Source organism: Tachyglossus aculeatus, chromosome 2 (assembly GCF_015852505.1).
Source record: "Tachyglossus aculeatus isolate mTacAcu1 chromosome 2, mTacAcu1.pri, whole genome shotgun sequence".
Lineage (NCBI taxonomy): Eukaryota > Metazoa > Chordata > Mammalia > Monotremata > Tachyglossidae > Tachyglossus > Tachyglossus aculeatus.
The window spans coordinates 157,512,259-157,656,437 of NC_052067.1; positions in this window are offsets into that span (position 1 = coordinate 157,512,259).

A 144,179-nucleotide genomic window follows, 5' to 3' on the forward strand; every position below is an offset into this window, starting at 1 on the left:
ATGGGTAGACTAGTGCTGTTTCAAGGTAATTTTCTCTTTTTTGGATCTGCGGTCAAAGGACAATTGCATAGACTTGAAAGCAGAGCTCTGGGATCGGTGAATTTGCGATCTTTTACTTAGTTAGAGGTAAAAATGAATTTACTGAGGTGTTTTCTTTCTCTCTCCTAAATGATCTAATGCCCGTAGAGAGAATTCGCTAAATAAATGGATAAACCTCGGCTTTATTTTAACGTTTAGTCTTGGCAGGAATGCCAAATTGTGGTATAATTGGGGTGACCGTCACTGGCGTACATGTATACTAAAACAAGGAGGCATTCATGGTGTCTTACCTGTTGCCCTCGCCAGCTGTTCCAAACTACGTTTAACTCCCGCCTCAAACCTCCTGTTCCCAGCCCCCACCATAATAATGATCACTGTGGTATTTGTTAAGCACTTACTGTGTGTGTCAGGCACTGTACTAAGCGCTGGGGTGGATACAAGCAAATTGTGCTGGACACTGTCCCTGTCCCACATGGGGCTCACAGTCTCAATCCTTATTTTACAGATGAGGTAACTGAGGCACGAAGTGAAGTGACTTGCCCAAGGTCACACGACTGGCAAATCAATCAATCAATCGCATTTATTGAGCGCTTAATGTGTGCAGAGAACTGTACTAAGCGCAAATGGCAGAGCCGGGATTAGAACCGGCTCTGCCCCATCAACATCTCTTTCTCCCAATGGCCTGGCCACAGACGTCATCCAAGGCCCTGCTGAGAGCTCACCTCCTCCAGGAGGCCTTCCCAGACTGAGCCCCTTCCTTCCTCTCCTCCTCGTCCCCCTCTCCACCCCCCCATCTTACCTCCTTCCCTTCCCCACAGCACCTGTATATATGTATATATGTTTGTACATATTTATTACTCTATTTATTTATTTATTTATTTTACTTGTACATATCTATCCTATTTATTTTATTTTGTTAGTATGTTTGGTTTTGTTCTCTGTCTCCTCCTTTTAGACTGTGAGCCCACTGTTGGGTAGGGACCGTCTCTATATGTTGCCAATTTGTACTTCCCAAGTGCTTAGTACAGTGCTCTTCACATAGTAAGCGCTCAATAAATACGATTGATGATGATGATGATGATGATCAAGAAAATTGAAGCCATCCAGTTTGATCTCCATCAAATCTCCCCGGCTCCTCTTCAGCCTCCTATTCCTCCTCCTCGGCCCTCCTCGACTCTCCCAGTGTTCTCAGCAGAATCTCAAAAAGAAATTTCTCGCCTCCTCTCACAATCTAGCCTCTGTACCTGTGCTTCTGACTCCATCCCTTCATACCTTATTAAAACCACTCGACCCCACCCTCCTTCAACTGTCATCCATCTCTGTCTCCCCCTTTTTAGACTGTGAGCCCACTGCTGGGTAGGGACTGTCTATATATGTTGCCAACTTGTACTTCCCAAGTGCTTAGTACAGTGCTCTGCACACAGTAAGCGCTCAATGAATACGATTGATTGATTGACTGATCCTGAGAAGTAGCATGGCATAGCAGATAGAGCATGGGCCCGAGAGTCAGAAGGTCATTCACTCTACAGCGTGGCTCAGGGGAGAGAGCCCGGGCTTTGGAGTCACAGGTCATGGATTCAAATCCCGGCTCCACCAATTGTCAGCTGTGTGACTTTGGGCAAGTCACTTCACTTCTCTGTGCCTCAGTTACCTCATCTGGAAAATGGGGATGAAGATTGTGAGCCCCACGAGGGACAACGTGATCACCTTGTAGCCTCCCCAGCACTTAGAATGGTGCTTTGCACATAGTAAGCGCTTAATAAATGCCATCATTATTATTATTAATCCTGGCTCCGCCACTTCATTCATTCATTCAGTCGTATTTATTAAGCACCTACTATGTACAGAGCACTCTGCTGTGTGACCTTGGGCAAGTGATTTCAATTCCCTGGGCCTTAGTTACCTCATCTGTAAAATGGGGATCAAGACTGGGAGACAGGGATTGTTTCCAAACCAATTTGCTTATATTCATTCAATCGTATTTATTAAGCTCTTACTGTGTGCAGGGCACTGTATTGTATTGTATCCATCCCAGCACTTAGTACAGTGCCTGGCACATAGTAAGTGCTTAACAAATGCCATGATTTTTATTATTATCATCATCATCAATCATCAATCGTATTTATTGAGCGCTTACTGCGTGCAGAGCACTGTACTAAGCGCTTGGGAAGTACAAGTTGGCAACATATACAGACAGTCCCTACCCAATGGCTTCTTCCCCACTGCTTTCAAACATGCTTATGTGTCCCCTAGCCTAAAAAAAAACCCTTCCTTTGACCCCGCAGCTCCCTTTAGTTATCACTCCATCTCGCTCTCACCATTCCTTTCCAAACTTCTTGAGAGAGTTGTTTTATATCCGCTGTCTCCACTTCTCCTCCTCCAATTCTCTCCCTGAACTCCTCCAATTGAGTTTTCTCCCACTTCATCCTTTGGAACCAGCTCTCTCTAATGTAACCAGTGACTTTCTTTTCACCAAATCTGATGGCCTCTACTCCATCCTAAACCTCTGTGTCTCCTCAGCTGCCTTTGACACTGTGGACCACCCACTTCATCTCAAAACTTTATCCAACCTTGGCATCACGGATACTGTTGGCTTTTGGTTCTCCCCCGTCCCTCTGACCACTCCGCACTCTCTTTTGCAGGCTTCTTCTCTTCCTCCCACCCTTTGACAATTGGGGGATCCCTAAAGGGTCAATTCTGGATCCCCTTCTATTCTCCATCTACCACCCACTCCCTTGGAAAACTCATTTGTTTCCAAAACTTGGAATGCTATATGTTGATGCTACCCAAATCTACATCTCCAGCTCTGACACCTCTCTTTCTTCCCCTCCAGGCTGGAAGGTTTTTATGGCCAGATAACTCTGTTACACTTTCCCAATCACTTAGTAAAGTGCTCTGCACAGAGTAAGCGCTCAATATCTATCATCGATTGCTTGATTTTCTGCAATCTCACATTTTCTCCTTCCTTCAGGACATCTCTATCTGTATGACTGGTGCTTGTGAGTTTGTTGGCAGCAGGGAATGTTCCTGTTTATTGCTATTTTGTACTCTCCCAAGTGCTTAGTACAGTGCTCTGCACACAGTAAGTGCTCAATAAATGTGACTGAATGAAAGAATGAAAAACACTTAACCAACACCACAAAAAAGAAAGGATTCACCTGCCAGCAACAGCAAACTGTCCACTGTATAGTGTGCTATACATTCCAATTTGATTAATAAGGTACTTATGGTTCTTTTTATCACATTATAAGAGCATGCTGAGAGCCCCCCCCCCAAAAAACAAACACACACACACACACAAAGATCTCAGAGAGATGTTGCAGAGATACCACAGGTTGTAATAAAGGGACAGCACTTGGAAAGTCCTTGGGATCACTGCATTTCTTATCAAGTGAAAAATAGAAATCGTGAAACCCTCAGGAAAAAGCAATTCTCATTAGGTTTGAAGCTTTGCAGGTACAATTCCTGTGAAGACTTGTTAAAAATTCATCTCAAACTATTTGGGAACCTCTTGGGAAATGGGGAGGATTTGTGAGATTTTCAAATCAAAAGGGTCCACAGAAAATTGAATGGATAACCCCTCTGAGGCTCATCCGTTTCCACCTACCCATCAGTAACATCATCTTGAAATTTAGGGTAGATGCGAATCTATTGTTCCATAGCAATTAACGGCAACAATGAAAATGAAATGCTCCTTGACAACAAGTACAATCTCATCTCAAACCATCCTTCTGCCCTCTTTGCCCTATTAGCTTTAAAAGTTCATCAGAAACTATAAAAAACTTGTTTTTTTCAAGGTATTTGTTAAGTGCTTACTATGTACCAGGCACTGTACTAAGCTTTAAAGTAGATACAAGATAATGAGGTTGGCCATAGTCCATGTTCCACATGGGATCACAGCCCTAATCCCCATTTTGCAGATGAGGTAACTGAGGCCCAGAGAAGTTAAATGATTTGCCCAAGGTCACACAGAAGACATGTGGCAGAGCCGAATTAGAACCCAGGTCCTTCTCACTCCCAGGCCTGTGCTCTGCCCATGTTTTGGGTTTTTTTTGTCTGTCTCCCCCTTCTAGACCGTGAGCCCATTGTTGGGTAGTGACCGTCTCTATATGTTGCTTATTTGTGCTTTCCAAGCGCTTAGTACAGTGCTCTGCATGCAGTGAAAGCTCAATAAATATGATGGAATGAATGAATGAAGCCACACTGCTTCTCGGTAAATACCATTGATTGAATTCAAACCTGGGCAGTTTTCTTGCTGACATTTATTAGGGATAAAATGAAAACTAAAAAATCTTACAAAGCCCATCAAAAGTATTGAAAACTAAACAAAAACAATCAATACTTGAGGATCAGGAAATACTATGCTCTTGATCAAAACCAGGAGTTTATTTGAATACGGTGAGAAAAGGTAGGTTTAATGTTAATTTGCATTTAACTTTTCCATGAAGTTCAGTGTGAACAGCCCTGTGATATATGTGATAATTTGGTTTATCTATTTTCAGAAGATACCATCCAGGGTTATGACTGATGATGGACCACTTTGTAGTAGAAAAGTAGTGTGATCTAGAGGAAAGAACACCAGCCTGGGAGTCAGAGGATCTGGGTTCCATTCCTGGCTCTGCCACGCTCCTCCTGTGTGACCTTAGGCAAGTCACTTAATTTCCTTGTGGCTCAGTTTCCTCATCTGTAAAATGGGGATTCAATGCCAGTTCTGCCAGTTCTCCCTCCCTCTTAGATTGTGAACCCCATGAGGGTCAAGGACTGTGCTTGTATCTATTATCTTGTACCTACCCCAGCGTTTAGTACAGTGCTTGGCACATTATAAGCACTTAATAGATGCCATCATTATTAGTAGGAGTAGTAACGCTGGATCTAATACATTTTCATTGGATTATCTATTCATTCAATTGCATTCACTGAGTACTTATTGTGTGCAGAGCACTGTTCTAGGCGCTTGGAAAGTACAATTCAGCAATAAATAGAGAAAATCCCTACCCAACAACAGGCTCCCAATCTAGAAGGGGGGAAATGACTTCTTTCAGACCAGAAATCCTTCCATCACATAGGTTACCAGAACATGGGGTAAAAGAATTGAGACTATTTGCAAAACCAACAAAAGCCATGGAGGATTCCTTCTTGACAGTATTAAAATGACTAAGCCTCACATTTGACGATGGGATGGGTGTCCAGCAGAGGAGGCATTACTTAGGGAAATAAAGTTTAGACTGTACTACCAACAAATTTGGAAATGGAACCAGTAATTGGGATGGATCTTTGTGAGTAATAAACAGACAAATTAATACAAAATAAACCAGGCTTAACAGACTTCTCATAGGGTCCCTAAATTAGGGACAGTTGATACAGTTAGATCATTCAGTGAATGTCTGGCAAGACAAGTGAATTATGCAGAATTTGGTGATCAGATAGTATTCATTCATTCAATCATATTTACTGAGTGCTTACTGTGTGCAGAGCACTGTACTAAGCGCTTGGGAAGTACAAGTTGGCAACATATAGAGACGGTCCCTACCCAACAGTGGGCTCACAGTCTAGAAGCATGAAGGGAAGCAGTGTTGCCTTAGTGAACAGAGTGCAGGCTTGGCAGTGAGAGGACCTGAATTTTACTCCCAACTCCAACACTATTCCGCTATGTGACCTTGGACAAGTCCCTTTACTTCTCTGTGCCTCAGTTTCCTCATCTCTAAAATGGGAATTAAATCCTACTCCCTCCTATTTACACTGCAGAGCACTGTACTAAGTCCTTGGAAGAGTACAATATAACAGTATAATAATAATAATGATAATAATAAGGATGGTATTTGTTAAGTGCTTACTATATGCCAAGCACTGTTCTAAGCTCTGGGGGAGATACAAGGTGATCAGCTTGTCCCACATGGGTCTCACAGCCTTCATCCCCATTTTACAGATGAGGTAACTGAGGCCCAGAGAAGTGAAGCGACTTGCCCAAAGTCACACAGCAGATAAGTGATGGAGCTGGGATTAGAACCCATGACCTCTGACTCCCAAGCCCGGGCTCTTTCCACTGAGCCACGCTGCTTCTCTGGGAGACAGGGACTGTGATGATCTTGTAGCTACCCAAGAGCTTAGCACTTAGCAAGTATTATTATTATTTATTATAAAGTCAGAACAGAAAAATCCATAGAAGTAACTGAAAACATTTACAGCTACTACTACCCGAAGGAATAAAAAAAAAAAAAAAAAAAACAGGTAGGGACAACAAAGCTTTGGGAAAAAGAGTAAGTGGAAAAATGGAAGATGAACAAGAATATGTCTCATAATGCAGGAATATCAGAAAGATGCATGATTTAGAAAAGCAAAGAGTACTTGAGGAATTTTTATTTGACCACCAGTGTTGAATTTTTTTTTCATCCTGTTATAGCCCAGGACCATTATGTTATAAGCATAATTTTTCTGAAACAACAACAGTACCCTCAAAGGATTCAATATTTTCTCTATTAATGCCATATGACATTTCCATTTCCATGAGAAATTAGGATCCGTATTTGGATGTATATACAAATTAGTCATGAGCTGATGAGCCAATCTCAAAGGGACAAGAGGTTCAGACTTACTGGGAAAAACAATAAAATTTCAAATATACAGCCCAACCTTCACTGTACTTTAGAATATGCCTGTTTTTAGACTTATTTGAACTAAAAATCATTCCATTAATTAATGCTACTTATTGAGCTCCTCTCGGTGAGCAGGTCACTGACCACGGGGAAGTACAATGCCACAGAGTTGATAGACATGCTTCCTGCTCACAAGGAGCTTAAAAACTTCTGCTTCATCTATCTTTCCTATACTGACTCATTTTCTTAATGTTTCATGCCCAACTTGAAATCCAAATATTCTGACATGTCTTCTTTGTTCACTGCCACAGTCTTTCATTTCTAATTGACAGCAAGAAGGATGTTGGAACTAATCCCCAAAAGTTCAAGAAAGCAAAACACAATCATTTTTTGCATTCAAAATAACCTAGTACAAACGAAATACCTGCTTGTTTACTGTCATCATCATCACCATAACCAATAGCATTTATTGAACAAGTACTATGTTCAGAGAATTCTGAGAAGCAGCGTGGCTCAGTGGAAAGAGCCCGGGCTTTGGAGACAGAGGTCATCAGTTCAAATCCCGGCTCCACCAACTGTCAGCTGTGTGACTTTGGGCAAGTCACTTCACTTCTCTGTGCCTCAGTTACCTCGCCTGTGAAATAGGGAGCCTCCCTTGGGACAACCCGATCACCTTGTAACCTCCCCAGTGCTTAGAAGAGTGCTTTGCATGTAGTAAGTGCTTAATAAATGCCATTATTATTATTATTACTTGGGAGCACACAATAAAAGTAGAAAGTATGACTCCTACAATTGAGGGATTTATTATCTAACAATGACAATAATAATAATGATGATCATTTATGATAAGGGATTACAGAAACTATTTACTGTTGGTTATAAAGAGCTCATTCAGCTTGCCCCCTCTTACTCTACTTGGCTGATCATTTTCTACAGCCCAGACTACACATTTCACTCCTCTAGCACCAGCATACTCACTGTGCCCCGGTCATGTCTATATTGCCACCAGCACCTTTCCCACATCTTCCCTGTGGCCTGGAACTCCAGGCCATACACTAGACACAATAAAAATAATAGTTATTCTTGGTGTAGTGCATAGAGCTTGGGCCTGGGAATCAGGTGGTCATGGGTTCTAATTCCAGTCCTCCACATGTCTGCTGTTGCGCAAATGCCCAAAGGGCACAGATCCAGTTCCTTAGATGATGCAGAAGGGAGAGAGAGCCAGGGATGAGGAGGCCTAATTAGGGAAAGCTTCTTGGAGAAGGCGTGTGCCCTTTGGGCATTACTTCTCTGTACCTCAGTTCCCTCATCTGTAAAATGAGGATTGAGAGTTTGAGCCCCACATGGGACAGGTACTGTGTCCAAACTGATTTACTCGTATTAGCATTTAGTACAGCACTTGGCACATAGTAAGTGCTTAACAAATACTATTATTATTATTGTTCTGGTTAAGCACTTACTATGTACCAAGTACTGTTCTACGTGCTGGGGTAGATACAAGGTAGAAACAGTCCAAAGCTCTCCTGACTTTAACAGTTTTATTCAGGGCACACCTCCTTCAAGAAGCCTTCCCTAATTAAGCCTTCTCTTCCCTGGCTCCCTTTCCTTCTGCATCATCTAAGGAACTGGATCTGTGCCCTTTGGGCATTTGACATTTTCTTCCCCCTCAGCCCCACAGGACTTATGCACATATCTATTGTATATTATGAATGATAATATATTTATTTATACCAATGTATGTCTTCCAAGTTTGTAGCGGGAAAACTCTGTTGTACCTCAGTCTCCCAAGCTCTTTGTGCAGTAACCTGCTCCCAATAAGCACTCAATAAAGGCCATTGATGATGATGATGATGATCTGTATGTACCATTCATTCATTCAATCGTATTTATTGAGTGCTTACTGTGTGCAGAGCACTGTACTAAGTGCTTGGGAAGTACAAGTTGGCAACATATAGAGATGGTCCCTACCCAACAACGGGCTCACAGACTAGAAGGCGGAGACAGACAACAAAACAAAACATGTGGACAGGTGTCAAGTCATCAGAATAAGTAGAAGTAAAGCTAGATGCACATCATTAACAAAATAAATAGAATAGTAAATACATACAAGTAAAATAAATAGAGTAATAAGTCTGTACAAATATATATATACAGGTGCTGTGGGGAGGGGAAGGAGATAGGGCAGGGGGGACGGGGAGGAAGAGAGGATAAAGGGGGCTCAGTCTGGGAAGGCCTCCTGGAGGAGGTGAGTTCTCAGTAGGGCTTTGAAAGGAGGAAGAGAGCTAACGTGGCGGAAGGGCGGAGGGAGGGCATTCCAGTCCAGGGGGAGGACATGGGCCGGGGGTCAACGGTGGGACAGGCGAGAACGAGACACAATAAGGAAGTTAGCGCCTGAGGAGTGGAGGGTGTGGGCTGGGCTGTAGAAGGAGAGAAGGGAGGTGAGGTAAGAGGGGGTGAGGTGATGGACAGCCTTGAAGCCCAGGGTGAGAAGTTTTTGTTTGATGCATAGGTTGACTGGTAGCCACTGGAGATTTTTGAGGAGGGGAGTAACATGCCCAGAGCATTTCTGCACAGAGAAGATCCGGGTAGCAGCGTGAAGTATAGACTGAAGTGGGGAGAGACAGGAGGATGGGAGATCAGAGAGGAGGCTGATGCAGTAATCCAGTCGGGATAGGATGACAGATTGAACCAGCAGGGTAGCAGTTTGGATGGAGAGGAAAGGGCAGATCTTGGCGATGTTGTGGAGGTAAGACTGGCAGGTTTTTGTGACGGATTGGTTGTGAGGGGTGAACAAGAGAGCAGAGTTGAGGATGACAACAAGGTTGCAGGCTAAGTACCAAGCTCTGTATTAAGTGCTGGGGTAGATACAATATAATCTAACTGAACGTGGTCCCTGCCTCACAGTCTAACTAGGAGGTAGAACAAGTATCTTGTTTTTGCAAGAGAGGAAACTGAGGCAAGGAAAAATTAAGTGTCGTGTCCACTGTCACAGGAAGCAAGTGTGGAGTCAGGATTGGAATCCAAGCCTTACTCCCAGACCTGTACTCTTTCTATTAGGTTGAAGTGATTTTTTAATGCAGGAGACAGGTAGACATGATAGTATGCATAGAATATAATGCAACAAGTGGGCATAGAATTGTTTTATTGATGATAATAATAAGAATGGCATTTTTAAGCACTTACTATGTTCAAAGCACTGTTCTAAGCACTGGGAGGGATACAAGGTGATCAGGTTGTCCCTCGGTGGGCTCACAGTCTTAATCCCCATTTTACAGATGTGCTAACTGAGGCCCAGAGAAGTGAAGTGACTTGTCCAAAGTCACACAGCTGACAACTGGCGGAGTCGGGATTTGAACCCATGACCTCTGACTCCAAAGCCCATGTTCTTTCTACTGAGCCACGTTGCTTCCCCAAATCAGGTTGGACACAGTCCATGTCCCTCATGGGGCTCGCAGTCTCCATCTCCATCCTCATTTTACAGAAGAGGTAACTGAGGCCCAGAGAAGTGAAATAACTTGCCCAACTCCTGTCCTTCTTCCCCCCAGGCCCATGCTCCATCCATGAGGCAACTCTGCTTCTCCTACCTTTCAATGACACGATACAACGGGCTCTCCAGTCTTATGATTAAACAATATTTCATATAGCCTTTGGCCTAAAACCACATCAAAGTCCTTTTGTAAATCTAAGTAGTTCTACTGATTTTCCTCAATTCATTTAGATAACTTCAGAGGACTCCATTGATTAATGAGACCTCATTAATTAACCTCATTCGCTCCCACGGCTTCAACTATCATCTCTATGCTGATGACACCCAGATCTCCATCTCTGCCCCTGCTCTCTCCCCCTCCCTCCAGGCTTGCATCTCCTCCTGCCTTCAGGACATCTCCATCTGGATGTCTGCCCGCCACCTAAAACTCAACATGTCCAAGACTGAACTCCTTGTCTTCCCTCCCAAACCCTGCCCTCTCCCTGACTTTCCCATCACTGTTGACGGCACTACCATCCTTCCTGTCTCACAAGCCCGCATCCTTGGTGTCATGCTCAGCTCCGCTCTCTCGTTCACCCCTCACATCCAAGCCGTCACCAAAACCTGCCGGTCTCAACTCCGCACCATTGCCAAGATCCGCCCTTTCCTCTCCATCCAAACCGCTACCCTGCTCATTCAAGCTCTCATCCTATCCCATCTGGACTACTGCATCAGCCTCCTCTCTGATCTCCCATCCTCGTGTCTCTCCCCACTTCAATCCATACTTCACGCCACTGCCCGGATTGTCTTTGTCCAGAAATGCTCTGGGCATGTTACTTCCCTCCTCAAAAATCTCCAGTGGCTACCAATCAATCTGCGCATCAGGCAGAAACTCCTCACCCTGGGCTTCAAGGCTGTCCATCACCTCACCCCCTCCTACCTCACCTCCCCTCTCTCCTTCTCCAGCCCAGCCCACACCCTCCGCTCCTCTGCCACTAACCTCCTCCCCGTGCCTCGTTCTCGCCTGTCCCGCCGTCGACCCCCTGCCCACGTCATCCCCCAGGCCTGGAATGCCCTTCCTCCGCCCATCCGCCAAGCTAGCTCTCTTCCTCCCTTCAAGGCCCTACTGAGAGCTCACCTCCTCCAGGAGGCCTTCCCAGACTGAGCCCCCTCCTTCCTCTCACCTTCGTCCCCCTTTCCATCCCCACCGTCTTGCCTCCTTTCCTTCCCCACAGCACCTGTATAAATGTATATATGTTTGTACATATTTATTACTCTATTCATTTTACTTGCACATATCTATTCTATTTATTTTATTTTATTAATATGTTTGGTTTTGTTCTGTCTCCCCCTTCTAGACTGTGAGCCCACTGTCAGGTAGGGACTATCTCTATATGTTGCCAACTTGTACTTCCCAAGCACTTAGTACAGTGCTCTGCACACAGTAAGCGCTCAATAAATACGATTAATTGATTGATTGATTGAGACATAATTTCCCTCTTTAGAAATTAGATTGTCTTTCCCTGAAAAGGTTATGTTCCAGAATTTAATTGCAGATCCTCCAATTTTCCAGATTTGGAAGTTAGGCGGGCCAATTTTAATTTCCAGGATCACTTTGAAACCCTTCCGTGATTGGCATCCAACTGGTGATTTACCAGTCAAATCTGGTACGGTGGACAATTGTAATGATAGATTGATCACATTCTTTTCAAGAGTTTTTCAACAAACCCACTCAGTCCCTTCAGAACTCTCACCAAGGTTACATCTAATTTCTCAGTTTGGTCTAAATCAAACAATAATAATAATAATAATATCAATAATATTAACAATTTAGACATGGTCCCTGACCTTGGATGTTGCAGAAATTCAAAATATAAAGAGGGAGTGACAAACACAGAAGTAGAGAAGGGGGAGGGACAACAGGTATTGAATCCCCGTTTGACAGATAAGGACATTTTGGCACAAAGAAGTTAAGTGGCTTGCCCTAGGTCACAGAGCAGGCAAGTATCAGAGTCAGGATTAGAACCCAAGTCTCCTGCCTCCCTGCTCCAAGATGTGTTCATGAGTCCTTGCTGCTTCTCATACTTGCATAATCACCTCAATTTAATTCTGTTTTTCTTTGATTAAAAAAAAGCAGGGTGAGTGAAGGTGTCAGCATTTTCTTCAGTAAAGTCCAAATTAAAGAATTCATCCAGTTCTTAGTTCTCTCCACAGTGCATTTTCCAACCTAAAATGATCAAGTGATTCTGCTGATTCCCTAGTTAGCTTCCTCCTTTTGATATATTTAAAGAGTCCTTCATTATTAGCTCTGGCTAAGATGTCCTTTTCATCTGAAATGTGTACCATCAAGGAGAGGAGGTCAGAGTATAATAAAGTACTATAGAAGTAATGAGATAAATCCATAATCCCAGTAATTCTCACCAATGAATACTAATAAATGAACAAAGATGAAAAGAACTCGTCCAGGCAAAAGTTGTTAGAGAGTTACCTTCAGGACTGGAATCCAGAAACTTATCTCTTTGTAAATGATGTTTGCTGTTGATTATCTTCTTTGTTTGCTAATTTTATTCAGGATATTAATCAACCGATTAGCATAACAGTCACATCTTACTCACCTATGGACAACATCCAGAAGGTACACAAATGCAACAGATCTCATTGGTGTAATGGTATTAATGAATGCCAATTACTAAGAAATTTTAATAACCTTGAATTCCTTTCTCTGCATAACGTTCCCTCTCTAATTAAATTGACGTGGCTCTGTTCTGAAGGATACATCTCTGAAGAATCCTAGACTGGAAACAGAAGAGAAAAGGGATAGTTGCCTGTCCCTAGTACTTTCTCAATTTTACCAAATTTCAATTCATTAGGAATATTATCCAGATACAATGCCATAAGAATGAGCAGAATTTTGGAATAAACTTAAGGAAGCGTTCAATTCTTTTGGTGAGATGATAATAATAATAGTGGTATTTGTTAAGCGCTCACTATGTGCCATGCTCTGTAATAAGTGCCGAGGTGGATACAAGAAAATTGGGTTGTAGACAGTCCCTATCCCACATGGAGCTCCCAGTCCCAATCCCCATTTTACAGACAAGGTACCTGAGGCACAGAGAAGTGAAGTGACTAGCTCAAGGCCACACAGTGAGATGAGTTGAGTGTGTGTGAGATGAGTGTGGGACAACCTGATCACCTTGAGAAGCAGCGTGGCTCAGTGGAAAGAGCCCGGGCTTCGGAGTCAGAGGTCATGGGTTCAAATCCTGGCTCCACCACTTGTCGGCTGTGTGACTTTGGGCAAGTCACTTCACTTCTCTGTGTCTCAGTTACCTCATCTGTAAAATGGGGATTAAGACTGTGAGCCCCATGTGGGACAACCTGTTCACCTTGTGATCTCCCCAGCACTTAGAACAGTGCTTTGCACATAGTAGGCACTTAATAAATGCCATTATTATTGAGAAGCAGCGTGGCTCAGTGGAAAGAGCCCGGGCTTTGGAGTCGGAGGTCATGGGTTCAAATCCCGGCTCCACCACATGTCTGCTGTGTGACCTTGGGCAAGTCACTTCACTTCTCCGAGCCTCAGTTCCCTCATCTGGAAAATGGGGATGAAGACTGTGAGCCCCACGTGGGACAACTTGATCACCTTGTATCCCCCCCAGCGCTTAGAACAGTGCTCTGCACATAGTAAGCACTTAACAAATGCCATTATTATTATTATTATTATTATTATTATTATTATTATGAGTTGGGGCACGGCCAAGTCAGAGAGGGTAAAGGAGGAAGCCTTAACAGTGGCAGGGATTTGTGCCCTTATTTTCTCAGGCAGACCCTTCTTCCCCACTCCTTCCCCTCCCCGCTGGCCTCGGGAAAATTATCTCTTGCCTTCTGCACTTCTTCATTCATTCATTCGTTCAATTGATCGTATTTATGGAGTGCTTACTGTGTGCACAGCCCTGTACTAAGCGCTTGGAAAGTACAATTCAGCAACAGACAGGGACAATCCCTACCCCACAACGGGCTCACAGTCTAGAGATAGGGAGACAGACAACAAAACAAAGCAAGTAGAAAGGCATTTACCCCGGGGCTTAGTACAGTGTTTGGGACAGAGTAAGCGCTGAACAAATATCACAGAAAAAATACCACAAATACCACCTTCAATTCCCTTCTGCCATCCCACCTCCACCAAGCAGCCTTCCCTGATTCCTCTCCCCAGCATCTTCAGTCACCTCATCCCTTCATCATCATCATCAATCACATTTATTGAGCGCTTACTGTGTGCAGAGCACTGTACTAGGCACTTGGGAAGTACAAATTGGCAACATATAGAGACAGTCCTTACCCAACAGTGGGCTCACAGTCTAAAAGACTTCAGCTGTCATCGACTGATTAACACACTTTAGACTGGAAGCTCGTTGAGGGTAGGGAACGTGAACAGCAGTGTGGCCTAGTGGGTAGAGCCTGGTGCTTGGGAGTGAGAAGGTCATGAGTTCTAAACCCAGCCCCGCCACTTGTCTGCTGTGACACCTGGGGCAAGTCACTTCACTTCTCTGGGCCTCAGTTTCCTCATCTGGAAAATGGGGATCGAGTCTGTGAGCCCCAACCTGGACGGGGACTGTGTCCAACTCAATTTGCTGGTGTCCACCTCAGTGCTAAGTATAGTTTCTGGAACATAGTAAGCACTTAAATACCATCATTATTATTATTATTACCAATTCCGTTACACTCTACTCTTCCAAATACATACTACAGTGCTCTGTACACTGTATGCGCTCAGTAAATACCAGTGATTGATGAACTTCTTTATGTTTGTTACATGTGTGGGTGTATATTCTAGTTGTAAATATTTTTTATGTTTGCCTCCTCCTTTGGAGTGTAACCTCCCATCTGGGCAGGAAACATGTCGCTAAATGTTGCCAACTTGTACTTCCCAAGTGCTTAGTACAGTGCTCTGCACACAGTAAGCGCTCAATAAATACGATTGATTGATTGATTGATTGATTGGAAAGAGCCCAGGGCTGGGAGTCAGAGGACCTGGGTTCTTTTAGACTGTGAGCCCACTGTTGGGTAGGGACTGTATATGTTGCCAACTTGTACTTCCCAAGCGCTTAGTACAGTGCTCTGCACACAGTAAGCACTCAATAAATATGATTGATTGATTGATTGATTAATCCAGGCTCCACCACATGTCTGCTGTATGACCTTGAGCAAGTCATTTCACTTCTCTGTATCTCACCTCATCTATAAAATAATAATAATAATAATAATGGCATTTGTTCAGTGCTCACTACGTGCAGGCACTGTACCAAGCGCTGCGGTGGATACAAGCAAATTGGGGTGGACACAGTCCCTGTCCCACGTGGGGCTCACAGTCTCCATCCCCAATCTACAGATGAAGGAACTGAGTCCGAGAGGCGTGAAGCGACCTGCCCAAGCTCACCCAGCAGACAAATGGTGGAGCTGGGAACAGAATCCCTGACCTTCTGACTCCCGGGCCTGGGTTCTACCCATTATGCCCTGCCGCTCCCAAAATGGGAATGAAGAATGTGAGCCCCACGTGGGACAGGGACGGCGTCCAACCTGATTCCCTTGTTTATACCCCAGCGCTCAGAACAGTGCTTGGCACATAATAAGTGCTTAACGAATAGCTTAATAATAATGACAATAATAACAGAGTTAAAAGACACGATCCCTCCCCAAGGGGAGTTCACAGTCCATTTTGTGCTGTGCACTGTACTAAGAGCTTGGGAGAGTATGATAGAGTTAGTAATAATAATAATAATGATAGCATTTATTAAGCACTTACTATGTGCAAAGCGCTGTTCTAAGCGCTGGAGAGGTTACAAGGTGATCAGATTGTCCCACCTGGGGCTCACAGTCTTTATCTCCATTTTACAGATGAGGTAACTGAGGCACTGAGAAGTGAAGTGACTTGCCTAAAGTCACATAGCTGACAATTAGTAGACATGATCTCTTCCCTCAAGGAGCTTAAAGTCCAACCTGATGATCTTGTACCTACCCTAGTGCTTAGAACAAAGCTTGGTACACAAATCATCATCATCAATCGCATTTATTGAGCGCTTACTATGTGCAGAGCACTGTACTAAGCGCTTGGGAAGTACAAATTGGCAGCATATAGAGACAGTCCCTACCCAACAGTGGGCTCACAGTCTAAAAGGAGTCTAAAAGGCTGTGCACAAATGCTGTGCAGCTACCATACCTTGAGAAACTATTATCCTAGTATTCCCCAGCCATTAGAACAAAGGCACTGAAGACTCAATCTGACAAAATGTATGTTATTAGACTAGCTCAGAAGCAAAGGAAGTAAAAACACAGATTCACTATCATCAGGATTGTAGAACATCAAAAAAGGTGACCACTATCAATCAGAAGCAAAGACTTCCTTCTTCTTCTCTTCAAGCAAGAATAAGTAACTGAAAGATTCAATCAATCAATCAATCAATCGTATTTATTGAGCGCTTACTGTGTGCAGAGCACTGTACTAAGCGCTTGGGAAGTACAAGTTGGCAACATATAGAGACAGTCCCTACCAAACAGTGGGCTCACAGTCTAGAAGGGGGAGACAGAGAACAAAACCAAACATATTAACAAAATAAAATCAATAGAATAGATGTGTACAAGTAAAATAAATGAATAAATAAATGGAGTAATAAATACGTAGAAACATATATACATATATGCAGGTGCTGTGGGGAAGGGAAGGAGGTAAGATGGGGGGATGGAGAGGGGGATGAGGGGGAGGGGAAGGAGGGGGCTCAGTCTGGGAAGGCCTCCTGGAGGAGGTGAGCTCTCAGTAGGGCCTTGAAGGGAGGAAGAGAGCTAGCTTGGCGGATGGGCAGAGGGAGGGCATTCCAGGCCCGGGGGATGACGCAGGCGGGGGGTCGACGGCGGGACAGGCGAGAACGAGGTACGGTGAGGAGATTAGCGGCGGAGGAGTGGAGGGTGTGGGCTGGGCTGGAGAAGGAGAGAAGGGAGGTGAGGTAGGAGGGGGCGAGGTGATGGACAGCCTTGAAGCCCAGGGTGAGGAGTTTCTGCCTGATGCACAGGTTGATTGGTAGCCACTGGAGATTTTTGAGGAGGGGAATAACATGCCCAGAGCATTTCTGGACAAAGACAATCTGGGCAGCAGCATGAAGTATGGATTGAAGTGGGGGGAGACACGAGAATGGGAGATCAGACAGAAGGCTGATGCAGTAGTCCAGACGGGATAGGATGAGAGCTTGAACGAGCAGGGTAGCGGTTTGGATGGAGAGGAAAGGGCGGATCTTGGCAATGTTGTGGAGCTGAGACCGGCAGGTTTTGGTGACGGTTTGGATGTGAGGGGTGAATGAGAGAGCGGAGTCGAGGATGACACCAAGGGTGTGGGCTTGTGAGACGGGAAGGATGGTAGTGCCGTCAACAGTGATGGGAAAGTCAGGGAGAAGGCAGGGTTTGGGAGGGAAGACAAGGAGTTCAGTCTTGGACATGTTGAGTTTTAGGTGGCGGGCAGACATCCAGATGGAGATGTCCTGAAGGCAGGAGGAGATGCGAGCCTGGAGGGAGGGGGAGAGAGCAGGGGCAGAGATGTAGATCTGGGTGTCATCAGCATAGAGGTGATAGTTGAAGCCGTGGGAGCACATGAGGTCACCAAGGGAGTGAGTGTAGATCAAGAACAGAAGGGGACCAAGAACTGAACCTTGGGGAACCCCCACAGTAAGAGGATGGGAGGGGGAGGAGGAGCCTGCAAAAGAGACTGAGAATGAACGACCGGAGAGATAAGAGGAGAACCAGGAGAGGACGGAGTCTGTGAAGCCAAGGTCAGATAGCGTGTTGAGGAGAAGGGGGTGGTCCACAGTGTTGAAGGCAGCTGAGAGGTCAAGGAGGATTAGGAAAGAGTATGAGCCGTTGGATTTGGCAAGCATGAGGTCATTGGTGACCTCTGAGAGGGCAGTTTCTGTGGAATGTAGGGGACGGAAGCCAGACTGGAGGGGGTCGAGGAGAGAGTTGTTGTTGAGAAATTCGAGGCAGCGCATGTAGATGACTCGTTCAAGGAGTTTGGAAAGGAATGGTAGGAGGGAGATGGGGCAATAACTAGAAGGTGAGGTGGGGCCAAGAGAGGGTTTTTTTAGGATGGGAGAGACATGGGCATGTTAGAAGGCACAGGGGAAGGAACCAGTGGAGAATGAGCAGTTGAAGATGGAAGTTAAGGAGGGGAGAAGGGATGGAGCGAGAGATTTCATGAGATGAGAGGGAATGGGGTCAGAAGCACACGTGGCCGGAATAGCACTTGAGAAGAGGGAGGAGAGCTCCTCTGAGGATACTGCTAAAAAGGATGGGAGAGTAGCAGAGAGTGTAGAGAGCCCGGGGGTTGGAGAAGGTGGGCAGTGACTTTGGGGAGGTCGGACCTGATGGATTTAATTTTACTAATGAAGTAGGAGGCCAGATCGTTGGGAGTGAGGGAAGGAGGAAGGGGAGGAACCGAAGGCCTGAGAAGGGAGTTGAATGTATGGAAGAGCTGACGGGGATGATGGGCATGGATGTCAATAAGGAAGGAGAAATAGTTTTGTCTGGCAGAGGAGAGGGCTGAGTTAAGGCAGGAAAGGATAAACTTGAAGTGAACGAGGTTGGCATGGTGTTTAGACTTTCGCCAGCAGCATTCGGCAGCTCGAGCATAAGAGTGAAGGAGGCGGACAGTGGCAGTGATCCAGGGCTGTGGGTTCGTGGTACGAGAGCGGTGATTTGCTTGTTATTTACACAAGAATTTTACCTTTTCTTTTCCCAAGCACATGTTTATATACCCAGTGGAAAAAAACTTATTTCTAAAGTGCCTAGGACTGTGTCACTCTGTATCAAACAAAAACTCCTCACTAATAATTTAAAGCTCTCCATAACCTTGCCCCTTCTTACCTCACCTCTCTTCTCTCGTTCTACATCTGAGGCTGCACATTTTGCTCCTCTGGTGTTAATCTTTTCACTGTACCTTCATCTCACCTCTCTCTCTGCTGACCCCTGGCCCACATTCTACCTCTGGCCTGGAACACCCTCTCTCCCCAAATCTGCCAAACAATCACTTGCCCCCTCTTCAGAGCCCTACTGAGGGTGCACCTCCTCCAGGAGACCCTCCCAAACTGAGCCCCCTTTTCCTCAGCTCCCCCTCCCTTCAGAGTCACTTCGACTCACTCCCTTAGCTCTTCCCCCTCCTCCCCGCACTCATGGATATATGTATATACATATGCCTCTATCTGTCATATATATATATATATGAGATATATATATATATCTAGCATAGGTATATATATATATATATATGCCTCTATCTATCTATATCTATCTATCATATGTATATATATATGCCTCTATATATCTATATCTATCTATCTAGCATAGGTATATGTATATATGCCTCTATATATCTAGCATAGGTATATATATATATATATGCCTCTATCTATATCTATCTATCATATGTATATATATATATTTGCCTCTATATATCTATATCTATCTATCTAGCATATGTATATACATATGCCTCTATCTATCTATATCTATCTATCATATGTATATATATATATATATGCCTCTATATATCTATATCTATCTATCTAGCATATGTATATACATATGCCTCTATATATCTATATATGATTCTATTTATTTATATTGATGCCTTTTCACCTGTACTGATGTCTGTCTTCCCGCCCTAGACTGTGAGCCCATTGTGGGCAGGGATTGTTTCTCTTCATTGTTATATTGTACTTTCCAAGTGATGATGATGTTGATGATGGCATTTCTTAAGTGCTTACTATGTGCAAAGCACTGTTCTAAGCACTGGGGAGGTTACAAGGTGATCAGATTGTCCCACGTGGGGCTCACAGTCTTCATCCCCATTTTACAGATGAGGTAACTGAGGCACAGAGAAGTTAAGTGACTTGCCCAAAGTCCATTGGCAGAGCCGGGATTTGAACCCATGACCTCTGACTCTGAAGCCCATGCTCTTTCCATTGAGCCGTGCTGCTTCTCTGTGTGCTGAGGACAGTGTTCTGCACACAGTTAGCGCTCAGTAAGTACAACTGAATGAATGATGAATGAATGAAGACTTCCAAGAGGCATATGAATCAAGTGGAAGTAAGATGCATTTCTTTCTCATTTCACATATTAGATAATTTGTACATTATCGGCTATTGAAATAGATGGGGAAGAAGCAACACGACCATATTTTAGTGTAAATTTAAGGTATAAGGTTTTAAGGAAATTTAATTTTTTAAAATTTCTTTATTATCGAGAACCGAATAAATGTCTGACCATCTAAATTCATTCATTCATTCAATCATATTTATTGAGCGCTTACTGTGTGCAGAGCATTTTACTAAGCACTTGGGAAGTACAAGTTGGCAACATATAGAGATGGTTCCTACCCAACAATGAGCTCACAGTCCAGAAGTGGACTGGCTCAGTGGAAAGAACCCAGGCTTTGGAGTCAGAGTTCATGGGTTCAAATCCCAGCTCTGCCAACTGTCAGCTGTGTGACTTTGGGCAAGTCACTTAACTTCTCTGTGCCTCAGTTACCTCATCTGTAAAATGGGGGCCCCACGTGGGACAACCTGATCACCTTGTATCCTCCCCAGCACTTAGAACCGTGCTTTGCACATAGTAAGTGCTTAATAAATGCCATTATTATTATTAAGGGGGAAACAGATAACAAAACAAAACCTGTGGACAGGTGTTAAGAAGTTTCCGCTAAATATCCTCACTCAAATAACTTCTTCTTGAGACTACGCATGAAGAATTTGAACACTGAAATCTGGGTCTAAGGAGCAAGTGCTATTTCAGGTGGATCTGTAATAAAAATAAGTGATGAGTAAACAGTATCCTAGCAGGAATGAAGAAAAATGAAAGAAAATCTCACATGGACAGTAGACAGTACAGGAAAACATCTGGATCATTAAATAGCCGATGAAAGATTTCTCCTGTTTGTTAGGAATCCTTTCTAGTGAGAAATTGAACTGTAGACCTCAGGTGATATTAGCACTCATCATCATTCTACAAATGAGGAAACTGAGGTGCAGAGAAGTTAAGTGACTTCCCAAGGTCGTACAGCAGATAAGCGGTGGAGCTGGGGATTAGTGGCACAGACGGGTTCCCTAACTCCCAACCCCGGTGCTTCTTTCACTAGGTCGCTCTTCTGTGTGATTGGCAGTCTTATCTGAAGCTTCTAAGCTACAGGCCACTTTACAGAAGAAACATCTGCTCCACAGATTCTTATTTAACTCTCTACTCAAAATGGGCCACTGTATTTCTGATTGCCAGTGTTGTCTCTCTTCCCCTGTGACTTAATAATAATAACAGTGATAATTGTTGTATTTATTAAGTGCTACTGTGTGCCAGGTAGTGTACTAAGGGCTGGGGTGGATTCAAGCAAATCGGGTTGGACACAGTCCACATGGGACTCGCAGTCTCCATCCCCATTTTGCAGATGAGGTCACTGAGGCCCGGAGAAGTGAAGTGATTGCCCAAGGTCACACAGCAGACAAGTGGCAGAGATGAGATTAGAACCCAGGTCCTTCTCGCCCCCAGGCCCATGTTCTATCCACTAGGCCACGATGCTGCTCAGCAATTAATGACCATGTTACATTTCTCAAGTTATGTGAGTAATGTTAGTGAGCCTCTCCCTCCTCCTCTCCCTCCTCCCCTCCCTCGCTTTCTGCCGCACTGGACTCCAGACACCTTGCCTGGCTCGGGGTGGAGGGGGAAAGGGACCGTGGCGACCCCCGGACGACGGGACGGGGCCCTACTGAGAGCTCACCTCCTCCCGGAGGCCTTCCCAGACTGAGCCCCTTCCTTCCTCTCCCCCTCGTCCCCCTCTCCATCCCCCCCCATCTTACCTCCTTCCCTTCCCCTATTACTTTATTTATTTATTTATTTATTTTACTTGTACCTATCTATTCTATTTATCTTATTTTGTTAGTAGGTTTGGTTTTGTTCTCTGTCTCCCCCTTTTAGACTGTGAGCCCAATGTTGGGTAGGGACTGTCTCTATATGTTGCCAATTTGGACTTCCCAAGCGCTTAGTCCAGTGCTCTTCACATAGTAAGCGCTCAATAAATATGATTGATTGATTTGATTGATTCCCCACAGCACCTGTTTATATGTACATATGTTTGTACATATTTATTACTCTATTTTACTTGTACACATCTATTCTATTTATTTTATTTTGTAGTATGTTTGGTTTTGTCTCCCCCTTTTAGACTGTGAGCCCACTGTTGGGTAGGGACTGTCTCTAGATGTTGCCAATTTGTACTTCCCAAGCGCTTGGTACAGTGCTCTGCACACAGTAAGCGCTCAATAAATACAATTGATGATGATGATGATGTGACTTCATTGGTTTTCAACTATCCACCCCTCCATCCTGACTGAATTACCAATATAGTGCTCAGGTCATAACATTTAAACAAGAAATCTTTAAATTTAGCAATTTTCTTTTTCTCCCCAAACAGCCTACTTATTGAACTTAGTGGGGGAAAAACAACAACTATAAAATCCTTGAAATAAATTTGAAGTGATAAAAAGGGATTTAGGGATATCCAGGGAGAAATTATTTAAATATCAATGTGAAGAGTTTTCTATAGTGAAGAAAACAACTCCCTGCAAATAGCTAGATGGTAACATTATGGTCACCCAATAAAATAACTGTCCATTTGGTAAAACTGGAGTCTTGGGAAGTTGGATGTATTTCGGTCATTTGACCCCTCAGTTCAACAAAAATCTCATTTAATTTCAGAAAAAATGGCTATTAAGGAATTAAGAGATGTCCTTTGTCTTTTAAGGAGTTTGAAAACAGTGCTCATGAGAAAATATGGGAAGCATAATTTTGTGACCATGGAAGTCAATTAAGTGCACCAAAATATTTGGTCTATTCTACTGGCTAACGATATCTTAATCACACTGGGGACTAAGAGGGTTGTCATTTTAAAGATCCCCATCGCTGCCCCACGAAAGAGCATTATAGGTGAGGCAGTAGAGGCCGAGGCCATGGGGATAATGAGGTAATGGAATCTCCCATCATAAATAACAGATGAGAGAGATCCTGTTTAGGGGCACTGAGTGTAGCACTAATGTCCTGCTCAGACTAATCTGTGCTTCCTCATCCCTGTCAGTCAATTTTCCAGGGACCAAAGTGCAATGAGCAGGTGGGTGGACAGGGATCCAAAATGTTATAACATCATTCATTCATTCGATCGTATTTATTGAGCACTTACTGTGTGCAGAGCACTGCAATAAGCTCTTGGAAAGTACAATGTGACAATAAAGAGAGGCCACCCCTGCCCGCAATGGGCTTAGAATCAATCAATAATATTTATTGAGCTCTTACTGTGTGCAGAGCACTGTACTAAGTGCTTGGGAAGTACAAGTTGGCAACATATAGAGACGGTCCCTACCCAACAGTGGGCTCACAGTGTAGAAATAATAATGGTATTTGTTAAGCACTTTGTGCACAGCACTGTTCTAAGCGCTGGGGAGGTTACAAAGTAATCAGGTTGTCCCTCTTGGGGTTCACAGTCTTCATGTTACATTCCCCATTTTACAGATGAGGTCACTGAGGCCTAGAGAAGTGAAGTGACTTGCCCAAAGTCACACAGCTGACAATTGACAGAGCCGGGATTTGAACCCATGACCTCTGAGTCCAAAGCCCGGGCTCTTTCCCTGAGTCACGCTGCTTCTCAGTCTTGAGGATGTTCAAACTTTCCCTCCATTAGCCATAGCGTGCTGAAGCAGGGCCAGATCTCAGTTCTTCTCGTTCCCAGAGCAGTAAGTCAATCGTATTTATTGAGCACTTCCTTCCTTCCTTCCTTCATTCATTCATTCAGTCATATTTACTGAGCACTTACTGTGTGTAGAGCAATATAACAGACACATTCCCTGGACACAACAAGCTTAATAACGATAATAAAAATAACAATAATAATGGTATTGGTTAAGTACTTACTATGTGCCAAGCACTGTTCTAAGCAGTAGGTAGATAAATGTCAATCAGTTTGGTCACAGACCCTGTCCTATATGGGGCTCACAGTCTTAATCTAATCTAATCTCGGATTCTAATCCCTGTTCCACCACTTGTCTGCTGAGTGACCTTGGGCAAACCACTTAACTTCTCAGTGCTTCAGTTCCCTCATCTGTAAAATGGGGATTAAGACTGTGAGCCCCAAGTGGGATAACCCGATTACCTTGTAATAATAATAATAATAATAATAATAATGATAGCATTTATTAAGCGCTTACTATGTGCAAAGCACTGTTCTAAGCACTGGGGAGGTTACAAGGTGATCAGGTTGTCCCACAGAGGGCTCACAGTCTTAATCCCCATTTTACAGATGAGGTAATTGAGGCACAGAGAAGTTAAGTGACTTGCCCAAAGTCACACAGCTGACAATTGGCAGAGCCGGGATTTGAACCCACGACCTCTGACTCCAAAGCCCGGGCTCTTTCCACTGAGCCACGCTGCTTCTCTAAAGCAGCGTATCTACCCCAGAATTTAGAACAGTGCTTGGCATGTAGTAAGCGCTTAACAAATACCATCATCACCAATATCATCATTTAATCCCCATTTCGCAGATGAGATAATTGAGGCCCAGAGAACTGAAGTGATTTGTCCAAAGTCACACAGCAGACAAGCAGCCGAGCCGGGATTAGAACCCACGTCCTTCTGTCTCCCAGGTTTGGCCTCTATCCACTGAGCCACAGTGCTTGCAGCCTAGTGCTCTGTTCACTGGATGAACAGCCAGGGGAAGGTCAGGAGGATAGATTATACACCATAGACAGTGCTCACAGTATTAAAAAAAAACCATTCTAACTGGAAATCCTACCCTCTCCTTGCATCAGGTGGGAAGCAGACTTTTAATAATAATGGCATTTCTTAAGCACTTACTATGTGCCAAACACTGTTGTAAGCGCTGGAAGTGGGACAGTGAGCCCGCTGTTGAGTAGGGACCGTCTCTATATGTTGCCAACTAGTACTTCCCAAGCGCTTAGTGCAGTGCTCTGCGCACAGTAAGCGCTCAATAAATATGATTGAATGAATGAATGACAGTGATGGCGACGATAGCCGCAGTCGTGAGCAAGAACTGTTCCAAAGGGCACGCTTGTTCCAAGGGCCCAACTCCATGTGAGCAAGCCTCCCTCTCCTCACCCCCTTTCTCTTCCCCTCCCTGGGACTACTCTTCTGGGCATTATACCAACACAGAGTTCTGACCAATTTCACCTTACTTCCAGCCTTGACGTTAGGTTGTATTTAAAATTTAGAATGGTCATCTCAACCTATTTGTTCTCATTATGCTACTAATGGTAGCTTTCATTTGGAAATAAAGTTATTAAACTGAATCACCTAACTCGTAACAGAAATCTGCAGTGACTAATTGGATAACTCGGGATGAATTCTGCCCCTTGGATGTTCAAACTGACATTTAAAGGACTGTATCATAAATAACCCTATCCAATAGATGGCAGTCCGCAATTACGCTTTAAGCGTCTCTTCTGCTCTCTCAGTAAAGCACAAGATGAGGATAAGTTTTACATAAAGCTGTGCCTCAGTTTTTAAATAAGTGGCCCCGCTACAGTGTAAATCACGATCACTCTCATGATACGCAGAGGTAACACAATGGAAATCAGAGTTTAGAAATCCACTTTATCTTGCTGTGAATAGACTGGCAACCAATGCAGAAGGCAATTAGTTTTGTTCCATAATCCCGCTTTCGAAATGTGAGTGGAAAACTATTTGCCGACTACACTCACACAATATGAATCCCCGTCATTAAGAAAAAAATGCAAATTCCAGTTATGTGAAAAGAAGGAATGGATTTTTACAGAGTACAACTCCTCTCAGGTCTAAACATGACTAAATGTTCCTCAGCCTTTTGGTTTCTTGAACTTTATCTTTTAGGGTACTAAGTGCTGGGGTAGATACAAAGCAAATCCCCCTCAAGATGGTGAGCTCGTTGTGGGCAGGAATGTGTCTGTTTGTTATTATAGTGTACTCCCTATAGTGTACACTCTATAAGTCACTTAGCTTCTCTATGCCTCAGTTACCTCTTTTGTAAAATGGGGTTAAGACTGTGAGCCCCATGTGGGACAGGGACTGTGTCCAACCTGATTACTTTGTTATTACTCTATTTATTTTCCTTGTACATATTTACTATTCTATTTATTTTGTTAATGATATGCATCTAGCTTTACTTGTATTTATTCTAATGACTTGACACCTGTCCACATGTTTTGTTTTGTTGTCTGTCTCCCCCTTCTAGACTGTGAGCCCGTTGTTGGGTAGGGACCGTCTCTATATGTTGCCAACTTGTACTTCCCAAGCGCTTAGTCCAGTGCTCTGCACACCATAAGCACTCAATAAATACGATTGAATGAATGAATGAATGAATGTGAGCCCATTGTTGGGTAGGGACCGTCTCTATATGTTGCCAACTTGTACTTCCCAAGCGCTTGGTACAGTGCTCTGCACACAGTAAGCGCTCAATAAATACGACTGAATGAATGAATGAAATAATCCACCCTAGAATTTTAGAACAGAGCCTGTCCCAAAGAAAGTGCTTAACACATATCACAATTATTATTATTATTATCCTATACCTCACTAGCTGTCCTTTAAATTTGAAAAAAAGACATGATGAATGGTGACATTCACTTATGAGTTTTTGAATTATGAGTTATGAATTTCAGCGTGTGAAATTGAAAAGGCTATTGCAGGACTCACAGTTCTGGCCACCAGTGCCCCTACTAAAAGGTGGTCCTCTATTGGTTTGCAATGCCACAATACGAGGGCCGAGGTGGGCGGCTGAGGGAGGGCGGGGGGAGAGACGTATGACTTCCTTATTCTGTACTTCCTAAGAGCCTAGTACAGTGCACTCCATGGAATCCCCAAATTAGAGAGGTGTTTCTGTCAAGGATGGAAAACTGGTGAACAAGTGGGCTAAATAGGTGCTTTTTACACTGGAGAGAGGTGTCTGAGTGAGGCCTCTCCGTGATTGGCAGTAGGATAAGCCGATAGGGATGGAAAATCCAGGAAAAGAATCCTACTATTAAAATTAAATCCGAGAACAACCTCACGAGGGAAATACTGGGGGATTTAGGAACATTTCAAAGTAGATTTGAAAAAAAAATCTGGTATTTTGAAGGGAGTCCATCTTTTCTCTCCTGATGAGTTAGACTTTTTCTGCCTTCAGTTTCCACCCTTTTATTGCCTGTGTTGAGAAGAAGAATCCCATTTTTAATTATTTTGGGGCCAGAACCTGAGAAGGAGTACGGAGCATTTTCTGTCCTAGATAGCAGCCAACTGACAATTTTGCCAACAAGTCTTTCCCGCGGTGATGGGCTCTGTGGGAGGTGAAAGTAGCAATGAGCTGTGCCTGCTGCCCACTCAGGATGATGGTTTAAAAACGATGGGCAGAAAAATGACAAAAAACATTTGAAAAACAATGAACTTGCAGGTATGGGTGTTAAAAGATTTATGCTTCTGCTTCCTGAAATGCAGAGTGGATCCCGTTCACACCTCTTTAGCATTTAAAACATCCGTTCCACTGATCCATCCTGAACCAGTATGGCCTAATGGGAAAAGCATGAGGCTGAAAGTCAGAGGATCTGGATTTTCTAATCCCAACTCTGCCACTTGTTTGTTGTATAACCCTGAGAAGTCACTTAATTTCTCTGCCTCAGTTACCTTATCTGTAAAATGGGTACTAAATCCTCCTTCTCGCCGACTTAGATTATGATCCCCCTGTGGGACTGAATCCAATTTGATTATCTCACATCTACAGAGAAGCAGCGTGGTTCAGGGGAAAGAGCCCGGGCTTTAGAGTCAGAGGTCATGGGTTCAAATCCCGGCTCCGCCGCTTGTCAGCTGTGTGACTTTGGGCAAGTCACTTCACTTCTCTGAGCCTCAGTTACCTCGTCTGTAAAAATGGGGATTAAGACTGTGAGCCCCCCCATGGGACAACCTGATCACCTTGTATCCCCCTCAGCGCTTAGAACAGTGCTTTGCACATAGTAAGCGCTTAACAAATACCATCATTATTATTACTACTCCAGTGGTTAGGCTCAGAATAAGGGCTTACAAAATATAATAATGATTATGATGATGATAATAAAAATAAAAATTCATTCAGAGCGAAGTATTTCTGCTGCAAGTTTTGTCTCCTTGTCAGCGACCAAAATACTCTTTCAGATACTTCTTGCTAAAATCAATCAATCAATCAACCAATCGCATTTATTGAGCACTTACTGTGTGCAGAGCACTGTACTAAGCGCTTGGGAAGTACAAGTTGGCAACATATGGAGACGGTCCCTACCCAACAGTGGGCTCACAGTCTAGAAAATGAATTCCAGAGTAGATCCAGATAGCCAGTTTGATCTACTGGATCAAATATTTGGATGACATTTGTTTGGTGTCAGTTTGATCATTATTTTGCTCTTTCTGGGCACCTGAGTCCTAGTGTGGGCAAGTAGGAGAGAAGCAGTGTGCCCTAGTGGATAGAGCACAGGCCGGGAGACAGAAGGACCTGGGTTCTAACCTTGTCTCTGCCACTTGTCTGCTCTGTGACCTTGGGCAAGTCATTTCACTTCTCTGAGCCCCAGTTACCTCATCTGTAAAATGGGGATTAAGACTGCGAACCCCACGTGGGACAGGAATTGCATCCAACCTGAGAACCGTGAATCGTCTCCAATATTTAGGACGGCGCTTGGCGCATAACTTGGCACATAACTGCTTAGAGAAGGAGCATGGCTCAGTGGAAAGAGCCCGGGCTTTGGAGCCAGAGGTCATGGGTTCAAATCCCGGCTCCGTCAACTGTCAGCTGGGTGACTTTGGGCAAGTCACTTCACTTCTCCGGGCCTCAGTTACCTCAGCTGTAAAATGGGGGATTAAGACTGTGAGCCCCTCGAGGGACAACCTGATCACCTTGTAACATCCCCGGTGCTTAGAACAGTGCTTTGCACATAGTAAGCGCTTAATAAATGCCATTATTATATTATTATTATTATTATAATGAGAAGGAGCGTGGCTCAGTGGAAAAAACCCGGGCTTGGGAGCCAGAGGTCACGGATTCTAATCCCACTCCGCCACTTGTCAGATGTGTGACTTTGGGCAAGTCACTTCACTTCTCTGGGCCTCAGTTACCTCACCTGGAAAATGGGGATTAAGACTGTGAGCCCCCCGTGGGACAACCTGATCACCTTGTAACCTCCCAGGGCTGAGAACAGTGCTTTGCACATAATAAGCACTAAACAAATGCCACCATCATTATTATTATTATTGTTATTATTATTATTATTAATTGGTAGACACTAGACTGTAAAGTTCTTTTGGACAGGGAATGTGTCCCCCAAACACTTAGTACAGTGTGTTGCACACAGTAGGTGCTCAGTAAATACCACTGATTGATCGAAAGATACAACATAATCAAATTAGAAATGGTCCATATCCCCGTGGGACAACCTTGTATCCTCCCAGCACTTAGAACAGTACTCTGTACATAATAAGCACTTAAGAAATGCCATTATTATTATTATTAAGCACTTAAACATTATTATTATTATTATTATTATTACATTTCTGAGTGTGGTGTTCCTCCGAGTCAAAGCCATGCTGAGGGGATCTGGTGATAAATTGGTTTGGAGCTCTCTGAATAGGGAGTCCTGAGCAGAATGGCCCTTTAGAATGATCACCTGATTGGGTGCCAGGAGAACTGGTTTCGAATCCCAGTTCTTCCAGTGGCCCCCTCCTTGATTTTTTTTTTAATTGATATTTGTTAAGTGTTTACTATGTACCCAAATACTTTACTCAGTGCTCTGTTACATATAAGATAATCAGATTGGGTGCAGTCCCTGTCCCATATGGAAGAAGCAGCGTGGCTCAGCAGATAGAGCAAGGGCCTGGGATTCAGAAGGACCTAGGTTCTAATCTCAGCTCGGCCATTTGTTTGCTGTGTGACCTTGGGCAAGTCATTTCACTTCTCTGTGCCTCGGCTACCTCATCTGTAAAATGGGGCCGCATCTCCTCCTGCCTTCAGGACATCTCCATCTGGATGTCTGCCCGTCACCTAAAACTCAACATGTCCAAGACTGAACTCCTTGTCTTCCCTCCCAAACCCTGCCCTCTCCCTGACTTTCCCATCTCTGTTGACGGCACTACCATCCTTCCTGTCTCACAAACCCGCAACCTTGGTGTCATCCTCGACTCCGCTCTCTCATTCACCCCTCATATCCAAGCCGTCACCAAAACCTGCCGGTCTCAGCTCCACAACATTGCCAAGATCCGCCCTTTCCTCTCCATCCATACCGCTACCCTGCTCATTCAAGCTCTCATCCTATCCCATCTGGACTACTGCACCAGCCTTCTCTCTGATCTCCCATCCTCGTGTCTCTCTCCACTTCAATCCATACTTCACGCTGCTGCCCGGATTATCTTTGTCCAGAAACGCTCTGGGCATATCACTCCCCTCCTCAAAAATCTCCAGTGGCTACCAATCAATCTGCGCATCAGGCAGAAACTCCTCACCCTGAGCTTCAAGGCTGTCCATCACCTCGCCCCCTCCTACCTCACCTCCCTTCACTCCTTCTCCAGCCCAGCCCGCACCCTCCGCTCCTCCGCCGCTGATCTCCTCACCGTACCTCGTTCTCGCCTGTCTCGCCATCGACCCCCGGCCCACGTCCTCCCCCGGGCCTGGAATGCCCTCCCTCTGCCCCTCTGCCAAGCTAGCTCTCTTCCTCCCTTCAAGGCCCTGCTGAGAGCTCACCTCCTCCAGGAGGCCTTCCCAGACTGAGCCCCTTCCTTCCTCTCCCCCTCGTCCCCCTCTCCATCCCCCCATCTTACCTCCTTCCCTTCCCCACAGCACCTGTATATATGTATATATGGTTGTACATATTTATTACTCTATTTATTTATTTTACTTGTACATTTCTATCCTATTTATTTTATTTTGTTGGTATGTTTGGTTCTGTTCTCTGTCTCCCCCTTTTAGACTGTGAGCCCACTGTTGGGTAGGGACTGTCTCTATGTGTTGCCAATTTGTACTTCCCAAGCGCTTAGTACAGTGCTCTGCACATAGTATGTGCTCAATAAATACGATTGATTGATTGATTGATTGACCAAAGTCTAAAGGGGGACACAGATATTAAATCAATTATGGATGTGTACATAAGTGCTTTGGGGCCTGATGAAGGAGAGGAATGAATAAAGGGAGCCCACCGTTGGGTAGGGACTGTCTCTATATGTTGCCAATTTGTACTTCCCAAGCGCTTAGTACAGTGCTCTGCACATAGTAAGCGCTCAATTAATACGATTGATGATGATGATGAAGGGAGCAAGTCAGGGTGTCGAAGAAGGGAACGGGAGAAAAAGAAATGTGAGCTTGGTCAGGGAAAGTGTTTTAGAGGAGGTGTGTCTTTAATAAGGCTATGAAGGTGGGGAGAGTAATTATTTTTGGTTATGGAAAGGGATAGTGTGGGCTACATTGTGGTAGGAGAGTAGTGAGGTGAGGTAGGAGGGGCCAAGCTGATTGAGTACTTTCATCATCAATCATGAATCGTATTTATTGAGCGCTTACTGTGTGCAGAGCACTGTACTAAGCGCTTAAACATACTTTATAGTCAATGGTAAGGCGTTCCTGTTTGATGCAGAGGTGGATGGGCAACCACTGGAGGTTCTTGAGGAGTAGGGAAAAATGGACTGAATGTTTGTGTAGAAAAATGATCCAGGCAGCAGAGGAAAGTATGTACTGCAGGTGGGAAGAGATAGGAAGCAGAGAGATCAGTAAGGAGTCTGATATAGTAATTAAGGAGGGGAAGGATCAATGCTTGGATTAACATGGTAACTGTTTGGATGGAGAGGAAAGAGCAGATTTTAGCAACGTTGCAAAGACTGAATCGACAGGATTTAGTGATGGATTGAATCTGTGGCTGAATGAGCTAGAGGAGACGAGGATTATGTCCAGGTTACGGGCTTGTGAGACAGGAAGGATGGATGTACATAGTAAGTGCTTAACAAATATTTGTTTTGTTTTGTTGTCTGTCTCCCCCTTCTAGACTGTGAGCCCGTTGTTGGGTAGGGACCGTCTCTATACGTTGCCAACTTGTGCTTCCCAAGCGCTTAGTACAGTGCTCTGCACACAGTAAGCGCTCAATAAATGCGATTGAATTGAATGAATGAGTAGTTCTGTTTACCGTGATGGGCAAGTCAAGCGGAGGACAGGGTTTGGGTGGGAAGATAAGGAGTTCTGTTTTGGATATGTTAAGTTTTAGGTAATGATAGGACATCCAAGTGGAGGTGTCTTGAAAGCAGGAGGAAATGCGAGACCCACGGCAAATCATCCTCCCTCCTACTTAGCCTGCGAGTCCCATGTGGGCTTCACTATTAAATTTTAGAGGTAACATGTAATGTCAAATCCACGACGGAGACACCTAACCCATAAAGGTAGTGAAGAACATCTCCAAGATGCCTTCCCTGACTAAGCCTTCCTCTACTCTTCTCCCACTCCCTTCTGTGCTGCTCTTACTTGCTTCTTCATGGAGAAGCAGCATGGCATAGTGGACAGAGCCCAGGCGTGGGAGTCAAAAGACGTGGGTTCTAATCCCGGCTCTGCCACTTGTCTGCTGTGCGACCTTGGGTGAATCACTTTATTTCTCTATGCCTTAGTTACCTCATCTGTAAAATGGGGATTTAGACTGTGAGCCCCATGTGGGACAGGGACTGTGTCTAACCTAAGTTGTATTTGCCCCAGTGTTTAGAACAAGTACTATTATTACTATGATTATAATGTGGGAAAGATAAAGCAGCTGGTAACCAAGGACTGATTACCTGGTGTAATGAGGTAATCATACACCACTTCTCCTAAATACTTGTAAAAATGATATGTTTTCACAGCTGATATTTTTATCGCTTCTAATGTGCAATCCTGTGGTTTGCATTACATTTTTCTGCTCTATATGTCTTCCTGACCCCATGAAGCCTGGGCCCCCTCATGGGCCAAGAATTACTTCCCAAGTGTTTTCCTTGGAATTACCTCAGCATAGCGCTCTGCGTCTTGAAAGCTTACAAAAATATTAGTGGTAGTGACGATGATAAGTGATGACAGGCAGAGCGCTGGTGTTTTGGGGTTAGGAGGAAGTCTAGCCTAGTGGAAAGAACAAGGGATTGGGAGTTCAAATTCTACCGCTGGTCTGCCGTATAGTCTTGGGCAAGTGACTTAACCTCTTTGGGCCTCAGTTTCCCCAAATGTAAAGTAACAAATAGATTGGATCGCTAGAGAAGCAGCATGGCCTAGTGGAGAGAGCTCACCTCCTCCAGGAGGTCTTCCCAGACTGAGCCCCCTTTTTCCTCTCCTCCTCCCCTCCCCATCACCCGCCCTACTCCCTTCCCCTCCCCACTGCACTAGTATATATTTGTCATATTTATTACTCTATATATTTTACTTGTACATATTTACTACTCTATTTGATTAATAATGTACATGTAGCTACAATTCTATTTATTCTGATGGTTTTGACACCTGTCTCCTTGTTTTGTTTTGTTGTCTGTCTCCCCCTCCTAGACTGTGAGCCCTTTGTCGGGTAGGGACCATCTCTATATGTTGCCTACTTGTACTTCCCCAGTGCTTAGTACAGTGCTCTGCACACAGTAAGCGCTCAATAAATACAATTGAATGAATGAATGAATGGAGCACTGGCCTGGGAATCAGAAGGACGTGGGTTATGCCACTCTGCCACTGGCTGGCTGTGTGACCTAGGGAAAGTCACTTAACTTCTCTGTGCCTCAGTTACCTCATCTGGAAAATGGGGAAAGTGGTATCTACCCTAGCGCTTTAATACCTGGCACATAATAAGCACTTAACAAATTCCATTAAAAATACCATTACAAAAAAGTTTGTAAGGCCTGCATGGGAGAGGGGCTATGTCAGATCTGATGAGCTTGTATTTATCCCTGTGCTTTTAGAACAGTTCTTGGAACCGAATAAGGTCTAAATAAATACCAGAATTATTACTGCTATTATGGTGTTTCCGACAACCTTACTGGTGGGAAATTGAAATGGGAATTACTGAGGTAGAGCTAAGGCACTGAGGTTTATCAGTAGCTCAAAAATATCTGCTCCGCTCCTCATGAGCTGAAGAGGTGGCAAATCCTTGGGTTGAGCACTGAACTTCCAAATAGCCAATTTTGCAATGCACAGTTCATCCTGATTAGGCAACAATTTCAAAAGACCCTAGAAGTGCACACTGTTGGGAAGATTGGGAGCTTCTCAAGAGCAAGGATGCAAGTGTTTGGTACCAAGCCATGAGTTCAGTAGGTGCTCCATAAATAAGAAAAGCAGTATGGCCAAGTGCACATAAAACAGGTCTGACCCCCTCTCCACCTCTTGACTGCTTGGTGACACTGGGCAAGCCATTTAACTTCCCTGTGCGTCAGTTTCCTCATCTGTAAAATAAATAAAGAATGCCTATTGTTTCTCACCCTGAGAGTGGGAGTCGTTTGTGAGACAGTGACCGTGTCTGATCTGATTATCTTGTATCAACCCCAGTGCTTGATGCCTAGTAACTGCTTAAAAATACCACAATTATAATTGTTATTATTATTTGTACTGCTATCTTGATGATACTCACACACAGTGATAAAATTCTACTGTCAGTGGTGCCATTTTTGAAAATAGAGTTCAGGTACATACGTGGCTATATATTTGTTCGCATATATTATAAGATATTTTTGACAATGATAATGATAATGCATGGCTTAGTGGATAGAGCACGGCCCTGAGAGTCAGGAGGACGTGGGTTCTAACCCTGGCTCGCCACTCGTCTGTTGTATGACCTTGGGTAAGTCACTTCACTTCTCTGGGCCTCAGTTACCTCCTCTGTAAAATAGGGATTAAGAGTATGAACCCCATGTAGGTCAATGACTGTGTCCAACCCGATTAACTTGTATCTACTCCAGCTCTTAGAACAGTGTTTGGCACATAGTAAGTGCTTAACAAGTACTATAATGATTATTATTACCTGAGAACCTTTCAATTTGTTTTTGACAAACAAGGGACTCTTTTCTTGAAAAGTGAAAATAAGAACATCCCTTTTGAAATCTGCTAGTCAACAGCCTGCGGTTTCTTCTTTGTTGCATTGTTTTATTTGTGAAAGGGAGACATGAATGCATAGAGCAACAAGAAAGTCGTATGCAGCGAAACTTACCAACAACATACCTTCGTGTCTGAAAGATGCTGTCATGACGGTGGAGTGTCTCGGGACATTTCTCAGCACTCATCTTCTTATTGCTACTGACAAAAAGACAAAAATGCCCTTTTTATAGTCTTTGTTCAGTATTTATTGTGTGTCAAACAACTGCTCTAAGCACTGGGGTGGAAACAAGATAATCAGGTCAGACACAATTCCTGTCCCACGTGGGGCTCACAGTCTAAATAGGAAGGAGAACAAATGAGGAAACTGATGCACAGAGAAGTTAAGTGACTTTCCCAAGGTCATGCAGCAGGCAAGTGGTGGAGGCAGAATTAGAACCCATGTCCTCCGGTTTCCAGGCCTATGCTCCATCCATTAGGCCACATTGGTTCCCACCGCTTCTTAGTCACATATGGCCACCTGCTTCTTTGGTGTAAAGCAGACCTATGGCGGCATCAGGATTGAAGAGCTTTGGAACAGACGTGCAGATAGGGTGACATATTACATATTGAGAAGCAGTGTGGCTCAGTGGAAAGAGTCCAGGCTTTGGAGTCAGAGGTCATGCGTTCAAATCCTGGCTCTGCCAATTGTCAGCCGTGTGATTTTGGGCAAATCACTTAACTTCTCTGGGCCTCAGTTCCCTCATCTGTAAAATGGGGATGAAGACTGTGAGCCCCCCCATGGGACAACCTGATCACCTTGTAACCTCCCCAGTGCTTCAAACAGTGCTTTGCACATAGTAAGCACTTAATAAATGCCATTATTATTATTATTATTATTATTATTACTATTATATTTCCAGTCATGACCATCTTTGTAGTCAAGTGGTGATGGATGATGCTGAGATTCTACATTGCCAAGAAGCTCTGATTTTCATCTTTGGGGTCCACTGACTTGAGTTTGCCAGAAAAAGCAGATGTCAACACATCAAATTTAACATGTGCAAAACAGAACTCCTTGTCTTCCCACCCAAACCATGTCCTTACCGTGACCTTTCTGTTACTGTAGAAAGCACCTCCATCTACCCTGTTTCACAAGTCCATAACCTTCTTATCAACCTCCATTCATCTCTTTCATCATTCAACACAAATATTCAATCTGACACCAGATTCTGCTGGTTCAACTTCCACAACACTGCTGAAATCTGCCCTTTCCTCTCCATCCAAACTGCTATCACATTAAACGAAAGGCTTATCCTAGCCCACTTGACTTCTGCATCAGCCTCCTCGCTGACCTCCTATCTCTCCCCACTCCAGTCCGTGCTTCACTCCGCTGCCCGGATCATTTTTCTACAAAAACGTTCAGTCCATGTTTTGCTTTCAGTCAATTGCTTTCAGTCATTTGCTCTCAGTCAATGCTTTCCCAACCATCTCTGCATTAAACAGGAATCCTTTATCATTGGCTGCTTGGCACATAGGAAGCACTTAACAAATACCATCATTATTATTTAAAGCCCTCATTACCTTGTCCCCTCTTACCTCCTCTCATTACTCTCCTACTGCAACCTATTACACACATTTCCCTCCAATAACGCCAACACACTCATTATACCGCAAGCCCTCTGTCCACATTTGTCTTGGAATGCCCACCATCTTCATATTCAACAGACAATCACTCTCCCCAACTTCAAAGCCTTACTGAAGCTACATCTCTCTCAAGAGGCTTTCCAGGACCAGACCCTCATTTCTTGTAGCTGGATTTGCACACTTTATTTACCTCTCCCTCAACCCCACAGCACTTACATATATATCCATAGATTATTTATTTATATTAATGTCTGTCTCCCTCTCTAGACAGTATGCTAATAGTGGACAGTCAATGGGCCGACCAACTCTCTAATATTTTACTCTCCCAAGTGTTCAGGGCAGTGCTCTGCATAAAGTAAGCGCTCAATAAATATAAATGATTGAATGATTCAATGTCAAATGGATCTCAAAACCATAAGATAGTAATAATAATGGCATTTGTAAAGCACTGACTATGTGCAAAGCACTGTTCTAAGCATTGGGGAGGTTACAAGGTGATCAGGTTGTCCCACAGGAGGCTCACTGTCTTAATCCAGATTTTGCAGATGAGGTAACTGAGGCACAGAGAAGTTAAGTGACTTGTCCAAAGTCACCCAGCTGACAATTGGCAGAGCCGGAATTTGAACCCATGACCTCTGACTTCAAAGCCCGTGTTCCTTCCACTGAGCCACGATGCTTCTCAGTAGTAGGCTCTGGTATCCCCAGACCATCTTTTAACTTCTCAGAAGGACAAAACAAATGGGGAGAGTTGTGTGGTTTCTAAATGGTTCATTTAGATCTGAAGTCAAATCCAGTGAGCTAGGAGGCTTCAGCAGAAACTGAAACAATACAGAAGGTTTCTAAATGGTTCATTTAGAGCTGAAGTCAAATCCAGTGAGCTAGGAGGCTTCAGCAGAAACTGAAACAATGCAGAACATTAAACAGTAAAGAACTAGGTTAATTACAGATCTCTAGAACAGACTCCTAATAATGCACCCTAAGAGACAGAAGATTCACTTTGGTTTGTAAAATAAAATAGGCATCAGGTAGACATCAAAATATTTCTGGTCGTGTGTGGAAGGTGGCAGTGGTAAAGCATTTCCATATTTTCCCCAAGAAAAGTCTACGGATACACTACCAGAATGATTGTAGTTGGAGAGTGGGGCGATCTGGGAGAGATGTGTTCATTGTTTTGCTATGAGTAGGAAACGACTCCTTGGCAAAGGCAAAACAAGATAATTTACAATCTTAGTAAGAAATATGACTCAAAACTCATTAAGGGTTTTAGACACCATTGCACCCCATTACAACCGTGACGAGGCATGTAGAATGTAGCACCTCATTCACGAAGACTTTTTTTAACCTCAGATTCCATCCATGTGTTACATAGAATATTAGAAACATATCATCAAATCATATTTTATTCTGCCTTAAATTAATTTGATCCTCCTCAGGGTGCCGGTTTATTTTATTCTTCTAAAACTGAAAATGTTTCATTGGCTAGAGCTCTTGAGGTCTGGGAAAATAAAAGGCTCATTGCATGTATCACACTGCCCCACTTGGGAAATTCATCAATTCTATCAGCACTTCATTCTTAATTCTATATTTTTATTTATTTTGATGGTATTGACACTTGTCTACTTGTTTTGTTCTGCTGTCTGTCTCCCCCTTCTAGATCATGAGCCCACTGTTGGGTAGGGACTGTCTCCATATGTTGCCAACTTGTACTTCCCAAACGCTTATACAGAAGAAGCATGGCTCAGTAGAAAGAGTCCGGGCTTTGGTGTCAGAGGTCATGGGTTCAAATCCTGACTCTGCCGATTGTCAGCTGTGTGACTTTGGGCAAGTCACTTAACTTATCTGTGCCTCAGTTCCCTCATCTGTAAAATGGGGATTAAAACTGTGAGCCCCCTGTGGGACAACCTGATCACTTTGTAACCTCCCCAGTGCTTAGAACAGTACTTTGCACGTAGTAAGTGCTTAACAAATACCATCATTATTAGTAGTAGTACAGCGCTCTACACACCGTAAGCCTCAATAAATATGATTGAAAGAATGAATGAATAAATGAATTCTTCTGGAAGACAACAGTTGCAGAGTAGGCACTGGTGACCTGAGATCAGTTGATTAATTGTAGTTATTAAGCACTAATTGTGTGCAGAGTACTGTTCTTGGGGGAATAGAATATGATAGAGTAGGTGGGCATGATCCCTGCCCACGAGGAGTTTATGGACATAAAAGAGTTCATAAGAACGTAAGCACTTAAAAACAATAGTCTAGGCCAGGTCAATGGTCCATGTGGAACATTATTCTGATCTTGTCAGTGGAACCAGGAGGCTTGAAGAAGCAGTTTATTTGCTGAAATCCTTAACGTCCATTCCAGAAAAGCAGTGTGGCCTAATGGAAAAAGTAGAGGCCTGTGAACCAGAGGGCATTGTTCAAATCCCGCCTTCACCACATATCTGCTGTGAGACCTCGAGCAAGTCTTCTGTTAACTTTTCTGTTCCTCAATTACCTCATCTGTAAAATGGGGATTAAGAACGTGAGCCCCATGTGGACATAGACTGTGTCCAACCTCATATCCACCCCAGTCTGGCACGTAGTAAGACCTTAATGAATCCCAACGAAAGCATTCCATCAGGAATGTCTTAATCGAGCAATAGGACTTATTGAGCCCCCACTGTGTCCATTTCACTATAATAAGATTTTGTGAGAGAGACGATACAGGTAAAACATGCGATCCTTCCTCTCGAGGAACGCACAATTTAATAGGGGAGACAAGAGAATAAAATGCTATTATGAGGAAGAAGAGAATGGAGAGATGGATAGATGAATAATTAAGCACTTAGCTACAGGACAGAAATTAACATGTATAAATGTGCAGTGGGGATTGTGAGTGTGTATACTGCTGAGGTGTTAATAATATGATAATAATAGTGGTGTTGTTAAGGGCTTACTACTTACCAAGCAGTGGACTAAGCACTGACTCAGAGAATCAGGTCAGACACCATACCTGTTCCACTTGGGGCTCACAGCCCAAGTAGGTGGGAGAACAGGTATTGAATCCCCATTTTACAATGAGAAAATTGAAGCACAGAGAAGTTAAGTACATTGCCCAAGGTCACATGGGAGGCAAGTGATGGAGCCAGGAGTAGAACCCAGGTCCTCTGACATCCACGCCCCTGCTTTTCTCATCAGGTCACACTGCTTCTCAAGCTGGTTCTTCCTAATGGTGAGGGGGGGGAATATGCACTGACGACTGGAAAATGTAGTAGAGTAAGCCGTCTGGAGGAGGTGGGATTTCAGGAGGTATTGCAGAAAGGGAGGGCTGTTTGGAATGTTTGAAGGGAGGAGTTCAACACAGGAGTGGGAATGTGGATAAGACGTTGAAGGTGGGCAAGAAGAATGAGATAGAGTGAGAAGTTTTGCTTCTGAAGAATGAAGAAGGGAGCTGGGTGTAGTGGGAGAATAGAGCAGATGACTCGGGGAGATAACTGATTGAGAGCCTTAAATCTAATGGTCAGGAGTTTCTGCTTGGTACAATACAGCTGTTCGACACAGTTCAACCTGATTATCTTATATCTATCCCCAGAACTTAGTACAGACCCTGGAACAAAGAAAGCATGTAACAAACACCATAAAAAATCCCTGCCCTTAAAGATTGTACAGCCTAGTGAGAGAGGACGACATTAAAATGAATTCTAGGGAGGAGGAGGGGGGGAGGAGGAGGAGGAGCAATTGTGTTAAAGGATGCATTATGCAAATACGATTGGGTGAATGGATTATGTAATTCATTCGTAATTCATAGTTTTCCTCTATATCTCTAACTCCTCCTCTAGTGGCCCATTATGTAGATTGCTTACATATGTGGAAAGGCACTCCTCTTAAACCTACTGAATAGACTCAATGGGATGCAGAGCACCTAGAAGAGGTACTGGTCTTTCATTCATTCATTGGTATTTACTGAGTGCTTACTGTGTACAAAGCACTGTATTAAGCCCTTGGGAGAGTACAATATAACAATAAACAGACACATTCCCTGCCCACAATGATCTGACAGTCTAGAGGGGGAGACAAACAATATAAATTTTATTTAAATATTTATTTAAATATTTAAATAAATATTTATTTATTTATTTATTTTACTTGTACATTTCTATCCTACTTATTTTATTTTGTTGGTATGTTTGGTTCTGTTCTCTGTCTCCCCCTTTTAGACTGTGAGCCCACTGTTGGGTAGGGACTGTCTCTATGTGATGCCAATTTGTACTTCCCAAGCGCTTAGTACAGTGCTCTGCACATAGTAAGCGCTCAATAAATATGATTGATTGATTGATTGATTGATTGATAAATAAATAAATTACAGATATGTCCTGAACCGTCAACTTCAATTGGAGCTCAAGAGGAAGAGTAGCTGAAAGTGTTACCAGTAATTTATTTTAGTATTTGTCTACCCAGCCAGGCTGTAAGCTTCATGAAGGCAGGGACTGTGTGTACTAACTCTAATGCTCTCTTCTCAGTGCTCAGTATAGTAGTGCTCTGCTCACAGTAAGTTCTCACCTGGTGGATTGCTCAGATCATTTTCTCTCTTCTCTCTCTGGCTTTCCCTCTTTCTCTTTCATCGATCGTATTCACTGAGCACTTACTGTGTGCAGAGTACTGCACCAAACCCTTAGCTTGGCATAGTGGATAGCGCACAGGCTTGGGAGTCAGAAGTTCATAATAATAATAATGATGGTATTTGTTAAGCACTCACTATATGCAAAGCACTGTTCTAAGCACTGGGGAGGATACAGGATGATAAAGTTGTCCCACGTAGGGCTCGCAGTCTTAATCCCCATTTTACAGATGAGGGAACTGAGACACAGAGAAGTTAAGTGACTTACCCAAAGTCACACAGCTAACAAGTGCTGGAGCCGGAATTAGAACCCACAACCTCTGAGTCCCAAGCCTGTGCTCTTTCCACTGAGCCACGCTGCTTCTCTGGACTCACCACTTGTCTGCTGTGTGACCTTGGGCAAGTGACTTCACTTCTCTGGACCCCATTTACCTCACCTGTAAAATGGGGATGGAGACTGTGAGTCCCACATGGGACAGGGACTATGTCCAACTCAATTTTCTTGTATCCATCCCTGGTGCTTAATACCGTGCCTGGCACATAGTAAGTGCTTAACAAATACCATTATTATTATTATCATCATTATTATTATTACATCAGAGTTGGTCTCTCCCCCATTTTTTTTCTCTCTCTTTGGGTCTCTCTGTCTTTCTCACTCTCTTATTCTGTCTCCCCTGGCTATGTCTCTTTTTCTGTGTATCTCTCTCCCTTTTTTTGTTATTTGTTCTTTCTCTCCTCTCGTGATGTGCTTCTGGTTGCGATTTCACTGGTTCCACGGTGCTGCTTCTGACCCTGGTTATGGGGCTCTGACTCTGGCAGTGTCGCTGAGTGCTACTTTGGCTGTTTTTGTGTATCCTTGGATGCAGTGATCAATCAAGCTATCCATGTTATTTATTGAGTGCTTATTGTGTGCAGAGCACTGCACTAAACACTTGAGAAAATAGAATAAAATAGAGTCTGTGTTTGGTGATTTCTGTGACTCTTCAGCCTTCCAGGATGTTAGGAGGAGGGAGAGGAGTCCAGGAGTGAAGAAGAAGCCCTTCTAATTCAGCATCACAACCCTATCCCTCTCTAAACCGTGAGCCTTGAGTTGAGCAGGGACTGTATCTGACCTGATTTTCTTGCCTCTTTCCCAGCACTTCGTACCATGCTTGGCACAGAGTAAGCACTTAAATACCAGTTTGAAAGATCAAAATAGAAAAGTGGCCTGGGAAAAGTGCAGCTGATGATTCCTTTATTACGTTAAAGAAAACTGATCCTAAGTAAAACACTTGGTACCCAGAGAACTCTGTAAAATTGTGACTGATTATGTAAAAAAGATGCTTGGGTCGGTTGTTGCTCCGAATGGCAGATCTCTATCTAGGGTGAAATGTAGTTCAAAATTAAAATTTAATTTTAGTAAATACCGATGTTAACATGACATTTGCTAAGTGCTGACTATGTATCGAGCAGTGTTTTATGCACTGGGGTAGATTCAAGATAATCAGGCTGGACATAGTCTCTGTTGCACAACGGGAGCAGTGTGGCTTAGTGGATAGAGCACGGGCCTCGGAATCAGAAGGACCTGGGTTCTAATCCCAGCTCCGCCATCTGTCTGCTGTGTGACCTCAGGCAAGTCACCTAACTTCTCTGGGCCTGTGTTCCCTCATCTGTAAAATGAGGATCAAGGCTGTGAGTCCCATGTGGGACAGGGACAGTGTCCAACCTCATTATCTTTTAAATACCTCAGGGCTTAGCGTGGCTCAGTGGACAGAGCACAGGCTTTGGAGTCAGAGGTCATGGGTTCGAATCCCGGCTTCTCCGCATATTTGCTGTGTGACCTTGGGCAAGTCACTTAACTTCTCAGAATCTCAGTTACCTTATCTGTAAAAAGGGGGATGATGACTGTGAGCCCCATGCGGGGCAACCTGATCACCTTGTATTCCCCCAGCGCTTAGAACAGTGCTTTGCATGTAGTAAGTGCTTAACAAATGCCATTATTATTATTATTATTACCTGGCACAAAGTGCTTAACAAATACCACAGTCATCATTATTATTATATTATATTATTAATAGTCTAAATAGGCGGGAGATCAGGTATTAAATCTCTATTTCACAGATCAGGAAACTGAGGCACAGGGAAGTTAAGTTAAATTAGGTTAAACCTGAGGTTTTGTTTTGTCTGTCTCCCCCTTCTAGACTGTGAGCTCGTTGTTGGGTAGGGATTGTCTCTGTTGCCGAATTGTACTTTCCAAGCACTTAGTACAGTGCTCTGCACACAGTAAGCACTCAATAAATAGGAATGAATGAATGAATGGATGAAGTCACACAGCAGAAAATTGGCAGAGCTGGAATTAGAACCCAGGTCATCTGACTCCCAATCCTGTGCTACCTCTGTGCTGCTCTTCAATACTATCAACAGCTCTTACTTTTAGCTGTCAAGAACTTCCTGAAAATAATTTCTCAGGGGTGAAAATGTTCTTGCTCAGTTTCATCCCCTTTGTAGGAAATAATTGCAAATCCCCACAATACATTCTGTGGATGGGATTCAGATTTGCACTCCGGAACAGAAAATTAATGTTGGAGGCATTCAGGAAAAGTCCGTATAAAATAATGATGAAAGGAGACAAGTGAAAACCAAAGTAGAAAAAAGCACCCAAAAACCAAATTCCCCAAAACCTTAAATCCCTTAACAAACCAGGATTAAGTCACTGATTATGTTCTTCTTAGCTTACGAGTCGTCATCCATAGTAAATTCCATTGATTTTGGCTTTTTCTTGCATCAAGAGATGTGGAATGATCTCTGAGCAGCTTGATAAATATGATGCCTTTTGTTTGTTCAGGGATTGGGAGGGACCCAATCCTAGTGACAATTTGCATTTTAAAGAGCGGAAAAAAACTGTGAAAGAAATGCTGAAAGCCCAGGAATTATTCCCTTTAATGAATTTGTATGTTCTGTGCTTTGTGCTATATTTACATAGTATATTTTTATGTCGCCGTTCACCGGAGTCTTTCATTTCTCACTTGGTGTTACTGTGATTAATTGTCAGTTTACGAATTTCTGTATGCTCTCTGTTTCAGCTTCCATTTTTTTCCCCTTAAACCACATTCTGCTTGAGTACTAGCCACCTTGGAATTGACTCCTTGTGCTTCTAGGCTGAGGTGTTGGGTGAGGGCATTGGCATTGTCTGACTCTTCTAAAGCCAGGAACATCCCAGGTTGAGGAGAAGTGGCAATGATAATAATAATAATAATAATAATAATAATAATAATAATAATAATAATGGCATTTGTTAAGCGCTTACTATTCATTCAATCATATTTACTGAGTGCTTACTGTGTGCAGAGCACTGTACTTGGGAAGTACAAGTTGGCAACATAGAGAGACGGTCCCTACCCAACAGTGGGTTCACAGTCTAGAAGGGGGAGACAGACAACAAAACAAAACATATTAACCAAATAAAATAAATAGAATAAATATGTACAAGTAAAATAGAGTAATAAATATGTACAAACATATATATAGGTGCTATGGAGAGGGGAAGGAGGTAAGGCGGGAGGGATGGAAAGGCTGTGGGGAATACAAGTTGATCAGGTTGTCCCATGTGGGGCTCACAATCTTCATCCCCATTGTACAGATGAGGTAACTGAGGCTCCAAGAAGTTACGTGACTTGCCCAAGGTCACACAGCAGACATTAAGCAGAGCCAGAATTCGAACCCATGACCTCTGACTCCAAAGCCCATGCTCTTTCCACTGAGCCACGCTGCTTCTGTAGTAGCAGTAATAGTAGTAGCAGTAGTTATAGTGGTAGTAGGAGCAAGAGTAATAGTAGTAGTAAAAATAGGAATAATAGTAGTAGTAGTAATGGCAGTATTAATGGTAATATGTGAGAGAAGCAGCGTGGCTCAGTGGAAAGAGCATGGGCTTTGGAGTCAGAGGTCATGGGTTTGAATCCCGACTCTACCACATGTCTGTTGTGTGACCTTGGGCAAGTCACTTAACTTCTCTGAGCCTCAGTTCCCTCATCTGTAAAATGGGGATTAAGACTGTGAGCCCCACGTGGGACAACTTAATCAGCTTGTATCCCCCCAGCGCTTAGAACAGTGCTTTGCACATAGTAAGTGCTTAACAAATGCCGTCATTATTATTATTAATATTAATAATAGTAGTAGCAATAATGGTAGTAAAAATAACCCAGCCAACCTCCCCAACCCCCCCGCCTCCCTCCCCATCCCCCCGCCTTACCTCCTTCCCCTCCCCACACCACCTGTATATATGTTTGTACGTATTTATTACTCTATTCATTTATTCTATTTGTACACATTTAGTCTATTGATTTCATTTGGTTAATATGTTTTGTTTTGTTTATTTTGTTTTGTTGTCTGTCTCCCCCTTCTAGACTGTGAGCCCGCTGTTGGGTAGGGACCATCTCTATATGGCAACTTGGACTTCCCAAGCGCTTAGTACAGTGCTCTGCATGCAGTAAGTGCTCAATAAATACAATTGAATGAATGAATGAATGAATGAATGAATGACCTCTCACCCAAGTCCTGCCTCTGGCCTGGAGTACCCTCCCTCCTCAAATCGGAAAGAGAGTTACTCTCCGCCCCCTTCAAAGCCTTACTGCAGGGACATCTCCTCCAAGAAGCCTTCCCTAAGCCCCCCTTTCCTCTTCTCCCACTCCCTCCTGTGTTGCCCTGACTTGCTCCCTCTATTCATCCCCCTGCCCAGCCCCACAGCACTTATGTATAAAACTGTCATTTATCTATTTATATTAATTCATCCCCCCATCTTATCTCCTTCCCTTCCCCACAGCACCTGTATATATGTATATATATATGTTTGTACATATTTATTACTCTATTTATTTATTTATTTATTTTACTTGTACATATCTATTCTATTTATTTTATTTTGTTAGTATGTTCGGTTTTGTTCTCTGTCTCCCCCTTTTAGACTGTGAGCCCACTGTTGGGTAGGGACTGTCTCTATATGTTGCCAATTGGTACTTCCCAAGCGCTTAGTACAGTGCTCTGCACATAGTAAGCGCTCAATAAATACGATTGATGATGATGATGATGATTAATCTCCCCCCTCTAAACTATAAGTGCATTTGGGCAGGGAATGTGTCTCTCTATTGTTATATTTTACTTCTAAACAGTGAGTCCACTGTTGGGTAGGGACTGTCTCTATGTGTTGCCAACTTGTACTTCCCAAGCGCTTAGTACAGTGCTCTGCACACAGTAAGCACTCAATAAATACGATTGATGATGATGATATGTTGCCAACTTGTACTTCCCAAGCGCTTAGTACAGTGCTCTGCACACAGTAAGCGCTCAATAAATGCGATTGATTGATTGATCTGTCATTTATCTATTTATATTAATGTCCATCTCCCCCCTCTAAACTGTAAGCGCATTTTGGGCAAAGAAAGTATCTCTCTATTGTTATGTTTTACTTCTAGTCTGTGAGCCCACTGTTGGGTAGGGACCGTCTCTATATGTTGCCAACTTGTACTTCCCAAGCGCTTAGTACAGTGCTCTGCACACAGTAAGCACTCAATTAATACGATTGAGTGAATATTGTACTCTCCCAAATGCTTAATACAGTGCTCTGTACATAGGAAACCCTCAATAAATGCAATTGAAGGAATGAATAAAAATAGTAGTAATAATAGTAGTAGTAATAAGTGTAGTAAAAGTATTAGTAATGGTTGTAATAATAGTAGGAAAAATAGTTGTAATGGTAGTAGTAGAACACTTATCACTTGGCACTTAGCAGTTTTTTATGGTTGGATCTCAGAACACCTTTGGATCTCAAAGCTCCCTTCTTTTTTAATAATAATAATAATAATAATAAATAAATAATAACGGCATTTATTAAGCATTTACTATGTGCAGAGCACTGTTCTAAGCGCTGGGGAGGTTACAAGGTGATCAGATTGTCCCACGGGGGGGGGGGGGGGGCTCACAGTCTTCATCCCCATTTTACAGATGAGGTAACTGAGGCACAGAGAAGTTAAGTGACTTGCCCAAAGTCACACAGCTGACAACTGTGGGGCTCTTGTAGGACAGGGGTTGCAGCTGATCTGAATGTACTGAATCTATCAGTGCTTAATGCAGTGCCTGACACCTAGTAAGCACTTAACAAATATTATTATGCTATTATGATTATCATAATCATTAATAATTATCTTGTGATCAGTCTAAGCTTTACAACATCCCATTTTTCCTGGAGCCATTTAGCACACTTCTCTGATTATCATCTTGAATAAAAATATTCTTTTTCTCTATGGAAAGTTGAGCTAAAAATAATAGACAACATTGCAACAAGCAATTCATAGTCGGAAAAATTAGCGTGGCTCACTGGAAAGAACCCGGGCTTTGGAGTCAGAGGTCACGGATTTGAATCCGAGCTCCGCCACATGTCTGCTGTGTGACCTTGGGCAAGTCACTTAACTTCTCTGAGCCTCAGTTGCCTCATCTGTAAAATGGGGATTAAGACTGGGAGCCCCACGTGGGACAACCTGATCACCTTGTATCCCCCCAGCACTTAGAACAGTGCTTTGCACATAGTAAGCACTTAACAAATGCCGCCATTATTATTATTATTATTATTATTATTTGACAGTCAAGTACAAACGGACGTTTAACAGAGTTAGACTTTTTTCTTCATTTTTTTCTTTACTTTTTTTTTTAATCTCTCTATAGATAGATAGTACTTTGAAAGGAGTTTTGGTTTTGAACCATCATTGAATCCTCCAGGTGCTACCAATGAAAAATTCAACAGAACATCTAAGCGGGCATCTTACAGAGTACAGGTTGAAAAAGGGATTGTCAGTGACACATTGATTTTAACAGTCACACCTAAAATGATAAAATCTTATAGTCTTCAAACCCTAAGGACAGTCAGGTGTGTGTGTACACACCCAGACGCGGCTGGAAGGAGTTAGAAAAAGAAAGGTCAAATTGTTTCTTAGTTGAAATCACTATTGCTATAGGTCTATAGGTCCAATTCCCTTGATGACTTAAGGATGACCCTAACCTATTGATATACTTTATTCTTTCTGAAACTAAACACCAGCACTGAATAGAACCCTGTTGCCCGTAATCTTCTGATTATCTACAGTTTTCTAAGACTTAACACTAAGACTAGATGCAGATGTATTTTCTGCAGTAATAATAATAATAATGATGGCATTTATTAAGCACTTACTGTGTGTAAAACACTGTTCTAAGTGCTGGGGGAGGTTACGAGGTGATCAGGTTGTCCCACGGGGGGCTCACAGTCTTAATCCCCATTTTACAGATGAGGTAACTGAGGTGCAGAGAATAATAATAACAACGATGGCATTTATTAAGCGCTTACTATGTGCAAAGCACTGTTCTAAGCACTGGAGAAGTTAAGTGACTTGCACAAAGTCACACAGCTGACAAGTGGCGGAGCCGGGTGAAGCAACGTGGCTCACTGGAAAGTGCCTGGGCTTTGGAGTAAGAGGTCATGGGTTCAAATCCCAGCTCTGCCAACTGTCAGCTGTGTGACTTTGGGCAAGTCACTTAACTTCTCTGAGCCTCAGTTCCCTCATCTGTAAAATGGGGATGAAGACTGTGAGCCCCATGTGGGACAACCTGATCACCTTGTAAACTCCCCAGTGCTTAGAACAGTGCTTTGCACATAGTAAGCGCTTAATAAATGCCATTATTATTATTATTATTATTATCATTTGAACCCACGACCCCCGACTCCAAAGCCCGGGCTCTTTCCACTGAGCCATGCTGCTTCAACTGGTCCAGTAGCAACTGGACCTCCAATTCCAGCCTCGTCCCCTTCCCAGAGAAAAATCCATTTAGTGATTTGAATTTGTACTTTATCTACAGCGATTCCCAAAAGTGACTCTACCTGACTGTGTTCACAGGAGGAGAAATACACCCCATTCTCAACTGAATGGCTTTTCCATTTTGGTCTGTTTAGTCAATTCATTTCATCGCAATTAAATCGAGACCGAAAAAGCATTCATTTAAGCGACTGCTTTTCCACCCTGCAGCTTCTACATTCTCCACCATGGCAACGGTAAGATGAGAGATTTGATTTCTCCGTGCCCGAGGCGGCTGAGGCTCATTGTTTTAATTGATTTGAATGTGTACCAACTAAACCCTTCTATTTGCTAATTTCCTCCACGGGGACCAAAAAGGTATGTGCCCGCGTTAGGAAAAGGCTTAATAGAAGTAGTTAAATTATTGATTAAATTGACTGATTAACTTATACCAGCGCCCTCTGAGATGGCTCTCAGAGGTCAGAAAATCCAACTTGGGTATAACAGTGTTACTGCCTTATTTCACTTTTTAAATCACCATTTGCTGACACTGTGTGCCTTAATAATAATAACTGTGGTGTTTGTTAACCGCTTACTATGTGCCAGGCACTGTACTAAGCGCTGGGTGGATACAAACAAATCAGGTTGAACACAGTCCCTGGCCCACATTGGGCTCACAGTCTCAATCCCCATTTTTCCAGTGAGGTAACTGAGGCTCAGAGAAGTGAAGTGACTTGCCTGAGGTCACACAGCAGATAAGTGGTAGAGGTGGGATTAGAATCAATCAATCAATCAATTGTATTTATTGAGCGCTTACTGTGTGCAGAGTATTGTACTAAGCGCTTGGGAAGGAAAAGTTGGCAACATATAGAGACGGTCCCTACCCAACAGCAGGCTCACAGTCTAAAAGGGGGAGACAGAGAACAAAACCAAACATACTAGCAAAATAAAATAAATAGAATAGATATGTACAAGTAAAATCAATAAATATATAGAGTAATAAATATGTACAAACATATATACATATATACAGGACATGTATGCAGATATTAGAACCCATATATTAGAACCCATAACCTTCTGACTCAGTTGAATATTTATTTTCTTAATCAGTCATATTTTTGAACCCTTCTGAGCCCTTACCTTGTGTAGAGTTTTGTACTATTCATTCATTCAGTCAGTCAGTCAGTTAATTGTATTTAGTGAGTGCTTACTGTGCACAATGCAGGATCTACAGTCCTGGCCACATAATAATAATAATAATAATAGCATTTATTAAGCGCTTACTATGTGCAAAGCACTGTTCTAAGCGCTGGGGAGGTTACAAGGTGATCAGGTTGTCCCACAGAGGGCTCACAATGCAAACAAAAGGCTATCTCCTGTTTTACTTCATGTTTGCAGCCACTGTTGTCTCTTTGGCCTTCTTGCCTCTTGGTCCTTATGCTTAGAGAAGCAGCGTGGCTCAGTGGAAAGAGCCTGGGCTTGGGAGTCAGAGGTCATGGGTTCTAATCCCGGCCCTGCCACTTGTGTGCTCTGTGACCTTGGGCAAGTCACTTAACTTCTCTGGGCCTCAGTTACCTCATCTGTAAAATGGGGATTAAGACTGTGAGCCCCATGTGACACAACCTGATTACCTTGTACCTATCCCAGTGCTTAGAACAGTGCTTGGCACATAGTAAGTGCTTAACAAATAACATCATCATTCATTCATTCAATCATATTTATTGAGTGCTTACCATGTGCAGAGCACTGTCCTAAGTGCTTGGAAAGTACTATTCAGCAACATATAGAGACAGTCCCTACCCAACAACGGGCTCACAGTCTAGAAGGGGGGGGGGACAGACAACAAACCAAGTACACAGGTGTCAATACCATCAGAATAGAATTATAGCTTTATACACGTCATTAATATCTGTGCCTCAGTTCCCTCACCTGTAAAATGGGGATGAAAACTGTGAGCCCCACGTGGCTCAACCTGATGACCTTGTATCACCCCAGCACTTAGATCAGTGCTTGGTTTATAGTAAGTGCTTAACAAAAGACTGAGCCCCCTTTTTCCTCTCCTCCTCCCCATCCCCCCCCGCCCTACCTCCGTCCCCTCCCCTCAGCACCTGTATATATATATATATATATTTGTACGGATTTACTACTCTATTTATTTTACTTGTACATATTTATTTTGTTAATGATGTGCATATAGCTTTAATTCTATTTGTTCTGACGATTTTGACAGCTGTGTACATGTTTTGTTTTGTTGTCTGCCTCCCCCTTCTAGACTGTGAGCCTGTTGTTGGGTAGGGTCCGTCTCCATATGTTGCCGACTTGTACTTCCCAAGCGCTTAATATAGTGCTCTGCACACAGTAAGCGCTCAATAAATCCGATTGAATGAATGAATAAATATGATTGAATGAATGAATTCATTCAGTCATATTTATTGAGTGCTTACTGTGTGCAAAGCACTATACTAAGTACTTGGGAAAGTACAGGATAACAATAAACAGACACATTCCCTGCTTGCCAACCTTGGGAAAGTACAAAACAATAGAGCTGGTAGACATGCTCCCTGCCCACACAGTCCTCACAGCCTAGAAGGAGAGACAGAAATTAAAATCAATTAAAAATAGGGGAAATGGCAGTGTATAATGATATGTTGTGGGGGCTGAGGGTGGGGTGAATAATGAGTGCTTAACAGAACTTGGATGAACAGATCCAAGTTCATATGTGAAACAGTTGGGAGGGTGAGTAGAGGAAATGAGAACTCTGTTGGGAAAGCCTATGGAGGAAATGCGATTTTAGGAGGACTTAGAGGGTTTAGCTGGGAAAGGCCTCCAGGAGGAGATGGAATTTTAATGGATTTTGAAAGTGGGCACAGTGGTGGACTGACAGATATGAAATGGGCATGAATTCCAGGACAGAGGGAGGACTGGCGGTGACATAGAAGAGGCTGAGGTAAGGTAAATCGGTTGGTGTTAGAGGAGCAAATTGTGCAGGCTGGCTTGTCATAGGAAATCAGGGAGGTAAGGTAGGAGGGAATGAGATGATTGAATAGTGCCTTAAAGCTGTTGATGATAAGGAATTTTTCTTTGATGTGGAGGTGGATGGGTAGCCCTTGGATGGTTTTGAAGAGTGGGGAGTTATGGACTGAACGGCTTTTTAGAAGTGATGGAGCCCTATGCTTTACACTTCAATTAGATAATATCCAGTTATGGGGTGGATATGATGTCTTGCAGGAAGCCCAGTTACCTACAAACTTGTTAAATGTTCATTCTGATGTGTTTTGAATCTTAAACTCTTCCATCACCAAAAATAATAATAATAATAATAATAATAATAATAATGGCATTTGTTAAGTGCTTATGATATGCAAAGCACTGTTCTAAGCGCTCGGGGGATACAAGGTGATCAGGTTGTCCCACGTGGGGCTCACAGTCTTAATCCCTATTTTACAGATGAGGAAACTGAGGCACAGAGAAGTCATTTGCCCAAGGTCACACAGCAGACATGTGGTGGAGCTGGGATTTGAACCCATGACCTGTGATTCCCAAGCCCGGGCTTTTTCCACTGAGCCACGCTGGAACAGGTGACCTGGAGCTCCTTGGACGAAAGGGTCAATGTACCTCTCACCAATGGTTTAATTTTAGAAGTAATTCTGAATGTTATTGCACTCTGCAACTCTCTTGCAATCTCCTCCCAAATGCATAGCTAGCCACTCGTTTGTTGGCTTCCTGTCCTTGACCATCTATTACGATGGAGATCAAATGTCAGAAGGAGTCAGAGGAACTGGGTTCTATTCCCAGCTCGGCCAACCTGTCTGCTGTGTGACCTTGGGTATGTCACTTTACTTTTCTGTGCCTCAGTTCCCTCATCAGTAAAATAGGGATTAAGACAGTGAGTCCCATGTGGGACATGAACTGTGTCCAACCTGAATAGCTTATATCTACCTCAGCATGTAGTACAGTGCCTGGCACATAGTAAGCACTCGACAAATAGCATAAAAAAAGTGGGTAGACATGTTACCTGCCCTCAAGGAGTTTACAGTCAATCAATGAATGGCATTTATTGAGTGCTTATTGTGTTTACTAGGTACTTGAGACCTAGTGAATACATTGAGACCTAGTGAGTAGAGCATGGACTTGAGAGTCAGAAGGACCTGGGTTCTAATCCCTATCTGCCGTTTGTCTGCTGTGTGACCTTGGGTAAGTCACTGCACTTCTCTTTGAAAAATGGGGATTAAGACTGTGAGTCCTATGTGGTACAGAGACTGTCCAACATGATTATCTATTATCTATTATTATTATTATTATTATTATTATTATTATTATATGATTGTCTCCCCCTTTTAGACGGTGAGCCCACTGTTGGGTAAGGACTGTCTCTATATGTTGCCAACTTGTACTTCCCAAATGCTTAGTACAGTGCTCTGCACACAGTAAGCGCTCAATAAATACAATTGATTGATTGATTGATTATCTTGTATCTACCCCAGTGCTTAGAACAGTGCCTGGCACTTAGTAAGTGCTTAACAAATACCACAGCCATTACAATTATTATCACATATTCTCTGCCCATAAGAAGCTCGCAGTCTAGAGGGGGAGACAGACATTAAAATAAATTACTGATAGGGGACTGGGAGAGTAGAAGCATGAATATGTAAATCTTATAGTGTAATGGGGGAGAAAAGTAGCTGCCAAACCACTGACTCCAAGACTTTTGAAGAGATCCTAAGGTTATATCCCAAGAGAAGCAGTGCAGCTCAGTGGAAAGAGCACCGGCTTTGGAGTCAGAGGGCCTGGGTTCAAATTCCAGCTCCATCATTTGTCAGCTGTGTGACTTTGGGTAAGTAACTTCACTTCTCTGGACCTGAGTTACCTCATCTGTAAAATGGGGATTAAGACTGTGAGTCCCCCGTGGGACAACCTGATCACCTTGTAACCTCCCCAGTGCTTAGAACAATCAATCAATCAATCAATTGTATTTATTGAGCACTTACTGTGTGCAGAGCACTGTACTAAGCACTTGGGAAGTACAAGTCGGCAACATATAGAGACAGTCCCTACCAACAGCAGGCTCACAGTCTAGAAGAACAGTGCTTTGCACGTAGTAAACACTTAATAAATGGCATTATTATTATTATTATTATTATTATATGTTCTAGACTGTAAGGTCACTATGAACAGGGAACGTGTCTACCAACTCTTTTTTTTACCGCATTTATTAGGTGCTTACTATGAGCCAGACACTGTACCAAGTGCTGGGGTAGATACGAGCCAATCAGGTTTGGTCACAGTTCATGTCCTCAAAGGACATGGGGCCTCAAAGCATCAATTCCCATTTTACAGATGAGGTAACCGAGGCACAGAAAACTTAAGTGACTTGACCAAGGTCTCCCAGCTGACAAGTGGCGGAGCCCGCAATAGAATCCAGGTCCTTCTGATTCCCAGGGCCCTGTGCTGGCCAATGAGGAATGCTGCTTTTCAACTCTGTTGTATTGTTCTCTTCCAAGCTCCTAGTTCAGTGCTCAGCACACAGTAAGCACTCAATATTATGATTGATTGATTGTTGAGATGGATGAATTTTCCAGGGAATCAGAAATTTATCTTGATGCTTGTTCCCGATCCACATTGCATTACCAAGCACCTGCACATTAAATCACATTTACTGAGCGCTTACCGTATGCAGAGCACTGTACTAAGCATGTATCTTCAAGCATGTAGAAGCTGAACATTACCGGAACTACCTTTCATTCATTCAATCGTATTTATTGAGCGCTTACTGTGTGCAGAGCACTGTAATAATAATAATAATAATAATAATAATAATAATAATAATAGCATTTATTAAGCACTGACCATGTGCAAAGCACTGTTCTAAGGGCTGGGGAGGTTACAAGATGATCAGGTTGTCCCACATGGGGCTCACAGTCTTAATCCCCATTTTACAGATGAGGTAACTGAGGCACAGAGAAGTTAAGTAGCGTGGCTCAGCGGAAAGAGCCCAGGCTTGGGAGCCAGAGGTCATGGGTTCTAATCCCGGCTCCACCACTTGTTTGCTATGTGACTTTGGGCATCACTAACTTCTCCGGGCCTCAGTTACCTCATCTGTAAAATGGGGATTAAGACTGTGAGCCCCACGTGGGACAACACGATCACCTTGTATCCCCCCAGTGCTTAGAAAAGTGCTTTGCACATAGTAAGCACTTAACAAATGCCATCACTATCGTTATTATTAAGTGACTTGCCCAAAGTCACACAGCTGACCATTGGCGGAGCCGGGATTTGAACCCATGAGCTCTGACTCCAAAGTCCGTGCTCTTTCCACTGAGCCACGCTGCTTCTGTACTAAGTACTTGGGAAGTACAAGTACCTCCCACCCCTGGCTTTCTCAGACTGATCATAGGACAGGGTCAGAGAGGGTACCTTCAATTCTGGCTCTTCTTCCCATGCTTCCTTCTTGTAGAGTCAAGGTCAGATGATCAGCTGTCCCTATTGCAAATCCAATTGCAATAAATCTACAACATGGCTCTGGGAAATGTTCAGCTTTAACAGATCTCCTATTAGAAGTGTGAGCTCCCTTTTCGGCAGAGAATGCGATATTTTCTGTCAATCAATCCTATTTATTGAACACACTGTATGCAGAACATTGTACTAAGCACTCAGGAGAGTACAATCAATATCCCCCTTCTATGATGATGATGATGATGGCATTTATTAAGTGCTTACTATGTGCAAAGCACTGTTCTAAGCACCGGGGAGGTTACAAGGTGATCAGGTTGTCCCACGGGGGCCTCACAGTCTTAATCCCCATTTCACAGATGAGGGAACTAAGGCACAGAGAAGTTAAGTGACTTGCCCAAAGTCACACAGCTGACAGTTGGCAGAGCCGGGATTTGAACCTCTGACCTCTGACTCCAAAGCCCGGGCTTTTTCCACTGAGCCACGCGCTTCTTACTGTGTTTCTAGACTGTGAGTCCCTTGTTGGGTAGGACCGTCTCTATATTTTGCTGACTTGTACTTCCCAAGCGCTTAGTACAGTGCTCTGCACACAGTAAGCGCTCAATAAATATGATTGAATGAATGAATAAATGAATTTACAACAGGGTGGTAGACACTTTCCCTGCCTGTATCATGCTTATAGTCTAGAGGGGGAGACAGACATTTATTTTGTATTTCCTAAGCAACAAGTACAGCATGCTTCGCTCAAAAAATAATACTACAACTACAAAGCCACATCTTCAAAATTACGATAATCTTTGAATCAGCTTCCTAGAATAGTGCAACAGACAAGGTCCGGACATTATATCCTGAATCTGAGTATCACCCCTAGATAAATTTTCCTGGCCTTTTTCTAGAATGAAAACCTGAAGATTTGGTCATTTGTTTGAAGGAATAATCTAGAAGAGAGGTTGGAATTTTGTTTCCTAAAGGGAAACAGGAAAAGACATTTCTGACTATCACTATCCCAGGAAGTTCAGAGCCCAGTGGATTTCAAAAACATCTCACAGTATTTTGTTGCAAAGAACAGCTCAAACCTTTCAACTCAGGGATCAGGGATCAGAGCTGTCACCGAAGCAAAACGTCCCTGGGTTCCGCATGAGAGTGCACCAGAGGCACTCTTGGGTAATTCCATCCTCTCCTGACATTGATTTTAGGCAGATCGACACAATATTGCCGTGAAAGAAGGGTGATAGGAAGGCTGTTCCACTCCCTGACCTTTAGCCAGTCACTTAAAATCAATGTCCAGCCCTTTACATCTGAAGATGTCAAAGATATAGTCCGATGTTCAACAACAAACTTCAGACAAGCCGCGTTGAGTGAAAACCTCTGGTAAGGGCTGATTGTAGGCTCAGAAGTTAGTTACAACTTCACCCTTGAATTTCCGTTATGCAGCCCAGGCAGGAATGGTTGTGTTGGATGTCAAAATTTTCAGGATAAAAATACAATGGTGGACTTCTTTTCATCCATCTTTAAGCACCAGGTACTAAGTTGCTTGTCATAACAATTGCTTTCCTATTCGAAGTGACCATTTTAAATTCATCTCTCAACCCTTCTAGACTGTGAGCCCGCTGTTGGGTAGGGACCGTCTCTATATGTTGCCAACTTGTACTTCCCAAGCGCTTAGTATAGTGCTCTGCACACAGTAAGCGCTCAATAAATACGACTGAATGAATGAATGAATGAACCATGACTGTTCTTCCAACTCATGCCACTCAGAATTTCGGGGATGATTGTTTAAAATCATTCAACTTCGGATTTCCTTTGTTTGAGCAATGAAGGACAAATACGATTGAATGAATGAATGAATGAACCACGACTGTAAACTCTCCATAGGAACTCATTTGTTCAATAGCATTTATTGAATCAATTCCAAAATCTCTAATCTTCAAAGGGTCTGTTATGAAGAGAAATCCTTTGGAGAGCTGGGTATGGGTGGCAAAAATTGTTTAAATACAATTGTACAGGAACTACGCTCCCACTGTGGTGATTACTGAGTTTTGAAATTTAGCAAAGTCTCTGTTTATTCAATGAGTTAAGAACTACCATATGAGAATGAAATCTGTAGTAAGTCATCCTGTATGCAGAAAGGAAATTTGTTTGGCTTAGATGCCTCTTTTCCTGTTCAGAAATTATGATTTGGGCCTTAGGCTATCAGACATGAATGCCCAAAATTATTCACAAAGGGTTTATGGTTCAAGTGGTAAATCCAGTCATTTGCAAAATGTTGACCCAAGAGAGTCAGCTCAGAAAGCTTGATCTTTCAGTCTGATGAAAATGTAATTTTATGGATGTCAAGTCGAAGTTCAAAAGTGACATATAGTGTCATACAGATAAATCGTTTGGCCGCCAGCAATGCCATACCTCATAAGCACTTGTCTAGCCAATAGTAACTATCAGGATGATTAGGAAGAAGACTTGCTAATAAATGCATTCTTTATCTCATTTTATAAATCACTTATCAGAAGAATGAATACCATAGATGTATTTAACAGTGTGAGTGATAGAGTTACTTCAAGCCCAAATCCTGGATAAAAGTAAACAACATAAACTACACAACATCTCAGAGGATTCTAGGTCATATCGTTTTTTTCTATATTATACCAGCAAGGATTTTGTGTAGATATCAAAAACTAGAGGTAAAGGTTTGCTAGGCTCCTTGAGAGTAGGGCTTGTTTCTACTAACTCTATTTTATCAAGTAATGGTATTTTTTAAACAATTTCTATCTGCAGAGAACTTTACTAAGCATTCTGGAGCATACAAGAGAGTTGGTAAATGTGATCTTTGATCCCTGCCCACTAAGATTTACAGTCCACGGTACAGTATGCTCCCAAATGCTTAGCAGCAGCATGAAGCAGAAGCAGCTTGAGAAGCGCTGTGGCTTAGTGGGAAGAGCCCGGGCTTGAGAGTCAGAGTTCATGGGTTCTAATCCCAGCTCCACCACTTATCAGCTGTGTGACCTTGGGCGAGTCACTTAACTTCTCTGGGCCTCAGTTACCTCATCTGTAAAATGGGGATTAAAACTGTGAGCCCCACGTGGGACAACGTGATTATCTTGTATCTACCCCAGCACTTAGAATAGTGCTCGGCACATATTAAGCATTTCACAAATACTGTTATTATTATTATTGGTAGTAGTAGTAGTAGTAAAGTGCTCTGTACTCAGTGTTTATTGTGCACAGATTGCTGTATAAAGTTCCTCTGACTTTGTTTCTGACTGATTCCCTTCATCCTCTTTGACTTCTTTCACTCCCCCTGAACCCCTCTTTTCCTAATTCTCTTACCCCACTTCTTACTAAAACCTCACACATCCTGCTACCTGCCTCTGCCTCATCTTACCCTATGCAATCACGGCCTATCAATCAATCACTCAATCAACAGTATTTTTTGAGCATTCATTCTGCGCAGAGCTCTTTACTAAGACCTTGGGAGAGTACAGAGTTGGTAGTTGTGTTCCGTCCCCACAGAGAGCTTACAGTCTAGATGGGGAGACAGACATTGATATAACAAATAATTTATAGATATGTACACAAGTTCTGTGAGGCCGAGAGAGGGGATGAGTAAAGGGGGCAAGTCAGGATCATACAGAAGGGAGTGGGAGAAGAGGAAAGGAGGGCTTAGTGCAGGAAAATCTCTTGCAGGAGATGTGGCTTTAATAAGGCTTTGAAGGCGGGGAGAGTCATTGTCTGTTGGATATGAAAAGGGAGGGCTATCCGGGCCAGAGGCAGGACCAGGCCATGAGCTAGGAGAAGAAGTAAATGAGGTACAGTGAGTAAATTGGCATTAGAGGAGTGAAGTGTGAGGACTGGGTTGTAGCAGGAGAGCAGCAAGACGAGGTAGGTGGGGGCAAAGTGATTAAGTGCTTTAAAGTCGATGGTAAGGAGTTTCTGTTTCATACGGCGATGGATGAACAAGCACCGGAGGAGTGGGGAAACAGAGACTGAACTTTTTCGTAGAAATTAATCTGGGCAGCAGAGTGAAGTATGGACTGGAGTGGAGAGACACAGGAAGCAGAGAGGTCAGCACGGAGGCTGATACAGTAATAAGGTGATGTGTTGCTTTTTAGTTTACTATGTGCCAACCACTCTTCTGAGTGTTGAGGCAGATACAAAATAATCAGCAAGACACAGTCCCTGTCTGACATGGGACTCACAGTCTAAGTAAGATGGAAAGCAGCAATTTAATCTCCATTTTACAAATGAGGAAACTTAGGCACAGAGAAGTTAAGTGACTTGCGGGGAACCTATCGACTCTGTTAGTAATAATAATAATGATAATTATTATGATATTTGTTAAGCACTTACTATGTGCCAGGCACTGTACTAAGCACTGGGGTGGATACAAGCAAATTGGGTTGGACATCGTCCCTGTCCCACGTGGGGCTCACAGTCTCAATCCTCATTTTCCAGATGAGGAAGCTGAGGCGCAGAGAAGTGAAGTGACTTGCCCAAGGTCACAGAGCAGACAAGCGGCAGAGTCGGGATTAGAACCCATGACCTTCTGACTCTCAGGCCCGTGATCTATCCACTAGGCCATGCTGACTGTTATATTGTACTCTCCCAAGTGACACGTGGCGAGCCAAAGTTAGAACCCAGGCCCGCATGTTTCCCACTAGGCCACGGTCCCAAACCAATATGGGGAAAGAGTAGGAAAAGTTAGCTGAGGGTGGGGAGGGGAGCAAGTCCGTGGCATTTAGTAGGCATTTAGTAGGAGAAGGATCAATCAGAAGAGAGTGAGGGATTTAGTAGGCATTTAGTAGGGCATTTAGTAGGAGAAGGATCAATCAGAAGAGAGCGAGGGAGGCATCACTGAGTGCTTAATACAGAGCTTTGCACACAATAAGCACTCAAAAAATAGGAATGAATGAAGAGGAGGTGAAACTTAGAAGGCATCAGGGAATGAGGGGAGGTCAGCGTCATTTGTAGGTGGATTATCGCAAAACAGCCAGTTTGCCTAGGGGTCAGATTTCAGGCTTGTATATCAATCAATCAATCGTATTTATTGAGCACTTACTGTGTGCAGAGCACTGTACTAACCGCTTGGGAAGTACAAGTTGGCAACATATGGAGACAGCCCCTACCCAACACTGTATATGGGATACGGGCAGGGAATGTGTCATATTGTTCTACTGTCCTCTCCCAATCCCTTAGTACAGTGCTCTGAACACAGTAAGCTCTCAATAAATACGACTGACATTAATTGTTGAAAACTCACCACATGATCTTCCAACTCACGCCACTCAGAATTTCGGGGATGATTGTTTAAAATCATTCAACTTCGGATTTCCTTTGAGGACAAATCAAATTTGTTGTGATTTGTTTGTCCTTTATTTGATAGCAGAACTTACCTTAGATGTGAATCTTTAACTGATATGGTGCCCTAAATTTCAAGGAGATTTTAATCGATCTGTGGTACTGCTGTTGGGGTTACCCGGACCCACCAATTGACTTTGATTCAATTCCTCCCTCCCTTTCATCTTCCACAACCAGTCTGTGCTAAAGCCTCCTATTGTTTTCCATCCTTTCCACTTCATCCAAATAGCCACCACACAGGTTCAGGTAGTTGCCTGGGTGAGTTTGACTTCTGCATCAGCCTCTTTACTGGGAAGCAGCATGGCCTAGTGCTAAGAGCATAGGCTTGGGAATAAGAGATCGTGGGTTCTAATCCCGGCTCTGCCACTTGTCTGCTGTGTGATCTTGGCCAAGTCACTTTACTTCTCTGTGCCTCAGTTCCCTCCTCTGTAAAGTGGGGATAAGAAACTGTGAGCCCCACATGGGACGGGGACTGTGTCCAACCTGATTACCTTGTATCTACCCCAGGGATGAAAACAGTGCCTGGCACATAGTAAACACTTAACAAATATCATACTTATTATTATTTACTGGTCTCCCTGGCTCCAGAATCTGCTCTCCCCTGTCCATAGCCCTCTCTGATGCCTGGATTATTTTTGTAAAAAGTCTTCCTGCCCAGATGATCCCAATCCACAAAAAAACTCTTCCAAAAACTGCCATTCCTCCCTGCATCAAGGAGAAACTGCCGAGGTGTGAGTTTAAGGTGTGAGTTCAGCGCTTAGAACAGTGCTTTGCACATAGTAAGCGCTTAATAAATGCTATCATTATTATTAAGGCACTCAGTCAGCTCACTCCAACTACAGAGAAGAAGCATGGTCTAGTGGAAAGAGTGTGGGTTTTATTCCTGGCTCCACCACTTGTTAGGTGGATGACCTTAACGTCTACACCTCAGTTTCCTCATCTGCAAAATGGGGATTCAATACCTGCTCTTTCTTCCTTCACAGACTGCCAGCCCCGTGGGGGGACTGATTATCTTGTATCTACCCCAGTGCTTAGTACAGTGCTTTCCTCTCCTCCTCTGCCTCCCACCCTCTAACTGTGGGAATCCCTCAAGGCTCAGTTTTAGATTCCCCCTCTATTCTTCATAATAATAATAATGGCATTTATTAAGCTCTTACTATGTACTAAGTGCTTAGTACAGTGCTCTGCACACAGTAAGTGCTTAATAAATACGATTGATTAATGTGCAAAGCACTATTCTAAGCGCTAGGGAGGTTACAAGGTGATCTGGTTGTCCCACGGGGGGCTCACAGTCTTTATCTCCATTTTACAGATGAGGTCACTGAGGCCCAGAGAAGTTAAGTGACTTGCTCAAAGTCACACAGCTAACAACTAGCAGAGCCAGGATTTAGAACCCATGACCTCTGACTCCAAAGCCCGTGCTCTTTCCACTGAGCCACGCTGCTTCTCTATACCAACTCCTTTGGGTAGAGAAGCAGCGTGGCTTAATGGAAAGAGCATGGGCTTGGGAGTCCGTGGTCATGGGTTCTAATCCTGACTCCGCCACTTATCAGTTGTGTGGCTTTAGGCAAGTCACTTCACTTCTCTGTGCCTCAGTTACCTCATCTGTAAAACATGGATTAAGACTGTGAGCCCCATGTGGGACAACCCGACTATCTTGTATCTATCCCAGCATTTAGAGCAGTGCTTGGCACACAGTAAGTGCTTAACAAATACCATTATTATTATTATTATTATTATTATTATTATTATTATTATTCAATCCCATAGCTTTAACTGCATTCTCTATGTAATAATAATAATAATAATAATAATAATAATAATAATAATAACAATAATGGTATTTGTAAAGCACTTGCTATGTTTCAGGCACTGTACTAAGCTGGATTCAAATAAATCGGGTTGGACATGGTCCCTGTTCCATGTGGGGCTCACAGTTTCAATTCCCATTTTACAGATGAGATAACTGAGGCCCAGAAAAGTGAAGTGACTTGCCCAAGCTCACACAGCAGACAAGTGGCAGAAGAACTCATGACCTTCAGACTCCCAGGCCCAAGCTCTCTTAATCAATCAATCAATCACTCATATTTATTGAGCGCTTACTGTGTGCAGAGCACTGTATTAAGCGCTTCCACTCCCACCATGCTGCTTCTCTACGTGAATGATTCCCAGTTCTCCATCTCCAGCCCTGATCTCTCTCCTCTGCCATCTTGTATTTTGTCCTGCCTTCTCAGCATCTCCACTTGAATGTCCTGCTGACACCTCAAACTTAACATGCCTGAAGCAGAACTCCTCATATTCCCACCCAAAGTCTGTGCTCCCCCTGACTTTCCCACCGTTGTATACAATACTACCATCCTCCCTATCTCCTAAGTCCATAACCTTGGTATTATCCTCGGCTCATCGCTCTTATGCACTCAGCCCACATATACTTAACTTAATTTGGGGATGAAGACTGTGAGCCCCACGTGGGACAACCTGATTACCTTGTATCTACCCCAGCGCTTAGAACAGTGCTTTGCACATAGTAAGTGCTTAACAAATACCAACATTATTATTATTATTATTCAATCTGTCACCAAATCCTGTCAGTTTAACCTCCACAACATCTCTAAAATCACCCTTTCCTCTACATCCAAATCACTACCACATTAATCCAAGCATTTATCCTATCCCACCTTGACTACTGCATCAGCCTCCTTGCTGACCTCCCTGCCTCCTGTTCTCTCCCCACTTAAGTCCATACTTCACTCTGTTGCCCGGATCATTTTTCTACAGAAAAGTTGAGTCCGTGTTTCCCCACTCCTCAAGAACCTCCAGTGGTTGTCCATTCAGCTCTTCATCAAACGGAAACTCCTTACCATCAGCTTTAAAGCACTTAATCAGCTTGCCTCCTCCTACCTCACCTCCCTGATTTCCTACTACAACCCAGGCTTCACACCATGAGAAGCAGCGTGGCTCAGTGGAAAGAGCCCGGGCTTCAGAGTCAGGGGTCATGGGTTCAAATCCCAGCTCCGCCACTTGTCAGCTGTGTGACTTTGGGCAAGTCACTTCACTTCTCTGGGCCTCAGTTCCCTCATCTGTAAAACGGGGATGAACACTTTGAGCCCCATGTGGGACAACCTGATCATCTTGTAACTTCCCCAGCGCTTAGAACAGTGCTTTGCACATAGTAAGTGCGTCATAAATGCCATTATTATTATTATTATTATTATAATTATTATTATCATTATTATTATTATTATTATTAGTATTACTGCCAACCTACTCACATACCTGAATCTTTTCTACCTCTTTGCCGATGCTTCATCCGTGTCCTCTCTCTGGCCTGCAATGTCCTCCCTCTTCATATCCAACAGATGACAGGGGTTCAACAGATGTCATGGATTCAAATTCCCTGCTCCACCAGTAGTCAGCTGTGTGACTTTGGGCAAGTCACTTCACTTCTCTGGGCCTCAGTGACCTCATCTGTAAAATGGGGATTAAGACTGTGAGCTCCCTGTGGGACAACCCAATCACTCTGTAACCTCCCCAGCGCTTAGAACAGTGCTTTGCACATTGTAAGAGCTTAATAAATGCCATCATTATTAAGAAGCAGTGTGGCTCACTGGAAAGAGCCCGGGCTTTGGAGTCAGAGTTCATGGGTTCAAATCCCAGCTCCGCCACTTGTCAGCTGTGTGACTTTGGGCAAGTCACTTCACTTCTCTGGGCCTCAGTTCCCTCATCTGTAAAACGGGGATGAACACTTTGAGCCCCATGTGGGACAACCTGATCATCTTGTAACTTCCCCAGCGCTTAGAACAGTGCTTTGCACATAGTAAGTGCGTCATAAATGCCATTATTATTATTATTATTATTATAATTATTATTATCATTATTATTATTATTATTATTAGTATTACTGCCAACCTACTCACATACCTGAATCTTTTCTACCTCTTTGCCGACGCTTCATCCGTGTCCTCTCTCTGGCCTGCAATGTCCTCCCTCTTCATATCCAACAGATGACAGGGGTTCAACAGATGTCATGGATTCAAATTCCCTGCTCCACCAGTAGTCAGCTGTGTGACTTTGGGCAAGTCACTTCACTTCTCTGGGCCTCAGTGACCTCATCTGTAAAATGGGGATTAAGACTGTGAGCTCCCTGTGGGACAACCCAATCACTCTGTAACCTCCCCAGCGCTTAGAACAGTGCTTTGCACATTGTAAGAGCTTAATAAATGCCATCATTATTAAGAAGCAGTGTGGCTCACTGGAAAGAGCCCGGGCTTTGGAGTCAGAGGTCATGGGTTCAAATCCCGGCTCTGCCAATTGTCAGCTGTGTGACTTTGGGCAAGTCACTTAACTTCTCTGTGCCTCAGTTATCTCATCTGTAAAATGGGGATGAAGACTATGAGCCCCCCGTGGGACAACCTGATCACCTTGTAACCTCCCCAGCACTTAGAACAGTGCTTTGCACATAGTGAGCACTTAATAAATGCCATTATTATTATTATTATTATTATTATTATTATTATCACCGCAATTCCTCTGCGACCCTCTTTAAGATTTATAAGCAGTATTGCCTAGTGGATAGAGCACAAGCCTGGGAATCAGAAGCACCTGGGTTCTAATCCCAGCTCTGCCACTTGTCTGTTGTGTGACCTTGGGCAAATTACTTCATTCATTCATTCAATCGTATTTATTGAGAGCTTACTGTGTACAGGTTGGCAACATATAGAGACTGTCCCCACGCAACAGCAGGCTCACAGTCTAGAAGGGGGAGACAGACAACAAAACAAAACATGTGGACAGGTGTCAAGTCATCAGAATAAATAGAAGTAAAGCTAGATGCACATCATTAACAAAATAAATACAATAGCAAATATGGACAAATATGTACTTGATTTCTCTGCCTCAGTTACCTCATCTGTAAAATGAGGACTGAGACTGTGAGCCCCATGTGGGACAGGGACTGTGTCCAAGTGGATTACACTGTATCTACCCCAGCGCTTAGTACAATGTGTGGCACGTAGTAAGTGCTTAACAAATTCCATTAAAAGAAATGTATAGTAGGTACCACCCAGAGGCCTAATTTATACTCTGGATTTCCCTGGCTCAAACCAGTTACCCTGAAGCAACATTTTTTACTCTAAACTCCTTTCCTAGATTATAAACTCTGCACCTACACTGTAAAGCTGCCAATCAATTTGTCAATCAATCAGTCATATTTACTGAGCACTTACTGTGCATATAGCACTGTACTAAGTGCTTGGGAGAGTACAATATAACACAACTGGTAGACACATTCACTGCCCACCAGACTTACAGTCTAGAGGAGGAGGCAGACGTAAATATAAATAAATATGGCTTTGAAAGACTCGTCTGATTGTTCTGATGAAACTGATCCTTCATTCATTCATTCAATCGTATTTATAGAGCGCTTACTGTGTGCAGAGCACTGTACTAAGCGCTTGGGAAGTACAAGTTGGCAACATATAGAGACAGTCCCTACCCAACAGCGGGCTCACAGTCTGGAACACAAAGGAAGGATTTCACAAATACCATGGCAGTAGTAATAATCATCTGAGGAACTGGAATTTAATCTCAGCATGGTTTAGTAGAAATGGGCATAGAGCCAGATGACCTGGGTTCCAATTCCGCCTCCGCACTTGCCGGCTATGGGCAAGTGATTTAACTTCTCTGTTACTCAGTTTTCTCATCTTTAAGATGGGAATTCAATACATGTTCTCCTACTTAAAACTATGAGCCTTTTGTGATCTGGTTACCATGTATTTACCTCAGTGCTTAGTAGAGTGCTTGGTACGTAGTAAGCGGTTACTGTTATGATGATGATTACTGTAAGCTCACTGTGGGCAGGGAATGTGACAGTTTACTGTTGTACTCTTCCAAGCACTTAGTACAGTCCTCTGCACACAGTAAGCGCTCAATAAATACAATCGAATTATCACTATCATCCGCTCTGTTTTCCAACCAGAAGTAGGTGTTCTTTCCCCAGTTGTATTTGCTGCCCATCAAAGATCTGGACACAACTCATTTGCAATTTTAGTGTGCAAAATCCATAGCTCTCTAGTTAGACTTTTCCAGTAAAATATAGCAAACCACTCAACGCTGATTTCACGCAAGCTTGAAAATGTATTAAAGATTTTTTTTAAAATATAGTTGAAACCTGTTGAAGAAATCTGGCGGTGAGCGGTGGATGGGGCGGGAATCAGTCCAGCTATTTTTCCTGCCTTATTTCCTGAAAGTGATTTCCGGCTTTTAACCCAATTAGACAATCCTTCTCCCTAAGGGGTTCATTAGTTTGGTGTTCCACAGGCAATCCCTTCTGCCCTATTTGTTGGCAGCGTATAGCCACAATGGCAGATGGAGGTGGTTTAACCTTACCCTTGTTGTGAAAAGCAGCAATTTTATTAAAGGCTAAAGAAAGATACGATCCACTTATTCGGAGAAGGAGCAAAATGGAGGTATCAGCATCACATCAAATATTTACTTTGCCCAGAGCTACAAGTAATTATATGCTGATACTGTTGGAGCCCACGCAAACACGGAGTAATGAATTTCTGCTAATTATTAGGCACTGATGAAAAATGTGATTTGCCCACCCTCAGAGATAAACTGGATGTCTCATCGCTCGACACCCGGGAAAACTTCCATTGGTAGGAATATATTCAGGTGCTGCAAGGAAGCACTTCAGTGGTGTCAACTAGAAGTAATTACCAACATGTCCAGGAAAATGACTAAAATAGTTTGAAGTGGAGATTTCGGCTTGCCTTTGTCATTTTCTTGCAAATACCTTATGTTTTCCAATTGATGAGCAGGGTTTAATTAAAAACAGGATGAAGTTATCCCCCCATCTTACCTCTTTCCCTTCCCCTCAGCACCTGTATATATGTATATATGTTTGTACATATTTATTACTCTATTTATTTATTTTACTTGTACATATCTATTCTATTTATTTTATTTTGTTAGTATGTTTGGCTCTGTTCTCTGTCTCCCCTTTTTAGACTGTGAGCCCACTGTTGGGTAGGGACTGTCTCTATATGTCGCAAACTTGTACTTCCCAAGTGCTTAGTACAGTGCTCTGCACACAGTAAGTGCTCAATAAATACGATTGATTGAATAAGAGGATGTTTAAAACAATAACTCTAGAAAATAATGAGTCCAGTCTAAGCTGGAAATGTAAGTCATCATTCTCTTCATCGAAGCCATTACTGGCCCGATTTTGCTTGCTTATAGAGTTCTGAGGGATTGAAATCATACATTTCTTGACTGAATGCTCTTAGATTTCAGCGAGCAATCTTTGACACCGGAAGACAAATGAAGCATCATCATCAATCGTATTTCTTGAGTGCTTACTATGTGCAGAGCACTGTACTAAGCACTTGGGAAGTACGAATTGGCAACATATAGAGACAGTCCCTACCCAACAGTGGGCTCACAGTCTAAAAGGGGGAGACAGAGAACAAAACCAAACATACTAACAAAATAAAATAAATAGGATAGATATGTACAAGTAAAATAAATAAATAAATAGAGTAATAAATATGTACAACCATATATACATATATACAGGTGCTGTGGGGAAGGGAAGGAGGTAAGATGGGGGGGATGGAGAGGGGGACGAGGGGGAGAGGAAGGAAGGGGCTCAGTCTGGGAAGGCCTCCTGGAGGAGGTGAGCTCTCAGTAGGGCCTTGAAAGGAGGAAGAGAGCTAGCTTGGCGGATGGGCAGAGGGAGGGCATTCCAGGCCCGGGGGATGACGTGGGCCAGGGGACGATGGCTGGACAGGCGAGAACGAGGTACGGTGAGGAGATTAGCGAGTTACAAGGTCAGAAGCAGATAGGTAGTCTCCTTTTTCACAGGTATCTGTCATGTAATACTTCTTCCGTTTAGCCAGAGCATATATCGTCTCCTTCCCTCTGCTTAACCTTGCTAATTTTTTATCTTTTCTGTGGCAATTGTTAAGTATTTATTATACATCAGACAGTGTATTAAGTGCTGGGGTAGATATAAGATAATCAGGTTGGATACAGTCCCTGTCCCATATGGGACTCACCATCTTAATCCCCATTTTGCAGATGAGATAGCTGAGGCACAGAGAAGTGAAGTGACTTCCTTAAGGTCGCCCATAGAATCCAGGTACTTTTGATTCCCAGGTTATAGCTCTACCCACGAGCCCATGTATCCACTAGGCCACATTGCTTCTCATTAGAGAAATGAAGTGTGAGATTGGGTTGAAGTCAGAAATGTGAGGTAAGATAGGAGGGGAAAAGCTGATTGACTAATTTAAAGATGATTGCAAGTTGTTCCTGTTTTATGTGGAGGAAGAAGGGCAACCACTGGAGGTTTTTAAGGAGTGGGGAGATGTGAGCTGAACATTTTTTTTAGAAGGACTTGGGTTCCGATCCTAGATCCTCCCCTTGTCTGCTGTGTGATTTTGGACAAGGCACTTAACCTTTCTGTGGCTCAGTTGCCTGGTCTGTAAAAATGAAGATTATTAATAATAAGCAGATTGGACACAGTCCCTGCCCCACATGAGGCCCACAGTCTTGAGCAGCATGGCTCAGTGGAAAGAGCATGGGCTTTGGAGTCAGAGGTCATGGGTTCAAATCCCAGCTCTGCCAATTGTCAGCTGCATGACTTTGGGCAAGTCAGTTAACTTCTCTGTGCCTCAGTTACCTCATCTGCAAAATGGGGATTAAGACTGTGAGCACCTGTGGGACAACCTGATCACCTTGTAACCTCCCCAGCGTGTCGAACAGTGCTTTGCACATAGTAAGCGCTTAATAAATGCCATTTAAAAAAATCCCCATTTTACAGATGGGGTAAGTGAGACCCAGAAAAGTGAAGTAACTTGCCCAAGGTCACGCAACAGACATGTGTGATCATCTCCCCTCTAGACTGTGAGCTCATCTGGGATAGGAGTAAGTCTGTTCGCTGTTGCATTGTACTCTCCCAAGCACTTAGTACAGTGCTTCGCTCATAGTAAGTGCTCAATAAATATGATTGAATGAACAAATGAATGGGGTGGAGCAAGTATTAGAACACAGGTCTTTTTTACTCTCAGACCTGTGCTGCTCTAGCCACTAAGCCATGATAATGATAATAATGATAATAAAGGCATTTATTAAGTGCTTACTATGTGCAAATCACTGTTCTAAGTGCTGGGGAGGTTACAAAGCAATCAGGTTGTCCCACAGGGGGCTCACAGTCTTAATCCCCATTTTACAGATGAGGTAACTGAGGCACAGAGAAGTTAAGTGACTTGCCCAAAGTCACACAGCTGACAATTGGCAGAGCCTGGATTTGAACCCATGACCTCTGACTCCAAAGCCCGGGCTCTTTCCACTGAGCCACACTGCTTTTCTAAGCACTGTAAGTCCCATGTGGGACAGGGACTGTATCCAGCCTGATTATCTTGCACCTACTACAATGTTTAGTATTGTGCTTGGCACGTAGTAAGGGCTGAACAAAGGATCATCATCATCAATTGTATTTATTGAGCACGTACTGTGTGCAGAGCACTGTACTAAACGCTTGGGAAGGACAAGTTGGCAACATACAGAGACAGTCCCTACCCAACAGTAGGCTCACAGTCTAAAAGAGTGGGCTCACAGTCTAAAAGAGTGGGCTCACAGTCTAAAAGATGTCATTTGTTAAGCACTTACCCTGTGCAAAGCCCTGTACTAAATGCTGGGATAGACACATAATAACAATAATAATAGTAATAATTATGGTACTTGTTAAGGGCTTACTATGTGCCAAGCGCTATTCTAGGCACCGGGGTAGTTACAAGTTCAATCCATTCATTCAATCATATTTGTTGAGCACTTACTGTGTGTAGAGCACTGTACTAAGTGCTTGGAAAGTACAATTCAGCAACAGAGAGACAATCCCTGCCCATTGTTGGGAAGGGGGGAGACAGACATCAAAACAAGTAAACAGGCATCAATAGCACCAATATAAATAAATAGAATTATAGATATATGCACATCATTAATAAAATAAATAGAATGATCAATATGTACATATATACACAAGTGCTGTGGGGCGGGGAGTGGGGTAGAGCAGAGGAAGCTAGTCAGGGCGAGGGGGAGAGGAGGAGGAGTGGAGGAAAAGGGGGGCTTATTCTGGGAAGGCCTCTTGGAGGAGGTTAGCTTTCAGTAGGGCTTTGAAGGGGTGAAGTGCTCTAGTTTGGCAGATTAATGTAAGTTAAATTAATAATGGATTAAGTTAATTAGGTTAGATACAGTCCCTGTCCCACATGGGGCTCACACTCTTAATCCCTATTTTACAGATGAGGTAAATCATCAATCGTATTTATTGAGCACTTACTGTGTGCAGAGCACTGTACTAAGCCCTTATAATAATGGCATTTATTAAGCACTTACTATGTGCAAAGCACTGTTCTTAAGCGCTGGGGAAGGATACAAGGTGATCAGGTTGGCCCGCAGGGGGCTCACAGTCTTCAACCCCATTTTCCAGATCGTTGGAACTGAGGCCCAGAGAAGTGAAGCGGCATGCCCAAAGTCACACAGCAGACAAGTGGCGGAGCCGGGATTTGAACCCGTGACCTCTGACTCCAAAGTCCAGGCTCTTTCCACTGAGCCACGCTGCTTCCCCAGGTAAATGAGGCACAGAGAAGTTACGGGACTCACCCAAGCCACACAACAGAAATGTGGTGGAGCGGGAATTAGAACATGGGGCTCACAATTTAATGCCTCACGTATTATTATTATTGGGGCTATCCAGACTTGCTTCCCACTTTGCCTATTTAAGGTTGGAGGAGTTCTCCTGACTACATGTGTCCAAGGTAATCGGTAACTTGAGATGAAGTCCATCCCATGGTCTCTCTGCTCCAGAAACTGGGGAAACCTCATTACATTTGTCCAGAGAACTGTGGCTCGAAGGTGGTGCCAGCAGGTGAGAAGATAGAACAAAGGGCTTCATATTTGACGCTAGTCACCTCTCTGGATGCTTACCTGGTGCTTAAAGATTGTTGTTTATTCTTTCCGTTTGACTGTGATCCACTCGTCTTTATGGAAAGCTTAAGAGAAGGACTCAAAGCCGGCCACGTTCACCCATGTGCACTCCATCGTGATTGATAGCAAGACTGCAGTATGTGCCGAAACCATATTCTACACGAAGACCCAGCGGGATTCCCAGTCTTTTGTGTTGACCGTCTGAGATGATCAATGCTACAGTGATGCCTAAAATAAAATGCAAGTCTAGATTTTATGCAGTTGAGAACAGGGGACTTTGAAAAGTTATTAGAAACCATATTTCTTTAACAGACATTTTGATCTTTCATATCATACTGACTGATAAAAGAGTTTGCTAAATCTTGTCTCCATGGAATCTTGTGGTGTAAAACGATAATAAAATATATTTATGCTCAGTGTCTTGCTTACTTTAAAATCAAGTAGAACTTTACTTTTTACCGATCTGCCTAAAAATTGAATGACCATTTTATAAATACTTGTCTTTTATTCCCGCTAAAAGCAAACAGTGCTTTGGCGTTTAAGTGATTAATTTTAAGCCTAATGAAATACATTTTGATGTTTGTAATATTATGAACATCGCGCCAAAGATAAAAGATTAGAAGACTTAAAAGGTATTACAAGTTAATTTTATTAATGATCATAATGATCATGGTGGAAAACCCTACAGATCCCAACTGAACTCCTGCATTTTTAAGCAGGTTTTCTTTATGAGAAGGGTTTTTAGAATAGGACTGTACATATTATTTTGCATCATATATAAGGCAATATTACTAATGCTGTGTCTGATAGCGAGACCAAAGACCAGCTTGTGACCTGGACCGAGAATTTGCGTGAAGACACTAATTATAGTGCTAATGGTTTGGCACCCATTACTACAGTGCCAAGAAGGGGCTATTTTCTGTTTTTACTTAAACTGTGAGTTCCAGGTGGGACGCAGACTGGATTCATTCATTCAATCATATTTATTGAGCGCTTACCATGTGCAGAGCACTGTACTAAGCGCTTAACTAAGTAATAAGCGCTTACTAAGTCCAGTTTGGACTGAATCCAAACTGATTATCCTGTATCTCTCCCAGCGCTTAGTAGAGTGGTTGGTACATAGTATGCACTTAAGAAATACCACAATTTTCATTATGATTATTGTGATTATTATTTTCAATGGAAAAGCAGCTATTTATTCCATCCTGAGGATGCCAAGATCAGTTGAAAATAGGGGAAAATAAGGGAGAAGCAGTGTGGCCTAGCGGAAAGACCATGGGCCTGGGACTCAGAGGCCCTGGGTTCTAATCCCATCTTCATCATTTGTCTGCTTTGTGACACTGGATAAGTGGCTTGACTTCTCTGTTCTTCAGTTACCTCATCTGTAAAACCTGTGAGCCCCATGTTGGTCACAGGCTGTGTCCAACCTGATTATTTTGTGTATACTCTAGTGCCTTTTACAGAGCCTGGCACTTAATAAGCATTTCACAAATATCATTAAAAAAATCAAAGATCCATACTGTTTTGTTAGGAATAATTTCTTTTTGGATTAAACAAAAATCATTTAGTCTTTTAATAAGAAATAAAGAGAAATGGTGAGGGTAAGGATCATGCCTACTAATTCCTTCCAGCCCATAGTACAACCCTCAACAACCATTATTATTTTTAATGGCATTTATTAAGTGCTTACTATGTACAAAGCACTGTTCAAAGCGCTGGGGAGGTTACAAGGTGATCAGGTTGCCCCACGGGGAGCTCACAGTCAATCCCCATTTTACAGATGAGGTAACTGAGGCACAGAAATGTTAAATGACTTGCCCAAAGTCACCCAGCTGACAATTGGCGGAGCCGGAATTTGAACCCATGACCACTGACTCCAAAGCCCGTGCTCTTTCTGCTGAGCCACGCTGCTTCTCTGTATTGACTGATCATACCAAATTTGTTGATGATGATGATGATGGCATTTATTAAGCGCTTACTATATGCAAAGCACTGTTCTATTTGTTCTAATTGTCACTGTAAACAACAAAGAGCATGGGAAGAATGACATCTATTTTTTCCATCTTTTTTCTCTGGGGAGAAAATAAAACTTGACTGTGGCTGAAGTCATATCATCATCACCTTCAATACCTATCTAGCATCTTCATCTGGTGACACTGTTGTATTAATGAGCACTGACAAGTTGGTAATTCCAAAGTTCATGCAGGGAGCAAATATTAAATGCTTTCTCCCTAATTAGGCCAGATAAGAGCAAAGAAAACAGTGGCAGCTTCATTTTTATACCATTAACGTGATTGGATCTGGCAACTCACTCCACGGGTTATGAAACATATCAAGGTTACTTAGCCGCAATCAACAAATACTCTACTTGAAATGGATTTAGGACGTGAACTAGAAATAATGCTATAAGGCACTGGGGGTAAAAGGATCAGTCACTGATTGCAAATTTGGATTCCATATTTTCCAATTTCATCAATGTTGTTGGAATTGGGAAATGGTGGTGGTGGCCTAGTAGATGAGAGTGCAGGCCTGGGAGTGAGAAGGACCTGAGTTCAAATTTGAGGTCCACTACTTGTCTGCTTTGTGATCTTGGGCAAGTCACTTTGCTTCTCTGTGCCTCAGTTACCTCATCTGTAAAATGGGGATTAAGACTGTGAGCCCCACATGGGACAACCTGAGTACCTTGTCTATACCTCAGTGCTGAGAACAGTGTCTGGCGCATAGTAAGCGCTTAACAAATACCATATAAAAGATGGTGCTGGAGGAATACAGCCACTTTTTGAGTCAATCCTTCCCTCTCCCTCTCGCTCCCTCTTATAATAATAATAATTATTATTATTATTATTATCATAATATAATATATAAAATATAATATAATATAATATAATGATATAATATAATATATATAATAATTATTATTATCATTATGGTATTTGTTCAACACTTACTACTGTAAGTGCTGTACTAAGTGCTGAGGTAGATACAAGAAAATCAGGTCAGGAACAGTCCCTGTCCCACATGAGGCTCACGGACTAAGTAGGAGGAAGAACAGGGATCGAATCCCCATTTTACATGTGAGAAAACTGAGGCACGGAGAAGTGAAGTGACTTGTCCAAGGTCACACAGCAGGTAAGTGGCAGAGTTGTGATTAGAACCTAGGTTTCTGACTTTCAAGCCTGTACTCTTTCCACTAGGGTACACTGCTTTTCTCCTCATTCCTTCTATTCCTTTACCAAGTCTTTTCCTCTATTTTGCTATCTGGTCACTGCTAGGGTTTACCTAGTATGCATTTACAAAGACTTCTGTCTTTTTGTAGGATGCATTGACCTCACAGTGGTTTGCCTTACTTGGAGTTATTATAGGGGTATAGGGAATTCCCAGGAATTTGAACACAGATCACATAGCAGCGTGAGAAGCAGTGTGGCTCAGTGGAAACAGCACCAGCTTTGGAGTCAGAGGTCATGGGTTCAAATCCCGGCTCCACCGCTTGTCAGCTGTGTGACTTTGGGTGAGTCACTTCAGTGACCTCATCTGTAAAATGGGGATTAAGACTATGAGCCCCCGTGGGACAACCTGATCACCTTGTAACCTCCCCTGCACTTAGAACAGTGCTTTGCACATAGTAAGCACTTAATAAAATACCATTATTATTATTATTACACAGGCAGGGAGCCCTAGAGGGAATAAGAATTTTTTTATGATATTTGTTAAGCACTGTACTGAGCGCTGGGGTAGATACATGATCATCAAGTTGGATACAATCCCTGTCCCCCAAGGAGCTCACAGTCTCAATCCCCCTTTTTCAGATGAGGAAACTGAGGCCCAGAGAAGTGAAGTGACTCACCCAGATCACACAGCGGACAAGTGGGCGAGCCAGGATTAGCCCGGCCTTTGCCCATCCACTAGGCCACACTGCTCGAATGAAACAAATCTTTGAGCAGCTCTTGTTCCCCCTCCAATCATATGCAAAGGGCTTCCTTTGAGTTTCTGGGGAATTATTTAAAGGTGTATAGTAATAATAATAATAATAATAATAATAATAATAATGATGATGATGGCATTTGTTAAGCACTTACTATGTGCAACTAGAAACACATTCTCCAGACTCCACATTAAGCATGGATTTCATTGTGCCGCTTACGAGGTTACCCAGAGCTCCAGGGCTATTTATGGGGAGCAGGAAAACTCCTTCCGAGGATGAGAATTCAGCAGGAGGGGATGAGAGGGCATCAGCTGCTTTGGGGAATTGCTGAGCATCAAACGAGTCAAGTTACTGAATGTCCAGAACTCAGTCCATCTGAGACTAGCTTATTGATTTGGGTGAAGGATGAATTTCTGTTGACAAAACATCAGATGATGTTTATTTCAATCATTTGAGTTTGCAGTCTACGGAGACTTGTATATTCATCATATAAATATTATTACAGAATTCAGATGTCAGGTCCTCTTTTTATATAATGCCTTTGCATCATGACAAACCATTTAATTAGTTAATTATGGTATTTGGTAATCCCTGACTATGTGTCAGGCACTATACTAAACTCTGGGGTGGATACAAGCAAATCGGGTTGGACATAGTCCCTGTCCCACATGGGGCTCATAGTCTCAATCCCCATTTTACAAATGAAGTAACTGAAGCACAGAGAAGTGAAATGACTTGCCCAGGGCCTCAAAGCAGACAAATGGCAGAGCAGGGATTAGAACCCGGATTTGATGATCTGTATTTAGATTCTTTAAGTGAGATGTTCTGCTTTGCAGACGAGTTAAAGAACCTTCCTATAGTTCATTCGTTCATTCAATCGTATTTATTGAGCACTTACTGTGTGCAGGGCACTGTACTAAGCACTTGGGAGAGTACAAATCGGCAACATATAGAGACAATCCCTATACAACAATGGGCTCACAGTCTAGAAGGGGGAGACAGACAACAAAACAAAACAAGTAGACAGGTGTCAATACCAAAACTATAGTCACTGCATAATCTTATAACAGAACTCAGACTTGATGTTCTCTTTTAGTATATTGCATTTGCATCATTTAGGTCATACTCTCCGTGGAAAGGCAAATGACATCCATGGATACAAAGACTTGTGATTATAATAACTGGGGTATTTGTTAAGGGTGTACTTTGGGCCAAAAGCTGTACTAAGTAGATACAAGAAAATTAGATCAGACATAGTCCCTGTCCCACATATTAATAATAATAATTATGGCATTTGTTAAGCACTTACTATGTGCCAAGCACTGATCTGAGCGCTGGGGTAGATACAAGTAATCGGGTTGTCCCACGTGGGGGTTACAATCTTAATCCCCACTTTACAGATGAGGTAACTGAGGAAAAGAGAAGATAAGTGGCTTGCCTAAGGTGATCCCCTTCCCTCCCCCCACATCCCTCCCGTCTTACCTCCTTCCCCTCCCCACAGCACCTGTATATATGTATATATGTTAGTACGTATTTGTTACTCTATTTATTTATTTTATTTGTAAATATTTATTCTATTTATTTTATTTTGTTAATATGTTTTGTTTTGTTGTCTGTCTCCCCCTTCTAGACTGTGAGCCCGCTGTTAGGTAGGGACCATCTCTATATGTTGCCAACTTGTACTTCCCAAGCGCTTAGTACAGTGCTCTGCACACAGTAAGCGCTCAATAAGTACGATTGAATGAATGAATGAATGAATACGGTCACACAGCAAACAAGTGGCGGAGCCAGGATTAGAACCCATGTCCTCTGACTCCCAAGCCCTTGTTCTTGGGAGAAGCAGCGTAGCTCAGTGGAAAGAGCTGGGGCTTTGAAGTCAGAGGTCGTGGGTTCAAATCCCGACTCTGCCGACTGTCAGCTGTGTGACTTTGGGCAAGTCACTTCACTTCTCTGGACCTCAGTTACCTCATCTGTAAAATGGGGATTAAAACTGTGAGCCCCCCGTGGGACAACCTGATCACCTTGTAACCTCCCCAGCGCTTAGAACAGTACTTTGCACATAGTAAGTGCTTAACAAATACCATCATTATTGCTATGTTATTATTTCCACTAAGCCATGCTGGGGCTCACAGTCCAAGGCGGGACAGAGAATAGAAAATGAGCATTTAATCTCCAATTTTAAGATGAGAGAACCAAGGCACAGAAATCTACTTTCACTTGCCCTATTTGCCCTCCCTTCCGTGTCACCTATGAACTCCTTAAGCATGTTGATATTCACCCTCCGCCTTAGCCCCTCAGTTCTTATTTACGTAACCATCCATAATTCATTTTAATGCACATCTCCCCCTTTAATCTGCAAAATATCCTTGTGGGCAGGAAGAGTGCTCAATAAATACAATTGAATGAATGAGTGTATATATGTTTGTACATATTTATTACTCTATTTTATTTGTACATATTTATTACATTTATTTTCGTTGCCTGTCTCCCCCTTCTAGCCTGCGAGCCCGCTGTTGGATAGGGACTGTCTCTATATGTTGCCAAATTGGACTTCCCAAGTGCTCTGCACACAGTAAGCGCTCAATAAATACGATTGAATGAATGAATGAATACTTAATTGTATTGTACTTTTCCAAGTGCTAAAGGAAGCGATATAGCACAGTGGATAGAGCATGGGCTGGGAGTCAGAAGGTCATGGGTTCCAATCCCGGCTCCGCCATTTGTCTGCTATGTGACTTTGAGCAAATCACTTTCCTGTGCCTCAGTTACCTCATCTGTAAAATAGGGTTTGGGACTGTAAGCCCCAAGTGGGACAGGGACTATGTCCACCCTGTTAACTTGTATCTACCCCAGTGCTTAGAAAAGTGCTTGGCGCACAGTAAGTACTTAACAAGTACCAGAATTATTATTATCAGTGTTACTATCATTGCTCTATTATTATTACTATAATTACTCCAGAATTATTATTGTCATTATTACTATTATTACTCTGGACACAGTGAACATGCTGTAGATACCATTGATGGATTGATAAAGTTAAGATTCACCTAGTGGGTAAGTGGGAGCTAGCGTTGGAAACCAAGTTTTTGGAAACCATGACTCCCAGTAACACTCCTCTTCCCATTAGTTGCCAACTTGTACTTCCCAAGCGCTTAATACAGTGCTCTGCACACACTAAGTGCTCAATAAATAGGATTGAATGAATGAATTAGGCCACCCTCTCTTTTGTAACAGATTCCCTGAAGTATACTTCAGGGAACTAATGGAAACTAATGGAAAAATGGAACTAATATGACTTTTAGACTGTGAGCCCACTGTTGGGTAGGGACTGTCTCTATATGTTGCCAATTTGTAGTTCCCAAGTGCTTAGTACAGTGCTCTGCACACAGTAAGCGCTCAATAAATACGATTGATGATGACGATGATGATGATACTTGTTCAGATTTTCTGCCACTTAATGCATTCACTTTAAAAGTGGATGATGATTTTATAATTTTGAAATGTCAAGATTTTGATTTTCAATAACTTCTGTAGGTGATTATTCCAGAAACTTTGGCAAGACCCCATTGAATCTAAAACTAAAATAGGTGGAAGTAGGATGTCTAAAGGAAAAAAAAAAGGTAACTGCTAGCAGTGTTAATTTAACATTAAATATCTTTTATTTTTTCTCACTTTAATCTGCCAGTGAATAGGGACAGGTTACCCTCTGACTCTTGAGTGCATCAAGCAGTTAATGAATTCGGGTCCGCAAAGAGCAAAATGGCAGTTTCCAAATATCCAGCCTTGCCCTTTTTATGGCTATATGCTTGTTACCCGCTGACTGCTGTGCTCCGTGGGGGAGGAAATGGAAAACTTTCAAATCTCAGGCAGCTCTGCTGAAACCACCTCACAGGACATTACAAAGGAGATTTTGTTTGTGAGCCACAAAATTGGATCCATAACAAAGCAGGTCACCGAGGGAGAAACAAAAGCCAGCGATTTCCGGGACAAACCTAAGTTCCTGAAAATAACATAAAATAAATAAATAAAGTATGCAGTTGAGAAAAATCACGTAGAAGATAGGCCAAGCAAAATTTCAGGGAAAAATGGAACTAATATGCCTTTTGTACATATTTACTATTCTACTTTTTTATTTTGTTAATATTCATTCATTCAATCGCATTTATTGAGCGCTTACTGTGTGCAGAGCACTGTACTAAGCACTTGGGAAGTACAAGTTGGCAACATATATTTTGATATGTTTTGTTTTGTTGTCTGTCTCCCCCTCCTAGACTGTGAGCCCACTGTTGGGTAGGGACCGTCTCTATATGTTGCCAACTTGTACTTCCCAAGCGCTTAGTCCAGTGCTCTGCATACAGTAAGCGCTCAGTAAATACAGTTGAATGAATGAATGAAAGTATGGTGGTTCTGGCTTCATGACATCTCATTCATGCATTTATTCAATCATATTCATTGAGTGCTTACTGTGTGCAGAGCACTGTTCTAAGCCCTTGGGAGAGTACAATGCAATCTCAACGATCTGCCCTTTCCTTTCCAGGTCACCTGGCACCGTACCAGCCCAGGCACTTACTATAGCCTTTCTCTTCAATCAATCAGTAATATTTATTGAACCCTTACCCTGTGCAGAACACTGTACTCTGCGCCAAACAGAAACTCCTTACCAGAAGCAGCGTGGCACAGTGGAAAGAGCCCGGGCTTTGGAGCCAGAGGTCATGGGTTCAAATCCCGGCTCCGCCACATGTCTGCTGTGTGATCTTGGACAAGTCACTTAACTTCTCTGAGCCTCAGTTCCCTCATCTATAAAACAGGGATTAAGACTGTGAGCCCCACGTGGGACAACCTGATCACCTTGTATCCCCCCAGCACTTAGAACAGTGCTTTGCACATAGTAAGCACTTAACAAATGCTATTATTATTATTATTATTATTATTATCAGCTTGAAAGAATCCAACCACCTTGCCCCCTTCTACCTCACCTTGCTACTATCAATCAATCAATCGTATTTATTGAGCGCTTACTGTGTGCAGAGCACTGTACTAAGTGTTTGGGAAGTACAAGTTGGCAACATATAGAGACGGTCCCTACCCAATAATGGGCTCACAGTCTAGAAGGGGGAGACAGAGAACAAAACAAAACATATTAACAAAATAAAATCAATAGAATAGATATGTACAAGATATGTACTACAACCCAGCCCACATACTTCAGTCCTCTAATGCTAACCTTAGCACTGTACCTTGATCTTGTCTGTCTCTCTGCTGACCTCTCGCACAGATCCTACCTCTGGAACACCTTCTCTCCTCAATTCAGACAGAAAATTACTCTCCCCAACTTCAAAGCCTTTCTGAAGGCACATCTTCTCCAAGAGACCTTCCCTTACTAAGCCATCATTTCCTTTTCTTCCACCCTCTTCTGCATTGCCCTGACTTGCTCCCTTTTTTCACACCTGCCCCCAGCCCCACAATCGATCAATCCTATTTATTGAGCACTTACTGTGTGCAGAGCACTGTACTAAGCGCTTGGGAAGTACAAGTTGGCAACATATAGAGACAGTCCCTACCCAACAGTGTGCTCACAGTCTAGAAGGGGAAGATAGAGAACAAAACCAAACATATTAAGTACATATCCGTAATTTATTTATTTAAATTAAGGTTTTTCAATAGGACAAATAATTAGCCAGTTTTTCAGGAGGAGCCTGATGAAGCAGGGTTCCAAATGATTTGTCCCAGTAGTAGACTATAATCAATTAATCAGTGCTGTTTATAGGGCCCTTATTATATGCAGAGTACTGTACTAAGTGCTCGGGAGACTATAATACAACAGAATTAATGGCAGGATCCCTGCCCACAAGGAGCTTACTGTCTAGAGGTAAAAAAAAATCAATCATATTTATTGAGCACTTACTGTGTGCAGAGCACTGTACTAAGCGCTTGGGAAGTACAAGTTGGCAACATATAGAGACGGTCCCTACCCAACAGTGGGCTCAGTCTTCGGCCTTCAGTGAACAGGAGAAACACTGCTCTTTTATGCAAACATCTTGAGAAGATGAGGAGGTGGCCCTCTAAACTGTAAGCTCACTGTGGGGAGGGGTGTGTGTTACACTGTTGTAAGGTACTCTCCCAAACCTTTAGTACAGTGCTCTGCACACAGTAAGTGCTCAATAAATATGATTGAGTGATTGGTTGATTGATGAAGTGTTTCAGAGAGTACAGTCCAACAGAATTGGCAGACATGTTCCCTATCTCATCTACTGCATTGGCCATCCCGCTACCTCCCTGCCTTCAATCAATCAATCGTATTTATTGAGCACTTACTGTGTGCAGAGCACTGTACTAAGCGCTTGGGAAGTACAAGTTGGCAACATATAGAGACAGTCCCTACTCAACAGTGGGCTCACAGTCTAAAAGGGGGAGACAGAGAACAAAACAAAACATACTAGCAAAATAAATAGAATGGATAGGTACAAGTAAAATAAATAAATAAATAAATAGAGTAATAAATATGTACAAACATATATACATATATACAGGTGCTGTGGGGAAGGGAAGGAGGTAAGATGAGGGGGATGGAGAGGGGGGCGAGGGGAAGAGGAAGGAAGGGGCTCAGTCTGGGAAGGCCTCCTGGTGGAGGTGAGCTCTCAGTAGGGCCTTGAAGGGAGGAAGAGAGCTAACTTGACAGATGGGCAGAGGGAGGGCATTCCAGGCCGGGGGGATGAGTGGGCCAGGGGTCGATGGCGGGACAGGCGAGAACGAGGCACGGTGAGGAGGTTAGCGGCAGAGGAGCGGAGGATGCGCGCTGGGCTGTAGAAGGAGAGAAGGGAGGTGAGGTAGAAGGGGGCAAGGGGATGGACAGCCTTGAAGCCCAGGGTGAGGAGTTTCTGCCTGATGCACAGATTGATTGGTAGCCACTGGAGATTTTTGAGGAGTGGAGTAACATGCCCAGAGCGTTTCTGGACAAAGACAATCGGGGCAGCCACATGAAGTATGGATTGAAGTGGGGAGAGACACGAGGATGGGAGATCAGAGAGAAGGCTGGTGCAGTAGTCCAGACGGGATAGGATGAGAGCTTGAACGAGCAGGGTAGCCTCGCCCCTCTCCGTTCCATACGTCCCTCTGCTGTCTGATCATTTCTATAAAAAAGAAATGTTCCATGCACGTCTCCCCACTCCTCAAAAACCTCCAGTGATTGCTCGTACATCTTGGCATCAAATAGAAACTCCCTATCATTGGAGACAAAAACCTTAGTCTGCTCTCTGGCTTCTACATATCTTTGCTCCTCTCTCACTGCAAACCCAGCCCACACATATTATATCAGAGAAGCAGCATGGCTCAGTGGAAAGAGCCCGGGCTTTGGAGTCAGAGGTCATGGGTTCAAATCCCGGCTCTTCCAATTGCCAGCTGTGTGACTTTGGGCAAGTCACTTCACTTCTCTGGGCCTCAGTTACCTCATCTGTAACATGGGGATGAAGGTTGTGAGCCCCCCGTGGGACAACCTGATCACCTTGTAACCTCCCCAGCGCTTAGAACAGTGCTTTGCACATAGTAAGTGCTTAATAATGCTATTATTATTATTATTATCAACCTACTCACTGGGTCTCACCTTTTGTGTCTAACAATCAGCCCCTTGATCGCAACCTGCTTTCCTCCCACCTCACATCTGCTAGACCATTACTCTTCCTATCTTCAAAGCCCCAGTAAAATTCCATTTCCTACAGGAAGCCTTTCAGGAAGGTCATGTCCACTTCCCATTTTCTCTCCCTTCTCATTCATTCACTTGAGGTGAATGTGTTAGGCACCATCTCGTACCCTTCAGAATTTACGTTCATATCCCACCCCTTGTCCCACCCAGGGTTCACAGTACATTATAGCCCCATATTGTAGATGCAAAAACTATGAGAGGTTAAGTGACTTGAGGATTTGCCTCCTGAGTCTGAGCCTCCTGACTGTCAATTCTATGCTCTTTCCACTAAAGCACACCACCTCCTCATCTTCTCAAGGTGTTTGCATAAAAGAGCAATGTTTCTCCTGTTCACTGAAGGCTGAGATTGTCTTTTTTACCTCTAGACAGTAAGCTCCTTGTGGGCAGGGATCATGTCCATTAATTCTGTTGCATTATAGTCTCCCAAGCACTTAGTACAGTACTCTGCACGTAGCAAGGGCCCTATAAATAGCACTGATTAATTGATTATAGTCTACTACCGGGACAAATCATTTGGAACCCTGCTTTGTCAGACTCATCTTGAAAAACCGGCTAATTATTTGTCCTATTGAAAAACGTCAAGCATTTTTTTTTTTTCCAGAAACTGTCTAGGAGTTCTACAGTTGGGCCTTTAGGCAACTGGGAAATTTCAGTGTAGATCTGGCCACCATATTTGCAAGGCGATTATTTGGTTGTATTTCCAGATTAGCAACGGACAACTCTCAAGTATAGAATATCTCAGGAGCATGACACTAAAGAGCTTGGGAGAGGTTTAAGGAGATTATGAAAATGTTCTCGTCTGGATATAAAAGGGATTTGTACATCCTGAAAATTTCTGTTCAAAAATAATAGGCAATGTTCCTTGCATAAAAAATACACCTAAAACAACTGCTATTATAAATTGCTATCAGCTGCTGCTTTGCGATGATTATGGTATTTATTAAGCACTTACTATGTGTCAACCACTGTTCCAAGTTCAGGAGCAGATCCAAGTTAATCAGTTTGGATACAGTCCTTATCCCTCACTGGGTTTTATCTCCTGAAACGAAAAAGCTGAAGCAATTGCATTGTGCATCCAAAGATTATAGCTTAACACCAAAAGGTCTTAAGCACTTAGTACAGTGCTTTGCCCACAGTAAGTGCTCAATAAATACAGTTGAATAATAATAATGATGGTATTTGTAAAGCACTTATTATGTGCAATTATGTTATATGTTGCCAACTTGTACTTCCCAAGCACTTAGTACAGTGCTCTGCACACAGTAAGGGCTCAATAAATATGATTGAGTGAATGAATGAATGAATGTGCAAAGCACTGTTCTAAGCGCTGGGGAGATTACAAGGTGATCAGGTTGTCCCACGGGGGGGCTCACAGTCTTAATCCCCATTTTACAGATGAGGTAACTGAGGCACAGAGAAGTTAAGTGAGTTGCTCAAAGTCACACAGCCGACAATTGGCGGAGCCGACATTTGAACCCATGACCTCTAACTCCAAAGCCCGTGCTCTTTCCCCTGAGCCATGCTGATATTCTCTATTGCCTTATAAGAGAAACTTTACTTAAAATATATAATATCCCCAGACCCAGCAAATATCTGTCATGTCTGACAACCCACCATTCTGGCCATCTTTAAACCCTTATTAAAATATCCTTTCCTCCAGGAAGTCTTCCCTGACTAATCCCTCATCTATTTTTCTTCCCTGCTGCATCACCTGTGCATTTAGTACCACTGCCTAAACACAAACCACACCCCACCCCTACTCCCACACCACCTATGAGAAGTAGCATGGCTCAGTGGAGTGTGGGTTTTGGAGTCAGAGGTCATGGGTTCAAGTCCCGGCTCCACCACTTATCAGCCGTGTGACTTTGGGCAAGTCACTTAACTTCTCTGGGCCTCAGTTACCTCATCCGTAAAATGGGGATGAAGACAGTGAGCCCCACCTGTGGGACAACCTCATCACCTTGTAACCACCCCAGCACTTAGAACAGTGCTTTGCACATAGTAAGCACTTAATAAATGTCAACATTATTATTATTATTGTTATTGTGTACAGATCTTTATTATGTTAGTGTCTGTTAACTTCGGAGGACCGGGATTATGTCTACTTACTCTATTGTACTCTCCCAAGCACTTCGAATAGTGCTCTGCACATAGTAAATACTCAATAAATACCACTGATTGATGGCTGATCAGGGATGTGTTTCTTTAAGACAACCAAGGATAAGAAAAAGTGTTACTTTTCATTTGAAATAATTTTTGAGAATAATTTTGAGAAAATAATTTTGAGAAGCAGTGTGGCTTGGTGGATAGAGCATGGGCTTTGGAGTCAGAGGTCATGGGTTCATATCATGGCTCTGCTAATTGTCAGCTGTGTGACTTGGGGCAAGTCACTTAACTTCTCTGTGCCTCAGTTACCTCATCTGTAAAATGAGGATTAAAATTGTGAGCCCCCCATGGGACAACCTGATCTCCCTGTAATCTCCCCAGCACTTAGAACAGTGCTTTGCATATAGTAAGTGCTTAATAAATGCCATTATTATTATTATTAATTTTGTCTCAACAGTCATCCTAAGAACAAATAGGTCACAGCAAGTAATAAAATTGGAAACATGAACCACGGTATTAATCAATATGCATGTGAGTCTATCATAGAGAGCGCACTCTCTTTTCCTTCAGAGTAGCAAACATTTGGCACTGCATACTGATAATGAAAATAGTGTGATTGACTATGCTATTAGATTTTTCACTACAAATATTCTCAGTGAAGGAGGCAACATATTGATATTCCTCTTCAAATTGAAATATTATACAGCAGAAAAAAGATTGGATGGTTGTGTCAAATAATTTAATGGTAAGAAAAATGAAGTAGATTAACAATAGTGAACATCAGGAGTAATGATGTACTATAATAATGATGAAATTATTACCTTTCAAAGTAGAGAAAACATATTTGAGCTACAAATACTTTTCAGAGAAAATAATTAGATAATTTAGAACAATTCAGTGCTTGCTTAAAGTCATTTTTCTAACCTGAGAAACTCAAAAATTGACAAAAATAGAAAACATTCATTGATTTAATGAAAAGATTTTTAGTTTAGAAAATCATGTATGTCTTCAGAATAGTAGTGCAATTGTTTATTCCTATTGGCGTTGGTGGAGCTAGCTCATTAACTTGAGAAAAGAGGAAATGCATGGTTTTAGAAAGAATAGTTTGTACCAGAGTTAGGAAAGCACTATTCATTCATTCATTCACTCGTATTTATTGAGTGCTTACTGTGTGCAGAGCACTGGACTAAGCGCTTGGGAAGTCCAAGTTGGCAACATATAGAGACGGTCCCTACCCAACAGTGGGCTCACAATCTAGAAGGGGGAGACAGAGAACAAAACAAAACATATTAACAAAATAAAATGAATATGTACAAATAAAATAAATAAATAAATTGAGTAATAAATACGTACAAACAAATATGCATACGGAATAAATGTTCAGTATTTAGTATTAGTATTTAGTATTCAATATTCAGTTCCTTCTAGACTATGAGCACATTGTTAGGTAGGGACCGTCTCTATATGTTGCCGATTTGAACTTCCCAAGTGCTTGGTACAGTGCTCTGCATTCAGTAAGCGCTCAATAAATAGGATTGAATGAATGAATGAAATATAATTACGACTATTACTTACTACTACTACTGTTTACTACTACTACTACTATTGTTTACAACAACTATCACCACCCAAACGTTGTCCTCTCCTGGACATTCCCATCACTGTAGATGGCACTACCACCCTTCCCATTTCACAAGTCCGTAACCTTGGCATTATCCTTGACTCCTCTCTCTCATTCAACCCATATATTCAATCCATCATCAAATTCTGTCGGTCCCACCTTCACAACATTGCTAGAATCTGCCCTTTGATCTCCATCCAGCTACCACCTTAATAATAATAATGATAATAATAACAATGGCATTTATTAAGCACTTACTAAGTGCAAAGCACGTATCTAAGTGTTGGGGAGATTACAAGGTGATCAGGTTGTCCCGCGGGGGGCTCACAGTCTTCATCCCCATTTGACAGATGAGGTCACTGAGGTGCAGACAAGTGAAGTGACTTGCTCAAAGTCACACAGCTGACAGTGCCGGGGTTTGAACCCATGACCTCTGACTCCAAAGCCCGTTCTCTTTCCACTGAGCCATATGCTTCTCTAAATATAATCACTCATCCTATTCTGCCTGGATTATTGTGTCAGCCTCCTTTCTGACCTCCCAACCTCCTGTCTCTCCCCATTCCAGTCCATACTTCACTGCTCTGCCCGGTTAATCTTTCTACAGAAATAGCCAGGACATATCATGCCAGTCTTCAAAAATCTACAGTGGTTGCCCATCCACCTCCATATCAAACAAAAACTCCTCACCACTGGCTTTAAAGCAGTCCATCATCTTGCCCCTCCTACCTCACCTTGCTTCTCTCCTTCTACAACCCGGCCCTCAAATTTCGCTCCCCTCGCTGTGCCTTGATCTCGCCTGTTTCACCACTGACCCCTGGCCCGCATCCTGCCTCTGGCCTGAAACATCCTCCCTCCTCAAATCTGACACACAATTACTCCTCTCTCCCTTCAGAGCCTTACTGAGGGCCCATCTCCTCCAAGAGGAGACTAAGCCCCACTTTCCCCCATCTCTCACTCCCTACTGCAACACCCACCTTACTCCTTTTGCTCTTCCTCCCTCCCAGCCCCACAGCACTTATGTTCATATCTGTAATTTTATTTATTTGTAACGATGTCCGTCTCCCCCCTCTAATAATAACAATAATGATGGCATTTGTTAAGCGCTTACTGTGTACAAAGCACTGTTCTAAGCACTGGGTAGGTTACAAGGTGATCAGGTTGTCCCACGGGGAGCTCACAGTCTTAATCCCCATTTTCCAGATGATGTAACTGAGGCACAGAGAAGTTAAGTGATTTGCCCAAAGTCACCCCACCTGACAATCGGCAGAGCCGGGATTTCATTCATTCATTCACTCAATCGTATTTATTGAGCGCTTACTGTGTGCAGAGCACTGTACAAAGCACTTGGGAAGTACAAGTTGGCCACGTATAGTGACGGTCCCTACCCAACAACAGGCTCACAGTCTAGAACGGGGAGAACCCATGACCTCTGACTCCAAAGCCCGGGACTAGACAACAGACTCTAGACTGTAAGCTCGTTGTGGGTGGGGAATGTGACTGTTTTTTGTTGTATTGTACTTTCCCAAGTGCTTAGTACTGTGGTCTGCACAAAGTAAGTGCTCAATAAATACAAGTGGATGAATGAATGCATGAAAAGGGTGTGGAAGGGTCTTGCTTTCTGGTTTTGCTACACTCTCCCCATTATACCCCTCCCTGCACCACTATTTAGTCCTGCTCCAAGAGGATGGTCAGACCTCCGCCTTTCCTCCGTCCTGCCCTCTGGATCACCCTCCACTCCACTCCCCCTACCCTGTTGGTCCCGCACAGAAGCTGGAACTGAGGACTAGGGGAGGAGAGGAACCTAATTCAACTCTCTCCTTGCCTACCATGGTTTCCAACACCCATTTTCTAAACAAAAAAAAAAAAATTACATTCCCGTCGGCATCAATGTGGTAAATAAGCCACTTCCCCTGGGAGGATAATACAGAGCAGTTGAAGCGAGTCACTGGCTGGTCCCCACGCAAATCTTACGACTGGGATTATACAGTCTCGCCACCTTGCTGAGTTCACACAAAACCAGCCTGTAGATACCAAGCAGACTTCTCTGCCTGGGTCTTGCTGACAAATATCAACACTTTCAGAATGTTTTTACACACAATCATTCAGAACTGGAATGCAGCAGGGCTTTAGTCATTCAATCACATTTATTGAGCGCTTACTGTGTGCAGAGCACTGTACTAAGCTCTTGAGAAGTACAAGTCAGCAAAATATAGAGACAGTCCCAGCCTGGCAGTCAGAAGGATCTGGGGTCTAATCCTAGTTTTAATCTTTCACCCTTCCAGACTGTAAACTCTTTGTGGGCAGGGAATATATCGTCATACTGTATTTTTCCAAGTGTGTAGTGCAGTGCTCCTCACACAGTAGGTGCTCAAAAATATGGTTGACTGACTGATTGCTGGGTGACCTTGGGCAAGTCACTTAATTTTTCTGTTCCTCAATTTCTTCAATTATAAATTGGGTATTCATCACCTATTCTCCCTCTTACTTAGACTGTCCCCATATGGCACAGGGACTTTGTCTTACCTGATTAACTTGCAACTACCTCAGCACTTAGAACAATTATTGACCTATAATAAGCATTTAACAGATACCACTGGGAAACAAAAAGTAGAGAATTTAAGATTTTTGTTTCAGTTGTTTGGTGCATTACCAGCAAACACTGAGAAACCATTGCTGCTCTCCTCCTGGCAGCCTTGTGTGTTCCTAAGCTAGAGTACTGAGGCAAAAAGAGAAAAAAAACAAACCAAAGAAACCCTGTTTTGTTGTTGAATTGTAAAGCGTTTGATTTAATTCCCTCTCTTCTTTTCCTCTTCCCGCACATTGAATTGGAGTCCTTCTGGGGATGGTAACAGAGGAATTTTCGAAAATGTCTGGAGCAAATATGAGTTATTTCATGGTTTCTCCGCCATCAGCAATGATCGACTTCCCTTCGTAAATCGCCACCTGGACGGCAGTCGTCACCAGTGGTGTGGAACGATGATATGTGGGAGTCTGTGATCTTCACGAACCTCACTGTGAGGACAAACTGCAGAAACTCCTGCCTGGGGGGAAACTTTGGGGGAGCCACTGTGACCTGGGGTCCCATGCACCCCAATACAGGCTTTACCTGAGCTTCAGGAACCTCTGCAGTGGGCCCAGAATCACTGCCACAAAGCAGATTCCCCATCTGCTGCCGCCCTTTCCTGCTTCTATTCTGGGCCAGCACCATGTGAACTGAATTCTAGTGGGACTCCAGGAATCTAGATTGATCATATGTATTAATAATAATAACAATAATAATAATAACAATAACAGGGGCATTTAATAAGCACTTACTGTGTGCAAAGCACTGTTCTAAGTGCTGGGGTGGTTACAAAGTGATCAGGTTGTCCCACGGGGGGCTTACAGTCTTCATCCCCATTTTACAGATAAGGTAACTGAGGCCCAGAGAAGTTAAGTGACTTGCCCAAAGTCACACAGTTGACATGTGGGGAGCTGGGATTTGAACCCATGACCGTGCTCTTTCCACTGAGCCACGCTGCTTCTCTGTATTGAATACATACACTCTATGTATTGAGTGTTTACTGGGTGCAGAGAACTGTACTAAGACCTTGGGTACTCTTGGGAGAGTACAATATAATAGCGGTACAGAGTTGGTAGATTTGTTCTCCTCCCACAAGGATCTTAGAGTCTAGAGGGGGAGATACACATGAATACAAATGAATTGCTGATATAATTAAGTGCTCTGAGGCTTGGAGAGGGATGAATAAGTGCTGTGGGAGTGGGAATGAATAGAGGAAGCAGGTCAGGGTGACACAGAAGGGAGTGGGAGAAGAGGAAAGGTGGGCTTAGTCAGGGAAGTTCTCTTGGACGAAATGTGCTTTCAAGGCTTTGAATGTGGGGAAAGTCATTATCTGTTGGATATGAAGAGGGAGGGCATTCCAGGACAGAGCCAGGATGTGGGTGAGGGGTCGTCAATGAGACGGGTGAAATGGAGGTTCGGTGAGTATGTTGGAGTAGAAGAACAGAGGTAAAGTAGGATTGGGTAAGGTGACCGAGCGATTTAAAACCAAAGGTGAGGGGTTTCTGTTTCATGAGAGGTAGACAGGCAACCCTGGAGGTTCTTGAGGAGTGGAACGATACAGACTGAACGTTTTTGTTGAAAAATGATCCGGGCAGGGATGGAGGTGGTGGCAGCCACAAGCGGAAGCCTGGACTCCCCCTCCCCCCCCCCCACAAGGTTTTTTGACCCTGTGACATTGGTTCCGCCATGATTGGCTTTCCTGCCGTGAGGCGAGACTAAAATAACCACCTCTATGTGCTGCATGTTGCCATTTATCACCCTGTACATATGTGCATGCAATTTAATAGAGACATCACGCACAAGATGTTGCCGAAGAGTATTTCTTGTCACCCGACTGCTGTCACCAACAGAACACTCCAAGCAGCTCAGCTTCTAGATCCAGCCTGATGGGCCCCCTTAACAATGTAAGCTCGCTGTGGTCAGGGATTGTATTTGCCAACTCTGTTGTATCGTACTCTACTAAGTGCTTAGTACATGCTCTGCGCACAATAAACACTCAGTAAACACCACTGACTGACTGATTGATCGATCCCGTTTTGCCACCACCTTTGAGAAGGCCAGTGGCAATGTCATCTAGCAATGAAGCCACAGGACCATTATATTTGTTGAAAGCTAAGAGGCCACCATCTTTGGGAGGTACCATTTGCCCCCCCCCAAACATGAGTCCCCTGAAGAAGCATCTTATCTCACTCACCATCTGGAGCCAGATAATCTCACCAATTATAGAGTTTGTTCAGGAGCGATGTAATAATGATAATAATAATTGTAATTATAATCGATGATAACACTGTACTAAGATATAGTGGGCTAAAGACCTGATCCAACCTGATTAACTTAGTACTGGGGTAGATACGAGTTATACTGTTCAGACGCAGTCCCTTTCGTCCTGTCTAGGGGAGAGGAAGAACAAAATATTTCATCCCCATTCTACAGATGAGGAAACCGCGAGGCATGGAGAAGTGACTTGCCCAAGGTCACATAGCAAACAAGTGGCAGAGCCAGGATTAAATGGTCCTCTAATCAGATTGGTTCCTCTGATTCCCAGGCCTGTGCTCCTTCTACTAAAACATGCTGTTTCTCTAATCTTTAAACTAATCTTTAAAGTAAGTAGATAATAAGGATGGGTAGGAATGAAAACAAAAGCTAAAACAAGCCTAGGAAGAGATCAATTTTCTATGATTATTAAACAAAAAACTTAACTGAACAATCATTGAAATCATGTCCAGATCCAGAGTAAGAGTATAGATGCTAATTCATTTTAGGGTGAACAAAACATCTTTTATATCATCTTGTTATTCCTATATTGTATATTTCATAAAATCAACTCCACCCACTAAAGCATCTGTATACGTAACCTTAAAACTCCATTGCTTTCCCCAATCTGTAATTTATTTTTGTGTCTGTCACAATCTGTCAGTGAATGTCAGCTCCTTGAAGGCAGGGACCATAACTACTAACTCCTTTGTACACTCCCAAGTGCTTAGTGCAGTGTTCAGCACAGATGTAGTGTTCAGTAAATGCTATTGATTGATCATTACTCCACTTTCAGATTTTCACATCCATACCTCTAGTTCTTTGATAACAAATTGATCTCCAAATACTCTACTTTTTTCATTGATTTGACAGATTCTATGGCTATTGACTGATTCTATTGCTTAGGGAAGAAAATCATAATACGCTGTTTTCTCCTCTTTTATGAACCAGGAGATCACGCTTAAGTATGTGGTACTACATTGCTATATTTCTCCGTTACCACACTAAAGGATGTTTGATCAAGATCTTCAAATTTTGCCGTACTTTGTCTGCAATCTTTTATTATAAAAATCCCATCTTTATTCTTTATCGAAGTTTTAAAGTCATTTCACAGCCGAGTAGAACCCTAAACAAAGTTATCTTAGTGTAATGAAGCACAGAATGATTGCTCCTTAACAAGACTGGTATATAGGGACAAACAGCTCATGAAAATCCCATCTGCCACCAAATGCTTCTAGTTTAGTTGGTTTTGAATTTAAATGGTATATTTCCTATTTCTTTTCAAAAGCAACAGAAGAAATGTAAAGGTTGAGCCCCAGTCAAATTGTAGTCTGACAAGAAAAATGCTCATTTTATAAAACACTGAGGCTAATTGCTCAGAGCATCAAAATGATCAGTACTGCCCAGAAAAACAGAATATATTTATAGGACACAGGACTTTTATAAAGCAAAAACGTCCATGTACTATAAATAATTCCCTAAAACAACCTTAATTTTGATTATCTTGCCCTCCCAAATGACATTTGAAACAAGTTGTTCTGGGAATTCTTCTGTAACAACAAACTCTGAAAGGTTGCAATCAAAGTGAAAGGAATGAAGCCAGTTGTTGATTTGACTGCTTTAAACTAACCTGCTCTGTTGTGTTTTTTTCTCGAGCGGATTTATATTTATTTTTCCTCATTTATTCTGGAATGAACTCAGTTTCATTTTTATGATCTGCACATTCTCTTTTTCTCAAAATCTCACACATTTTCCCCTTACAAAACATTCATGCAATTGACCCTTAAAATATTTAAACGTTAAAAAATCCTAAGAATTTTAAACATAATATTTGACTAGTGTGAATAAAAAAAGGTCGTTCATCTTTGTTCACTGGAAGAGAGTTGGCATTTTTTAACAAGTTTGCAAAATGCAATAAATATTTAGCTGATATAACAACTTTCATAAGGAATGGGAAACTTTCTGATAGAAATAAATCAGCTCCCCAGCTTGGCTTTTATTAATGCACCATAACATTTGCTGGAATACTAATCAGGCAGTTTGTTTCCTGTTAAAAATACAGGAGAAGTATTAAGGAAAAGGTTAATGGCAAAAATAGATTTAAATACGCTCATTCTTCAGGAAAATATTGTACACTTGCTGGTCGCCTAAAGACTGACTAACCTCCAGTGTTGGTTGTTACCCAGTGGCCCCGTTTCCAAAGTACCTCATTGGCACACTTATTTGGACTCCACCCCCATTTATTTCCAGAACATTGGGATGGTTGGTTAGCTTCCAGCATATCATCATCATCATCATCAATCGTATTTATTGAGCGCTTACTATGTGCAGAGCACTGTACTAAGCGCCTGGGAAGTACAGATTGGCAACATATAGAGACAGTCCCTACCCAACAGTGGGCTCACAGCATATCATGGAGAAGAACTACAATAATAATAATGATAAGCACTTGCCATGTTTTTTTATGGTATTTGTTAAGTGCTTACCATGTGCCATTCATTAATTCATTCAATCATATTTAATTTAATTTAATTGTGGTATTTGTGAGGTGCTTAATATATGCCAGGTATTGTCCTAAGGGCTAGGGAGGATACAAGTAAATCGGGTTGGACACAGTTCCAGTCCCATGTGGGGCTCACAGACATAATCTCCATTTCACAGATGAGGTAACTGAGGTATGGAGGAAGTGAAGCGACATGCCCAAACTTACAGAGCAACCATGTGGCAGAGCTGGGATATTCATTGCTTCATTCATTCACTCATATTTATTGAGCGCTTACTGTGTGCAGAGCACTGCGCTAAGCGCTTGGGAAGTACAAGTCGGCAACATATAGAGACAACAACGGGCTCACAGTGTAGAAGGGGGAGACAGAAAACAAAACAAAACAAGTAGACAGGTGTCAAAACCATCAGAATAAATAAAATGTACTTCCCAAGTGCTTAGTACAGTGCCCTGCACACAGTAAGCACTCAATAAATACGATTGAATGAATGAATGAATTATAGCTATGTGCACATCACTAATAAAATAGAGTAGTAAATCTATACAAGTAAAATAAATAAATTAATAAATATTAGAACCCAGGCTCCTCTGTGCTCTATCCATTAGGCCATGCTGCTTATTGAACCCTTACTGTGTGCAGAGCACTTTACTGAGCCCTTGGGAAAGTACAATAAAACAATAAACAGACACATTCCCTGCCAACAATGAGCTTACAGTCTAGAGAAGCAGCATGGATCAGTGGAAAGAGCCCGGGCTTGGGAGTCAGAGGTCATGGGTTCTAATCCCAGCTCTGCCACTCATCAGCTGTGTGACTTTGGGCAAATCACTTCACTTCTCTGTCCCTCAGTTACCTCATCTGTAAAATTAAGACTGTGAGCCCCATGTGGGACAATCTGATTGCCTTGTATCTACCCCAGCGCTTAGAACAGCGCTTAACAAATACCATCATTATTATTATTAGAGGACTGAGGCACTGTTCTAAGCCTTGGAGTAGATACAAAGTAATCAGGTTGGATACTGTCCATGCTCATAGTCTTAATACCCATTTTTTTACAGAGGAGGCAACTGAGGCATGGAGAAGGTAATTGACTTGCTCAAGGTCACATAGCAGACAAGTGGTGGTTCTGGGACCAGAACCCAAGTCCTGTTGACAACCAGGCCTGTGCTCTATCCATTAGGCCACGCTGCTTCATCATCATCATCATCAATCGTATTTATTGAGTGCCTACTATGTGCAGAACACTGTACTAAGCGCTTGGGAAGTACAAATTGGCAACATATAGAGACAGTCCCTACCCAACAGTGGGCTCACAGTCTAAAAGGGGGAGACAGGGAACAAAACCAAACATACTAACAAAATAAAATAAATAGAATAGATATGTACAAGTAGAATAAATAAATAAATAAATAGAGTAATAAATATGTACAAACATATATACATATATACAGGAGCTATGGGGAAGGGAAGGAGGTATGTTACTATGTTATGAGCAATATCTTAAATGGAAAGGAGAGATACAATGCAATCAGACCAAAGTCCCGGAGCTCCAGTCTAAGGATGAGGGAGAACAGGTATTTAATGCCAGAGGAGGAAACCGAGGCCCTGATAGTTAAGTAACTTGCCCAACATCACACAGAGAGAAAGTGGCAGAGCTCGTATTAGAATCCCAGTCCTCTGACTTCCAGGACCAAGAAGATTTAATTCACCGAAAGAATCAGAAGGGTAATAAACACACCCCTTCTTGCCAGACTGAGAGGATGGTGATCCAAAGACTGAACACACTGAAACAGCAGAATGTATTCCAAAATGATCACCCTCATTTTACACATTGAGATAATGTGGGACAGGGACTGTGTCCAACTTGATTAGCTTGTAAATACCCCGACATTCAGTACAATTCTTGGCACATACTAGGTGCTTAACAAATACCATAAAAATAAATAAGCAAACAAATGAATAAATGAGTAAATAGTTCAGGTTCCCAGGGTGCTTAGGAACATGAAATAATGTTACTGACAACTCTAAAAACAATAAATGGTTACATCAAAGGAAAATTTGCTTTGTAATGAATTTAATCTAGAAAATCTACAATCACTCAAGCCGTATAAAGAATTGTCAGAACAGTCTGATATGAATAGTACTCGTGTGAATATTTCATTGTAAAATATACATTGCTATAATAATTGGGCTATAAGGGCTAACATAAGTTCTTTAATGCATGAAAAGGAAAGGAAATAGATTGATGATCATGGATGAAATGAAGAAGATACAAGCTGTATCTTCTCCAGGGAAAGAGAGCAAACCGTGCTTTATTTTCCAGCAAGGCACATATGTTCATTAAAGACTACCCAGATGGTTTGCATCAAATTACTTCCTGTTTCTTTTCGAAGCAATCCTTAACCAAGGGCTCAAATTTCCACCAGAAATTGACCCTTGGAATTTAAAAACCAGTCATGCAGATGTTAGCTATGGTAGTTTCTATTTTGTGAAATGAAGGAAAACTGAAGTCTAAGCAAGAACTAAATCAGGCACAATATTAATCAAGCATAATGACTATATTCTGCTTTGGCCAATGAAGAACAGTTGAGGCTTTCACCTACCTAGTGGTGAGATGGCCATCTTGAAAAGAATTGCTGTTCTAATGCCTACTCCAAATCCACTAATATATTTCTACCATCAAAATACATAACAAGGGAAAGATTTTACCATATCTGAAAGAGATGCTAGAAACTACGATCTTATATTTCATGCGTATTAGTTCAGTGCTCTGCACAAAATAAGCTCTCGGTAAATATAATTAATCAATTGAGATAGACGAGATAGAGGTATAGATGAGGAGGTCTGTTCTGGACGTGTTGGGTGAAGTGTCCGGGGGACATGCAATAGAGATAATCTGAAGGCAGTTGGAAATCTGAAGCTTCAAGGGAGAGAGGTCAGACTTGGAGAGGTGGATTGGGGAATCTGCCACATAGAGTTGGTAGTGGAAGCCGTGGAATCAATCAATCAAATTTATTGAGCGCGTACTGTGTGCAGAGCACTGTACTAAGTGCTTGGGAAGTACAAGTTGGCAACATACAGAGACAGTCCCTACACAACACTGGGCTCACAGTCTAGAAGAAATGAATGAGTTCTCCAGGGAGTGGGGGTAGATAGTGAATAAAAGGGGATCCAGAACTGAAACTTGAGAGACTTCCAAAGTTACAAGGTAGGAAATAGGAAGAACCAGCAAAAGAGTGAAAAACAGTGGCCAGTGAGACATGAAGAGAACTAGGAGGGTAGCTTTCCTTTTTTTTTTCTCTTTTTTATCATTTGTTAGACACTTACTATGTTCCAGACACTGTTTTGAGCACTGGGGTAGATACACGGTAATCAAGCTGGAGACCATGTCCCACATGGGGCTCCCAGTCGTAATCCCCATTTTACAGAAGAGGCAACTGAGGCACAGAGAAGTCAAGTGATTTGCCCAAGGACATACAGCAGACAAGCATTAGAGCCAGGACTAGCTCCCAGGTCCTTCTGATTCCTTGGCCTGTGTTCTATCCACTAGGCCATGCAGCTTCTCATTACATTACATTACCAATTACTAAATTACTTTTCCAATCTTTTGAGCCACCCCTTGATTCAGTTGTGTAATCTGTTTCTCCCCTCTGAAAACAACCAAATACCAGGTTTAGGCTGGACACCATCTCTTTCTCCTCCTCATTCTCTTCACTTATCCAGCAGACCCTTGAAACCTCTTGAACTATCTGATGTGTTCTTAAAACTGCCTAATCTCTGTAGTGGAGAGGAAAGTCCCCACTCCATAATCAATTTTAATGTCTGTCTGTCTCTCTCTAGACTCTAAGTTTCTTGTGGGCAGGGGACATGTCTACCAATTCTGTTCATTTATTAATTCATTCATTCAATCATATTTATGGAGCACTTACTGTGTGCAGAGCACTGTACTAAGGGCTTGGGAGAGTACAATATGACAATAAACACATTCCCTGCCCAAAATGAGCGTACAGTCATTTTGAGGTAGGGAGAAAAATGAGGTGGGGGAGACAGACATCAATACAAATGAATGAATTACAGATATGTACATAGTATACTCTCCCAAGTGCTTAGTACAGTGCTCTGCTCACAGTAAGTGCTCAATAAATACCATTGATTAATGACGACGATGATGCTACTGAAAGAAGTTGGCAGGGTAGTGTGGTAGCAGTAGTAGATGTCCGTGATTAGTACAGTGCTCTGCACACAGAAAACACTCAGTAAATATCACTGATGACAGCAAATAATAATTAGGAAACCACTAGGTCAACACACCATTTTCAGTGCACCAGAAGTAGAAGCCATACTTCCTGGCCAGAGAAGCTTACAATCAACAATCAATCATATTTATTGACCACTTACCTTATGAAGAGCACTGTACTAAGCACTTGGGAGAGTACAATATAAAGTATAACAGAATTGGTAGAGACATTCCCTGCCCATAACGAGCTCACGCTCTAGGTAATTTACATGGCACAACGTAGACATCAGGGGAATTCAAAATTACATTGTATTTCAGGGATCCTCTCTAGTTAGGTAGACTGCCCAGTGAATAGCCAGCAAACTACCCAAACAAAATCCACTTGACAATCAAATTCCTAGTGGTAGGTAGTACTCGCTAAGTATTCATTCATTCAATCATATTTATTGAGCGCTTACTTGTGCAGAGCACTGTACTAAGTGCTTGGGAAGTACAAGTCGGCAACATATAGAGATGGTCCCTACCAAACAATGGGCTCACAGTCTAGAAGGGGGAGAGAGACAACAAAACGAAACATGTAGACAGGTGAGTATGAAGTCTTTCCAAAAATTGTTGCGCTTAAAGTGCTGAAGCAAATGAGGATGTGGCAGAATGGCAATGCAGTTGGGATCTACTGGGGGATAGCACCAAGAAATGACCCAAGTAGTAGTACTGTGCTACTGGGAACCACTGGCTCCAATGATGAGGTTGTGGAAAACTGCTTTGAATTGTTAAATGATTAGCTGAAAACACAATAGAAATAATTTCTTTAAAAATGACCTTGAAAACTCAATAGAAGATTGGTGAAGAATTGAGCTTAAACTAGATTTTTCATAGAACTTAAAAGGTTTTATTTACAAGTGAGATGGAAAACCTTCAGATTTCTTTCATAAATACAAACCATACACCTCACAAAGCATGCATTTTTAAAAGACCGCTAGCAAAATAATTCTGTAGGTTTCAATCTAATTTGTTTTGTACTTTGAACTACTTCCTTTAAGTGGAGTTGGATGACTGCTAGTGAATGTTGTAGTGACTGCTACCTTGCTGGTTCAATCTCTCATCCTAACCCGACTGGATTACTGCATCAGCCTCCTCTCTGATCTCCCATCCTCTGGTCTCTCCCCGCTTCAGTCTATACTTCACTCTGCTGCCCGGATTATCTTTGCATAGAAATGTTCTGGGCATGTCACGCCCCTCCTCAAAAATCTCCAGTGGCTGCCTGTCAACCTTCGCATCAAGCAAAAACTCCTCACTCTGTGCTTCAAGGCTGTCCATCCCCTGGCCCCCTCCTACCTTACCTCCCTTCTCTCCTTCTCCAGCCCAGCCCACACCCTCCGCTCCTCTGTCACTAATCTCCTCACCGTGCCTCGTTCTCGCCTGTCCCGCCATCGACCCCTGGCCCATGTCCTCCCCCTGGCCTGGAATGCCCTCCCTCCGCACATCCGCCAAACTAGCTCTCTTCCTCCCTTCAAAGCCCTACTGAGAGCTCGCCTTCTCCAGGAGGCCTTCCAAGACTGAGCCCCTTTTATCTCTCCTTCTCCCCATCCCCCCCAGCCCTATCTCCTTCCCCTCCCCACAGCGCTTGTATATATTTGTACATATTTATTACTCTGTTTATATTACTTGTACATATTTACTACTCTATTTATTTTGTTCATAATGTGCATATAACTATAATTCTATTTGTTCTGACAATTTTGACACCTGTCCACATGTTTTGTTTTGTTGTCTGTCTCCCCCTTCTAAGACTGTGAGCCCGTTGTTGGGTAGGGAATGTCTCTATATGTTGCCGACTTGTAATAATAATGATAATAATAATAATGATGACACTTGTTAAGCGCTTACTATGTGCAGAGCACTGTTCAAAGCACTGGGGAGAACACAAGGTGATCAGGTTGTCCCACGTGGGCCTCTCAATCTTAATCCCCATTTTACAGATGAGGGAACTGAGGCCCAGAGAAGTTAAGTGACTTGCCCAAGGTCACACAGCTGACAAGTGGTTGAGGTGGAACTAGAACCCATGACCTATGACTCCCAAGCCCGTGCTCTTTCCACTGAGCCACGCTGCTTCTCCCAAGCGCATAGTACAGTGCTCTGCACACAGTAAGCGCTCAATAACTATGATTGAATGAATGAATGAATGAATGATTTATAGCTCTTAAATCCATCATGTAGTTAATCCTTAGTACTAGGAAAATGTTTTCCAACCCAGTGGAAATTCCAAGAATCGCCATGGAAAGAGACCCCGTGATACATTTTCAGTTTCCAACTTGAAAATTGTAGTCCTGAAACGATTTCATAACTAATATAGAAGAGTAGTGCACCAACTAATACTTAGTAGCTAATCACAAATATAATCAAGCAGTATGTGGAATTAATGAGGAAAATCTATTCCCTCATGAAATTTCATGCCTAATGCTACTTGCAAGGGCCATTAATATTCATAGCTAAACTGATGTATATTAATAATGCACCTTGGGATTACACAAAGGAAAATTCATAAATATTCCTCCAAAGGGAACGTGCCATAATTAAATCACAATCATTAACATGGGTACTGGGTTATCATTTGGTAGAATCACAAGTTTCTAAATACACCGCCTGATGTGTTTACTCTTCAGTGACATTCAGGCAAGCAGAGGCTGAGGTCTATGAGAGTGACTTTCTTTTTATTTACTTTTAATTATCTTCTTCATGAACTATTCACTGGAAAAGCACTTACTGTAGCAGAATTACGTGTTCATTTGTTACCGATTTGCAACATGCAGGTTGCCGCTTATGGAGAGGAGGGTTCACTTCTATATTGCGATTTTTGGACGTTTAATGGAATCTCACTGAATTCTAGTGGTCAGAGCTTGATTCTCCCCTGCTTAGGAGAGGAGAGTTTTCCTCATTCAGCCCAGGGAGAGCTACGTGACTTTGTGGTCGAGGGGGAAAATGGGGATGTTCCATCCACAACTGCGTCACATCCATTTTCAGGCACCCAAGGGCCAGAGGGTCTCTCCTTGGGGTGGAGTCAGAGGCCGTGGCAAGGAGGCAGCCACTTCTCCGCAAATCAGGTAAAATGAGGTGGAACACGGGCTCTGTGGGCAAGTCACTTAGCTTCTCTGTGCCTCAGTTACCTCGTCTGTAAAAATGGGGATGAAGACTGTGAGCCCCCCGTGGGACAACCTGATCACCTTGTAACCTCCCCAGTGCTTAGAACAGTGCTTTGAACATAGTGTTTAATAAATGCCATTATTATTATTATTATTACAAGGTGATCAGGTTCGTTCATTTATTCAATCATATTTATTGAGCGCTTACTGTGTGCAGAGCACTGTACTGTACAGGTTGCCCCATGGGGGGCTCACAGTCTTGGTCCCTCATTTTCCAGATGAGGGGACTGGGGCCCAGAGAGGTTGAGTGACTTGCCCAGAGTCACAAAGCTGACAATTGAGAAGCAGCGTGGCTCAGTGGAAAGCCACTCCAAAGTGGCTTTGGAGTAAGGGTTCATGGGTTCAAATCCCGGCTCTGCCAATTGTCAGCCGTGTGACTTTGGGCGGGTCACTTGGCTTCTCTGTGCCTCAGTTGCCTCATCTGGAAGGTGGGGATTGAGGCTGCGAGCCCCTCGTGGGACAACCTGATCACCTTGTAACCTTCCCAGCGCTTAGAACGGTGCTTTGCGCATATTAAGCGCTTAATAAATGCCATCATTATTATTATTATAATTGGTGGATCCAGAATTTGAATCCATGACCTCTGATTCCAAAGCCCGTGCTCTTTCCACTTGTTTTGATGTGCATCTCTATATAACTATATTTATATTGATGCCTGTTTACTTGTTTTGATGTTCATATATCTATAATTCTATTTATTTATATTGATTCCTCATTCTAGACTGTGAGCCTGATGTGGGGGAGGGACCGACTCTCTATGTTGCCTACTTGTACTTCCCAAGCACTTAGTACAGTGCTCTGCACACAGTAAGCGCTCAATAAATACGATTGAATGAATGAATGAATGAATGAATGGTGGCGATTTTTCCACTGAACCTGGAGCCTAAGTTGGGGATTGGAACTTTCTCTCAGAAACTTCAGATGGGAGAGTTGAACTCATCGCATTTTCTATGGGCCTCAGTGTGGAAAGAGCCCAGGTCTGGGAGCTGGAGGACCAGGGCTCTAATCCCGGATCTCCCTTTGCCTGCTGTGTGACTTCGGGTAAGTCGCTAATGTTTCCGGGCCTCAGTTTCCTCGTCTGTGAAATGGGGTTTTGAGATCTGTTCTTTTGCTGAAAATCTAAATCCCAGACTTGTCTGAGCCATGTCGCTGCCAGGCACGTAGTGGAGACTCAGAATGCCCAGTAGGAAGTGGAAATACATTCCAAGGATGAGAATGGATCCATGGAAAAACATACAAAACAGAACTCCTAATATTCCCAGCCGATCCCTGTCCTCCCCCTGACCTTCTCATCACTGTAGACAGCACCACCATCCTTCCTATCTCACAAGCCTGTAACCTTGGCGTATCCCTTGACTCCTCTCTCTCATTCAATCCACATCTTCCATCTGTCACCAGATACTGTTAGTTCAACCTCCGCAACATGGTGAATATCCCCCTTTTCTCTCCAGTCCAACTGCTACCGTGTTCAATCCAAGCACTTATCCTATCCCGGCTTGACTACTGCTTCGGCCTCCTTGCTGACCTCCCTGCCTCCTTTCTCTCCCCACTTCAGTCTGGACTTCACTCTGCTGCCTGGATCAATTTTCTACAGAAACATTGATTCCGTGTTTCCCACCTCCTCAAGAACCTCCAGTAGTTGTCCAACCATTTCTGCATCAAACAGAAACTTCTTATCATAGGCTTTAAAGCCCTCAGTCACCTTGCCTCCTCCTACCTTTACACCCTTGTTTTCCTACTTCAACCCAGCCCACATAACAATAATAATAATAATAATAATGGCATTTATTAAGCGCTTACTATGTGCAAAGCACTGTTCTAAGCACTGGGGAAGTTACAAGGTGATCAGGTTTTCCCACGGGGGGCTCACAGTTTTAATCCCCATTTTACAGATGAGGGAACTGAGGCCCAGAGAAGTTAAGTGACTTGACCACAGCTGACAATTGGCGGAGCCTGGATTTGAACCCGTGACCTCTGACTCCAAAGCCCGTGCTCTTTCCACTGAGTCACGCTGCTTCTCTCCTATAATGCCAAAATCCTCCTGGTACCTCAATCTCATCCATTCATTCAATCGTATTTATTGAGCGCTTACTGTGTGCAGAGCACTGTACTAAGTGCTTGGGAAGTACAAGTTGGCAACATATAAAGACGGTCCCTACCCAACAGCGGGCTTACATCTTGCTGCCAACCTCTCACTCATGTCCTGCCTCTGTCCTGGAACTCCCTCCTTTTTCCTATCCAACAAGGGCCTTATTAAAAAACAGCTCATCCAGGAAGTCTTCCCCAACTGAGCTATCATTTCTTCTTCTCCCACTTCCTTCTGTATCGCTCTTGCCCTAGGATTTTCACCATTTATTCACCCTTCACTCAGCCCCACAGCACTTATGTACATATCCGTAATATTTTGATTTATAGTGATGTCGTTATTCCCCTCCAGAGTGTAAGCGCATTCATTCATTCATGCATTCACTCAGTCGTATTTACTGAGCACTTACTGTGTGCAGAGCACTGTATTAAGTGCTTGGAAAGTCCAATTCAGCAACAAATAGAGATAATGCCTGCCCGCAACGGGCTATGGACAGGGAACCTGTGAAGCAGCATAGCTCAATGGAAAGAGTACGGGCTTTGGAGTCAGAGGTCATGGGTTCAAATCGCACTCCATCGCTTGTCAGCTGTGTGACTTTGGGCAAGTCACTTACCTTCTCTGGGCCTCAGTTACCTCATCTGTAAAATGGGGATTAAGACTGTGAGCTCCCTTGGGACAACCTGATCACCTTGTACCCTCCCCAGAGCTTAGAACAGTGCTTTGCACATAGTAAGCACTTAATAAATGCCATTATTGTTATTATTACCAACTCTGTTATAATGTACTCTCCCAAATGCTTAGTACAGTGAATGCACAATCAGTTCTCAATAAATATGATCGAATAATTGATTAGTTTTTGTTCATTCATTCATTCAATCATATTTATTAAGCGCTTACTGTGTGCAGAACACTGTACTCTCTATAAGCCAAGCTCAGTGCTGAGCACTAGGATACACACAAGCAACATGGCACGGGCAGCATGGTGTAGCAGTTAGAACACAGGCCTCAGAGTCAGAAGATCATGGATTCTAATCCTGACTCCACCACTTGTCTGCTGTGTGGCCTTAGGAAAGTCACTTGACCTCTCTGTGCCTCAGTTACCTCATATGTAAAATACAGATTAAGACTTTGAGCCCCAAGCTCAAGGTAGGACTGTGTCCTACCTGATTTGCTTGTACCCACCAAAGTGCTTAGTACAGTGTCCAGCACGTAGTAAATGCTAAACAAATACCACCGTTATTATTATCATTACAAGATCATCAGATTGTACACAGCCCCCACCCGCCATGGGACTCACATACTATAGCAATCAGTCAATTGTTGGTATTTATAGAGCACTTATCAAGTGCAGAGCACTGTACTAAGCACTTGAGAGAGTACAATAGAACAGACTTGACAGACGAGTGCCCTGCCCACAGTGACCTTACAGTCTAGATGGGCGGGAGAACAGTCATTTAATTCCCATTTTACAAATGAGGAAACTGAGACACACAGAAGTTCAGTGACTTGCCCAAGGTCACACCCCTAGGATTGCACTCTAGGTGCAATCCCAATCCTTGTGCACTTTCCACTAGACAGCAAAATCAATTCTTCTAATGCTCATATTCTAAGGAAATATGGGAAATATTCTATATACTCAGCTATCCCACATTCATTATGAGGTAGTCATTTAATTGAGTGCTCTGTGCTTTAATAAAAGGATAATTATGGCCACTGCATTTTGTGATAATATTATTTATCTTGGCAATTCTTCGTGTTTCAATGTTGTTTTCAATCCTAGGATAGGTAATGCTCACCATTCGTCATTCGAGGTAGCTTAGTGGAATTTTCTTTGCCGAACAGATGTTGAAGAAGGGCATTTGCTTGGCAAAAACTCCTGAAATAGTTTGCCTACAGCAGGCACAGAACAGGAATTTAGAGCTGGACACTCCCAGCCCCACGAATCCTGAAGGAAAGTCAAGGGATTAAAGAGTGTGCAAATTGGATGGGAATTTTCAAGGTTTCTTAAAATGTAATCAGAAACCTAAGTCCCTGAAGACTTGCCTTTGAAATGCAACTGTATTTTTATTGTAATAATAATAATAATAATAATAATGGCATTTATTAAGCGCTTACTATGTGCAAGGCACTGTTCTAAGCACTGGGGAGGTTACAAGGTGATCAACTGGTCCCAAGGGGGCTCACAGTCTTAATCCCCATTTTACAGATGAGGTAACTGAGGCCCAGAGAAGTGAAGTGACTTGCCCAAAGTCACACAGCTGACAAGTGGCAGAGCCGGGATTTGAACCCATGACCTCTGACTCCAAAGTCCGTGCTCTTTCCATTGAGCCACGCTGCATTCCTGGATGCTGCTGTTTATGAGGTATTTAATTTAAGCAAGCATACATTTGAGCAGGGCCTAAATTTTAATAAATATAAGCAACTCAGAACAAGGCTTCAAACAAATGTATTTTGCAATGCTAAAGTTACCACATCTGTAAATTGGGGATTGAGACTGTGAGTCCCATATAGGATAGGGACTGTGTCCAACCTGATTTGCTTGTATCCACCCTGGTGCTTAGTATAGTGCCTAAGACAACACTTAACAAATACCATTATAATAATGGTAATAATAATAATAATATATAATATATAATATATAATAGTATATAATAATAATGGTATTTGTTAAGTGCTTACTATGTGCCAAGCACTGTTCTATTATCATCATTAATCTTAGAGATAGTAGTTTCTTTAAAAATGACATTACTGAAAGATGTAATGAATTTACCCACCATCACAACTAGGACTGTGATTTTTGATGACAAATTTATAATTCTACTAGTATTGCCATAATGGAAGCAATTATTTTTAGCAAAGTATATTCATTCATTCATTCAATCGTATTCATTGAGCGCTTACTGTGTGCAGAGCACTGTACTAAGCGCTTGGGAAGTACAAGTTGGCAACATATAGAGACAGTCCCTACCCAACCGTGGGCTCACAGTCTAGAAGGGGGAGACAGAGAACAAAACCAAACATATTAACAAATTAACAAAATAAAATAAATGGAATAAATATGTACAAATAAAATAGAGTAATAAATATGTACAAATATATATGAGGGATTCATTCATTCATTCACTCGTATTTATTAAGCGCTTACTGTGTGCAGAGAATTGTACTAAGCGCTTGGGAAGTACAAGTTGGCAACATATAGAGACAGTCCCTAACCAACAGTGGGCTCACAGTCTAGAAGGGGGAGACAGAGAACAAAACAAAACATATTAACAAATTAACAAAATAAAATAAATAGAATAAATATGTACAAATACAATTAAAAAATAGAGTAATAAATACGTACAAACATATAAGAGGGATTCATTCATTCATTCACTCGCATTTATTGAGCGCTTACTGTGTGCAGAGCACTGTACTAAGCACTTGGGAAGTACAAGTTGGCAACATATAGAGACAGTCCCTCACCAACAGTGGGCTCACGGTCTAGAAGGGGGAGACAGAGAACATAACCAAACATATTAACAAATTAACAAAATAAAATAAATAGAATAAATATGTACAAATAAAATAAATAAATACGTACAAACATATGAGGGATTCATTCATTCATTCATTCACTTGTATTTATTGAGCGCTTACTGTGTCTTCTAGACCGTGAGCCCACTGTTGGGTAGGGACTGTCTCTATATGTTGCCAACTTGTACTTCCCAAGCGCTTAGTACAGTGCTCTGCACACAGTAAGTGCTCAATAAATACGATTGATTGATTGATTGCAGAGCACTGTACTAAGCGCTTGGGAAGTACAAGTTGGCAAGTTGGTATAGTCTCACTTTTCAGTGCTTTTCCTTTCATTCGTATTTCACCGTTGTCCTAATAGAAATAATAATAATGGCGTTTGTTAAGTGCTTACTATGGTCAGAGCACTGTGACGATCAGAACTGTCAATCTTGAATATGAAAGATAAGTATCAGTCAATCAAGTAATCAATCATTGGAGAGTTTCCAGTACTCTACCAGTCTCGACTACAAGAGGGAGAGTGAAGCAGAGGCCTACCCTTTCCATTCCTAGCTCGGGCAGTGGCTAGTGAGTAGCAGGCAGTCTGATACACGTCAAAACTCTCTTGTGCTGAGCGGCAGTGACTTGAGAGGGAGTTTACTACGTGGAAAGAGGCAATGGAAAACCACTTCTGTGTTTTTACCAAGAAAACCCTCTGGATCCACTACCAGAATGGTTGCAGGTGGAGGTGGGGTGTTCTGGGAGAGATGTGTCCATGGCCTTGCTATGGCTTGGAGACGACTTCCTTCCTCCTGTCCCCCTCGTCCCCCTCTCTATCCCCCCCATCTTACCTCCTTCCCTTCCCCACAGCACCTTTATATATGTATATATGTTTGTACATATTTATTACTCTATTTCTTTATTTTACTTGTACATATCTATTCTATTTATCTTATTTTGTTAGTATGTTTGGTTTTGTTCTCTGTCTCCCCCTTTTAGACTGCGAGCCCACTGTTGGGTGGGGACTGTCTCTATATGTTGCCAACTTGTACTTCCCAAGCGCTTAGCACAGTGCTCTGCACACAGTAAGTGCTCAATAAATACGATTGATTGATTGATTGACTCGACAGCATGAGAAGACAAGAAAAAGCTATGTAGATTAGGACTGTAGCCTTGAAAGTGGGGTGAGTATCAAAGTGTTTAAGGGTACAAGGTATTCCGGTACCTAAACTTCAGTGACTGCATAAACTATTCTACTTATCTTCAGCATAGATGATCCTCAAAATATATGACACAATATAACTATAATTATATAAGTATTCATTCATTCATCAATTGTATTTATTGAGCGCTTACTGTGTGCAGAGCACTGTACTAAGCGCTTGGGAAGTACAAGTTGGCCACATATAGAGACTGTCCCTACCCAACAACGGGCTCACAGTCTAGAAAGGGGAGACAGACAACAAAACATGTGGACAGTTTCAAGTCATCAGAATAAATAGAAATAAAGCTAGATGCACATCATTAACACAATAAATAGAATAGTAAATATGTAGAAGTAAAATAAATAGAGTAATAAATCTGTACAAACATATATACAGGTGCTGTGGGGAGGGGAAGGAGGTAGGGCGGAGGGGATGGGGAGGAGAAGAGGAAAAAGGAAAAAGAATGATATGGGCTGGAAGAGTAATATGTCAGTGGTGGAAAAAAAATGAAAAGAACCTGGAAACATGCCAACAGCTACTCTAAGAAAGGAAGACTGCTGTCATAATTTACTGAGCTCTTACTGTGTGCAGAGCACCAAACTAAGTACTTGGAAAAGTAGAATACAATAGAGTTGGTAGATTTGATTCCTATCTACAAGCCCCTGTGGGCAGAGATTGTCTCCCTTTATTGCCGAATTGTAACAGCCTGACGTAATGGAAAGAGCCCGGGTTTGGGAATGAGTGGTCGTGGGTTCAAATCCTGACTCTGCCAATTGTCAGCTGTGTGACCTTGGGCAAGTCACTTAACTTCTCTGGGCCTCGGTTACCTCATCTGTAAAATGGGAATTAAACTGTGAGCCCTCCGGGGCACATTCTGATCATCTTGTAACCTCCCCAGTGCTTAGAACAGTGCTTTGCACATAGTAAGTGCTTAATAAATGCCATCATTATTATTGAAGAGCACGGGCTTGGGAGTCAGAGGTCATGGGTTTGAATCCCGGCTGTGCCACTTGTCAGCTGTGTGACTTTGGGCAAGTCACTTCACTTCTCTGGGCCTCAGTTACCTCATCTGGAAAATGGGGATTAAGACTGTGAGCCCCATGTGGGACAACCTGATCACCTTATATCTCCCCCAGCGCTTGGAACAGTGCTTGGCACATAGTAAGCGCTTAACAAATACCAAAATTGTTATTATTGTAAGTGTTTAACAAATACCATAATTACTAGTATTATTATGATTTAATTACAAATAGGAGAAATAGGAGAGTGTAAGGAGATGAACATAAATGCCTTAGGATGGGGGTGAGGGATAAAATGCTTAGTATAAAGGATTAGTGATTGGAATTCCACAGGGTTGCATTATGAGAATAATGATAACAATGCTGATTATCATCATTTTAATGACCATTGTTTATTTTCCATAGCAGCAGCCTTAGCAATGATGCAAATATAATTTTGGTTAGCCTTTCTGTTAGTGTAATCGATTTATTCCACAGGGAAATCTCTTTTAAATTGGAGACATCTAACTAACTGCACCTTGTTTGAAATTTCTTCTTGGGTGCCTAATTAGGAAATTTTTCTCTTGGAGCGCCCAGAGGACTATGAATACACAATAGATCTGCATAAACAGTCTCTTGTGAATTTTTCAACTGCGGCCTAGCAGCTGTTCAAGTTTCTGGCCTTGAATAACTCAATTTGATTGAGATAAAATTTCCACAAGACAATGCGTTATAGAGTAGAGAGGTCATTGAAAAATCTAGATTTGCTTCTCTATTTGGTTTGGCAACTTTTCTTTTTATATAAAGATACTAGGAACTTGAAGTAAAATGCTTGAATTTTCAAGAACTTATTCCAGACATTCTGCACCACCTTCTAATTACTGTAAACTTGCATGCTAACTAGAGTGAGTGCTGCAGGGAGACTTGGAAAACAAAATTTTGCTCCCTGTACAAGTAGAGGAAATAGACTGTTCCTGTGGATGGGAGAGTGGATACTTTCCAGGGGTGTGGGGAGATGGGGTGGGGTGAAAGAGGTATGACTTCTTGAGTTGATATTTAAAAATCAGAGTCCGTCAGAGCACCACAAGCATTCCATAAAATAGAAATGTTTTTATGATCAGCTCGTCCAGCAGGAGGTGAGCCCCATGAGGGACAGGAATTGTGTCTAATTCCCACTTGTGATTTTTTCCCAGTACTTAGTAAATAAATAAAATGATGGAATTTTGTTAAGCGCTTACTATGTGCAAAACACTGTTCTAAGTGCTGGGGGGTATACAAGGTGATCAAGTTGCCCCACATGGGGCTCATAATCTTAATCCTCATTTTACAGATGAGGTAACTGAGACTTGAGAAGTGAAGTGACTTGCCCAAGGTCACACAGCAGACAAGTGGCAGAGCCAGGATTCAAACCCATGACTGTATGTACTCCATACATACTGTACTCTGTACTCAGTAAGTGCTTAATAAACACTACTACTACTACTATTAGAATATAAGCTCCTTGTAGTGAGGAACATATGCTTTTCCATGTACAAAGTACACAGTGCATTGAACCCAGTGACTATTCAATAAATACTATTAACGCTATTCAAATATGAGCCCTTCTGTTTGACACTACAATACTGAATCTAGATTCTCTAAGTATGCTTAATTAAGGAAATGGATTGTTTCATATAAAGTTGCTTGTTTCAAATTCTCCTTCAGTGACCTTTTTACTTTATATTGTCATGCTTTCAAATTTTTCCATATGAATTAGTTTGACCACACCTCCGTCTGGAAAAGAAAGCATACTCATAAGTCCTCTGCCCTTAAGACTCAACATGGTTTGATAATAAAGGAACAACCCTATGGTTGATTTCTACCTGGAAAAGTTATTCAGCCTACATCAACATTAATATATAGTTTATGCTTTAACTCCTTAAGCTCCTTCTGAGCAGGAATCAGGTCTACCAACTGTGTAGATTGTACGCTCCCGAGCACTTAGAACAGGGCCCTGCATAAGGGAAATTGCTCAAAAAATACTTTTGACTGACTGATTGAAATGGGACAAGTTTAATGAAATCAATGTTCAGATCTCCCACAGAAATCGTTCCGGTTTCTCGTCTATAAATGTCTGGTATGGCTCTCTTGAGCGCGATTGACCGAATAAAAAAGGGTGATGTTTCTTCTCCTCTGTCTACCCCCACCCCTATCTAGTATGGTCTGCACACTTGCTTGTCTACTGGATTGGACCCTCCTCTCCAGGGAAACGTGGCTAGTAGACTGTGAGCCCACTGTTGGGTAGCGACTGTCTCTATATGTTGCCAACTTGTACTTCCCAAGCGCTTAGCACAGTGCTCTGCACACAGTAAGCACTCAATAATACGATTGATGATGGTAGTAGGGTCGAGAGAGAGCAAGTGAAGTCATGTCAACCTCTTCCATTACCGTTGATTCTTTCACTCAGGTTCTCAGTTCCCAAAGTCTGGGTCTGAAGCCCTTCAAGAGGTTACGACGGGAACTCCACCATCCACAGCAGTTCAATTATTAAAAACAAAGTCCATCTGAGAGATCTTGCGACTCTGATTTTAAATGACTTTCTTTTGCTTCGGTCAAGATGGCTAATTGGATTTAAAACCTTCAAGCCCTAAAGTAGACATTTTTTCCAATTATCTTTTTAATCCCATTTAATATATTAACCAATTTTACTCAGATCTGTCATAAGTAAATTCTGCTTCTGAAATCCTTAGAATGATATGTCCATTTGCATTTTCTCTAAAGTGTCTTTCCCATGTAGATAGATTGGAAATCTATCTCTGACCTCAGTGATGTGACTTGGCTTGGGAAATCGGTTATTATGCCTACTGCCTTATTGCTGTTTTCTGATCCACTGCATACAATAATGATGGTATTTGTTAAGTGTTTACTATGTGCCAAGTACTGTTCTAAGCACTGGGGGAGATACAAGGTAATCAGATTGTCCCATGTGGGGCTCACAGTCTTAACCCCCATTTCACAGATGAGGTAACTGAGGCACAGAGAAGGTAAGTGACTTGCCCAAAGTCACGCAGCTGACAAGTGGCGGAGCCAGAGTTAAAACCCACTACTTCCGACTCCCAAGCCTGTGCTCTTTCCACTAAGCCATGCTGCTTCTCTGAATATATAAAGATGCCAATTGTTTACAAGGGAATACATGTGAGAGGCAATTGACTTATTGCACTCAATTGTCCTAGTATTCTTCAGTAAGCATCGACCCAAGTAACGATTCCTAACATGATATAAAAATTTAGGGCCCAGAGATGTAGTGGTCAAAGAAAAGAAACAGACCATCCTGATCAGGAGAATCAAAATGAGCCATTGAGAAGTGGAAAGAGCATCGGCCTGGAAGACAGAAGGACCTGGGTTCTAATCCCACCTCTGCCACTTGGCTGCTGTGAGAACTTGGTTGCATCATTTCACTTTGTGCCTCTGTTACCTCATCTGTAAAATGGGGATTAGGACTGAGGCCCATGTGGGACATGAACTGTGTATAACCAGATTATCTTGTATTCAGTCATTCATTCAATTGTATTTACTGAGCACTTACTGTGCTCAGAGCATTGTACTAAGCGCTTGGAAAGTACATCTACTCCATTGCTTAGTACAGTACTTGGCATATAGTAAGCACTTAAAAACACCACAAAAACCAAGCAACTCACAGCTTTGTGAAATGCTTGCGTGGGATTTAATGCTGATTATAAAATGTTTGTGTACACAACAAATGTTTTTGTACCTCTGTCTCTCTGCATCAAAGTGTTCATTTCATAAACAGTTATTTTGTGTCCCAAACAGTATCTAACCAGGAAGATTGTGTGTCTGGTTTTGCTTCCATATCAATCAATTGGTAAAAAGGGTATTTATACAAACACTTTGATTAGTGATGTTTGTAGCTCAAAACAAATCTGGATTGAAGGTAGGAAGAAAACTAAAGACAACTTAAGTGTTCCCTTCTTGACTTCAACTCCAAGCTACAACTGTGTGAACTGGGGTGGGCCTGGGGTAAATGTGACTCCTCCTCCACTGCCCAGAGATGTTGTAGACTTGCATCAGGATGTAATACAGAGACAGCACTTGGAAAGTCCTTGGGATCACTGCATTTCATGTCAAGTGAAAGACAGAAATTGTGAAACCCTCAGGAAAAAAGCAATTCTCATTAGCTTTGGAGCTTTGCAGGTACCATTCCTCTGAAGACTTATTAAAAATTTATCTCAAACTATTTGGGGGCCTCTCGGGAAATGGGGAGGATTTGTGAGATTTTCAAATCGAAAGGGTCCACAGAAAATTGAATGGATAAATCCCGTGAAGCTTATTCATTTCCACCTTTCAACAGTAGTGTCATCTTGAAACTTAGGACAGATTCATATCTATTGCTCTGTCATGATTAAAGGCCACAGGGAAACTAAAACGCTTCTCAACTGCAAAAACAATCCCATCTCATGCCACCTTTCTGCCCTCTCAAAATTTCCAGTGAAATCCCTACTCTCAGTAAGGGTTCCTGTTATCTTTAACTTGACCAGAAACCATAAAAGGCCTAGCTGCTTTTCCATTCTCTAAAACTCATCAATTGCTAATCTGAATTCCACTTTGTTCTAAAACATCTTGGAGTTTAGAAATGAATGTAAGACTGGACTAAATTGACTGTGAGACACGGGATAGTGAAGCAAAAGTCCCAATGGAGAACTAAAATGGATAATCATTTAAAAATGCTATTTTTTTAGGAAGAGACATTAGGACAGAGTTTAGAACCCCCCAAAATGATTTGCTAAAGTTTCTTATTTCCCCAAGCTTTAATGTATTTTAACTTTTGTCTCCTGCTGTAGACTGTAAGCTCCTCGTGGGCAGAGATTATGTCTCCCAACTATGTTATATTTTACTCTCTCACATGCTCAGGGTTCTGCATACGGTAAGCAATCAATAGTAACACCAATTCACTTTCTGTACATCTCTTAAGGTTTTTTTGCCACATTTTGCTCTTTATAGTTTTTTTTTTTAGTTACGAATATTCTTTTCTGCTCATTTTGCAACCTTCATAAAGCAAAGCTGAAATATCTTAATATCAGTCAAAATAATGTGAAACTAGCAATTACCTAATACTTCATGGAGCTCTGCAGCTCTAGTCAAAAAGTCTTGGAGGGAAATATGGAATATTTTTCTCTGTAGAAGGATGCCTTTCAAAGGGGCCTCCAGAAATGCAACGAATAGTGTGCTCCGTCAGTGTTTACAGAGAGTAGTCTAGCACGCTCGTTCTTAATATTAAATAAGGGACTGTATCATGTTCCTGAGTGCCAGGGTGGCCCAGAGTGTTAAATATCGCTTTAGGAAGAAATTTATTTACACACATGCCAACAGTTCATTTCCAGGTGGGAAGCCTCTCCTCTGCTCTGAGCATGGCAACTTCAATCTTCCCTATGTGAAATTTTAGACAGCTTGTCTGCCGAGACTTCGCCAGACCTATTAATATTTATACATTCCAGTCACATGCCAGCCAGAGCATATAAGTTGCAGATCTTTCTGATTTGGAAGCTATTAAGATTCATGACCCCTTTAGCTATTTACTCTGTGGTCTAGAAGCTTCTACAATCAGCTTATACTTGAAGAAAAAAAAGCAATAATCATTACCGTTCAACTATTGTCCTGTTTCGTGTCAATTTGTAGTCCATCAAAGAGCAGTTAAGAGCTTTAATACATTCATTTATCTCAGAGACACAGGTTATTAGGCCATGCTTTCCTTCCTTGGAAAGAGTTAGGATAGGAGTGTTATTTCTAGAGAAAATAGCTTTTAATTCTGATTGAGCGAGGCTTTGGTTGGAGCTCCATTTGTGATTAAGAAATAATACCTGATTGCTTTTTCTTCTTAGAAGCAGGCAGGGTTTGATTCAAAGCTAGTGGTGCTTTATCAAAGACACACTCGAAGAGGGTGAGGTTTTTATTCATTTAGCAATTGCATAGTCCAGGCTTAAAGTGATTCCTTCTATATTCATGCCACTCATTTTTCTAACCTAGCATGCAGGGGTCGGTTAACATAGAGTGCCACTGAAGGCCAAAACTGTGCTGCTTAGGTTGTGTTTCAGTTTTCCCAGTGTCATGGTCTGCTTAAGAATAGCTTCCTTCTGCTCTAAGTAGACTGTGAGTGCCTCATGACCCCCCAGACTGTCAGCCCAGTGTGGGAGAGGGACTGTGTCAAGCAAAAATATGTCACTATTGGCTTCAAAACTTTCCATCACCTCGCCCCTTCCTACATCACCTCCCTTCTCTCCTTCTGCAGCCCAGCCCGCACACTCCGCTCGTCTGCCGCTAACCTCCCCACTGGGCCTCGTTCTCGCTTGTCCCGCTGTTGATGCCTGGCTCACTTCCTCACATCTGCCAAACTAACACACTTCCCCCCTTCAAAGCCCTGCTGAAAGCTCACCTCCTCCAGGAGGCCTTCCCAGAATAAGCCCTCCTTTTCCCCTCCTCCCTTTCCCCTATCCTCCCCATCTTCCCGACTCACTTGCTTTGCTCTACCCCCCTCCCCACCCACAGCACTTGTGTATATATGTACATACTTATAATTATAATTCTATTTCTTTTTATTAATGATGTGTATATGTCTATAATTCCAATTATAATGATGCTACTGATGCCTGTTTACTTGTTTTAATGTCTGTCTCCCCTGCCTTCAAGACTGTGAGCCAGTTGTGGGCAGGGATTGTCTCTATTTGTTGCTGAATTGTACTTCCCAAGTGTTTAGTACAGTGCTCTGCATGCAGTAAGCTCTCAATAAATACGATTGAAAGAATGAAAGTGTCCAATCTGATTATCTTGTATCTGGCTCAGTCCTTGTCTTGATCCTGGTACTTATTAAGTTCTACTATGACTACCAAGACTATTGCTGTCATTCTCATTATTATTAATAAAGTAAAATAACTATATGTTGAGGGATAATTCTTGCGATATATTTTGAAAAATGACTTGAAGTAATAGCATACAATAATAATAATTGTGGCATTTGTTTAAGCATTTCCTCCATGCCAGACACTGAACTAAGTGCTGGACAAGCAAATTGGGTTGGATACAGTCCCTGTCGCATGTGCGGCTCACAGCCTCAGTCCCCATTTTCCAGGTGAATAAGTGAGGCACAGAAAAGTTCAAGTGACTTGTCCAAGGTCACACAGTGGACAAGGGGAGGAGTGGGGATTAGAACCCATGATCTTCTGGCTCCAAGGCCCATGCTCTATCCATTACCTTGTAATAATAATAATAATAATAATAACAATAATAATAATAATAATAATAGCATTTATTAAGCACTTAATGTGTGCAAAGCACTGTTCTAAGCACTGGGGAGGTTAAAAGGTGATCAGGTTGTCCCACGGGGGGCTTACAGTCTTCATCCCCATTTGACAGATGAGGGAACTGAGGCCCAGAGAAGTGAAGTGAGTTGCCCAAAGTCACAGAGCTGGCAATTGGCAGAGCCGGGATTTGAACCCATGACCTCGGACTCCAAAGCCCGGGCTCTTTCCACTGAGCCACGCTGTACTGGTAGTAGTAGCAGCTGTAGTAGGAGTAGTAATAACACTTATTTTTCATCCCCTAGGTGCCAAACACTGTACTGAACCCTTAGGGAGAACAAAACTATAAAGCAATAATTTCCCTGTGCACAAAGAGCTTGAATTCTAACGAGGAAGACAGACAGCATCTCCCTATGTAAGTTCAGTACAGATGGGCTTCTTTCATTTTTGACCTTTCACAGACCTTCATTTATCGATCTCCCTTTGCTTTAGTAACCCAGACCATGGCGTCAGCCACATTCGGATCGACACCTTCATCGGAAAACACAAAAAGAAGAGGAGAGATTTCCAGAGGGCCTCTGCCTCCCGTCCACGTCTGTGCAGCTGGGAGCAACTGAAGAATCTTCAGACTCATGTTTGCCAAAAGAAAGATGTTCTCAATAAAACTGGGATTCTCGAATGTCTCTGGGCCCATTTTTATATCTTACCTCTTCTCAAAATTTGAAAGCTTTTCTGGAAATATTGTCTTCACGCTAGAGGAATGGGTTGGTGAAAGACAAATTTCCTGTGGTTTTAATCGATTCTATCTATAGGAAATTAAAAGCCTCATGTTTACCTCATCTGGTCTGCAGCAAGATTAGATTACTATACCAGACAGCCTGGTTTTCTACTGATCAGTTTCCTCTCCGGCATGGATTCCTCACAGGGATCGTATCTACCGGGTAGCATGTCTACCGACTATGTTGAACTGTACTCGCCCAAGTGCTTAGTACTTACTATTCTGCATATAGTGAGCCCACTCAATAAATGTGATTGGCTAACTAATCTACCAACTCAACTATATTGTACTTTCCCAAGTATTTAATTCAGTAATAATAATAATTTTGGTATTTGTTAAGTGCTTACTATGTGCAAAGCAATGTTCTAAGCGCTGGGGAGGATACAAGGTGATCAGGTTGTCCCATGTGGGGCTCACAATCAATCCCCATTTTACAGATGAGGTAACTGAGGCCCAGAGAAGTTAAGTGACTTGCCCGAAGTCACACAGCTGACAAAGCGGCAGAGCCGGGATTTGAACCCATGACCTCTGACTCCCAAGCCCAAGCTCTTTCCACTGAGCCACACTGCTTCTCTAACTCTGCACAGCGTATAAGCACTCAAGAAATACCAGTGACCAGTTGATATTTTATGTTCAGTAAGCTTGTTATGGACAGAGAACATGTCTGCCAATTCAATTACGTTGTAATAATAATAATTGTTGTATTTGTTAAGCACTTACTATTCATTCATTCAGTTGTATTTATTGAGCGCTTACTTTCTGCAGAGCACTGCTTGGGAAGTACAAGTTGGCAACATGTAGGGTTGGTCCCTACCCAACAACGGGCTCACAGTCTAGAAGGGGGAGACAGACAACAAAACAAAATATGTAGACAGGTGTCAAAACCGTCAGAATAAATAGAATTATAGCTATATGCACCTCATTAGTAAAATAAATAGAGTAGTAAATATGTATGAGTAAAATAAATAGAGTAATAAATCTGTACAAATATATACAAGTGCTGTGGGGAGGGGTAGGAGGTGGGGTGAGGGGGCGATGGGGAGGAGGAGAGGAAAAAGGGGGCTCAGTCTGGGAAGGCCTCCTGGAGGAGGTGAGCTCTCAGTAGGGCCTTGAAGGGAGGAAGAGAGCTAGCTTGGCGGATGTGCAGAGGGAGGGCATTCCAGGCCAGGGGGATGACGTGGGCCGGGGGTCGACAGCGGGACAGGCGAGAACGAGGCCCAGTGAAGAGGTGAGCAGTGGAGGAGCGGAGGGTGCGGGCTGGGCTGGAGAAGGAGAGAAGGGAGGTGAGGTAGGAGGGGGCGAGGGGATGGACAGCCTTGAAGCCGAGAGTGACGAGTTTTTGCTTGATTCATAGACTGACAGGAAACCACTGGAGATTTTTAAGGAGGGGAGTGCCAAGCACTGTTTACTATGTGCCAAGCACTGTTCTAAGCGCAGTGGTAGATACAAGGCAATCAGTTTGGACACAGTCCCTGTCCCACATGGGGCTCACAGTCTTAATCCCCTTTCTACAGATGAGGTAACTGAGGTCCAGAGAAGTTGAATGATTCATCCAAGATCACACAGCTGACATGTGGCAGAGTAGGGATTAAAACCCACATTCTCTGATTCCCAAGCCTGTGCTCGTTCCACTAGGCTATTGTTGTCATAATAACAATAATGACATTTGTTAAGCACTTACTAGGCGCTAAGCACTGTTCTAAGCACTGGGGAAGATGCAAGTTAATCAGGTTGTCCCACATGAGGCTCACACTCTTAGTCCCCATTTTACAGATGGGGTAACTGAGGCACAGAGAAGTAAAGTGACTTGCCCAAAGTCACACAGCTAAGTGGCAGAGCCGCGATTTGAACCCATGACCACTGACTCCAAAGCCCGGGCTCTTTCCACTGAGCCACACTGCGTCTCTAAAAATACTAATAATGGTATTTGTTAAGCGCTTACTCTGTACCAAGCACTGTTCTAAGCACTGGGGGAGATGCAAGGTAATCACATTGTCCCAAGTGGGGCTCACAGTCTTAATCCCCATTTTACAGATGAGGCAACAGAGGCCCAGAGAAGTGAAGTGGATTGCCCAAAGTCACACAGCTGACAAGCGGCGAAGTCAGGATTAGAACCCATGACCTCAGACTCCGAAACTCGGGCTCTTACCACTGAGCCATGCTGCTTCTCTGCTTCTACAAGCCACGCTGCTTGTACTTTCCCAAGGGCTTAGTACAGTGCTCTGCACATAGTGAGCACTCAATAAATGCCATTGCTCAATTGATTGATAATATTTTATTTTTTATCATTATTATTACTGATGATAGTAATGATAATAATAGCAACAGCATTTGTTAAGCACTTACTAAGTGCCAGGTACTGTATTAAGTGCTGGGGCAGATACAAGCACATTGCATTGGACACAGTCCCTGTCCCACATGGGTCTCAATCCCCATTTTACAGATGAGGTAACTGAGGCCCAGAGAAGTGAAATAACTTGCCGAAGGTCACACAGCAGAAAGTGGCGGAGCTGTGACTAGAACTCATGATCTTCTGACTCCCATTCCCAAGCTCTATCCACTATACCGTGCTGCCTCTCCTCTGTGAGCTCCTTCCACTGAGTTCTCTGGCTTGATAATAATAATAATAATAATAATAATAATAATAATGGTATTTGTTAAGGGCTTACCATGTGCCAAGCATTATTCTAAGCACTGGGGTAGATACAAGGTAATCAGGCTGTCCCACGTGGGGCTCATGGTCTTAATCCCCATTTTACAGATGAGGGAACTGAGGCAAAGAGAAGTTAAGTGACTTGCCCAAAGTCACACAGCTGATAAGTGGCAGAGCTAGGATTAGAACCCACAACCTGCTGACTCCCACTGTGACGCCAGGGCTCTTTCCACTAAGCCACGCTGCTTCTCTTGTGTTCAGAGGGACCCAGGAGGAGAATGGAAGGGTTTTAGAGAAAGTTTGTGTAAGGACTCAGTATAGTGCTCGACACACAATAAGTGTTCAACAAATGTCATTGATTGAATTTTTGGTAGCGTTCAGACGTCTGGGAATTGCTACAAAATGGCACATTAAGCAGCATTTTGTTAGTCTGCATGCCCAGTGTAATGTGTGTCAATCAATCAATCAGTAGTATTTATTGAACACTTGCTCTGTGCAGAGCTACTATACTCAGGGCTTGGGAGAGTAATATTAATAACTGTGATATTTGTTAAGTGCTTACTATGTACCAAGCACTGTACTAAGCACTGGAGTAGATCTTACATGAGGCTCACAGTCTATGTAAGAAGGAGACTAGGTATTGAATCTCAGTTTTGCATATGAGGGAACTTAGTACAGTGCTCTGCACACAGTAAGCGCTCAAGAAATACGAACGAATGAACTGAGGCACAGAGAAGCTAAACGACGTGCCCAAGGTCACACAGCAAGTAGGTGGCAGAGCTGGGTTTAGAATCCAGGTCTTCTCATTACCAGAACCTCGCTCTTTCCATGAAGATACACTGCTTCTAGTGGAATACAAGAGAGTTAGTAGACACGATCCCTGCCCTCAAGGAGCTTACAGTTTTGCAGGGAAGACAGACACTAAAAGAAATGACAGGTAGGAGAAGCAGTAGGGTATAAGTAGGGTATATTTATATACGAAGGGGTGAGAGGCTAAGTGCTTAGCTCCCCCTGTAGCCTGTAAGCTCATTGTGGGCAGGGGACATGTTTGTTTATTGTTATATTGTACTCTCCTAAACGCTTACTACAGGTCTTTGCACACAGTAAGTGCTCAATAAATACGGTTGAATGAAGTAAGCACTCAATAAATATAACCGAATGAATGCATAGGGGGCGAGGGCTCCACAGCATCGATGATGCTGTCAGAGGGAGAGATAGGTTCCCCGGCCCTTCCTCTCCATCCAAACTACTACCTCACTAATGCAACCACTTAACCTCTCCCGCCTTGATTATTGTATCAGCCTCCTTGCTGACCTCCCTGCCTCCTGTCTCTCCCCACTCCAGACCATACTCCATTCTGCTTCCTGAATCATTTTCCTTCAAAAACGTTAATGCAACCGCTTATCCTATCCCACCTTGATTATTGTACCAGCCTCCTTGCTGACCTCCCTGCCTCCTGTCTCTCCCCACTCCAGGCCATACTCCATTCTGCTGCCTGAATCATTTTCCTTCAAAAAAATTAATGCAACCACTTATCCTATCCTGCCTTGATTATTGTATCAGCCTCCTTGCTGACCTCCCAGCCTCCTGTCTCTCCCCACTCCAGTCCATAGTTCGTTCTGCTGCCTGCATCATTTTCCTTCAAAAACGTTCAGCCATGTTTCCCCACTCCTTAAGAAACTCCAGCGGTTGCCCATCCATCTCCACATCAAACGGAAACTCCTTGTCATAGACTTTAAAGCACTAAATCTCCTTGCTACCTCTTATCTCAACTCACTACTCTCCTACTGCTATTAACAGTAATAATGATGGCATTTATTAAGCGCTTCCTACGTGCAAAGCACTGTTCTAAGTGCCGGGGAGGTTACAAAGTGATCAGGTTGTCCCACGGGGGGCTCACAGTCTTAATCCCCATTTTACAGATGAGGTAGCTGAGGCCCAGAGAAGTGAAGTGACTTCCCAAAGTCACACAGCTGACAATTGGAGGAGCCAGGATTTGAACCAACGACCTCTGACTCCAAAGCCCGGGCTCTTTCCACTGAGCCACACTACTACAACCCAGCCAGCACACTTCATCCCTCTAATGCTAACCTTCTCACTGTACCTCCATCTCGTCTCTTTTTGAAGGCACATCTCCTCTACGAATCTGTCCATGACTAAGCCCTCATCTCCTCTTCTCCCACTCCCTTTTCCATCACCTTGACAAGCTCTTTCTGTTCTTCCCCCTTCCTGGCCTCCCAGCACTTATGAACTTATCTGCCATTTTTTTTATTAATGTCTGTCTCCCCCTCCCCCTAAACTGCACGCTCACTGTGTGCAGGGAATGTGTTTTTATTCATCCTCCCTTCCATCCCCAAAGCACATTTCTATATATCTGTTATTTATTTATGTATGTATATTAATGTCTGTCTCCCCCTCTAGACTGTGAGCTCCTTGTGGGCAGGGAATGTGTCTGTTATTGTATGGTACTCTCCCAAGCACTTAGTACAGTGCTCTGCACACAGTAAGCACTCATTATATATGATTGAATGAATGAATGAAGTGAGGGTGATAGGGTGAGGAGATGAGTTTGGAAAGGCTTCATAGAGGAATATGACGCAAATTCGTGAAGCGTTCCATATTTTTCTATTTATTGTGATGACTTGACACCTGTCCACATGTTTTTTGTTGTCTGTCTCCCCCTTCTAGACTGTGAGCCCGTTGTTGGGTAGGGACCGTCTCTATATGTTGCCAACTTGTACTTCCCAAGTGCTTAATACATTGCTCTGCCCACTGTAAGCTCTCAATAAATGTGATTGAATGAATGAATGAATCTGGGATTTCATCTCATGTGTGCCTTTGAGTCTGGGATTTGGAAGTGCTATCAGTGGCCCTTCTGTCCAGGATCTTTACTTACATTATCCAACTGATGACGATTTCAAAAGCAATTAAAGGATGAGACCAAACAAGACCTAGTACAATAGCTATCAAATTCATCTGCAGGTTCGACATCACCTCCCTTATTATCATGTCAAGGGTGTTGTGTTTCAGTGCATTTTATTTAACTTCTAGGTTGGTTTTGCACTATATAATTCTCCTGGAGATTGTAGAATACAGAGGCTCATGGCAGGGTTTCAATCTCTGTGCTACCTCTTCTCATTTTGCCTCATTAGGAACACAGGCATGTCCAAGGAGAAGTAAATAGTGTTCCTTAGCAATTTTTTCTTTAAAGGCTTCAGTGATTTATGGAAAAGCAAATTCAATTTGAGGTTAGAAAGCAGATTTTTTTCATGGCTTGACTACAGATTTTCCTTCAGCTGATCGGGTAATCTAAGATGCTAAATATCACAGCTGGGATTGAGCTTCAGGTATGGGGCGTGAAGTGCTGGAGACTGCAGGATAGATTGGTGCATTTTGTGCTTTGACTGATCTATTTACCGTTGTATTGTACTCTCCCATGTGCTCAGTACAGTCCTCTGCACCCAGTAAATGCTCAATGAATACGATTGAGTGAATGAATGAATGAATGAATGCTAAGCAGGTGAAATCCTTTAAGATGATAATAATAATAATGGCATTTATTAAGTGCTTACTATGTGCAAAGCACTGTTGTAAGCGCTGGGGAGGCTACAAGGTGATCTGGTTGTCCCACAGGGAGCTCAGAGTCTTAATCCCCATTTTATAGAAGAGGTAACTGAGGTACAGAGAAGTGAAGTGTCTTGCTCAAAGTTACACAGCTGACAATTGGCAGAGCTGGAATTTGAACCAATGACCTCTGACTCCAAAGCCTGGGCTCTTTCCACTAAGCCACGCTGAAAAATGGGTGGTTTATATTGTCTCCTAATGGGCTGCCTAGAGTGGAGGAGCAGCATGGCTCAGTGGAAAGAGCATGGGCTTTGGAGTCAGAGATCATGGGTTCAAATCCCGGCTCCACCAACTGTCAGCTGTGTGACTTTGGGCAAGTCACTTAACTTTTCTGTGCCTCAGTTCCCTTATCTGTAAAATGGGGATTGACTGTGAGCCCCCCGTGGGACAACCTGATCACCTTATAACCTCCCCAATGCTTAGAACAGTGCTTTGCACATAGTAAGAACTTAATAGATGCCATTATCATTATTATTATTAAATTATAAAGTCGGCCCATCTTGCGAGCAGGGGGTGGGGCTGGAGAAGAGGGAAGAAGGGCTTTTCGTGACCCACGGCGGCTCCTGCCCCTGCTCAGGGGTTCAGGTCTGGAGCAGAACCTGAGCGGCCTCTCCTCATCCTGAATTGACTGCTGGTGGCGTGGGTGGAGGAAGGGTGGGTGGGGTACAGAATTTAAGAATACCTGAATTATGCCCTTCTGCCATCTTCAGTTACTTAAGGATTAATGAATAGGAACCCTTCCTCCTTTTGATTATGTCTCTCATCTCCCCAGCCCAATATTACTACCACTACTGTTACTACTAATGATAATGATAATAATAGTAGCATTGGTTAAGCGCGTAGGTACAAGCTAATCATCAATCGTCATCATCAATCGTATTTATTGAGTGCTTACTGTGTGCAGAGCCCTGTACTAAGCACTTGGGAAGTACAAATTGGCAACATATAGAGGCAGTCCCTACCCAACAGTGGGCTCACAGTCTAAAAGAGTCTAATTGGGTTGGACATAGCCCCTCGTCCCACACTATGCTCACAGTCTTAATCTCCCTTATACAAATTAAAATAAGGGTACAGAGAAGTTGAGTGATTTGCCCAAGATCTCACAGGATTAGAACCTAGGTCCTCCTCATTTCCAGGCCCTTGCTCTATCCACTAGACTACACTGCTTCTCTAAAATGATCTGGTTGAACACAGTTCCTGTCCCACCTGGGGCTCCCAGTTTCAATCTCCACTTTCCAGATGAGGTAACCGAGGCACAGAGAAGTGAAGAGACTTGCCCAAGGTCACACAGCAGACAAGTGGAGGGGACGGGATTAGAATCCAGATCCTACTGATTTTAATCCCTTCCTCGGTAGCTGGTTCCCATGGTGGTGGCAGGGGGAAAGGGGATTTGAATGGGCTATTTGCTTCACCAGGGACTCAGGTGGGGGACTCAAGTGGATTTCAGGGGGCAGGGAGAAGACTGGCCGGGGGAGGTGGGTGGAGCGGGGGGCTCTCACATGCTCCCATCATCATCAATCGTATTTATTGAGCACTTACTGTGTGCAGAGCACTGTACTAAGCGCTTGGGAAGTACAAGTAGGCAACATATAGAGACATTCCCTACCCAACAGTGGGCTCACAGTCTAAAAGTGGGCTCACAGTCTAAAAGCGAGACTTCTTCGCCATGTCCCTTCTGCTGGAGCTGATCCCCAAGGCAGGATCAGAGGATACAGAATATTTAGTGTGTGGTTTCCTCCCTCTACCAAGGACGAATGAGGATTGTTGAGGAAAGGAGAAGCCGGGCAGTGAGGTAGGCACCCAGCTTACCCATCCCCCTACTGCGAGACGTCTTCCCCCTGTCCCTTCCTTCCTATTCAATCAGATTTATTGAGCACTTACTGTGTGCAGAGCACTGTACTAAGCGCTTGGGAAGTGCAAGTTGGCAACATATAGAGACGGTCCCCACCCAACAGAGGGCTCACAGTCTAGAAGGGGGAGACGGACAACAAAACAAAACATATTAACAAGATAAAATAAATAGAATAAATATGTACAAATAAAATAGAGTAATAAATCCGTACAAACATATATACATATAGACAGGTGCTGTGAGGAGGGGAAGGAGGTAAGGCGGGGGGGATGGGGAGAGGAAGGAGGGGGCTCAGTCTGGGAAGGCCTCCTGGAGGAGGTGAGCTCTCAGTAGACCTTCTGACCCTCACAGCAAGACCAGGGGGAGAAGCAGTATGGCTCAGTGGCAAGAGCAGAGGCTTGGGAATCAGAGGTCCTGGCTTCTAATCCTGCTCCGTCACTTGTCAGCTGTGTGACCCTGGACAAGGCACTTCACTTCTCTGGGCCTCAGTGGCCTCATCTGTAAAATGGGGTTGAAGATTATGAGCCCCATGTTGGGCAGCCTGATTCCCTTGTATCTATCCCAGTGCTTAGAACAGTGCTTGGCACATAATAAACACTTAAGAAATACCAATGTTATTATTATTATTATTATTATTATTATTATTGAGTCAGTGCTTTGCAGTTTCCTCAGCTGCAGCACACATATGCATAGCTAATTCATTCAATCGTATTTATTGAGCGCTTACTGTGTGCAGGGCACTGTACTAAGCACTTGGGAAGTACAAGTTGGCAACATATAGAGATGGTCCCTACCCAACAGTGGGCTCACAGTCTAGAAGGTAATAATAATGGTATTTTTTAAAATGTTTGCAATTTATAGCTACAATTTATTTATTTTGTATTGATGTCTGTCCCCACCATTCTAGACTTTAAGCTTGCTGTGGGCAGGTTAGGGGTCAGTTTATTGTTGTGCTGTACTCTCCCAAGCACTTAACACAGTGGTCTGCACACAGTAATAATAATAATAATGATAATAACAATGGTATTTGTTAAACGCTTACTATGTGTCAAGCACTTAGACACAAGGTAATCAGGTTGTCCCATGTGGGGCTCAAAGTCTTCATCCCCATTTTACAGATGAGGTAAGTGAGGCACAGGGAAGTGAAGTGACTTGCCCAAAGTCACACAGCTGAGAAGTGGCGGAGTTGGGATTAGAACCCACGACCTCTGACTCCCAAACCCGGGCTCTTTCCACTAAGCAACGCTGCTTCACTCTATAAATGATTGATTGAATGCATGAATGAATGGGGACACATTCTTCCAACTTGTACTTCCCAAGCGCTCAGTACAGTGCTCTGCACACAGTAAGTGCTCAATTAATACGAATGAATGAATGAAGGAACGAATGAATTCTTCCACTCCCTCCTGCATCATTCTGACTGGATCCCTTTATCCACTCTCCCCCAGCCCCCAGTCTCCCAGCACTTATGTACATACCTGTAATCTATTTTTATTAATGTTTGTCTACCCCCCTATACTGTAAACTCACTGTGGGCAGGGAATGTGTCTGTTGTATTGCTTTGTACTCTCCCAAGCACTTAGTGCAGTGAGACCTAAACTCATTCATTCATTCAATTGTGTTTATTGAGTGCTTACTATGTGCACTAATAGATGGTACTACCATCCTTCCCATCTCACAAGCCTGCAACCTTGGTATCAGGCACTTAGTACAGTGCTCTGCACACAGTAAGCGCTCAATAAATATGATTGATTGAATGAAAGAATATTATTCTTGATTCCGCTCTCACATTCACCCCACACATCCAATCCGTCGCCAAAACCTGCCGGTCTCACCTTCACAACATCGCCGAGATCCACCCTTTCCCCTCCATCCAAACTGCTACCTTATTGGTTCAGTCTCTTATCCTACCCTGACTGGATTACTGCATCAGCCTCCTTTCTAATTTCCCATCCTCCTGTCTCTCCCCGCTTCAGTCTATACTTCACTCTGCTGCCTGGATTATCTTGGAACAGAAAATCCCCATTCTCCTCCCCACAGCACTTGTGTATATTTGTACATATTTATTACTCCATTTATTTTATTAATGATGTGTATCTAGCTATAATTCTATTTATTCTGTTGGCACTGACACCTGTCTACTTGTATTTTTGGTTTCTATACTGTGAGCCCTTTATTGGGTCGGGACCGTCTCTATATGTTTCCGACTTGTACTTCCCAAGCACTTAGTACAGTGCTCTGCACACAGCAGGTGCTCAGTAAATACGATTGAATGAATGAATGAAGGAATGAAAGTGCACAGCACTGTACTAAGCACTTGGGAGAGTGCAATACAACGATAAATAGACACATTTCCTATCCACAATGAGTTTACAGTCTAGAGGTGGGGATTCAGACGTCAGTACAAATAAATGATAATAATAATGATGGCATTTGTTAAGCACTTACTACGTGCCAAGCACTGTTCTAAGTGCTGCAGATACGTACATAACTGCTGTGGGGTTGTTTGGGGGAAGAACAAAGGAAGCAAGTCAGGGTGACTCAAAGGAGTGGGAAAAGGCCGGGGGGTGTGGGGACTTAGTCTAGGAAGTCCACTTGTGCCTTCAATAAGGCTTTGAGAAGTGGGAGAGTAATTGTCTGTCAGATTTGAGGAGGGAGGGTGTTTCAGGCCAGAGGGAGGACATCCTAAAATCCTGTCAGTCCCCCTTCTAGACTCCCCCTTCTAGACTGGGAGCCCGTTGTTGGGTAGGGACCGTCGCTATATGTTGCCGACTTGTACTTCCCAAGTGCTTCGTACAGTGCTCTACACACAGTAAGCGCTCAATAAATACGATTGAATGAATGACATTGGTGAGGGGTTGGCAGCACGATAGGCAAGATCAAGGCACAGTGAGAAGATTCACATTAGGGGAGTGAAGTGTGAGGGCTGGGTTGTAGTAAGAGAGTAACGAGTTGAGATGGGAGGGGGCAAGGTGATTGAGTGCTTTAAAGCCAATGGTGCGGAATTTTTGTTGGATGCAGAGGTGGATGGGCAACCACAGGAGTTGTTTAAGGAGTGGGGAAACATGTCCTGAATGTTTTTGTAGAAAAATGATCTGGGCAGCAGAATGAAGTATGGACGGGAGTGGGGAGAGAAAGGAGGCTGGGGGGTCAGCTAGGAGGCTGATGTGGGAATTCAGGTGGGATAGGATAGTAATAACAGTATAGTGGGATAGTGGGATTCAGGTGGGATAGTAGTCCTCTAGACTGTGGTCCCACTGTTGGGTAGGGACCGTCTCTATATGTTGCCAACTTGTACTTCCCAAGTGCTTAGTACAATGCTCTGCACACAGTAAGCACTCAAATACAATAATAATAATAATGATGGCATTTGTTAAGCGCTTACTATGTGCAGAGCACTGTTCTAAGCGCTGGGGGGAATACAAGGTGATCAGGTTGTCCCACGTGGGGCTCACAGTCTTCATCCCCATTTTCCAGATGAGGTCATTGAGGCTCAGAGAAGTGAAGGGACTGTGAGCCCACTGTTGGGTCGGGACCGTCTCCGTATGTTGCCAACCCGATTGATTGATTATTATTATTATTATTAATAATAATGTTGGTATCTGTTAAGCGCTTACTATGTGCCAAGCACCGTTCTAAGCACTGGGGGGGGGGGGTAATCAAAGTTGTCCCATGTGGGGCTCCCAGTCTTCATCCCCATTTTACAGATGAAAGAACTGAGTCACAGAGAAGTTAAGTGACTTGCCCAAAGTCACACAGCTGACACGTAATGGAGCCGGGATTAGAACCCACAACCTCTGACTCCCAAGCCCGGGCTCTTTCCACTGAGCCACGCTGCTGATGTGGTAGCAGTTTAGATGGAGCGATGTTGTCAAGGTGGGACTGACAGGAATCAGGATGGATTGAATATGTGGGTTGAATGAGAGGGAAGAGTCCAGTATAACTCTAAGTTTATGGTCTTGTGAGACAGGCAGGATGGTGGTGCCGTCTACAGTGATGGGAAAGTCAGGGGGAGGACAGTTTTTGCTGAACAGGTGGACAGGGAGGACAGATAAAATCTTGGTGGGCAGGGAATGTTCTTGTTTATTGTTGTGTTGTATTCTCTCAAGTGCTTAGTACAGTGCTCTACACACAGTAAGTGCTGAAAAATACAACTGAATGAATATTCTGCACATAGTAAGCACTCAATAAATATGATTGATTGATTTGTTGTGGAGTTTTCACACTGGGGTCCCACATCACTGTAGGCAACACCACAAACCTCCCTGCTTCATGACCCTGTAACCTTGGCTTTATCCTCAACTCATCTCTCTAATCAGCCACATATAATAGTAATAATCTGGTATTAAGCACTTACTATGTGTCAGGCACTGTACTAAGCCCTGGGGTGAATATAACCAAATCAAATTGAACACGGTCCCTGTCCCATGTGGGGTTCACAGCCTCAATCCTCATTAGAAGCAGCGTGGCTCAGCGGAAAGAGCCCGGGCTTTGGAGTCAGAGGTCATGGGTTAAAATTCTGGCTCCGCCAATTGTCAGCTGTGTGACTTTGGGCAAGTCACTTAACTTCTCTGTGCCTCAGTTACCTCATCTGTAAAACGGGGATGAAGATTGTGAGCCCCATGTGGGACAACCTTAGCGTGGCTCAGTGGAAAGAGCACGGGTTTTGGAGTCAGAGGTCATGGGTTGAAATCCTGGCTCTGCCAATTTTCAGCTGTGTGACTTTGGGCAAGTCACTTCCCTTCTCTGGGCCTCAGTTACCTCATCTGTAAAATGGGGATTAAGACTGTGAGCCCCCCGTGGGACAACCTGATCACCTTGTAACCTCCCCAGAGCTTAGAAAAGTGCTTTGCACATAGTAAGTGCTTAATAAGTGCCATTATTATTATTATTATTATTATTGTATCCCCCCAGTGCTTAGAACAGTGCTTTGCTCATAGTAAGCGCTTAACAAATACCATCATCATTATAATTATTATGAAGTGACTGAGGCACAGAGAAGTGAAGTGACTCCCCAAGGTCACACAGTAGAAAAGTGGCGGAGCCAGAATTAGAACCTTTTGATTCCCAGGCCTGTGTTTTATCCCCAACGCTGTGCTGCTTCTCTTTAGTGTCGCCAAATCCTGTTAGTTCTACCGTCACGACATGACTAAAATATTCCCTTTTCTAACCACTCTCCACTCCAGTCCACGTGTCCCTCTGCTGCGAGGGTCATTTTTTCTAGAAGAAACATTCAGTCTATGTCTCCCTGTTCGTCAATATCCTCCAATACCCTCCAATAATTGCCCATTCACAACATCAAACGCCTTACCATCGGGATTAATTACTTACTTCCTCTCTGCTACCTTGCCTCTCTGATTTCCTACACAAGCCAGGCGACAAGCTTCACTCCTCTATCAACTTACTCTACCTTGAAAGAGCCCGGGCTTTGAAGTCAGAGGTCAGGGGTTCAAATCCCAGCTCTGCCAATTGTCAGCTGTGTGACTTTGGGCAAGTTACTTAACTTCTCTGTACCTCAGTTACCTCATCTGTAAAATGGGGATTAAGGCTGTGAACCCCACGTGGGACAACCTGATTACCTTGTATCTTCCCCAGCGCTTAGAACAGTGCTTTGCACATAGTAAGCGCTTAATAAAATGCCATTATTATTATTGTCTATCTGCCAAGACCTTGCCTGCATCCTCCCTCTGGCCTGAAACCCTCTCCTCCTCCATATTTGCCAAACCACGACCCTCTTACCTTTGTTGTCCTCCAGCGGACTTGGCATGACTGATTCCATTTTGTACATACAGACTCTCCATCCCCCTCTCCATCCCCCCCATCTTACCTCCTTCCCTTCCCCACAGCACCTGTATATATTTATATATGTTTGTACACATTTATTACTCTATTTATTTATTTATTTTACTTGCACATATATATTCTATTTATTTTATTTTGTTAGTATGTTTGGTTCTGTTCTCTGTCTCCCCCTTTTAGACTGTGAGCCCACTGTTGGGTAGGGACTGTCTCTATATGTTGCCAACTTGTACTTCCCAAGCGCTTAGTACAGTGCTCTGCACACAGTAAGTGCTCAATAAATACGACTGATGATGATGATGATACAGACAGTAACCCTCCATTTTGTGCAGGCCGAGAGACTAACTCCTTTTTGTATTTGATGCAAGGCTCAACAACAGAATGTCTTCAAGGCCAGTAAACAAGTAACACCCTCCTATGCAAGGTCATAGGGCTGATAACAAGTAACTCCCGTCTGTATGACAAGGTTGTAAGGCCTATAGCAAGTAACTCTTGTCTGCACAAGGCTGTAATAACAGAGACCAGTGAGAATTCACAACCATCCTGTCGGTCCTCACTGGTTCCCTGAAGTTCCCCATTGCTCGCTCCCACCTTGCTGTAACTCAATAAAAGGACAGTGGGAATGGGACTCGGGGCCGCCTGTCACTCGTACCTCTCTCGGGAGGTGAACGGGCAGGTCCTCCTTTACTGCTCTATCTGAACTCATGTCCCCGAGTCATTTTTCCTATCTGCGTCACCACCTTGGGTTCTCGAAACCCTCGGCTGATTTACACCGGTTAACCAATTTTGCACCCTACTTTTCAATAACTCCTTCAAAGCCTTATTAAAATCCCATCTCTTCCAAGAGGTCTTCCCCGACTAAGCCCTCCTTTTCCCTATGCCCTCTTCCTTCTGTATCATCTATGTGCTTGGTTCTGTACCCTTTAAGTACTTGATAATTAAACCCCCTCCAAGCCTAGCATCATCATCATCAACAACATCAATCGTATTTATTGAGTGCTTACTATGTGCAGATCACTGTCCTAAGCGCTTGGGAAGTACAAATTGGCAACATACAGAGACAGTCCCTACCCAACAGTGGGCTCACAGTCTAAAAGGGGGAGACAGAGAACAAAACCAAACATACCACCAAAATAAATAGAATAGATATGTACAAGTAAAATAAATAAATAGAGTAATAGATATGTACAAACATATATACATATATACAGGTGCTGTGGGGAAGGGAAGGAGGTAAGATGGGGGGGATGGAGAGGGGGACGAGGGGGAGGGGCCTCAGCAGCACTTATATACGTATTTGAAATTTATTTTAATTCATTCATTCAATCGTATTTATTGAGCGCTTCCTGTGTGCAGAGCACCGTACTAAGCGCTTGGGAAGTACAAATCGGCAACATATAGAGGCGGTCCTTACCCAACAATGGGCTCACACTCTAGAAGGGGGAGACAGACAACAAAACAGACAGGTAGACAGATTAAATAGCATTATGTAAATATTCTTGGTATTAAAAATCAGGATATACAGTTACTGTTACCACACCTGGTAATCTCCACCTTCACTAGTAAATACAATCTTTGAAGAGCTGGGATCATTTATATAAGGAATGTGATATGCAAATATACGTGAATGATTGACTTCACCCATAAGTCCCTAAGCTTTAGGAGAGCTTTGAAAATGGCTGAAAGATAGACAGTAGTATAACTGTGACTGATGGCAAGAGCTTGGAACAGCTTGGTAGACTGTGAGCCCTTCAAGGGACAAGGTCTGTTTCTAATTCCTACCTTTCCCAGTGCTCAGTACAGGGCTTTGCCCAGAGTTCAGGCTTAATAAAGACTATTACTACTATTAAAAGAGATGAGTAAGGGCCTCAGTAGAGTGTAGGTTGGTAGAGTACTAATTTAGTACAGTAAGTGCAAAGTCAATACTACCGAGTGAATAAATGAATATCTTTTTAAGGAACAAAAAAACTTCCAGAGGAAGTGTCTATTACCAAAATGATGACATCTCATGGAAAACAACAGAACCTCAAAGTTCCACACACTATATCACACTCTAACAGGGAGTTTAAACCTAAACTCACTAAAACAAAATCTCCGTCATGTTACTTTAGTCTTTTTCCATCATATATGTGAACTAGCGAATGATGCTATTTGAGGAAATCTTCTTTAAAGAGGGAAAATGCAAATGTGATAGCTGAGGCTCTCCATCTCTACTACGAATCGATGTATCTGGTGGAACACAATCCCTGTCCCCCATGGAGCTTAAATTTTAGGTAAGAGGAAGAACAACCACTGAGATGAGACACAGATCATCGGCAAGAAGCAAGTGGAGCTGAAATTAGAAGCCAGATATTCTGACTCTCAAGCCCATGCTCTTTCCACTAGCCTCATCCTATCCCGTCTGGACTACTGCACTAGCCTTCTCTCTGATCTCCCATCCTCGTGTCTCTCTCCACTTCAATCCATACTTCATGCTGCTGCCCGGATTATCTTTGTCCAGAAACGCTCTGGACATATTACTCCCCTCCTCAAAAACCTCCAATGGCTACCGATCAATCTGCGCATCAAGCAGAAACTCCTCACCCTGGGCTTCAAGGCTCTCCATCACCTCGCCCCCTCCTACCTCACCTCCCTTCTCTCCTTCTACTGCCCAGCCCGCAACCTCCGCTCCTCCACCACTAATCTCCTCACTGTACCTCGCTCTCGCCTGTCCCGCCATCGACCCCCGGCCCACGTCATCCCCCGGGCCTGGAATGCCCTCCCTCTGCCCATCCGCCAAGCTAGCTCTCTTCCTCCCTTCAAGGCCCTGCTGAGAGCTCACCTCCTCCAGGAGGTCTTCCCAGACTGAGCCCCTTCTTTCCTCTCCCCCTCGTCCCCCTCTCCATCCCCCCGTCTTACCTCCTTCCCTTCCCCACAGCACCTGTATATATGTATATATGGTTGTACATATTTATTACTCTATTTATTTATTTATTTATTTATTTTACTTGTACATTTCTATCCTACTTATTTTATTTTGTTGGTATGTTTGGTTCAGTTCTCTGTCTCCCCCTTTTAGACTGTGAGCCCACTGTTGGGTAGGGACTGTCTCTATGTGCTGCCAATTTGTACTTCCCAAGCGCTTAGTACAGTGCTCTGCACATAGTAAGCGCTCAATAAATACGATTGATTGATTGATTGATTGATTCCACTATGCCACGGTGCAGTGGTTTGGGATTTGCCCTTTCCAGAGCAATGCTGGCTAGCTGAAAAGCTCCAGAGCAATGTCCGTGTCCCCCTCTAGACTATAAACTCCTTCTGGTCAGGGAATGTGTCTACTACTCTGTTTCATTGAATTCTCCCAAGTGCTTAGTACAACCTTCTGCATGCAGTAAGCGCTCAATTAATCCCAGGGATTTTCCTGATTTTCCTCTAATGCTGATTGGGGAGTGGACTGGGGGCAGGTGTCAGACTGGCATCCAATTATTATTATTATAAACAGTAATAATAATAATAATGAGAATAGCATTTGTTAAGGTCTGCCTATGTGCCAGGCACTGTACTAAGCGCTGGCGTGGATACAAGGAAATCGGGTTGACACACTCCCTGTCCCACATGGGGCTCACAATCTCATCCTCACTTTACAGATGAGGTAACTGAGGCCCAGAGAAGTGAAGTGATTTGCCCAAGCTCACACAGCAGACCAGTGGTGGAACCGGGGTTTTGATATACAGGCTTGTCATAAGGGATTCATTCATTCATTCAATCGTATTTAGTGAGCGCTTACTGTGTGCAGAGCACTGTACTAAGCGCTTGGGAAGTACAAGTCAGCAACATATAGAGACGGTTCCTACCCAACAACGGGCTCATAGTCTAGAAGGGGGAGACAGATCATCATCATCATCATCAATCGTATTTATTGAGCGCTTACTATGTGCAGAGCACTGTACTAAGCGCTTGGAAAGTACAAATTGGCAACATATAGAGACAGTCCCTACAAAACAGTGGGCTCACAGTCTAAAAGGGGGAGGCAGAGAACAAAACCAAACATACTAACAAAATAAAATAAATAGAATAGATATGTACAAATAAAATAAATAAATAGAGTAATAAATATGTACAAACATATATACATATATAAAGGTGCTGTAAGGAAGGGAAGGAGGTAAGATGGAGAGGGGGGCGAGGGGGAGAGGAAGGAAGGGGCTCAGTCTGGGAAGGCCTCCTGGAGGAGGTGAGCTCTCAGTAGGGCCTTGAAGGGAGGAAGAGAGCTAGCTCGGCGGATGGGCAGAGGGAGGGCATTCCAGGCCCGGGGGATGATGTGGGCCGGGGGTCTATGGCGGGACAGGCGAGAACGAGGTACGATGAGGAGATTAGCGGCGGAGGAGAGGAGGGTGCGGGCTGGGCTGGAGAAGGAGAGAAGGGAGGTGAGGTAGGAGGGGGTGAGGTGGTGGACAGCCTTGAAGCCCAGGGTGAGGAGTTTCTGCCTGATGCGCAGATTGATTTGTAGCCACTGGAGATTTTTGAGGAGAGGAGTGATATGCCCAGAGCGTTTCTGGACAAAGATAATCCGGGCAGCAGCATGAAGTATGGATTGAAGTGGAGAGAGACACGAGGATGGGAGATCAGAGAGAAGGCTGGTGCAGTAGTCCAGATGGGATAGGATGAGAGCTTGAATGAGCAGGGTAGCGGTTTGGATGGAGAGGACAGGGAGGATCTTGGCAATGTTGCGGAGCTGAGACCGGCAGGTTTTGGTGACGGCTTGGATGTGAGGAGTGAATGAGAGAGCGGAGTCGAGGATGACACCAAGGTGTGGACTTGTGAGACGGGAAGGATGGTAGTGCCATCAACAGAGATGGGAAAGTCAGGGAGAGGACAAGGTTTGGGAGGGAAGACAAGGAGACATGACAATGACAGATGACAAAACAAAACATGTAGACGGGTGTCAAAATCATCAGAACAAATAGAATGCAGTGCCATGTTGAGTAATAATAACAGCAGTATTTAACACTTACTATGTGCTAGACACTGTACTAAGTCCTGGGGTGGATACAAGCAAATCAGGTTGGACACAGTCCCTGTCCCACATGGGGCTCATAATCTTAATCCCCATTATATTTATTCTTTCATTCATTCAATCATATTTATTGAGCGCTTACTGTGTGCAGAGCACTGTACTAAGCGTTTGGGAAGTACAAGTTGGCAACATATAGATATGGTCCCTACCCAACAGTGGGCTCACAGTCTAGAAGACTGTATAGAGTCTTATATACAGAATTGGCACAGAGAAGGGACTTGTTCAAGGTCACCTGTCAAACAAGTGGTGGAGCTGGGATTGGAACCCAGGACCTTGCTCTATCTACTAGGCCATGCTGCTTCTCTATTGGCAATTCAGCCCCTTTTGAGGAGCGGCATGTCCTAGTGGCTAGAGCACGGGCCCGGGAGTTGGAAGGTCATGAGTTCTAATCCAGGCTCTTTCACTTGTCTGCTGGGTGACCTTGGGTGAGTCACTTCACTTCTCTGGGCCTCTGTAAAGTGGAGATTGAGGCTGAGAGCCCCATGTGGGACAGGGACCATGTCCAGCCCGATTACTTGCATCCACCCCAGCACTTAGTACAGTGCCTGGCACGTAGTAAGTGCTTAACAAACGCCACACTTATTACTATGGGTTGGCAGACCTGAGAAGACACACAGACGGGTATATAATCCCACCAAGCACGTCTCAGGCAAATTGCACTCCAATCAGTGAGTAGGGAACATCTCTACCAAGTCTATTACATTGTACTCTCCCAAGTGTTCAGTAAAGTGCTCTGCACACAGTAAGCACTCAATAAATATGATTGATTGATTTCTTGTTTGATCACAGACTCCTTAAGGGTGGCTTGAGCTGTGGTTGAAAGAGACCAATGGTCATCTTCAAGGGTTTTTGTCTCCTGGGATTTCTTGGAAATCAAAACAGTAAGCACTCAAATATGAATGATTGATTGATTTCTTGTTTGATCACAGACTCCTTAAGGGAGGCTCGAGCTGTGGTTGAAAGAGACTAATGGTCATCTTCAGGCGTTTTTGTCTCCTGGGATTTCTTGGAAATCAAAACAGTAAGCATTCAATAAATATGATTGATTGATTGATTTCTTGTTTGATTACAGACTCCTTAAGGGTGGCTCGAGCTGTGGCTGAAAGAGACTAATGGTCATCTTCAAGGGTTTTTGTCTCCTGGGATTTCTTGGAAATCAAAACAGTAAACACTCAATAAATATGATCGACTGATTGATTGATTGATTTCTTGTTTGATCATAGACTCCTTAAGGGTGGCTCTAGCTGTGGTTGAAAGAGACTAATGGTCATCTTCAAGTGTTTTTGTCTCCTGGAATTTCTTGGAAATCAAAACAGTAAGCACTCAATAAATATGATTGATTGATTTCTTGTTTGATCACAGACTCCTTAAGGGTGGCTCTAGCTGTGGTTGAAAGAGACTAACGGTCATCTTCAAGGATTTTTGTCTCCTGGGATTTCTTGGAAATCAAAACAGTAAGCAGTCAATAAATATGATTGATTGATTGATTGATTTCTTGTTTGACCACAGACTCCTTAAAGGTGGCTCGAGCTGTGGTTGAAAGAGACTAATGGTCATCTTCGAGGGTTTTTTCTCCTGGGATTTCTTGGAAATCAAATTATTAGTCCAGTAGAAATGATATAGGATCATCAAGCTCCTCGCGGGCACTTCTACCCACTCTATTGTATTTTTTTTTCATCATCATCATCAATCGTATTTATTGAGCGCTTACTGTGTGCAGAGCACTGTACTAAGCGCTTGGGAAGTACAAGTTGGCAGTAATATTTGTTAAGAACTTACCTTGTGCCTTGCAGTGTACTATGTGCCGGGGTAGCTTCAAGCTAGCCAGATTGGACACAGTCCATGTCCCACATGTGGCTCAATCCCCAGTTCACAGATGAAGTTGCTGAGGGACAGGGAAGTTAAGTGACTTACCCAAGATTGCAGAACAGACAAGTGGCGGAGCCAGGATTAGAACCCAAGTACTCTAATTCCCAGGCCCCGGGCTACTTCCACTAAGCCATTCTCCTTCTCTATTACGTTGTGTGTGCTTTGCATGCAATAATTACAGTGCTCTACACACAGTAAGCTCTCATTGCATACCACTGATTGATTGCCCAACTGAAGACAATGAGGAATAACAGGTCGACTTGTATCAGAAGAGAAACACCACCAGATTTTTCTGTCCCACGTGGCTCAGTGGAAAGAGCCTGGGCTTTGGAGTCAGAGGTCATGAGTTCAAATCCCATCTCCGCCAATTGTCAGTTGTGTGACTTTGGGCAAGTCACTTAACTTCTCTGTGCCTCAGTTACCTCATCTGTAAAATGAGGATTAAGACTGTGAGCCCCCCCGTGGGACAACCTGACCACCTTGTAACCTCCCCTGCACTTAGAACAGTGTTTTGCACATAGTAAGTGCTTAATAAATGCCATCATTACATTGATTAATCACTCTTTTGTCATTTCCCATATTGCAACGTAGTAGTTTGTGGCATCTGTGAATACATATGGTGCAGTATTAATGAGTCTGACTGTTTCCGAATAAAGAGGCATGGAGAGATCAATCATACTCTACCAATCTATCAGCCACTTTATTAGGATAATTACCCTGTACTGAGCTTTATCCATGGAGCTCCAAGCAAATTTCACTCACTACCTAACCATCAAAATAGGGCAGTAAGAGACAGACTCTCAAATGACACATTCCCACCATGTCACAGGAATCCTAAGCATGGCCATGTTGGATTTTATATTGACTACATAGACATGATTCCTGGAATGTTGTTAATGGGGTGGGGCGCTGCAAACTCTGGAATATCTTTCTCCTCTGCGTCCAACTGGAAAAAAGCAGGAGAGATCCCTCCCTAAATAGCGATAATTGTTAAGCACTTACTATATGCTGAACTAGGCTGTAACCTCATTCTAGACTGCAAACCCCTTATGGGTAGGTAATGTGTCTACTAATTCTTGTTGTATCACACTCTTCCAAGCACTTAGTACAGTGCTCTGCAGGTAGTTAGTGCTCAAAAAATACCACTGTTGATTCATCGACAAGTGCCAAGCACAGTGAGAAGCACTGAGGTAGATGAAAAATAACGTCTCTCTCTCGCTGTCTGATCTGCCTCAGAGGTTTCATTCATTCATTCAACCATATTTATTGAGCATTTATTATGTGCAGAGCGCTGTATTAAGCACTTGGGAGATTGCAGCATCGTGGCCTAGTGGATAGAGCATGGGCCTGGGAATCATGGGTTCTAATCCCGGCAACACCAATTGTCTGCTGTGTGACCTTGGGCAAGTCACTTCACTTCTCTGGGCTCAGTTACCTCATCTGTAAAATGTGGATTGAGACTGTGAGCCCCACATGGGACAGGGACTGTGTCCAACTTGATTTGCTTGTGAATTAATAATAATGATGGGATTTGTTAAGTGTTTACTATGTGCCAAGCACTGTTCTAAGTGCTGGGATGGACACAAGCTAATTAGGTTGTCCCAGATGGGGCTCACAGTCTTAATCCCCATTTTCCAGATGTGGTAACTGAGGCACAAAGAAGTCAAGTGACTTGCCCAAAGTCACACAGCTGCCTAGTGGCAGAGGCAGGATTAGAACCCATGACCTCTGACTCCCAAGCCCGGGCTCTTTCCACTGAGCCACACTGCTTCTCTTGTATCCACCCCAGTGCCAAGTACAGTGGCTGGCACATGGGAAATACTTAACAAATACCGTTATTATTATTATTATTATTATTACTATAATAATGAACAGACACATTTTCTGCCCACAAGGAAGGAGCTTATAATAATAATAATGGCATTTATTAAGCACTTACTACGTGCCAAGCACTGTTCTAAGCGTTGGGTAATCAGGCTGTCCCACGTGGGGCTCACAGGATTCACCCCCATTTTACAGATGAGGCAACTGAGGCACAGAGAAAGTGAAGTGACTTGCTCAAGGTCACACAGCTGACAAGTGGCAGAGGTGGAATTAGAACCCACGACCTCTCAGTGTGCCTGAGAATGAAAAGGTTTGAAGTCCTAGGGTTGATGCCGCTTCCATTTGTGTGAAAGAGAAACAAAGAGACAGTTTAAACTAATGAACTTCCCCTCCACTGAACCCTAACTGCTCAGCAACAGCTGGCCACAGACTCTAAACCTCCTGAGGACCTTCACTGTTCTCTTTATCATCATCATCAATCGTATTTATTGAGCGCTTACTATGTGCAGAGCTAAAGTCAGCCACTGTCTTGACCATCTGGGAAGCGTCTTATCCATCTCTAAGTTGATTTTCTACTTCTATCTCCTTTCGAGGATTTTGTCATTTATGGTGACTTCCCTATTTGTGGTTGGGAAAATGAATGCCTGTAATTTCAATGCACATTTCCAGCCTCTTTATCACTATATCGTTAATATACAACGGCTAAAAATAACAAGAAAATTAGGAAACATAGCCACACTAAAGTGAGCCCAATTGTTGGACACTTTCCTTTTGATTTTCATTTTCCTTCACCATTTCTATCTTTAATGGGATTTTCTTGCAAACTTTTATCTGCCATGGAAACCCATACATCAACTCTGTCCACTGATTCTAAGCTGAATAAACCCATTTAGAGAGTATGTAAGAGTGCAGATTCCCAGACTATTTGATGCTAAGGTTTGATGTTCAGAATTTAATGCAAAATGAGATTCTGTGCCTTTTGATTGTGTGAAGCTTCGGTGGGGCGGGGGAGCTATTTCCGTGACTAAGTTCTTCTTCAAAGACTTTTGTAAGGTTATTTAGAGAAAATACACATGGTAAGGTCAGATAGCATCTCTTTTAGAGATACTCATCTTTCAGTGAAGTACATGCATTTGACCGAGAAAGACGTAGTAGAGAAGAGAAACAGCATGGCTTAGTGGATAAAGCACAGGCCCGGGAGTCAGAAGGTCATGAGTTCTAATTCTGACTCCTCCACTTGTCTGCTGTGTGATCATGCGCAAATCACCTCTTTTCTCTGGGCCTCAGTTACCTCATCTGTAAAATGTGGATTGAGACTGTAAGCCCCACACAGGACAGGGACTGCATCCAGCTCAATTTGCTTATGCTTAGTAATAATAATAATAATAATAATAATAATAATAATAATATGTTGGTATTTGTTAAGCGCTTACTATGTGCCAAGCACTGTTCTAAGCACTGGGGTAGTTACAAGGTAATTGGGTTGTCACACGTGGGACTCACAGTCTTAATCCCCATTTTACAGATAAGGGAACTGAGGCCCAGAGAAGTGAAGTGACTTGCCCAAGGTCACACAGCTGACAAGTGGCAGAGCTGGGATTAGAACCCACGACCTTTTCATTCATTCATTCAATTGTATTTATTGAGTGCTTACTGTGTGCAGAGCACTGTACTAAGCGCTTGGGAAGTACAAGTTGGCAAAATATAGAGATGGTCCCTACCCAACACTGGACTCACAGTCTAGAAGGGGGAGACAGAGAACAAAACAAAACATATTAATAAAATAAAATAAATAGAATTAATATGTACAAATAAAATAGAGTAATAAATACGTACAAACATATATACACATATACAGCCCCAGCCCCTGCTCTTTCCACTGAGTCACGCTGCTTCTCAGTGCCTGGCACACAGTAAGCCTTAATGCCATTATTATTATTATATGCTACCAAAGTGTATTTCTTTCAAGATGCAAAGTTTATTCAAACTATTGTTGGTTTTTAAAGTATGCTAGGCTAGCACAAGATACATATGGGGACTAATTCCTCCTTCAATCCAGGAAATCTAGTTCTCTCAGTTTCCAAGGAATGAGATCCTCCTGTCTTCACCTCTTGAACTATCCCCTTTATTGACTCCCTGGGTCTGTTGGTCATCAGACTGTAAGCTCTTTAGGGGCAGGGAATGTGCCTGCTAATTCTGAGGTTTTGAACTGTTCCAAGCGTTTAGTACAGTGCTCCGCATTCATTCAATCATATTTATTGAGCATTTCATTCATTCAATCATATTTATTGAGTGCTTACTGTGTGCAGAGCACTGTACTAAGTGCTTGGGAAGTACAAGTTGGCAACATATAGAGACGGTCCCTACTCAACAGTGGGCTCACATTCTACAAGGGGGAGACAGAGAACAAAACAAAACATATTAACAAAATAAAATAAGTAGAATAAATATGTACAAGTAAAATAAATGAATAAATAGGGTAATAAATATGTACAAACATATATACATATATACAGGTGCTGTGGGGAAGGGAAGGAGGTAAGGCGGGGGGATGGAGAGGGAGAGGAAGGAGGGGGCTCAGTCTGGGAAGGCCTCCTGGAGGAGGTGAGCTCTCAGCACTTGCAGAGCACTGTACTAAGCGCTTGGGAAGAACAGGTCGGCAACATATAGAGACGGTCCCTACCCAACAACAGGCTCACAGTCTAGAAGATGGGCTCACAGACTGCACATAGAAAGCGCTCAATAAGTACCATTGATCAATTGCTTGATTGTGTGCCCAGAAAAGCACTAAGCACTGGACACAGGATAATCAAATTGGACACGGTCCCCATCCCACATGGTGCTCCAAGTTTGAGAGGGAAGAAAAACAGGGATCGAAACCTTATTCAAAGTTAGACGTTTTGTCCAAGGTCGCACAGCAGGCATGTGGCAGAGCCAAGTCACCCCTCTCCCAGGCCTGTGCTCTTCCCACGAGGCCACCATACAACTTTGGTATCCCATGTGAGAAGATGGCCCTAAGAGCAGGAACGTGTTTCTGTAAACAAGTTCTGTCCATGTCTCCCCTCTTGTCAGAAATGTCTGGTGGTTGCATATCAACTTCCACATCAAAAAGAAACTCCTTCCCAACAGTTTTAAGTCACTCAATCAGCTCTCTCCCTCCTATCTATCCTCCCTAATCACTTACTACACAAGCCATATATTCTAACACCAAAACATTTTCTGCAGTTTGCTCTTAACCGTCCCTCCACTGATCCCTTGTCCACATTCTCCCTCCCCCTTCATATCTGACAGTTCACTACTCTCCCCACTTTCAAAGCCTTATTATATAAATGCCATCATTATTATTATTATCTAAATCACATCTCCTCCAAGAGGCCTTCCTGACAAAGACCTCATTTCCCTTTTTTTCCTATCCCTTCTGCACTACCTATGACTTGGATCTGTAAGGATCTTGGATCAGGAAGCAGCATGGCGTAGTGGCTAGAGCACTGCTCTGGGAGTCGGAGGGTCTCGAGTTCTAATCCTGCCTC